Below are 144,179 nucleotides of genomic sequence, written 5' to 3'. Positions count from 1 at the left end.
TAGCTCCAATTCGAAATAATCAATAGGTCACTGAGGTGCACTTTGTGGGGCCTCCCATTGGCCCCCATGATAGACACTCATCATCCTGGAATATGAAGGTAACAAGATTTATTCTCTTTGTGTGATCCACCAAGTGTTACTAGGCACTTTAATACTCTAAGCAAATCACTAGGGGATAGTTGGAATAATTTACACATTAGATTCTTGAGAGAGCAGAACTGAGTTCTCCAATCTCTGAGCCTCAGAATCTTGATTAAGTAGTGCGACTGTAGAGCAAGATTGCTCTGATCAAGATTCAGGAGCAAGAAAGCATATTGAAATCTCTAAACTAAAATTGCCTTGAGGTAAGGAAGAGTATTGTGTGACATCTCATGACTCACACAAAGAACATTTGACAAGGTCTTGTGCTGAAATAACTTGAATTAAGGTTGAAAACCCAACTGTACCTACATAACCCAAGAACCAATTAATTAGAAACCATACATATATATCCAATTGTGTGTGCTTTTAGCAACCGGGACATGGGACATCATTACTGAATACTGAATATGTCCATGAAATAATTTACATGTAGCAGTTGTAACCAGCAACTTTTGTTGCCTCTCTCCTTTTTGAACAAAACAGGGCTGATAATATTTATAAAGTAGGAATTTAACTGAAATACGTGTTCGTGTGAAGATATATACATAGATGATACATAGATAATTTCATAGGGCTGATGGAACAAATTACCATTAACTAGGAGGATTAAAAATAATAGAAAGTTACCATCTTACCTCTCAGGAGTCTAGAATTCTGAGATCGGAAGTTTAGCAGCATTGGTTCTTTGGAGGGCTATGAGGAAAAATTTGTTCCATACCTTTCTCCTAGCTTTTGGTGGTTTATCAATGACCTTTTGTGTTCCTTGACTTGTAGATGGTGTCACTCAAATCTACCTTTCTATGGTGTTCTCCCCGTATCTCTTCATGCAGTCTCTTGTCTCTGCATGTCAGCCTCTGTCCATGTTTCTCCATTTTTAATAAGGCCCAGTTACGTTGGATTAGGGCCAACCCTAATAACTTCATTTTAACTTATTACCTCTGTAAAGATCTCAGTTCAAAAGGTTACATTCTGAGGAACTGGGGTGTGCGTTGGTGGGGGACAGTTTAGTACTTCAACATATCTTGTTTGAGGGCCCAAATTCAACTAATAACAGGTAGGTAGATGGATAGATAAATAGGTAAATAATATTAAAGAGACATGTAAACTTATTTATTTTATATATTATTATTTTTATCTATTTTAAGTTTTTATTTAAATTCCTGTTATTTAACATACAGTGTAATATTGGTTTCAGGTGTATAGTTTAGCAATTCAACACTTCCATATAGCGCCCCAGACTTATCACAGGTGCTCTCCTTAATCCCCATCACCTGTTTAACCCATCCTCCCCCACCTCTCCTCTGATAACTATCAGTTTGTTCTCCATAGTTAAGACTCTGTTCCTTGGTTTGCCTTTCTTTTTTCCTCCCCTATGATCATATGTTTTGCTTCTCAAATTCCACATTTGAGTGAAATCCCATGATATTTGTCTTTCGCTGACTGACTTATTTTGCTTGGCATACTATTTTCAAACGGTGGTAGGGTCAACCTCATCAACTATGTATTTAATCAGCATATTAGGCCTCACAATAAAAGGGGAAACTTAAAACTGTTCCTTAATATATGCAATATTTTTTTTCATATTTGATAAATTAAAATAACAAACCATAGTGTCCATGATGTTACAGCTAGAGGAAGAAGGCATAGAAGGCAATTTCTGGAATTGCTTCAATGTATTAAACCAAATGATAAAAATTAATAGTAACTTAAGTTTATAGTAACTTAAATCCACTGGATTATAAAATCCTATGAGAATGCATATCATTGAGGTTATGTGAAGAAATGTTGTAAATGTAAAAAATAAGAAATTATGACCATTCTCAAGAAAAATAAGATATTTAATGGAAGTCTTAGAATGGGTGCTGAGGTATTTGCAAATTATTGCATAACTCATCAAACCTAATGGGAGATGTAAAGGGGAAATAATTTTAGAAAGGCAAGCCTATAAGTTAGATCTATGATTATAGAATAATAACCTAGAGAAAAAGAATAAGCTCAAAGTGCTTTTAGATGATGTCTCTTTCCAAGGAGAAATTACAATGGAGTTGATGATATTCACAGGTTTCGGTCATTGATTACAAGTGGGAAGTGGAGAGGGAACATGAAACAAAAATGAGGAGGGCCCACAGTAACTCAAACCTTAGTCCTTGAGTGACTGGGTTTTGTTTCCTTGTGAAGAAGATGAAGTTAAAACAAAAAATATTGAATCCAAAAAATTTTGTTCCTAAGATTCTGTTGAGAGCTGATGTATGTTTTTCCTTCCTTCCTTCCTTCCTTCCTTCCTTCCTTCCTTCCTTCCTTCCTTCCTTCCTTCCTTCCTTCCTTCTCCTCCTTCTTTTCTCCTCCTTCTCATCTGCCTCCTTCATGTTCTTCTGGAGAAGCAAGGGAATTTAGTTTAGGTATGGAGGGTAGTTTTGACTTTTACTTATTTTGCATTTTGATTTTTTTCTGAAAGTTTTCTTTTACTAAAAAAATCTACTTTCAAAAAAATAAAAAAATAAAAGAATCTACTTTCAAACAAAATTTCTCTTCAAAACATTATATATTTGGAAAACTCTCCAGGATAAGTTTTGCTATCCTTTCCTCAGATTAGCAAATCCTCTTTTAGTACTTTTAATCCTCAGATAAAAGAGGAAGGAAAATTAAATTCAAATGCATGACTTAAATTTTAAGCCTAATCAAAGTCATATAAAGAATTCTAACAGTCATTATTTTGTAAAGAAAATTTTCTATATTTTTAAAGCAGCGTTTTAACATTTTAACATTTCATGTTGAAAACATTAAAAGTATACAGGTTTTTGTAAATCCATCCAGCTTTCAATTTTTGAAATCAGTAGTGTGGTGTCAAATATTAACCACTTAATTCATTATTGTAAGGTCACCACTCTTAAATTACTCTTGATTGTCTTTTATATCAATATCTGTTTTTCTCATTAACTTTATTTTGTGCTTGAGTCCTCTCTCAAGTATTTTCTGTGACGTCCATCTTAAGATAGACTTTGAATTCTTACATATCTACAAAAAATGTTTTTTCCATCTTGAGAAGGTGAAATATCTGTTAAAAATTTATGCCATCTTAACTTGATGTTTGATTTCTGGGTAGAGAAGTCTTTTCATATAATATTTAGCTCTCAATGTTAGAGATGAGAAGTTTTATACATTTGAATATTTTACTTTCTCTGTAACTTATCTGTCAAGAAACTTAAAGAGATATCCTTTCCTTTTCTTTTATTTGTTTTAATTTATTTTTTATTGGTGTTCAATTTACCAACATACAGAATAACCCCCAGTGCCCGTCACCCATTCACTCCCACCCCCCGCCCTTCTCACCTTCCACCACCCCTAGTTCGTTTCCCAGAGTTAGCAGTCTTCATTTTCTGTCTCCCTTTCTGATATTTCCTACCCATTTCTTCTCCCTTCCCTTCTATTCCCTTTCACTATTATTTATATTCCTCAAATGAATGAGAACATATAATGTTTGTCCTTCTCCGACTGACTTACTTCACTCAGCATAATACCCTCCAGTTCCATCCATGTTGAAGCAAATGGTGGGTATTTGTTGTTCCAAATGGCTGAGGAATATTCCATTGTATACATAAACCACATCTTTATCCATTCATCTTTCGATGGACACTAAGGCTCCTTCCACAGTTTGGCTATTGTGGCCATTGCTGCTAGAAACATCGGGGTGCAGGTGTCCCGGCGTTTCATTGCATCTGTATCTTTGGGGTAAATCCCCAGCAGTGCGATTGCTGGGTCGTAGGGCAGGTCTATTTTTAACTCTTTGAGGAACCTCCACACAGTTTTCCAGAGTGGCTGCACCAGTTCACATTCCCACCAACAGTGTAAGAGGGTTCCCCTTTCTCCGCATCCTCTCCAACATTTGTGGTTTCCTGCCTTGTTAATTTTCCCCATTCTCACTGGTGTGAGGTGGGATCTCATTGTGGTTTTGATTTGTATTTCCCTGATGGCAAGTGATGCAGAGCATTTTCTCATGTGCATGTTGGCCATGTCTATGTCTTCCTCTGTGAGATTTCTCTTCATGTCTTTTGCCCATTTCATGATTGGATTGTTTGTTTCTTTGCTGTTGAGTTTAATAAGTTCTTTATAGATCTTGGAGACTAGCCCTTTATCTGATACGTCATTTGCAAATATCTTCTCCCATTCTGTAGGTTGTCTTTTAGTTTTGTTGACTGTATGCTTTGCTGTGCAAAAGCTTCTTATCTTGATGAAGTCCCAATAGTTCATTTTTGCTTTTGTTTCTTTTGCCTTCGTGGATGTATCTTGCAAGAAGTTACTGTGGCCGAGTTCAAAAAGGGTGTTGCCTGTGTTTTCCTCTAGGATTTTGAGGGAATCTTGTCTCACATTTAGATCTTTCATCCATTTTGAGTTTATCTTTGTGTATGGTGCAAGAGAGTGGTCTAGTTTCATTCTTCTGCATGTGGATGTCCAATTTTCCCAGCACCATTTATTGAAGAGACTGTCTTTCTTCCAATGGATAGTCTTTCCTCCTTTATCGAATATTAGTTGACCATAAAGTTCAGGGTCCACTTCTGGGTTCTCTATTCTGTTCCATTGATCCTTTTCTTTTAATACTTAGAATTCAGAAATTTATATATATATATATATATATATATATATATATATATATATATCTTTCTGTTTTTCCTCAAGCTTGCCTGTATCTCAATGAATGTTTATAATTTTTTGACTCAAATGTTTTTTTTTCAAACCAAGGGTAACTTTATTATTTATTAAATGCTCTCTATCCTATACCTGTTTCTAATTATTTTTGAAACTATCATTACTATTATTATATGAATCATAGGTCATCTAGTTTTGTTTCAGTTACTGTATAATGGAATGATTTATGAAAACAAATATCTTTATTGCATGAGACAAATTATTAGCAGTAGAATAATGCATATATTGGCCTATTAGTAATTTTAAAAATTTTATCCCTATATTTACAAAGATAACATCTAGAAGGTAGAAGAGTTCTATTTTCTTGACAATTTGTATTGTCTATTATTTCCCTTAGTGGAGATGTCATTCTGTAAACACTACAAGTAATAAGTAAATTGTATTCACTATTATAATAAAAGGTTATGTTAATACTTTATATATACTTCTAACTGACACATCATGACCTCTTTACTTGTGACCATGAGTGACTTTTCATAACGTGAAGCATCATGTTCTTAAGATTATCAATGTGTGAGCTAATCTTTACTATGAATTAATCAACTTTTTTTTTTTTATCATCAGGACTGGGGAATCAAATATTTTAAGGAGTTCAAAATTGATGGTACATACAGAGAAGTGAAAACTAATTTTACAGCACTGAGTTATGTGTTTCCTAAAACACATTTAAATGGAAAACTAACAAATTAATAAGTCAGTAAACAGAAATATAAAATTGACTTTAATATATTGTTTAATAGTATTGAATAACCAGATGAGAAGATTTTTTTTAATTAATTCAAATCTAGTTCTATCCTCAGCAATTATGATTCAATAAACTGAGTGGACTTGAGATATTTTGATGTTTTGAAGCTTCTCTGGAAAAATATGAAGTATCTAGGGAGTATTTTTTGAGGGAAAAAAACTAAAACTAAAAAATATATATATAACGGCCCCTTTATTTGGGTAGATTATTTCTACTTCTTCTCATCACACAAACTTATTTTGTTTCCAGACATTTCCTTGAATTTTTAAGCATATATGACTCATAATATGTGCCATAAACTCATTTTGCTATTTATGAAGTAGAAACTTCTTAGGAAAGGCTGCAGAGTACATAGGATCAATAAAAGATTATGAGAATCTTTTGAGCCAGAAAATAGTTCAGAGAGCACAGAGCAATATTAATTAACACTAAAAGGAAATAAAAGTTTAGATGAATGTTTTAATTTAGTTTAAATGTAAAAATTTGCAAATGTAGAGAAAAGATGGGGGAAGAGAGGCTATATAACGTGATACAATCTGCTAGAAACTGTTTAACTTGAACTGGGTTTATTACATTGGAGGACCTGAACTGATAGTTTTATTTACTTTTATTAAAGATGCTTCAAAACGCTTTACTTTTTATTAACCGTAAGTTACAATACAATTTCCTATATGCATGAAACTTTACCTCATAGTAAAGGGATGTTAAAAATCTTATTGACCCACTTAGTGAAACATCACTTATTCTACAGGGATTCAGCTACTATTACCTTTCAGAGAATCTTTTCATTTGTTTGTTTGTGGGTTTTTTGTTTTCTTTTGTTTTTGCAAGCTCCAAGCCGAGTGTGGAGTCCAACCCAGGGCCTGAACTAGTGACCCTGAAATGGAGACCTGAGCTGAAATGATCAAGAGTCAGATGCTTAACTGACTAAGCCACCAACGTGCCCCTTACTGTTGTGTTCTTGTTGTTGTTTGGTTTATAAAAACCACCATATACAGAAAGTAAATTAAAACAACTACATTTCCACACACATATATTTGACCCTCCTCATCTTTCAATGCCTACTCCTATTAAGATGTAAAATCAAGTTCAGATGTTCAGATGAGAAATTAAGTTAACAGCCCCAGACACACAGAGAATTAAGCTTTAGCACAAAGTTTTAACATAGATATATTTGACCTGAAAAATCTATTGTCTAATCTATAATTTGATATCTAAAATGATATCTATCATGTATTGAGGACTCGGTGCATAATTGTAAAGGAATCATGAAAGAAAGTTAAAGAAACTAAAGCTTAGAAATGTTAAATATCTTGCCCAAGGTGAACCTGCCTGGGCAGAGTACAGCTCCACTGCTGTGCCCGTATGCGACTGCAATCAACTGTTAACCATTCTCCTGCCAGCCAGCATCAAGTTCATTCTTAGACACATTTGTCAGATCAAATTTACCAGAAAAATGGTCATCACTGGCCTCAAAAAGAAGAGTCCCTCATTTTTCTAGGAAAACTGAAATAATTATAAACACAGTTATTAACCTGAATTATTTCTCTCCCTGACCTAGAGGCAAGTATGCATGCAAATTGAATCCAGGAATACAAGATGAATTAAAGTTATATACAACAATGTCATACATGATTTATATGACTACAGCACATAATGTATAACATGTTGTATAATGTATGTTGTGTAACTTATAATATCTATATGTAACATAACTTTAATTGCCAACATTTAAATTACCTACCTATTCTAACTTGTACCAGAAGCAGAAGTGGAAATGAGTGAAATTGAAAGAATAGCACTGAAGTTTAAACACTTTTTGAAATATAAAAGTAAAAAAGAGAAAAGGAATGGAAGAGGAGCCAATGATGTGACAAATGCTGCATTAGATATTTATATTCTTTAATTTCTCTAATTCTAAACATCCATCCTACCAAAAAGAAAAAAAATGAAGCATCTCAGAGTGGTTAAGAGACAAGATTATGTTCACAGTTGACTCACTTAGGCTTGATATCACCCACAGGTCACACTTTTCCTGATTTCCCCATACTACAAATCTCCATAAGAGGATGACACAAAATAAAATATTATTTATCCATTGTTTTACGTTAGGAGCCTCAGTATTAGTAACACCTAAGCTCAGGATGAGAAAAACCTGTAAATCTATAAGTTCATCATTACACTAATTTAATAGAAATCCCCTCTTAAAGGTGTTATCCAAGCTCAGTATATTTACTTCCAAGAAAAGGGATTTCATTACTCACAGAAGGAACACACTTGTTAGATATTTCATTTACTCTTAATATTTTGTATATAGATGTGAATTTTACCCCCCAACAAGTGTCATCCATTTTATTTTCTAGCAACAGAAATATTCCCCAGCAATAGTCTTTATGGTATATAAAAGGTATTTAGAGTAACTGGAAAGTAACTGTCAATCTAGAGTTGTATCCTCATCTTTTTGAATTAAGCCAAGTCAAATCATTTGCCCCCCCCAAAAAAAATCATAAAGATGTTTTATTGTAGGCAGACTTCACTAAGGAAATTCTCAAGGTAGTATATTAGAAAAAAGAAATATTATGCCATTAAAAAGTTCTGTGATGTAAAAGTTGATAAAAATGATAAATATGTACATAAATCTAAGCAAAGTTTGACTACATAAAGGTAATCATGATAAATTTCATGTGAAGAATTTATAAAATACTGGCTGGTGTTAACATAGATCACAAAAGAGGATTGATCAAGGTTAAATAATTTTCTGGGTTTCTTCTTTCAGTAAAATTGATGCATTATACATAAATTTTTCTAAAACTCTTAATATTAATACTAAAAGAATAAAAGTTTACTTCAAAACAGTAGAGAGAAAATAATACAATAAAATACATAAAGGAGGAAAGACTATCCATTGGAAGAAAGACAGTCTCTTCAATAAATGGTGCTGGGAAAATTGGACATCCACATGCAGAAGAATGAAACTAGACCACTCTCTTGCACCATACACAAAGATAAACTCAAAATGGATGAAAGATCTAAATGTGAGACAAGATTCCCTCAAAATCCTAGAGGAGAACACAGGCAACACCCTTTTTGAACTCGGCCACAGTAACTCCTTGCAAGATACATCCACGAAGGCAAAAGAAACAAAAGCAAAAATGAACTATTGGGACTTCATCAAGCTAAGAAGCTTTTGCACAGCAAAGCATACAGTCAACAAAACTAAAAGACAACCTACAGAATGGGAAAAGATATTTGCAAATGACATATCAGATAAAGGGCTAGTCTCCAAGATCTATAAAGAACGTATTAAACTCAACACCAAAGAAACAAACAATCCAATCATGAAATGGGCAAAAGACATGAACAGAAATCTCACAGAGGAAGACATAGACATGGACAACATGCACATGAGAAAATGCTCTGGAACACTTGCCATCAGGGAAATACAAATCAAAACCACAATGAGATACCACCTCACACCAGTGAGAATGGGGCAAATTAACAAGGCAGGAAACCACAAATGTTGGAGAGGATGCGGAGAAAGGGGAACCCTCTTACACTGTTGGTGGCAATGTGAACTGGTGCAGCCACTCTGGAAAACTGTGTGGAGGTTCCTCAAAGAGTTAAAAATAGACCTGCCCTACGACCCAGCAATCGCACTGCTGGGGATTTACCCCAAAGATACAGATGCAATGAAACGCCGGGACACCTGCACCCCGATGTTTCTAGCAGCAATGGCCACGATAGCCAAACTGTGGAAGGGGCCTTAGTGTCCATCGAAAGATGAGTGGATAAAGATGTGGTTTATGTATACAATGGAATATTCCTCAGCCATTTGGAACGACAAATACCCACCATTTGCTTCAACGTGGATGGAACTGGAGGGTATTATGCTGAGTGAAGTAAGTCAGTCGGAGAAGGACAAACATTATATGTTCTCATTCATTTGGGGAATATAAATAATAGTGAAAGGGAATATAAGGGGAGGGAGAAGAAATGTGTGGGAAATATCAGAAAGGGAGACAGAACGTAAAGACTGCTAACTCTGGGAAACGAACTAGGGGTGGTAGAAGGGGAGGAGGGCGGGGGGTGGGAGTGAATGGGTGACGAGCACTGAGGGGGGCTCTTGACGGGATGAGCACTGGGTGTTATTCTGTATGTTGGCAAATTGAACACCAATAAAAAATAAATTTATTATTTAAAAATACATTTTAACAAAGAAAAATGACATAAATTTAAAAGTAGAAATAGACAGGGGTGCCTGGGTGGCTCAGTGGATGAGAGGTCAACTCATGATTGCAGCTCAGGTCATGATCTTGGGGTCCAGGAATCAAGCCCCTGTTGGGTTCCCTGCTTAGAGAGGAGTCTGCTTGAGGATTCTTTTCTCCTTCTCCCACTGCCCTTCTCCCCTCTCATGCTCTCTTTCTCCTTCTAGAATAAACTTTTTTTTAAGTTGACATAGATCATAGATTAGATGAAACAATTATATATAATATAAAAAAATTCTAAAAACACAAGAATACAGAAATTTTGGCTGCCTAGTGTCTCAGCCAGTTAAGCATCTGCCTTTGGCTCAGGTCATGATCCCAGGGTCCTGGGGTCAAGTCCTGCATCAGGCTTCTTGCAGGGAGCCTACTTCTTCTGCCTCTGTCTCTGCCTCTCTCTGTGTGTCTCTCATGAATAAATAAAATCTTTAAAAATATCTGGTATATTCTTATTAATAATTTGTCTACTAAAATTAAAAACCTATGCATTTACATCAGTTATTTATACTGTAGTAATGCTGCATAACAAACCATCCCAAACTCCATAACTTAAACACAATTATTTTAGAACAAACTAAACTACAAATTAACGATTCAGGTAGGTTAGTTATTCTGGTCGTGTCTGGCCAACATTGCATTTCTGGGAATAGACATGTGTTGGCTGGCTGTTAGTTGGGGTTACTTGGCTCTCTTTCAGATGTCTCCTACATCACTGCAACACATTCCTGGGGGCATGTTTTCATGGTGAAGGCAGAGGTCCAAAGGCAAGAAAGCCCAGTTGTGAAAGTCTTTCAAGCCTCTGTTTACATCCTGCTTTCCAACACTGCCCTGGTCTACACCCAGTCCACTGGCTGAACTGAGAATCAATATGTGAGGAAATAAGCTACATCTCTTTATTGAGATTAATTTGAAAGTCATACCTCAACGGGTATGGATATAAAAGAAAGTAAAGTGTTGGAGACCTTAGTACTACCATAGTCCTTGGTGCAGTTATTCATATATAGGAGTTTTTCCTACAAATATGTCACATGTGTGACGCGACCTAGGTATAATAATATTTAGTAAAATATTCTTCAAAGCAGGGCACCATGATAAATCCAGTGTGAAGAATATTAAGGGATGCATCAAATAACTGGAAAATTCTGAATGGATATTTTGTAGCTACTGAAAATTATTTATGGGAAAAATACTTTTAAGCGAAAAAGAAAAATGCAAATAGGTACTATATGCTACCATTTTTAAAATAATAATATATGCTTTGATGCCTTAAAAAAGCAGTAATTAAGTGTTAAAAATGTTGACATTTGAGTGGAAAATAGGACTAAATAGCAACTAAAAGATTGTGAACTAAAGTGTTCATAATCTTATTACGTACAATATACCTTTCAATCTTTTTGAAATCCTGTCCCATAGGCACATATTACTTTTTTTATTTATTACCTATTTGTTCACATAGCAATTTGTGAATATTTTCATGTGTCACATCAATTGAGAGGGCAAATATATAATAATTCCAAGGAGGCAAAGTATTCCCAATATATTTTCCAGTCTTCAAATTATTTAGTCTGAATTAAGATAAATTGTACGATGTTGAATAGAAAAATTACTCAAAATATGTAAATTCCATGTAATTTATATGAATTGCCAACAGTTGTGTGTGTCTAACACTTGAATTAATGAATATGGCTCGTGTACCTTCTCAATTACTAATTTAGGTGATTTTTACTGTATTTAGTTTCGCTTATAAGATGGCAATTCTTCTTAAAGGAAGAGCCAATGATTTTTTCTCTCTCCTCTAAGTTGTTGTGGGAGCAAGAAGCAATTAAATAGTAGAAGTGCAATGAGATTCAGAGAGAACTGCCACAAATGTACAGGGCTTAATGCCATTTCATTGTAAGCAAAATTTGTATTGGGGAGGTTATCTATCTCCATCCCTGGTGAAAAAAAAATAAGTGGGATAAACAGTATCTACAAGCAGTAGTAGTTTAAATATTGCTAGTTCTTATTTGTATTTGACACTATAAGTTGTGAATCATTCTGACTTCTCAGTGTTTGACATTAGTAAATACATACAGAATTTCTTAAATTCTTCTTCATAAATATGCTTTTTAAAATCTGCTTAAAACAAAGATAATAAAGGGATAGGTGATACATTTTTTATTCCTTTATGGTTTGGTCAATGTATGTGTAATATTTTATATTTTAGTATACAAACAATAAAATTTAGTCAGAATGAACTACATTAGAGATATTTTAGGCTGGTCTCCTGCTGTTTGTAAGACAGATGGCAACATCTCTAAAGTTATAAATTTAAATTATATTGTATGTGCCACTGGGTATTCATATGCATAATTTCAGATATTTGACTACTTATTTTTCATAAATATGTAAATATTTTGTTTCATCTTTTGGGACAAAATCAGTGTATTACATCCAAATAATAATCCAAAGGGAACAAATATCTATTGAACTCGGTTCCAGAATTTATAATGAATATAGTTTGCCAACGTAAATGACTTTCAGGATCTGACTTTTCAAAGTGAATATCACACTGCAAAGAGAAACGATGATAACTGGCATTAGAAGTTAAATATATTGCATATTGGCTTGAAAATGGAAAAATCAAAATAAGAAAAATTTAGGGAAAAGAAGTAAGGCAATGAAATAAAAGAAAACTTTAAAATTAAAGATAGGATGAGAAAAACTGTACTGCCTTCCAAATTAAGTATTTTTTATCATTTTTTTCTTAAGAATTTAATTTTAAAAAGTCATATATTAGTTAAAGCTGCAACTGCAATTGACCTTTTTTAACATCACTTAATTTTTATGGAAGAGGAGTTTACAGGTAGCTAAAAATCAAAGATTCTGTGAGAAGCTAATGATGGACTACTTGCTGTGCATCTATATGTGTTCCTATAAATCAATGATATTGTAGAATTTCTGAGTTCAACAAAACTTGACCTTTAGTGAACTTTATCTAGCGTTATGTACACAATGTCCTCACATTCCTACCCGGATGACAATAAGTATTATCAGATCTTAATGAAAATCAAATTTCTCTATATTCAGTAATTAGCTAGTAAAACTAATTAGTTGAGGACCTACAAAACTAGTGTTAAAGGTGATTAAGCCAAGTTAATGATTACAAAAATAATTATACTTCCACAGTGAACCTCAGAATTATAATTGGACTGTCTATCCCAGTTAATTAGATAATTAGCACACCAAGATTGTTGAAAAACTTTGAGCAGTTGGAAAAGTGCATTCTTTAGAAATCTCACATTTCGATGTGCTCTTTAGGATGAGTTGATACCACAAATCTTCCAAAGTTAAGAGCAGAAAATGTAATTTTCATTTTCACAATAATTAGTAGTTATCCAATTAATGTTATTGCTATTAGTTTCTTTCCCTTCCAAATGAAATTTGATCAAAAGAGCAATAAACTTCAACCAAAAGTATGAACTAGCATTAGGTAAATTTATTGGTTGACTGCCTCTAACAATGGAATAAAATGTGATTATATTTTATGCAATTCTTTAAGTGTTCCAGATATAAAATGGAACATTTATACAAAACAGTTCAATTATCATATCTACAGAAAGGTATTTTATTCTAATCAATTTTTGACTGATTGTTTTGACAACTCTTTTTATTTCAAGTCCCTACATGGAATCATTGTCATATATAGGATCATTTTCATGTTGCTACATTACAAGGCTGAAACATATAAACCTTATCAAATCACTATTATCTGGATTGATTTAGGTTCAGAGTGTGAAATAACACACTAGGGATAGCTTGATTCATTTTTGGGGGGTGAATCACACACACATACAAATAATTAAGAATAAAACCTTTGCTCGCAAAAGAATTATCTTTTTGAATTATAATTACTTGTTCACAAGTTAGAGTCAAAAGCATAAGATGCTTGTTTACAAGTTATCTTACATGATAGATGGATGATATTAAACAATAGAATCAAAATCAAGGATATATTTCTTTTATTCACAGTATTCTGTTATAATATTAGCACATAAAATTAAATCAGTATATATTTGTTAAATAAAAGCTCTCAGCTTAGAGGAAAATCAGCATTTTGTCCCAATTAGAATCCTGTAAGTTTGATTTTTAAATATTATTCACAGTTAATAACCTAAGAAGGGACTAATATATTTCATAAATACCTGTTTACATATTTTCATATCCAGCGGGGTGGTAATTTATAACAGGGACATATTTAAAATTTAGCACTGTGAAACACCTACCTGCCTCCGATGGTTAAGCATCCAACTTGATTTCGACTCAGGTCATGATCTCAGGGTCATGAGATCAAAGCCTGCATTGGGCTTTGCACTGAGAGTGGTGTCTGCTTACAATTCTCTCTCTCTTCTCCCTCTGCTCCTTTCCTCATTCCCTCTTTCTCTTTCTCTTTAATTTTTTTTTAAATCAAAGTAAAAAAAATCAAAATATTTCTGAAGAGGTAACATATTAATATAAATTAAAATAAAAATATACTGATAACTGAAAATCAAGAAATAACACATACAAAATCGGTACGCTTCATACGTATTCCCATATTATAATTAATCTCTTAATTGTCATTGTCTCCAATACTAAGTCACTGATACTTTTATGAATAAAGTCTTTTTTTCTCAGTATTCTTTTAATTTGGTGGAATCTAATTCAGAGTTGAATTTTATGATTAAAACATTAAAATATTGAACTTCCAACTGAATCTTGTATTTGGGCCATTATTCAATTCAATGTTTCGGAAAAAATGTTCCAAACCACTTCTAATTGACCTTAGGACAGCTCTCTCTTCCCTCTCTCCATGTTTTTCTCTGCCTCTTCAAATACACCAATGCTGATTTATTTTTCCTTTATTGAAATGTTTATTCTAACTGTCCCATAACTACATGAGTTTTAAGTGGGTATTCTCTTATAAACACAAGACCAAAAGCTAAACCCCACCTAGACCTCAGGGTTTCTGCCACTCTTTACTACTTCTGTTTGGGTTTGAGGAAGAGTAACTAGACTTCATTATGAAACAATTGAGAGAAGGGAGACGACTCTGTTCTTTATTCACATTTAATGAAAGCTGATGAAGAGGTCTGGGAAAGCATTGCTTTAGGTCAGGTATAAATTTGTTGGTCTAGAACTCGACGTTGGACACCATGCTTACTTCCCTTATTTAGTTTTCAGTGTGTCTGTTCATTCTCCCTAGAGGGTTTTCTTTTGGGATTTATACTTTTCCCCCTGGATTGAAATAGATCTTAACCACATACTTGGATTCTAATTTATTTCCATTTATTTCTTGTTCTGTTTCCCTTCAAAGGACTGAGTCTTTTTCTTGAACTAAAAACTGTACTCATTTGAAATTAATATAATGATCCAAATGGTCTCCAGTAAACTTTCAGCATTCTGTAATCCCCAGGGTCAGACCGCTTAGATATCAAGTACTGCTGAGCATTATGGATTTGAATTTACTTCAGCATCCTGGACTTGAAAACTTAGTATTGAGTACCTTCAGGGAAGACTTATCCCATCTTTCAGTAGGGAATCCTGTATTCAGTCCATCCATTTAACCTAGGCTTTTTTCCATAATCCCAGCCATTTTATTTTGATAATATCGTATTGACATATAAACCTGCCCCTAAGAGATAATGCTCTGTTTTGTACCCTCTAACATCTCCACTATCACACATTTTTATGGAAAGTTCCATTAATACCAAAGTCATGTGAAAGAAGAAGTCTAAAGTCTGAAAAAAGAACTCTTATGGGAAAACTGACATCACACATTTAAAATAACAGCTACCTTTTCTAATTTGTAATTATTGAATTTCTTGAATAGTTTGGTGATTAAAATAGGAAATTAGTAAGCATCTACTTATCTTGACTAATTTTTTTAAAAGATTTATTTATTTGAGAGTGTGTGTGCACACATGCAGGAGTCAGGGGAGGGACAGAGGGCAACAGTCTTCAAGAAGACTCCCTGCTAAGCATGGAACCTGACACAGGGCTCAATTTTATGACCCATGAGATCATGACCTGAACTGAAAACAAGAGTCAGATGCCTGACTGACTGAGCCACCCAGGCTCCCCTGATGATTAATTAATTAATCATCATTAATTTCTGACTTACCTATATTTTTATGACTAGATATTCTGGGGCTTATATGTTGTGCAGGGCTATCTATTATTAACTAAACATTCGATCCTTTTCCTTCCATCATGGGAAACTTTATTTCCCCAAATCCATTTCTGCTATGGCCCAGGGTTAGAACATCCATCCAAGACCAAGTTTTCCAATTATTAAGAACTGCAACAGTCCAGTGCTAAGGGAATATAACATATAGAATTCATGATTATCTGCCCCCATGATTCTATAGGCTTTCAATTTTATTTTTTTTTCTCTTTCCTTTTTCAACCAATTTCTCATTTTATCAACTCATTTTAAAAATCTACTTTAATTTTCAATTTTGCAGTTTCATTATACCCTTTTGTTGTATTTTTTAAATTATTTATTTATTTATTCATGAGAGATCCAGAGAGAAAGATGCAGGGACACAGGCAGAGGGAGAAGCAGGCTCCATGCAGGGAGCCCGACGTGGGACTCGATCCCGGGACTCCAGGATCATGCCCCAGGCCAAAGGCAAGCGCTACACAGCTGAGCCACCCAGGCTGACCCCTTTTGTGTATTTAATTTTACTTTTGTACATATATATTTTTATTTCTTTACAATTTTAGGATGCAGTTTCTCCTAACAGACCAAAATACACCCAGAATCTAGTAGTGGCTCTGCTTTCTTTATCTATCTGATCATGTTCATTTTTTTCCTTTTTCTTCTTTTTTTTCAGTTTTGTTAGTCTTTTTTATTTTCATCTTTATAGTTACATTCTACCTTTTCAATGTATTTATTTTTGTATATGTATGTTTTTCTTTCTTTACAATTTGGGATGTAGTTTCTTCTAACAAACAGACCAAAATACATCAGAATATAGTGCATCGCTCTGTTCTGTTCATCTGTCTGTTTACATTCCTTCTCTTCTTTTTTGTCTTTTAATTTTCATTTTTAGAGTTATATTCTATCCTTTCATTATATTTAGGTCTTTTTACATATATATTTTTTTCTTTTGTTACAATTTTGAGATCCAGTTTTCTAACAAATGGACCAAAACACATACAAGATCCACTGTACTGCTCTTTAAATCTTTTTTCACTTTCAGGTATTTTCTGATTTGTTTAGTGTATATTTCTCTGGGGTCATTTTTGTCATTTTGGTATTTTGTTCTATCATTCATCTATTCCTCCTGGACAGAATGACAAGATGGAAAAACTCACCTCAAAAAATAGAACAAGAGGCAGTACTGACTGACATGGACCTAATCAGTATGTACATAAATTCAGAGTAACTATAAAGATACTAGCTGGGCTTGAAAAAAGCATAGAAGACACTAGAGAATCCCTTTCTGGAGAAATAAAGAACTAAAATCTAATCAAGTCAAAATTAAAAAGGCTATTAAGGAGTTACAATAAAAAATGGAGCCTCTAACTGTGAGGGTAAATGAGGCAGAAGAGAGAATTAGTGATATAAAAGACAAAATGATAGAGAATAAAGAGGCTGAGAAAAAGAGAGATAAACAACTATTGGATCACAAGGAGAGAAGTCAAGAGATAAGTGATACAATAAAGTGAATCAACATTAGAATAACTGGGATCCCAAGAGAAGAGGAAAGAAAGACAAAGGGGAGTAGAATATATATTGGAACAAGTTATAGTTGAGAACTTCCCTGCTCTGAGGAACGAAACAGGGATTCAGGTCCAAGAGGCACAAAGAACCACCCTGAAAATCAATGAAAATAGGTCGACATCTCAATATATAATCATGAAACTTGAAAATCTCAGAGAAAAAACAAAAATCCTGAAAGCAGCTCGCGACAATAGATCTGTAATCTACAATGATAGAAATATTAGACTGGCAGCAGACCTATCCATAGATACCTGGGAGGCCAGAAAGGACTGGCTTGATATATTGAGGGTGCTAAATAAGAAAAATATACAGCCATTAATACTTTACTAAAGTAGTATGTCATTCAAAAATAGAAGGAGAGATTAAAAAATAACTTCCAGGACAGACAGAAACTAACAGAACTTGTGATCACCAAACCACCACTATAAGAAATATAAAAAGGGAACCTTTAAGGAAAGGAGCCCACAAGTAACATAGGCCAGAAAGGAATAAAAACAATATACAGAAACAGTGACTTTACAGGTAATACAATGGCACTAAAATAATATCTTCCAATAGTTACTCTGAATGTAAATGGGCTAAATGCCCCAATCAAAAGACACAAAGTATCATATTGGATTAAAAAAGCAAGGCCCATCGATATGCCATCTGCAAGAGACTCATTTTAGACCCAAAGACACCTCCAGATCGAAGTGAGGTCATGGCAAACCATTTATCATGCCAATGGACATCAAAAGAAAGCTGGGGTAGCAATCGTTATCAAACAAATTAGATTTTAAACCAAAGAGTGTAATAAGAGGTGAGGAAGGACACTATATCATTATTAAAGTGTCTATCCAACAAGAAGATCTAACAATTGTAAATATTTATGTCCCTAACATGGGAGCAGCCGATTAACAACAAAATAAAGAAACACATCAATAATAATACAATAATAGTAGGAGACTTTAAAACATCACTCACTACAATGAACAGATCATCTAAGCAGAAGATTGACAAGGAAACAAGGGCTTTGAATGACACACCGGACCAGATGGACTTCACAGATATATACAGAACATTTCACCCTAAGGCAACAGAATACACATTCTCAAGTGCACATGGAACATTCTCCAGAACAGATCACATACTGATCACAAATCAGATCTCAACTGATATCAAAGGTTTGGGATCATTCCCTGCATATTTTTGCACCACAATGCTTTGAAACTGGAAAACAATCACAAAAGAAAATTTGGAAAGAACTCAAATACATGGAGGCTAAAGAGTATCCTACGAAAGAATTAAGGGGTCAACTAGAAAATTGAAGAAAGATTAAAAATTCATGGAAACAAATGAAAATTAAAACATGACTGTTCAAAATCTTTGGGATGCGGCGAAGGTGCTCCCAAGAGGAAAGTATGTAGTAATATAAGCCGTTCTAATAAACAAGGAAGGTCTCAAATATGCAGCCTAATCTTACACCTAAAGGAGCTGGAGAAAGAACATCAAATAAAACCTAAACCCAGCAGGAGAAGAGAAATAATAAAGATTAGAGCCAAAATCAAGGAAATAGAGACCAAAAGAACAGTAGACTAGATCGACAAAACTAAGAGCTGGTTCTTTGAAAGAATTAATGATGGATAAACCTCTGCCCAGATTCATCAAAAAGAAAAGATAAAGGACCCAGATAAATAAAATCATGAATGAAAGAGGAGAGATCACAACGAACACCAAAGAAATAAAAACAATTATAAGAACATATTGTGAGCAATTATATGCCAACAAATTTGGCAATCTGGAAGAAATGGAGGCATTCTTAAAGATGTATAAACTACCAAAACTGAAACAAAAATAAATAGAAAATCTGAACAGGCCCATAAACAGCAAGGAAATTGAAGATATCATCAAAAATCTCCCAACAAACAAGAGCCCAGTGTTGGATGGGTTCCCAGGGGAAGTCTACCAAATATTTAAAGGAGAAGTAATACCTCTTCTTCCGAACCTGTTTTAAAATATAAAAATGAAAGTTCCCTACTCTTTCTATGAGGCAGCATTACCTTGGTCCCAAAACCAGACAAAGACACCACCAAAAATGAGAATGACAGACCAAAACCCTAATTAACATGGATCCAAAAATTTTCATCAAGATACTAGCCAACAGAATCCAACAGTACATTAAAAGTATTATTCATCACAACCAAGTGGGAATTATTTCTGGGCTTCAAGGGTTGTTCAACACCCACAAATCAATGTGATATACTACATTAATAAAAGAAAGGACAAGAACAATATGATCCTCTCAATAGATGCAGAAAAAAAAAATTGACAAAGTACAGCACCCTTTCTTGATTATAACTTTTCACAGTGTATGGAGCAGCCCAGGTGGCTCGGTGGTTTAGCGCCGCCTTCAGCCCAGGGCGTGATCCTGGAGACCCAGGATCGAGTCCCAGGTCAGGCTCCCTGCTTGGAGCCTGCTTCTCCCTCTGCCTGTCTCTCTCTCTCTCTCTCTCTCTCTCTCATGAATAAATAAAATCTAAAAAAATAAAACAAAACTTTTCACAGTGTAAGGATAGAGGGACATGCCTCAAACTTATAAAAGGCATATACAAAAAGCTCACTGCGAGTACCATTCTCAGGGAAAAACAGAGCTTCTGCCCTAAAGTCAGGAACATGGCAGGCATGTCCACTATCACCACTACTATTCAACACAGTACTAATAGTCTGTAACCTCAGCAATCAGACAACGAATATAAATAAAAGGCATCTGAATTGGCCAAGAAGTCAAACGCTCACTCTTTGCAAATGACATGATACTCTATATGGAAAACTCAGGACTCTACCCTAAAATTTCTAGAACTCATACAGAAATTCAGCACAGTGGCAGGTATGAAATCAATGCACAGAAATCAGTTGTATTTCTATACCCTAACAATGAGACAGAAGAAGGAGAAATTAAGGAGTCAATCCCATTTTTATTGCACCCAAACCATAGGATACCTAGAAATAAGCCTAACCAAAGAGGCAAAGGATCTATACTCAGAAAACTATAGAATGTTCATAAAAGACACAAAGAAATGGAAAAACATTTCATGCTCATGGATTGGAAGAACAAATATTGTTAAAATGTCTATGATACCTGGAGAAATCTACATTTAATGTAATCCCTATCAAAACACCATCAACTTATTTCACAGAGTTGCAACAAATAATCCTAAAATTTTTATGAAATCAGAAAAGACTCTGGATAGCCAAAGGAATGTTGAAAAAGAAACGCAAAACTTATGACATCACACTTCCAGACCTCAAGCTCTATTACAAGATATAATCATCAAGACAGTGTGGTACTGGTACAAAAACGACAGACAGATCAATAGGACACAATAGAGAACCCAAAAAATAGATCCTTAACTCTATGGTCAACTAATTTTCAACAAAGCAAGGAAGAATATCCAATGGAAAAAAGACAGTCTCTTTAACAAATGGTGTTGGGAAAATCGGACAGCCACATGTAGGAATGAAACTAGACCATTTCCTCTTACCATACACAAAAATAAACTGAAAATAGATGAAAGGCCCAAAGGTGAGACAGGAATCCATCAAAAACCTAGAGAATACAGGCATCAACCTTTGTGACCTCAGCCACAACTTCTTACCAAACATGTCTCCAATGTAAGGGAAACAAAGGCAAAAATAAACTATTGGGACTTAATCAAGATGAAAAGCTTTTGCACAGGGACACCTGAGTGGCTCAGTGGTTGAGTGTCTGCCTTAGCTTTAGGGTGTGATCCCAGGGTCCTGGGATTAAGTTCTGCGTTGGGCTCCCCACCAGGAGCCTGCTTCTCCCTCTGCCTATATCTCTGCCTCTCTCTGTCTCTCTCATGAATAAATAAATAAAATCTTTTTTTAAAAAAGAAAGCTTTAGCATAACAAAGAAACCAGTCAACAAAACAAAAAGACAACCGTCAGAAAAGGAAAATATATTTGCAAATGTCTTATCAGATAAAGGGCTAGTATCCAAAATCTATAAATACTTATCAAACTCAACACCCAAGGAATAAATAATCCAATCAAGATATGGACAGAGTGGGGATCCCTGGGTGGCGCAGCGGTTTGGCGCCTGCCTTTGGCCCAGGGTGCGATCCTGGAGACCCAGGATCGAATCCCACGTCAGGCTCCCACTGCATGGAGCCTGCTTCTCCCTCTGCCTGTGTCTCTGCCTCTCTCTCTCTCTCTCTGTGTGACTATCATAAATAAATAAAATTAAAAAAAAAAAAGATATGGACAGAGGACACAAACAGACATTTCTCCAAAGGAGACATACAAATGGGCAATAGACACATGAGAAATGCTCATCATCACTCAGCATCAGGCAAATACAATCAAAACCACTTCACACCAGACAAAACAGCTAAAATGAACAAGCCAGGAAACAAGAGATGTTGGCGAGGATGTGGAGAAAGGGGAACCCTCTTACATTGTTGGTGGAAATGTGAGCTGGTGCAGCCACTCTGAAAAACAGTATGGAGGTTCCTTTAAAAAGTTGAAATTAGAGCTATCCTATGACCCAGAAATTGCACTACTTGGTATTTTCCCCAAAGATACAGATGTAGTGATCTGAAGGGGCACCTCCACCCCAATGTTTATAGTAGTAATGTCCACAATAGCCAAACTATGAAAAGTGCCCAGACATCCATCAACAGATGAATGGATTATATATATATATATATATATATATATATATATATATATATATAAAATATGTGATATATATATATAATGTTATTAATCACATATTTTATATATGTATAATGTATGTATATAATATATATATGTGTACACAATGGAATGCTATTCAACCATCAGAAAATGAAATCTTGACATTTGCAAAGACGTGGATGACACTAGAGGGTATTGTGCCAAGCAAAATAAGTTAATCAGAGAAAGACAATTATCATATGAACTCACTCATATTTGGAGTTTAAGAAGGAAAAAGAGGATCATAGGGGAAGGGAGGGAAAAATAAAACAAGACAAAATCAGAGAGGGAGACAAACCATGAGAGACTTTTAATCATAGGAAAAAACAGGGTTGCTGGAGGGGAGGGGGAATGGTATGGTTAACTGGGTGATGGACTTTCAGGAGGGCACGTGATGTAATGAGCACTGGGTGTTACATAAGCCCTATGAATCACTGACCTCTACGTCTGAAACTAATAATATGTTATATGTTATAATTGAATTTAAATAAAATTTAAAAAGAAATAAAAGAGGCAAAAATATCAAGCCTGAGAAGTTTACATTTAATAGGAATGCCTATTTAATTTCGTTTTAGCACGGATCATAGAAATTTAAGAGGAACAGGGGGCACCTAGCTGGCACCAGCTGGCATGGTCTGACTCTTGGTTTCAGTTCAGGAGGTGATCTCAGGGCTCCTTGCTCAGCATGGAGTCTATTGAGATTCTCTCTCCCTCTCTCTCTGCTCCTCCCACTCATGCTCTCACTATCTCTCAAATAAATACATCTATAAAAACAAATTAAGAGAAACGGGAAATCCTAACATTCTGTGGTACCTCCTTATTGCTTGACTCCCCTCCTCTCCCCCGAAAATAACTGTGTTCATCCCATAGGCTTCTGCTGCAATAACAGGAATGGTATTGATCATTAATTTTCTCCCAGGAACTGTTTAACTTTGATGTTTTAAAGTGTGTTTTATTATGCACATCCCAACATAAAAAATAATAGTAACAGGCACTTTAGCTTAAAACAAATCTTAACATTTTTCAAAATTTGCTTCAAATTCTTTTTAAAAATAAAATGTTAAGTTATACCTCTTTCTTGACCCTATTCTTATGCCCCTTGACAGATCAAACACTCTGCAGTAGCTGGTAATAGCTCTCTCATGAATTATTTTATATATTTACTATATCAAGACTCCCTGACAAAATCATTTAGTAAAGCCATACAAACATATGCACACACATGCATACCCCCACATATATATAAGTAAAATTTATCCATATTGATACATGCAATGATTATTCATTTATTTAATTTTTTGTTTGAATACACCAAAATATATATCTACTATCTTATTTTATAAGAATTTTGGTTATTTCCTGATTGTCTCTATTACAATTAATGCTGGGATACATATTCTTAAATTGAACATCCTGGGCAACTGTGTCAAATATTTCCATAAGGTATTTTCCAGAAGCAGGATTGATCTGTTTTATAACATGCAGACACTTCATTTTAGTATAATTTATCAATGTTTTCCACCGAAACTTTTTCTTTTTTCAAACAATCTGTATTCAATTAGCAGTACAGGTGTATTTACTTTTCCCATACTTTTAGCAATAAATTTTCAAAAAATCTGTCAGCTCAATGTAAAAAAAAAATCATTGCCTAGATTACCACTGAGATTGAGATCTTTTCATAATTTTATTGGACATTTGGTTCTCTTTAGTATTGAATTGTCTGTTATATTTGTCACCTAATGTTCTATTATGTTGTTTTTCTTTTTTGTAATTGTTCTATTTGTAGTTCTTTATATGTTGCAGAAAAAAATAATTCACAGCTTTCACATAACCATAGAATTATCATTAAGGACATCTTATCAGATGCATGGATGGAGGTGAATTTCTTATGATTTCTGAGAATTTTTGGTTTGGGTTCAATTTCTTCATCAGTTGGCTTAGTAGTTTTTAATTCTGCTGTATATGAGAATCATCTGTGGGGCTTTGAAAAATGACAATATACTCTTGAGAGTTTTGACTTAAATGATCTGCAGTAAAGCATGGGCATCGACACTGCTTAGGTGTTTTTGTGGGTGGTTTCAAGTGAAGTCTTAGCTGCTAGTCACTGCTTTCAATGTAGTCAAATCATTTACTTAACAGAGAGTACAGGAGCGCCTGGGTGGCTCGGTCGGTTGTATCCAACTCTTGGTTTCAGCTCAGGTTGTGATCTCAGGGCTATGGAATTGAGCCCCACATTGGGCTCCATGCTCAGGGCTGAGTCTGCTTGAAGATTCTCTCCCTCTGCCCCTCCCCCCACTCATGTGCACTTGTGTGCGCTCTCTCTCTCTCTCTAAAAAATAAATCTTAAAAAAAAAGTGCATAAAAATCAACATCGTACAATCATTTCAGCCCCCAGCTAATATATTTTTCAATAAAACATTCTTATTCACAATTGTCACCAGTTTTTCTGTGTGCTGTTGTCCATGCTATGACATCTCCTTAGCTTTTTAGGGCTTTGGCTTCCCAGTCATAGCTTGTCCCTGGTATGTTTTAGTGCTCCTTTGAGAAACTTTTTTTATTTTTTTAAGATTTATTTATTTACTTATTTGAGAGGGAGAGAGAGAGAGAGAGAAAGAGAGCGAGCAAGAGTGTGTGCAAGAGGGGAGAGGGACAGAGGGAGAGAATCTTCAAGCCTACTCCCCGTTAGGCATGGAGCCCTATATAAGGGGCTCATCCCACAACCCAAAAGATCATGACATAAGCTGAAACCAAAAGTCAGATACTCAACTGACTGAGCCACCCAGGCACCCTGAGACACTTTTCTTTAATGTCATAACTGTGTTCAGCTTCTCCCTTTGATCCTTTCCAACATGCATGCAATTAAATTCCATGTACACTGCATAGTTTTAAACCCCACAACTTCTTTGAATCAAGTGTGCTCTGACACCAGGTTACTCTCTGTGCTAGACCCATCCCTAAAAAGACTACCCACCCCCATCTTTTACTCAACTGAGGATGATCAGAATCAGCCTCATCAAAATCCCATATTTCCATGTTCATCACTGTAACTGATGGAATTTAATTCTACATCTAACACAACACAGTGATGCTGCAACTTAAAAAATACTAATAAGTATTAATAAGCCCCTCGCGCAGTTGAGTGAGTACACCAAGTGAATATGGATTGTTTTATAGGACATGTGAGTCTTCAATTCAAACTCAGTCCTTTCTGATATTTTCAATTTCTTATGGTTGTAGATATTATAATTACACAGAAAATATCAGGTTAAAAATGTAATAATAATTATCATTAAAAAATCATGGTCAGTGTAAACACATATGACCCTCTTTCTTTATTATTAACCCAAACAGGATACGTTTTTCATCTTTTCAGGAACTATACTGATATTTTCTCTAAGTGCCATTATGTTTGTGATTCCAAATTTATTCTTTTGGCTACCTTTCTCCTTCCAGGCCCACCATGCTTCTTGTCCACAATACTCCCTGTACTACATATACATGTCTTTGGTTTTGCTTATTGTTATGGACTGAATGCTTATGCACCCCCCATTCATATGTTGAACTTCTAACCCCAATGTGATGGCATTTGCTGGCAGGGGGGCGGGGGGAGATTTGGGAGATAATTAGATAATGAGGGTGGAGACCACCTAAATGGGATTAGTGCCCCTGTAAAATAGACCCCACAGAGTCCTCTTGCTCTCTTTCCACCATGTAGGATGCAAGAAGTAAGCAATCTGAAACGGAGAAGAGGGCCCTCACCAGAACTGGATGGTGCTGGCATCCTGATTTAGGACTTCTAAACTATAAACTGTGGGAAATCAATTTCTGTGGTTTATAAACCACTCAATCAATATTTTGTTACAGCTGCCCAAACTGACTAAGATATTCATGTCATTTTCCCTCTCAGTACCCACTTTTTCCACATGCACCTTATTTAATTTTCAAGGTCTAGATCAAATGCACAAATTTCCTTCTGAAGCCTTTTCATATGTAGTGAATCAAATAATTTTAATTCTCTCCACTTCTGTATCACTTTGCTCTGCTGTTACATTGCTTACACAGAATATTATGTACCATAGCACTTAGAAGTCTGTTGTCTCCATACTATTCTAATGTGAATAACACCTTCAGCTTTAATTCATCATTGTGTCCCCAGAGCATGGTATATAATGCAGTTCGTGATAAAAGTTGCGCAGTAAATATTTGCTCCATTACGTGGAATTGAATAAAATCCCACAAAACAAATAGAACAAAAGAAGAAATATTGGATCGGGCAATATACTAATTTAACGCTTATTTGTGAGTAATTTACTGCATATTTTGTTTGGCTTAATAGTAAATTATTCAGTATTATCCGTAATTGTGTTCACTAGAAATTCTATATAGAAAAATGTTAAATTAATTTATATAAGAAAAATAATTGCTACATGCAGATTGAGCCTCATCATAATACTACACGTATACAGATATTTTGAATTATGAGATTATGTATTATACCACTTCCACGTACAATTTATCTTGAGGACTATTTTTGTCTTGAATAATAATGAAGTATATTTGGAAAATTTCATTAAATTAAATTGGATATAATTAAAATTGTGATAAGTGGCTATAACAAATATAAAAATGAAACCAAATCACTAAAAGTGGCATAATATTAATTTAAAGTAATGAATAAGTTACAATTGTTTAAAAATGTGGTGATTGCTTTATTATTTAGCTTATTATTTAATGCAATCCACCCATGAACAAATACATTTTCCCCTTAGATAAAAGGCACACACTAATGAATTAATCAAAGAAGTATTTATTTGGAACTTCCCCTGAATTAAAGTAGACTTTCTTGAAAATTAATAAAATGTTTTTAAATTCCACATGATATTTCACCTTAAACAGCTCTCAGATCATTTGGAAATATAGGAGTGATAACATATATCCAAGTATCCATTCTGGCATTTGATATTAGTCTTCTACTAAGCTTAGTGCTCACCTTCCTCAAAGAAAATCCATATAATGTTTGTCCTTCTCCAATTGAATTATTTCACTCAGCATAATACCCTCCAGTTCCAACCACGTTGAAGCAAATGGTGGGTATTTGTCATTCCTAATGGCTGAGTAATATTCCATTGTATGCATAAACCACATCTTCTTTATCCATTATATGGTCTCATTCATTTGGGGAATATAAATAATAGTGAAAGAGAATAGAAGGGAAGGGAGAAGAAATGGGTAGGAAATATCAGAAAGGGAGACAGAACATAAAGACTCCTAACTCTGGGAAATGAACTAGGGGTAGTAGAAGGGGAGGAGGGCGGGGGGGTTGAATGGATGACAGGCACTGAGCGGGGCACTTGATGGGATGAGCACTGGGTGTTATTCTGTATGTTGGCAAATTGAACACCAATAAAAAATAAATTTATTATTAAAAAAAAGAATAAGAAAATCCAACTATCTTTCTCATTCTTGGTTTTGTCCTACCGTATGAGCCGATGATCCATTTGGCCCAGAGCATTGCTACCAAAATCGGCCTCCATGAACCAGCAGCATTGGCATCATGTGGAAGATTTATAAGAAATGCAAATTCTTGAGGCTGCTCCAGACCTCTAGAACCAGGTCTGCACTGTAGCCAGCATCCCAGGTGATTTGTATGTGGCTTAAAGTTTGAAAATCACTTGTTCTACAGCAGTATGTTCCATACATTGTACTTAATTTCTAACCCAGACATCTTATACGCAACAGCTCTCCCACTCACAAAGCCTTCCACTGACTAAAAGTAGTGTTTTTCTACATCAAAATTATTTCTATTTGTGATAACTTAAAACATTTCTCCATCTCCTTATTCCTCTGGCTTACTATTGGTTGTCCTTTCAGGACAATAGTTATTTTGCACTTTTCCAGTTGGCTGTGATTATTCCTTCACACCAACCATATGGACCTTAGGTTTAGTAATAGGGAGCACAATTTAGTGCCTTTCTTCTACATCGTTGCTATCTCCAAAATATTGCTATTCTGCTCTCTCATCAACATGTTTTTGCTTCTTGGCAGCACATAACAAAACAAAGTCAGACCCATGGATATTTTATCCTACGTTAGAGGATTAGCTCATGAATTCAATTGTCTATAAAGCCAATTGGCTACTACAGTGGAGAGATCAAAATAGCTTAAGCACATCTGTCAAATTTTATTCTACTTAAAACTAGTTTTAAAACTTAAACGTTTCCCATTTCTAATGCCCAGTGGTGATGCCATCAATTCCAAACTCCCATTTGGTAGCTAATGCTAAAGCAATAGTAATAGTTCTACTGACTCTCCTTTCAAGAAGACAAATGCTTGCCTGACGAAATATTTGAGTCAACCTAGAAGCGCTTGACTCACAACTGCTTACTAATCATTAGTTGATATGTCAGGATCCTTATAAAATGCTTTTTCTTTGTCATATTTTGAGTAACATGTTGAAACATTCTCAAGTATCATAAAGGCCAGGAATCCTGAGCACAGGGCAAAATCATCCAAGAGAGACATTTCAACATACTTCTTTCCTGTAGGTTGGGTTGCATCTTACTGAAAGTTTGGCCTTTTGTTAACTATTATATTGTTTTATAATAGGATTTTATTGAAAACAGAATGATGTAGGATTAAGAATACTGGAGGGACACCTGGATGGCTCAGCAGTTAAGCATCTGCCTTCAGCTCAAGGTGTGATCCTGGAGTCTCAGGATCGAGTTCCACATTAGGCTCCCTGCATGGAGCCTGCTTCTCCCTCTACTTATGTCTCTGCCTCTCTCTCTGTGTCTCTCATGAATAAATAAATAAAACCTTAAAAAAAGAATACTGGATAAGATTGGGTGGAAGTGAGTTGAGGGGTATGCATTAAAAATGACTTTATTCTTCTTAATAATATAGATACTATTATAGAATTTATTGTTAACATAAACTCCACCGGTCCTTTCTTGTTTTGAGGATTGTTTTGAGGATGATAATATTCAACATAGAGTAAAAAATATTATAATTTTTGCACTTTTAGAAAATGTTTGACACCAACAGGATAATGCTCACTCTTTTCAACAAACACTAGAGTAATACTAAACCATCAACAGTCATTCATACTCTCACTTCAAAAAGTGCTGGAAGAGACTAGGCTAATTCTCTTTTTATTGTATACAATCAACTGACAAAGGACATTAACAAAGTAGCATGACATAAAGTCTGTGTGATATATGTATTTCCCACTTTATGATTGAATGCTACTCACCCTGTCCTATTTGGTTAGTTTTGGTCTTCTCTATCACTCATTTCATAATGTACTGTGCTAGTCACTGCTAGTTTGTGGAGTCTTATGTTTATATATCTGTTACAAGTACATTTTAATTAATGTGACCATTCTTTCCATACCTGATTTTAGTAAGTGCCATTTTTAACTCCCTTAAGGTCTCCCTTAAGGTCTGCAACAGATTTGAGATACTGGCATGCCCATCTACTATGGACACTATGAGAAATATACGCCAAACTCCCAGTTGCACTTAGACTGAAATTCTTCCTTTGTACTCTACTTTATAGTAGAGCTTTGTGCTCTACTATATTAATTGGGATTATTTATGAACCAATATAATCATATAAGTAGGATTCTCTGGATGCATGATCTGTCTACTGTATCCAAAGAGGCATTTGGGGCTAGGTGTAATGTCAAATCTTTAAACATAGTTCTCATACATTGGACCCTAATGAGTTTGTCACTGGTTGGATGCTTTGGATTTATTTGTGTTTATAGTTCATACTTGTTCCAATATACACAGCAAAAAGAAATCTAGAGTATTCATTTCAATATTTCCAGTTAGCCTGATTAATAGTATATTATTGATTTAATTCATCAGGTTGACAACTAGTAGAATTTAATCAATGGCCCATTTTGGATTCCTTCCAAATAAATTATAGCATAGGAATAGAGTGTTAACGTTGTTTGATCTAAGGAAAAAAGGGAGGTTGCTGTCACTACCATACCAATAAAATTGGAGCTTGAGCACCAGGTACAGTAAGGATGAAAATGATGCATTAGTTAAATTCAAGATTTTGTAGAACTTGTCCAAGGCTGGCGTTAGGATCTTTCCAAATATAATAATGCCTAATACTCTTTTTGTAATGTTGAGAATACCTGACCTACATGCCAATAGTTCACAGTGACTTGATATATTCCATATGGTTGTTTTGTTGATCCTCACAGGATGTTAAAGGTTGTGATTATGGCACAAACAACCATTTTTACTTGAAATTCTTTAATAATGTAACTGAATTTGATTGATTATGTGATAATAAGAGATCACAGGATCATATGTCACTTGAGGATACATTATAGAACTATTTTTACAAGGTATTTGAATTAAAATTTGCATCTGATCAGTCTGAATTAAATTATTATTATAATTGACACACTGAGAGAGGTCCAAATTAGATTCCTTTTTTGTCATATAAACTTGATTGATATTGTCTGAAAGCTTTCATGAAACATTTAAAAAGTACTTTTGCTCTCAAACATACTGAGATACTCACTCAACTGCAACTTATGATGGTAAATGTATCAGATCTCAAATCTGTGATTGGATCTATGTTCATATTTTCTGAATGGTTGTATTACCATCGTAACACAGAAATGTCTCAATTCCCAAGCAATCTCTTTGCGTAGTGAACTTTATAGGTAAATATAAATTCTATAGTATAGAAACCCTAAATATATCTTTCTTTCCCATACCTGACTCTATCACTCAATGCCAAATTTGTGGTGATTGGCATAAATATCTGAGTCATAATTTTGTTAAAGCACTTTTGTTGTAATGTCCATAATTACATCCCTTGGATCTAAGAACCATAGCATAATGCTTTTCAGAATCTCAGAAAATTCCTGTCACTAGCATTTTGGATCTGGTCTAAAATATGCATTATAGTCAGCCTCTTAGATAGGAAGTAGATTTGGATCCTTATCAAATAAATTTACCAGGGCTCTAAGTTTCATTCAGGATATCATATCACAGGCACAATTGCTTCCTGAATACTGGTAATTAGATTAATAAAATGTATTCCTCACCTCTAGGGTTAATGTTAGTAGACAATTTTCTGGATATGGACATTAACTCTCATTTAATCATTTTAACTGTTCCCTGAGCTTTCATACTTAGTCAATGAGGTAAACATTAGTTCACTGGACTTATAATTCTTGGAAATCTCCTGAAAATATGACTGAGTTGCAGTTAAAACTAGGATTGCCCTATGAGATAATGTGCCTTTCTTATGACTTCTTTGATCCATTATATCAATTGTTCAGATTTATTTCAATGATGCTTCGATATTATCCAGCCATTTTGGCTAAGACTTAGGAAGGAAATATAGGGTTAGGTCATACTCTTCCTTCAAGGGTATCCCACCTTTTTTTATGTCTTGCTTTCTTCACTATCAAGATACTATCTCTCTCAGGCATTCGCATGTGCTTCTTTTAAAAGTAATTTAACTTTGTTTTCTTGGTAATTTGTTAGTTGGAAATATGTGTTTTCTATATGTAATTGTATATTGTTTTGCTTTACCTTTATACAGACATAATGCTGTATAAATTTCATCTACAGCAGACTCTAAACTCTCAGAACTAAATGCTGTTTTTTGTTTTGTTTTTGTTTTTTTATTGAAATGTTAAAAAAATGACAGTGCTTCTGATGTTGATCTCTGTAGATCAATCAGGATGTTTTCCTGTTCCTGTGAAATTATAAAGACTTATATGGACATCGAGTGGACAACAGACTCCTGGGGATAAGTACCTTCAAAGTAATGACTTGGAGACACCTCTTCCCCATTTCTTTTTTTTCCCAGAATTTCTCAAACTTCACATCTTTGATGGAAAGCCAAAGTTTTTACTATGTACTGAGCTCCAGAGATAACATTAACAAGAAAATATTCTTCTTTATAATGGAGTTTCCTTTTTTTAAATCTCAAATTTGAACAAGTTTTAACTTTCAGGTGGCCATGAAAACTTATTTAGACACAAGTTTTGTTACTTGTTCTTAGGGGATGGTGCAGCATTTTATTTCTGAGTCATAGGTTTCCACATTCATAATATAGATCGTGAGATGTATTCAAAACCTTGCATCATCCTTGGTCAGCAGATTATAGGAAGTTATTTTACAGGAATGTTGATAAGATCCACAGAATTTATAATGCTGCTACAGTTTTTGTTGTCATTACTATATATTATCCTGCTATTTACTGTTGGAAAGATGTGATGAAAGGTAGGGGCATTTTGGAAGAATGCCCCTATATGTGAGTCTTAGAACTCTAATCATCCAATGTTCTGCCTCAGATACTACAAGGATGTGATCAGATCGGGTAAGATGAAATAATACTCATTGGACTTGTGGAACTGATAAGAAGTGAGCCTGCCTACTAATTCTCAGAAATTGTATCAGTGCCCAATGGGTAGATCATACAATGAAAAATCTAATGGTTTTCTTTTATATTTATTTTTCTTTTCTATGAAATTTTAATGGAAAACAATACAAACTATTAAGAAAACTGCTCTTTGAAATCATTAAACCTGTCATCATCAGAAAGGAATAGTTTTTAGTTCACTATGTTTTGTAGCAGACACTACTGGCAAAGGACATTGGTAGGACTGTGATCAATTGGATGTCACTTGTTTACCTTCTTTGAAGGTAATTTTTTTTTAATCTCTGCAGAAATGACTAGAGAATTCACTTAGTAGTAAAATCTTTTAGAAATTGGAAATTTCTAAAATTTCTAAAATCAAGAAGGATAATTTTCTTCTCTTGGCATCCCAGATGCCCAGATCCATCTGGGTCCACTATTTTTTAACCCCAAAATAAAAGTTAACTGAAATATGCCTGAATTGTGTTGCTGATGTATAACTACCTCCTACTTATCCTCACAATTCAGCACTGGAATCCAGCTAATTAGTTATCTTATGAAAAGAAACTCAGCTGGATCATTAGTACTTAATCTAACAAGTGACTTTAACATATATTTTGATGGAAAAAATAATTAATACAAAATATTACATACATCAAGTGTGGAGTCATTGATTAATACTTCAAACATAATCCCTATGGCTACAAAGGTTCTCTAGATACTTTAACAAAATAAAGGTAAAGCACTTAATGGTATTTGGCTTTGTAAATGAAGACAGAGAGTACAATGTCTTGTTTGCTTTTGCGTTGTTAATCTGAACTCTTGTCTCTTACACTAATATTCCAGGAAAATGGACAGACGATATTACTAAAGTAGAGAGTTTGGCCAATAATCGATTTCATTTAATGCTCTGTTAAAAATTCTAAAGCAGGTAAATATATCTGTTCACAAATTATCTGTTTAATAAGTGTGATTTTATCTATTTACCTATCTACCTATCTAGTGACATGATAGAAACTCCATTATTTTCATTTCTCTCTTAATTTTCACATGATTAAGTCTCAGTTCTAGGAATCTCATGTAAAACAAAGGTGTTGGGAAGCTTTATTTAATTTCTGGTTCAATTTTGGCATACAGACCCCATGTGTTTCTCTGAAGAATACTCAGGTTTAATCGAGAGACACCACTTACATCTATGCTTATTTCAGCATGCAAACACCAACAATTTCATATATAACATGTGATATGTGAATGTGTGATTCACATTGCCATGTTCTGACCTAAAAAGAAGTCTAAATAACCGCCTGGAGGTAAAATAAAGTAGTTAATTGTTTAATTACATTTTTCTCCACTGCTATTAGAAATAAGCGACTAAATTAGAATACTAGAATAGCAACAAACAAAAGATTTAATAAATATAAAATTATAATAAGAATTTTGGGAAAAAGACGCCTGGAAAAATAATTCAGGTCAACCAGAAAATACTCACATTGTGGGAGTTCATGCCCCATGCAACTAGTTCATAATAAATGTAAAGTATATTATATGCTCCAGATTGTGTTCATGCTATGCTAAAGAGCAGCTCTAATCTATCCCCAGGGGAAAGGATCTCCATATCATTGTAGTGTTTCTTTAGCATAAAAAACCTACTTAGTTGTATTCAGTAACTATGCAATTCTTAGCTCCTAAATCTTTGAATAAAGACTACTATTGAAATAATTTAAATCAGATTATTTATAATTATCTGTTACTATTTTCTCATTAATTAGTATATTTGTCATGTATATAAGTATAATAGTCAAATTAAAATTAGTATTAGGTAAGCATGTATTTTAACTACTGTGTTATGGTTATGTTCATGAATATCTTAAAAAAGAACAAGGGCTTCTTTTTTAGAGATTATTAGTAGACAAATTTTAAACTTAAAATTTGATGATTATGGCAAATGTTAACTCAAAAATACCACCGTATTTCATAATAGAACAGAAAAAACTGGTTTCCACCCACTATTCATAAGTAGAGTGTTCTTAAGCAAACTTTTTATTTTTTAATAGATTCTATTCATTTATTTATTTTTTTTTTTTCTATTCATTTATTTTAAGGAGAGAGAGAGCACAAGCAGGGATGGGGGAGCAGAGGGAGAGGGAGAAGCAGACTCTCCATAGAGCAGGACATCCGCTGTGGAGCTCAGTCTCAAGACCCTGGGATCATGTCCCAAACAGTAGCCACTTCACTGACTAAGCCACTTAGGTACGCCTCTAAGCAAACTTTTGTAAGCAAAATGGTGTAAAGAAGCAATTACAATTAATTTATATGAGAAAAAAAATTGGTATTTCCAAACCCAAAAAATAACCTCTCTTTGGCTTTTCTTAGGACATATCTTGCAACAGATGCACAAATTTAATTGAGATATCAAGCACAGATGCTCACAGTCACTTTGAAGCTACAGTGGCTTGACGCTGAGATGCTGAGTGTAGTTCCCTGGTAGGAGCTAGGTACCATTTCTTGCTGCTCAGGGTGCTCACTGCAAAATAAATGCTGAACACTATTTTCATTTTTTGCCTTGTTTCATAAAAGTGAAAATCCTTTTCAGATTTCTTTCAGATAGCAAAAAATGATACTAATGTAGGGCTTTCAAAAAAGCCAACTATCCTTAATACAAACTTTGAAAAGGGGTGAGGGGGAAGCTGTATTACCTTCACATTGGCAACAGAATGACAAGTTGCAAAACATTGTTGTATCAACCAGAAAACTAAACTGAAAATTGTGAAAAAAAAGACATGAAAATAAATGAAAGAAAAAGTATTGAACAGAAAAAATTAAGAACTTAAGGTATTATTAAATTCTCCTGGAGAGTCATACAGCCTCAGAAGAAGAAAAAAATCCTTTGGAATTTATTGAGAATAAAAAACTGAAAGTAAATTATTAGCATCACAAATGATAGTGTGCAGTGAAGGTAATTAAGAGGTGCAAACTTCCAGTTATAAAACAGTCACATAGTGAAAAGCACAGCATAGGGAATATAGTCAATAATTTTGTAATAGCATCATATGGTGACAGATGGTGACTACACTTGTATTAAGGAATGTATAGAATTGTTGGTTTACTGTGCTGTACACCTGAAACTAATGGGAAAAAAAGATGGTGTATGGAGTGCGATAAGCAGAGAAAAGTCCAGAAGACCTAACTAAGGGGCAGTCCTTTCTCCCTGCTTGGGAATGAAATATAAAAATTAAGAAGACATAGAAGAAGAGAAGTAAAACAAGGAGGAAGAAGAAAGGAGAGGAGGAGGAGTAGGAGGAAAATGTAAGAAACGAAATTTCTTAATATATAGTATGACAATGCAGATAGAAGTAAGGCTAAATGGATGATGGGAGAGCACTTGTGATGAGCATTGGATGTTATATGTAAGTGATGAATCACTAAATTCTACTCCTGAAACTAATATCACACTATATATTACTAGCTGGAATTTAAATGAAAACTTGAAACAAAAAAAGAAAATAAAACACTATCAGGAAAAAATCTATATAATACATAGCTGTTTTCAATGTACATTAGGCAAATTTGGACAAATAAATATTGGTAGCCAGTTTTTTAATATGAAAATGCTATATATTTCTTACACCTTTCCATTATTATTAAAACTACCAATATTCAGGTGTGCCTGAGTGGCTGTGTCAATGAAGAATCCAACTCTTAATCTGAGCTTAGATATTGATCTCAGAGTGATGAGTTCAAGCCCCATGTTGGGCTCCATGCTGGGCAATTCTAAAAACAACAAAAAGAATATACTCTGAGAACCAGCTCCTGACAATTATTCTTGGTAAAGTAAAATCCTTTGAAAAAAATGGCTCAAATTTCAAAAAAAATAAAATTAAATATATTAGTATTATATATATACTCTGCATGTCTATATTATATATTGTTATAATATTTATATTTCTGATTAAAATTTACTAAATAAGGTATGTTTTAAATATTGCAGCTATTCTGTTAATTTTATTCTTTAAAATGTATTTTTACAGATATATGTGAATCTGCAAATAGGTTGTCTTTTAGGTAGCACCAGATTTCTAGTTGTGTAGCACACATTAGTGTATACAAACTGAATTAACTCTAATACAGCTTTCATTAAAGAGAGAAGACAATTTAATGCAGCTATTTTCTCTAAGAATTGTTTTCCTTCAGTTTCTACCGGCACAATGGTGAATCCAAAATTTGCAACAAAATCCCATACTCTCTATAACTACATGCCTGGATTTATTGAACATTTCATTTAGATGGCCTGCAAGCATTTTAAGTTTTACATCATCCCACTTCAAACCCATTGCTCCTCTATAGTTTGTCTTGGTGGATGACTCTCAGAATCCATCTGGTTAGAGAAGTCAGGAAACAAGAAGACAACTTGAATTCTTTCTTCAATGTTTTCTTTTTCTAATTCACTGTAACCAAGTAAGCTGAAAATTCTATCTCATAAATATCTTTTTTATTTGCCCATTATTATTTATATCCGTACCAGTTCTGTAATTCAGTTCTGTAATTTACCTAGAATTATCTCCTCCCAATTTATTTTACTGTCTTATGAAAATAATTTTTATTAACATAAGTAATTTTTTGCATCATTTCTTCGCCCAAAATACTAAAATGGATCATTTTAACGTTGAAATACATTGAATATGACAGCACATTCCTTCACATATCAAGCCAAGTTCTTTAATTTTCCGTCTATACTCCGTTGCTCACAAGAAAGCCTTTGGGCTTTCTTTCATCTTGATAGTTCTCTGCCATCATACATGCTGCTTCCTTTGTCTTAACCACCCATGCTGGACTTAGTCAGTGGATCTCAACACAACCATATTTCACTAGTAAAGAATTTATTTCCTAAGGCCTCTATGGAGGCTATGGGAAAAAAATTCACTTTTATATACATTTTCTTTTATACACTTCCTTTATAATAATAACCAAAATGTACTAGACTTTTCTCTTTATGGGGCATACCTCCATACAAAAACATAGGTGACTCAACGTATTTGAAGCCTGATGGCTATCTCTCTGTTAATGCATTCCGAATTCAAGGCCAAAGTTCTACACAATTATATTGGCAAAATTCCCGCTCTTAATGAAAAATAGAAAAGAAATCCTTAAGAGATTCCCATGTTTTTAAAGGTGCTAATGCCTGAGCACACAAATTATACATCATTGCTAATATTTCTACTAATCCAAATTGACTGACCCTACTCTAAAAAAAATTACATATTTACTAAGCTATTAGCATAGGGCGCCTACCACCTTGTTAGATGTTTAGAACCATTTTCCAGATGTACATTGCATATGTTAATGCCTTTCTTCACTCTTCATAAGTCTAATCCTTAATCTAAACATAGGACTTGGGCATGTACCGTGATTTTATTCCCACAAATAATTAACCCTTGCCATATAGTATCAAGTAGGCATGGACAATGACAGCATCACCATAATTGAGACACACCAAGAAAATTTTGTTTTTAAATGTCACAAATGGAATAATGTCTTTTCAGTGGTTGAATATTGGCTGCCTTTACATTAGCATTAAAGTATCTAATGTCTTAAGTTAAAGAAAACCTGACATATCAAAATTGCCTAATGACTAACAATTCAGCCTTCTTATATACAAATATACCTTATCACCCCCCAAAATAATCTCTTCACTCAGGAGAAGTATATAACATGAAACATATCTATTACGATAATGGTCTCCAAAAATACAACTTCTAATTCACTGTTTTTATTTAGACATATCTCTCCAAAACTCATACTTACTCTAAAAATAGTAATAATAAGTCCAGTATCACAATATGAAATATCACATATATCTGGTTGCATATCTGTTATTCAAGAAAACTTTAAAGAAATTTTAGCTGATGAATCATAGTTTGCAGGATTACAGAAATAAAAATATGCTGGCATAGGCTGTAGCCTGAAAAAAATTAGCTAAATGAGATATCATACAACTGAGGTAGAAATAATAAGCTATATGTGAGAGGGGAAAAAAACTAGATGAATGAAAAAGCAAAATTGGAAAGATAAATAAGTAGATAAAAAGGAAAGACTGCCAAATTCACTGCTGGCCCACTGCAACAATGCTTTCCTGAGCTGGCTGCAGACAATTTGCATAAATCACTGAGCTTTTCCAATTTTACCTCAAACTCATCGCCAACAGTCTTTCGGATCATTACCAGCAGGTCAGCTTTTGCACATTAAAAAAAGACTATTTCTGTCTTTTGTCCAATGTAATCTTAATGGAAAACTCTCAGCAAATTTGTCAAATCAATAATGGTGTTTTTGATGTTCCTTTAACCTCTCTTTGTGTTCATGTCTCACCGTCCATTAATCTTATTTCTGTGACATCCTAGAATATTTCCTATTATGGGACCTAGCCAATCTTCATAGATTTCATTTGCAAAAAATAAATTTTATTCTATTGCCAACATATTTCATCAAAGTTCTAATTTAGACTTTTTTTTAAATAGCTAACAACTAGGAAAAAAAGGAAACAGGTAGTCTGTACCAAGGTGGAATTGAATTTAAGATATACTGTAAGCCTGTTTACTTGCCTTTCATCACAAAAAGTATTTTACTGAATTTATATCAAACAATGACACAAAAGAACATCAAAAAGATTTGAAGAAATATATGTGAAGAGAATGCATTTCAGCTTCCTTTGAGTCATGTGGATAATTACCTATTCTGCCTATGTCTAGCATCACCCCTGTTTATTCTAATTTAAAAACAAATGTGATTTTAAAGTTGAAAACAAGTGTGATTCTTATCCATATTGAAATGAGAAAACTTTGTAAGAGCCCTAGGAGAAGTTTTATGCCTGTCATGGAGAAGTCATGTTTGGTATTCCTTAAATGTGTATTTTACTTTTTATAGCTCTTCAGAAAGTATAACTTTTATCTATTTTTTTCTCTTTCAAAAACTCAAGATCACCTTGACAATGATTGCTCCATTTGAACCATTTGAGAAAGAACAGCAGAGCAATTTTACCAAGGACTAAACAGTTTCAAATGGGCTGGGACACTGATTCCAGACAGCCAAATGACCATTAAAACAGAGATGGGCGGTTGTGGAATATGAAACTAATTTGAGAAATGTGTATTTTGACATTTTTTATTACACAAGCAGTCATATAAGCTCTAATATTTCCTTCTAGATATGGGGAAAAGTTATTCTTGCCATAGAAATGAAAGGACAGTTAAAGAAGGAAGCTCATTTATATAGATTTTCAAGTAACTAAGATAAAAACCAACAATACTGAAATGATGTAAGTGGGGGGAATGATAAGTGCAGGAAACCACTCAGCATTTGACCCTTGCCACTCTGATCCTTTCAGAGACAATAGGAGTTGACATAAAACCAGATAAACCCACACAGCAGGGAAGAATTAGAAAGTATTTAAAACCAAGTAATAATATACTAATATCTTGGTCCCTAAAATATTCTTTCTAAAGTATTTTTTAAAGTATTTTAAATAATTTTGTGTAATTTGAACTTCTTACAATAATATGATTGTTTAGCTGTAGGTTTTGATCTGCAGAAGTTTAGCTGATCATAGTTCCTGAACATAACTCATAGAAATAATATAATACATGTATATCCATAACTAATAAAATTAAATACTTAATTTAAATTGGCATACATTTGGTAAAGAGACTATATTATTATCACTATATTATAGCTAAATATTCTATTGCAGGAAGAAATTAAATCATGTACCATAACTTATATTTTCTGATATTGATCAAGTCATTATCAGAAAAGGGGGTCTTATGAAATCTTCACTAAGTGAATGCTAAATGTTGCTTATAAATTCAATCTGCAAAGTATCAGCAATTTTTTGGATTATCTGTCCTTGCATTATAGGAACACTATAGCGCAATACAAAAATGGAAAACAGAACACACAAAACCAAGCAAATAAAACTATACATATTCATGCTCTTGAATTTTTTATTAGTTACTTCATTAAAAATTCTATTTTAGTGATATAATCACAATAGTTTATATATTCTATACATGGGTGAGAAAACTCATTTTGTAAAGTAAGCTTTGTGACATAAAAATAGTTTTTGATGCTATTTGTTGGTACCTTCACCTTTTTACAAGAAAGAAAGAAAAAAGAAAGGGCACAGAAGGGAGACAGAGGAAAGCAGGAAGAAAGAAATGAAGGAAGGATGGAAGAAGGGGGAGGAAGAAAGAAATTTATCTATAAAATTCTTGCCAATTATACTATTGTTGGCATGCAGTTTCAAGAATGTCACCTTATTATTTTCTGGTTATCATTTGCAAAGCCTGCAATGCCTTTGCCTTAGAGGCTATGCAAATTTCTTGTTAGATATAAACCATCTCATTTCTGATTTTAGGAAGTCAACATAACCCATCTGCTGCTTTCACTTCCCAGCTGTATGCAGCTATGCCAAATTTCTCTAAGTTGAGCTTTATGCTGTCTTCATAGGCAATCTTTTACCCACCATGCTTACGTTTTCCTTGTGTAATTTACCATAGACACAGGTGCAGATGGTGTTTAAGAAGAACAATGCATATGGGAACATGCAATGTTAGGCTTGCGAGCCTTTTGACAGAACTTTGAATTATAGCCTAAAAAGTGATTATTTAGTGTAAGGGTAGGTACTAACGTGTCAAAATGAATACAGCTCTCAAAATGATGTCTAACTTCAGATCCTAAGTCCATGTTCCCTTAAAGAAGTCATTTGCTTCTATTGCTTCATTTCCAGCATTCCCAAAGGAAAATCTTAAAACTTTTTACTAACTTCACAAAGATGCCACATAAAAAAAAAAAATCTGGGTAGATAGATATGATCTTCATATATTGATCTGAATTTATTAGCAGTGTGCTATAGAATTATAAAATAATCTTCTAAATAACATTTGGGATACTAGATAGGCTTATATTCTAATTATGAATGATATTTAAAATAAGAATTGAGCAGTCAAGTAATCTTTATCAACAAGAACATTATGGTGTGCTTTGACTCCTCTGAAATGATCAAAAGTCAAAATGTATGTTGGGAAGTTATAACCTAATAATTGCCTTTTGAAAAACTATACTTGGCCTCCATCAGTCTCCTGACCCATATATTTATATAGATGCCATTAAAACTGCTTTGATCACTTAAAATAAAATGTGTACACCTTGGCATGTTTGACTCCTTATATGATATCTGGGACTGTCAGGTGGATAACTATTCTTTTCATATTAAAATATTCCACCATCTTTCTAAGAAAAGCAAGTTTAGGGAGACTTTAATGATCAAGTTCATGCCCATTTTAATATGGTGGGTCTCTACATGACTATTGACAATCAAAATTGTGGAATAAATACCTCAATAGAGTTTTTAAGTATTTTCTACATTTGGGTGTTACTGGAACTGTAGGACTCAGCCATTTGTGACAAAAACAATGCCCCCCCCCAAAAAAAAGCAATGCCCACAATGAAAAAAAATAGAAGTGTTCTATTATGAGTGTCAGTATATTTTATGATCTGATTGAACTCTGGATTTGTTTTGAAAAGACCCGCTTTACTAAGTTGTAGCTTTTATTCTTGAATGACACAATATATCAGGAGAGATATCATCATACCTACTTGGTGCCAGAGTCTTTGAGATGAAAACAAACAACCCATGAGTTTATCTGTAAGGATGTCATGTTTCTTAGATATTTGACTTGCTTGTCACTTTACAACTTTTCCAAATGTCACAGATATGCATTTAAAATATATGCTAAGGGAAAAGGATAGTGTATAACTTGTGTAAGGTTAATAGAAATGACAAACTGCCCCCTCTCCTTCCTAAACCCCCACAGCCCAAATAAATAAATAAATAAAATAATTCCTAATAGGCTGTTCCATCTATAAATATACTTCTGGATCAATTCAGGGAATGGTGATGGATAAAAATTGTACAGGACTAAAAAAAATTGTACAGGACAATTAAGGCATAATATTCAAAACTGATTTTTTTATTTCACTTTTTAAAAATCTCACATTTTCAAAGATCCATTTTCTTTCCAAGAATCAAGAATAAAATTGAAATTAACTAGCTAAGAACTTTTAAATTTGCATAATATTATATTTTTTATTTTTTATATTTTACTTTTTTTATTATGATAAGTGTATTCTTTAATCCCCATGCCTGATTTCCCTCGCCCCCATTGCCTGCACCACAACCCCCCTCCCCACAGGAACTATCAGTTTGTTCTCTACAGTTAAAAGTCTGTTTCTTGGTTTGTCTCTCTTTTTCTCCCTTTTCTTTACCTTTGCTTGTTTATTTTGTTACTCATTTCCACATATGAGTGAGAGCATATGTTGTCTTTCTCTGAATGACCTACTTCACTTAGCATTATACTCTTTAGATCTACCCATGTTTTTGTAAATGGCAAGCTTTCATTCCTTTTTATGGATGATTAATAGTGATATATATGTGTGTGTTATATATATATATCCCACATGAACATCTGTTCATATTTTCTGCCAATTTTTAATCAGATTGTTTTTAGGTATTGAATTGTATCATTTCTTTACATAATTTGGATACTAACCCTTTATTGTACATGTCATTTGCAAATACCTTCTCTCATTCAGGAGATTGCCTTTTAGTTTAGTATTTTACTTCACTGTGCAGAAACTTTTTTTGATGTAGTCCCATTAGTTTATTTTTGCTTTTATTTCCTGCCTCAGGAGAAGTATCTAGCAAAATGTTTCTATAGCTGATGTCAGAAAGATTACTACCTATGCTCTCTTCAATGATTTTTATAGTTTTAAGTCTCACATTTAGGTCTTTAATCCTCTTTGAGTTTATTTTTGTGTATGATGTAAGAAAATCCTGTTTCTTTCTTTCTTCCTTTTTTTCTTTTTTTGCATGTGGGCATCCAGTTTTCCCAAGACCATTTTTTGAAGATACTTTTTTCCCATTGGATATTCATTTCTCCTTTGTCAAATATTAATCAACCATATAACTGTGGGTTTATTTCTGTGTTTTCTATTCTATTCCACTGATCTATGTGTCTGTTTTTATGCCAGTACCATACTATTTCAATTAATACCACTTTGTAATATAACTTGAAAACTGGAATTGTGGTACATCTGGTATTGTTTTTCTTTTGCAGGGTTGCTTTAGCTATTTGAGGTCTTTTCTTGTTCCATACCAACTTTAGGATTGTTTGTTCCAGTTCTGTGAAAAATGCTGTTGGTGTTTGATGGGTGTTGCATCAAATATGTAGACTGCTTTGGGAACTATAGACATTTTAACAATATTTATTCTTCCAATCAATGAGCATAGAATGCTTTTCCATTTTTTGTGTTGTCTTGAATTTCTCTTATCAGTGTTTTATAGTTTTCAGAGTACAGTCTGATGCCAATGACGCCAATTCCATTCCTTCTTCATTGCCAAAAATGCTCCCAATATGAAGCTTTACCTTGTTGTTTTATTTTAAACCATATTCACATACTTAACCCTTATTCATTCTTAAATCTCACCTCAAATATTGCCTTTAAGGAAAGTGCTTGTGGCAATAATTATAATTTTAACTGTTTTGGTATGTTTTTGATTGATGCCTTACTCAAATACTAGAATATAAGCTTCAGAGGACACTTTATTTTTTTACTCACATTTATTTGTTCAGCATATTTCCCATTGGCTAGCACTCTATTGCTAATAGAACTCTGAATAATATTTATAAAGGCTATACCACAGTTCATATAATCTCAGAGTACATTGGAAAATGAATAATAAAGCAGGATTTGGGGCTTTTTTTTCATTAGTTAATAGTTTTGTATTCCTGGTTATTGTCTCTGCTATAACAACTTTCAACCTGAAAAGTCTTTATATACTGGTTTACAAAATCACATTCATATGCATTATTTTATTTTATCTGCACAACTGTTCTAACAAGTAAATACCTGCTGAATATAAATCTAGATAGGAAGATTCATAGTCTCCCTTGACCATACATGCACAGACCTCAAAGTATGGTGCATAACCCTTCCATATATCCAGAGTAACAGGAATATCACTCTCACCATCTTTTAGAATCCAGATTACGTTACATATTCTACTATTGTGTATGTTTCAGGGGTGGACAGTCATTTCTCCCCTTTATTGCTACACTCTCATTATTTTAAGTACAATATGAAAAGTCACTCAATTAATAAAGTTAAATTTTCTTTTTGATTTTGTTTTTTTTTAAGTTTTTATTTATTTATTCATGAGACACACACACACGCACACACACAGAGAGGCAGAGACATAAGGCAGAGCGAGAATCAGGTTCCATGAAGGGAGCCCCAATCCCAGGACTTCAGGATCTCTTCCAGGGCCGAAGGCAGGCACTAAACAACTAAACCACAAAGGCGTCCCAGATTTTAGGTTTTTGAAACAGAAATTAAAATAAATACTTCTTGGGGTTCCTAGGTTGGCACAGTTGGTTAAGCAGCCAAATCTTGGTTTCAGCTCAGGTCATGATCTCAGGGTCATGAGAGCAAGCCCCGATGTGGGGCTTGCACTGAGTGTGGCATCTGCTTGACATTCTTTCTCCTTCTTCTCTTGTCCCTCCCACTTGTGCCTTCCCCTTCTCTCTCTCTCTCTCTCTCTCTCTCTCTCTCGTTCTCGCTCTCTCTCTCAATAAATAAATCCTTAAAAGTAGAAATAAAATAAGTACTTCTTCCCTTAGTGACTTCACTAATGTGAAAAATGGAAACCTAACTAGTTCTTTATTTTAGCATCATGTAAAAAGTAGAGGAAGTTGGGTTCTTAGTTTAGTCTTGCACATTTAAGCCATTATTTGGTATACACTAGAACCTAAAATAGTAGTATCAGTATTAAATTGAAAGCTCTGTTTTCATATAATTTTACCAAGCCTTTGAGAGTACTAGTTATAATAATCTAATGTTTACATATTTTCTTTTCTTACTTCAGGAGTTCATTATAATGCCATTTTTATGGAAATTAAGAAAAAATGATTTGTTTTCACAAATTGGTTGCCAAAAATCTGTTGCTTTATTAATTAATTTAATGGTAATGCTTAAGTAGCTGCAAGACAAGGGAAGTAACTTATATTTGTATCTCCTGGATATATTATTCATTTTCCATTTTTAGGTTTGCTTAGAATCTATTAGTTAAGGTTTTGTGCCTTTCATTTTATCAGTCTATAAAATTGATTAAATATGGTTTATTATGCTTTAGGATTTTCTAAATCTCTTTCTAGAAATATCAGAATTAGTTGATACTTCTAGCATATTCCTGATATTATAGGATAATATATCTAGCCTTTTTATTTTCACCTAATTATTCTTTCAGTAGAGATCTTCACTTATGACTTTTGCTGGTCAAATTTGCTTTTCTTCATTCCTTTTCCCAAGTCTGCCAGTTATAATATTTTGAAACAAAATTGCTCCAGGAGAAAACTAGTTTATTATCAAACTTCAAAAGGAGCAAAAAAGGTAAATTGTGCCTTTATAACATTTGTGAAAATGCCTGGAGCAAACATTATACCACAGTTTGGTAAATCTCTGGAAAGCTGAACAGCTCAATAATAAGTCATTGTCTTAAATAATGTAGAAAAAGACCGATGTTTTGGATCAATCATTAGAATAATTTATTACTCATCAACTATTTGCTTATAATTCTGCCACCAAAACACCAAAGGAGAGAATATTATACAAAAACATCTAGGTAACTGAGTTCCTGATTTATGTTGAGTGCTACACAAAGAACACAGAGTTATAAACTTGGCAGTTATAAGTATTTATAAATATTTTAGCTCACGATAGGAGGGTTACCAAAATGTTAATTCCTCAGTTAGCTAAAATAAAAAGAGAGGAATAAAAAATACAGAAACTTTACTTGAAAAAAATGATAGGATAAGAAAATGTAAACAATGACTTAGCAATTTTCTATTTTCAGGGAATGTATTAGAAACTGGAGTACTTATGTTTATGGGCAATTTAGCATTCTGAGTGATGTGGACAAAACTCACAGTACGGAAAATCAAAAATTCTACAAAAAATACTATGAAAACTTTTTCTCCAAAAGAATTCACAACAGGCAGGAAAGTAAAGGAAATGTATGAGACTAAAATAATGATAAAGCATGAGTTTAAAGAAGAAAGTAAGCTTTGAAGTTTGTAGCTACCTTTGGGCATTTGATAATCACTTGATCTTATATCTTGGGTTTTAATCATTTGTGTATATAGAAGATACAAAACAAATCCTTGGGTCACACATGGTAAATTTCAAATTATAGACTTCCAAGTAAAGGCTGAATCTTTGAAAGGGGACACCATACATAAAAATTGAACAAATCTGGAAATCCACCACATGGAGCTAGACTGTACCTAACACTTGCTTTTATAGACTTTCATTTTCCTTGGAGAGATCAGAAAAGTTCCCATAAAATGCACAAACAGAAGTTGGAATCTGAAGTCACTATATGCTTCTCCCCCCACCACCCCCCGTCAAAAATATAATCCTAGCAGAGAATTTAAATTGGTCCTGAGTTAGTACTGACACAAGGCCAATGACAGACCCACATTTCTGAAGTAAAGCATCTTTAAACTTAGGCTTTCAAAAATCAACACAAAAGGAATATCAATACCAGCTCACAATGAAAAAGGCAATAAGTATGTAAAGAACAAACTACTCTGGACAGGAATCAATGAAACAGAGAAAGACTAGTATGTTTTATTTGTTTAAAACACTGGATTTGAAATTATAACAGAGGAATAAGAGATCATCAAAACTGGCTAGATTTAGAAAAAATAAAAATTTTAGGTAAAGTATAATATACTATTTGAGATTACAAACTTGGTATGTGAATTAAATAACAGATTTGAAATATCTGAAAAGGGATTAGAAGCCCAAAAACATATCTGAAAAACAGTGACAACAGCAAGGAAATGGAGAGCAACAACGAAAAAGACATATGACTTTTTAAAATTCCAGTAATAGTTAATAGAGAAAATGTGGAAGAGGTAGACTACAAAGGGTTACTGATTGAGAGTTTTCCAAAAATGTTTAAAGTCACAAACTCTTAAATGAAGACTTAATGGATTCCAGAAACAATTCCCATTTTGTCATAGTATCATGAAGCAGGGAAGCATCAAAGGCAATGAAATATGTTAAAAGTAGCTGGGGAAGGAGGAGGACATTTTGCACAGAAGAATGACAAATTGTCAGCTGACTTTCAATAATAACAATAGAAACAAGAATGAATACAAACTAATTTAAATACAAACTAAAATGTAAGATTGTACAATTTAGAGCTTATCATTAAAGGTATTATTTAAACATATACCTCAGAGAGAAGGAAAGTGAACCTAATAAGAAATTCTGAGGTCGGGCAGCCCAGGTGGCTCAGTGGTTTAGTGCCCAGGGCGTGATCCTGGAGACGTGGGATTGAGTCCCAGTCCCTGTGTGGAGCCTGCTTCTCCCTCTGCCTGTCTCTCTCCCCCTCTCTCTCTCTCTCTGTCTCTCATGAATAAATGAATAAAATCTTAAAAAAGAAGAAAAATAAATTCCGAGATCTATATAAGATGTTAAATAAATGGGGGATCCCTGGGTGGCGCAGTGGTTTAGCGCCTGCCTTTGGCCCAGGGCACGATCCTGGAGACCCGGGATCGAATCCCACGTCGGGCTCCCGGTGCATGGAGCCTGCTTCTCTCTCTGCCTGTGTCTCTGCCCCCCTCTCTCTCTCTCTCTGTGTGGCTATCATAAATAAATAAACTTATTAAAAAAAAAAAGATGTTAAATAAATGTTAAACCTGTAAATGAACTTTAATAATTTGACATTTTAAAAGGGAAATAACTTCCAACAAGTGGCATAAAAAGGAAAGCTAAACTATTTTACAAAGTTAACACATAATTTGGAAAGAGTATCAGTCAGAAAGATGATTGTAGTTGTATCTTTTTTTTTTTTAATTTGTATTTATTTATGATAGGCACACAGTGAGAGAGAGAGCGGCAGAGACACAGGCAGAGGGAGAAGCAGGCTCCATGCACCAGGAGCCCGACGTGGGATTCGATCCCGGGTCTCCAGGATCGCGCCCTGGGCCAAAGGCAGGCACCAAACCGCTGCGACACCCAGGGATCCCTTGTAGTTGTATCTTTTAGGAATGTAGAATTATCATTAACTTCAAAGTTCATTAAGTTAGTACGTTGGTAGAAACAAATAAAAAAATTCAAGAGTATATACTTTAAAACTAATAGAAAAAAATTAATGGGATTAGAAAACAAAATAAATCAAAACCCAAAGAGGGGAAACACACACAGACACACACTTTGGTATATAGAGTGAAGTAAATAGAAAGAATAAAATAAATGACTTAAAGATAAATATAATTAAATCAGTAATCAAATTATATATAAAAGAAATAAATTATTCATTTAAAAGATAAATATTTTAGGCTATTTAAAACAACTGCATCTGTGTGTTGTTTACAAGAATAATAAGTAAAACACACAAACAGGTATACTGAAAAAAATATAGATATAATGAAATCTAATAATAAAAATAAAAAGTTGATATATCAACTTTTAAATTTAAGGGAAAGATTTTAGGTCACATTGAAAGTATTATAGAAATTTTAATTTTATATGCACATGCACCTAACATAATATCTCAAAACTATACTTAATATAATTAAGAGAAGTATAAGTAAAAATGCACACCTATCATTGAGGTGTTCATTTTTTTAACCTAATTCACTCAACACTATCTAATAATTTTAATTAAAGAAAGCAGAGAAAATATAACTTAAGAAAGTAGAGTTACAAATTAAGTGTAGACACATAATAATAAAATAAACAAATCAATATTGAAAAATTATTATAACAACAAAGTAGAAAACCTAGTGTTACAGATGAGTTATATTGCATATCCTGTATAATATATTCCAGTAAAAATTTCCATATTATACTATTCAGAGAATGCAAAATGTAAAAAAAACTCATTATGTAGTTACGAGTCTAGTCTTCTGATAGTATCAAAGTAAAACAGAGATGATAATAGAAATGAACATTATTGTCAAATGTATAACAAAATACATGCAAAAATCCAAAAAGAAATATGAAAAAATGTATTTAAAAGATGCATATATGCACATCTGATTCACTGCTCTGACAATAAAGGGGAAAAAACCCAATCATGTATCAAGATACAGAAGGAAACATCTGGCAATGTCTTCCATATGAAACAAAAATAAAAACAAAAAACTTTTTGTGAAATAGAAATAGAAAGGATAGGAAAAGCATGGTACTATGTGAAGACAACATAAAAGCATTTCTTTAAAAGGTAAAAATTACCAGGGATACCACTGTTAATCAATCAGGCTATGGTATTCTAAAACTTTGGCCAGTGAAAAAGGAAAAGCAAGATCCCCAAAGCATTTCTCAGATTCTTTAGTCACTTCTGCGATGAAACCAGTTGTTTTCCTCGGTTTTCTTAGAGTTACACCCAAAAATCTAACAATGAACTACAAGGAGTTGCATGATCTGACTCTCTTCTCCTCTTACACATCCTTTCTCTACTCCAGCTATCCTGTCTTTGCAACTTAAGGCACATGTTCATTTTCAGATACTTTCAGCAGCACTTCCTTTGTGCAGATGAGGTTTTCTACGTGACGAGTGCAGCCGTCCTCTTCGCTGAAATTCTGTCTGCAGTGAGGCCTAGTTGACAGCCCTAGTGACAGGCAACTCCCTCTCCACCATCTCCCACACTCAATACCATCCACCCCTTCACTATAATACCACTTCACTATTTCGTCTTCTAGAGCATTTATCATCTAACACTTTATGTAATTTACCTAGTTGTTATTTATTTTAGTAAGTAGACCAGTTAACTGTGGAGGCCAAGAAAAATTAAGGCCATTCGACCTCAAGATTAGCATTAGCACAAGTACAGCCATCTTAGGCCTCTGGGAATAAGAGCTGAACTTTACAGGAAAAACTGCAGAATGTCCTAGGCAGGGAATCCCATATAGGAAAGACAATAAAGCTCAGAATGCCCTTGGCATAGAATCCCATATCAGATCTTAAGAAACTCCCCCATCCTTTCCCCCATATTGGAATGGAAAAAATTCCTCCACCCCTTCTGAAGATCCCCTAGAACAGCCCATAAAAACCCAGCTGTAACCCACTTCGGGGTCCAAGTCCCTGCTCTGCTGTGTGGAGTATACTTGGACCCAAACTCGAACTTGTAAATAAACCCTCATGTAGTTGCATTGGTGTCGGCTCCTTGGTGGTTTCTCGGATTCGCAATCTTGGGCACAACATTAACGTATTGTCTGACTAGTACAATTTGAAGAATGGAAGAGTTTGCTATTAACATGTCATGAAAGCAGGCACAAATTGAGATTATCACAAGAAAATCAGGATTTTTTCACTATTATCATTTTTTTCAATATTACAAGTTCCATAAAAGCAATTTTTTTTTTTTTACCGCTAAAGACATAGTTCAGGTGGCTAGGATAATTTCTGCCAAAATAAATATTTGTTCAGAGACAAAATGGCTGACCACTTTTTCTTAGCCATTAAAAAAAAAATCTTTTCTCCCCAAAATACTCTGTGATCCTAAAAGTAATCATATTTTTGATCAGTTAACCAGATTGCAAATAGAATTCCTAATAATTCATATAGCATGAATTCTCAGTTATTCAGTAGGCAAGAATCGTTCCTGGTAGCCTTACATTACTTTGGCTTTTTATGCAGTTATCTTGAATGAAAAGTTTTGTATTTTGATACAATGCCAGAGAATTTTTTTTTCATGTAATATACTTTCCTTAACCGTTAGAGTTTGTTTTTCATTCATTTAAAAATTAGGTAGATTTTTGCAAAATATATTGGAGAAGCAGGTGTGGGCACATAGAACACATACATGCTGGCAGATGCCAAACAAATAGACCAACAAAAGCATTTGGAGCCTTTACATTCTTGCCAGTCTGATGCCTTAGCACAATCTGCAAAGTGCTGTGAGGATTGTCCTTATGTTTATTCATTGAATAGAAATATTTGCAAATTTCTCTTTCCCCTTTGGATATAAAGTTCTGTGAAATATGATAAAGTAAAAGGAACATTTCAATGACAGAACCTGCATACATATTTCCATTATGGGCAATAGAAATGCTTGTGTCTTCCCATCATTCAGGTATGAATATATATTTAAAAATCTACTAGTAGATACTTCTTTATATGAGAGCAATCAATAGAAACCTCAGGAAATTAGTATTTATTTTTAAATTTGATTGTTTAAAAATTAATATTTAACCATTTAAATCTAACTCCAGATCCATGAGACAAAAAAATGCATCAAAATATTGTATCTGGTTTAAACAGCTAATTTGAACCCATACTGTATCCTGAAATATTTAAAATTATAAACTTTAGATTTTTTTTAGTCTTTAATAGAAAAGTTTTTGTTGCAAATTTATATTTAAAAAAACAGATTATTAACTTTGGCAACATACATTCCTTATCAAGTGCTTTGCAAATGCAAGCTGTTGAGAACAAATGAGGTTGACTTAATACCTGTAGGGTGTGTTCATTTATCTTTTGTTTCCCAAATTCTGATTGTATTTGCTTTGCACAAAACCCTCCAGACAAAGCCTCTTGCTGCTTGCACTCTAGACCAGACAATGAATACATATGCCATATATGATGGATATCATTTGTCTTGTGTATACGCCACATATATGTTAACATATTGCAAGCACACACATATACACACTCATGCACTACAACATATATAGTAGAATTGTCAATCTGGATTACCATAACTACACCAGTTAGGAACTTGGTTTAGAAATTCCTTTAGAAATAAACACTCAAATCACTAAGTGCTCTTCATCACTTAAAATAAGGGCCACATGATGCTGTCCTCTAGTGTAGATGCAGGTAGTATCATCCTAACTTTATTGTTCTTTGGCAACTAGCCTAAGACAGAGAAACCACCCTCTGGAGGACCTTTCTAAATTAATTTGCTAGCTGACAGCCTGAGCTAAAATAGTTGCTAACATAGTTACAGGAAAGTAATTGAAGTCACTCAGGAATCTCATGTACAAGGAATTGAAGACATTTTCTTTCTCTATATAGATAACACAAACATTTCTGGACATGCTATCCTCATATTAGCCTCAAATGTTAACAAGGATATTGCACACTTGTCTAGTGCTATCTTTATCTCTGTGAACTCAGAAGCAGTCCCTGCACAGATTTATAACCATCACAACTCTGTCCCAAATAATGAAAGAAAAAAAAAAAAGTCACAGACAACAATAGATTTCTCAGTAAACCTGAAGTTGTAACATCCACCCCACCGGAGAAGTCAGTCTGATGTAACAGAGAAAGGATTTGTTTTGTTGCTAGGCAGGGGAGATTAAATCTTGATATTACTGAGGGGTAGCTAGATCAACTTATTCATCGTCTCTAAGTCTTACTTGTGCCACCTCTAAAACTGGAATGCATCAAAATTTCTGTGTCTATGCTGAATATTAAATGAAATAAAGTATTTAAGGAAAGTTGTTCTCCGTTCATTCTGTGCTTAGTATATGGCATATGTTTCCATCCTTTTCAAAAAGCTAAATATTATCATTTTATTTTACATTTTTAAATGGTTTGAATTCAAATTTATTTGAAGTATCCCAGAAATATTTTAATGCTGCAAAATCAAATATGTAAGGCCTGGATCTTTTACATTTCCTCCCTTACATCATTAATAGTAGAGAAAAGAAAGAGAAAAATGGAACTAGGGTTGGAACATTGTTAATACTTTTTTGCCCTGCCTGGATTGACAACTATCTATACAAGCATTGATATTTTCCTATTCATTCAGTATTTTCGGAAACAGCCATTTTTTTCTTTTCTTCAAAGATTTGTTTTTATTAATAAAGCACCTTGTTAATTATCAATTTTATAAGTCACCAATATGAATAAAATAAATAAAAATGGAAAATCAGGCCTAGTAGATGACGTCCATCATTTTATGTAGTTATAAAGATTAGCCTAATCTTGGTCTTTTTTAGTCTTATTATTTTCAAGCATATTTTATGGACTTTTAAATGCACTCATTTGTACATTTAAAAGTAATGTCCTAAGGTGTGATGTTTTTTGGAGCCTGACTGCCCTCTTTGACATAAGACAGATATCTACTTGCAGGGTTGTGCCAAGTTTTCATCTATTTCATAAAATTCACTTATCAAGGCAATTTTCAAACTTTTCTAAAAGGAAGCTCTAAGCAATTAATTAATTTGCTTTTTGATTATATTTTTCATTGCATTGCTCCCGGCCACAAATTTTCTTTTTTGAGTTGCAAAAACAGTTTGGTCATATTCATTCATATTTGCATTATTGGCTTCAAAATATTGCTCTGAGTGATATTTTCATTTAGTTATTGCTCAAGGTTTTCTCTCACAAAAGACAACAAAATGCAGACTCTTTTGAAACTTCAAAGTAATAAAATCCATATTTTAAGTAACTATTTTTTAAAATCCCACCTTTTGTTTTGTTTTGTTTTGTTTTGCTTTTTGCTTTGGCTAAGGAGTAAATTGCAGATATGATAGCCTACTCAGAAGCAGGAGCATACTCTTTCCACTCCTGATGATTTCTAGTTATTATTCATTTTTCTCAGTATTTTATTGACTATAATAACATATATTAAAATGTTTTAATCTCTGATCCTTATTTCAGTTTTTAAGAATAGAATTTTAAAGTGTTATTTTTAAATGGAAAATATCTTAATATAAAATATTTTAGAATGCATATCCATAATATATTTGCCTTAAATGGAACTCACAGAAAGACTATTTAAATTGAGTGTATTTCCTTTATTTGTACGAAGTATGTGGGCAATAATCAGCAGCCTCAATGAAGAATAGATAGGATTACGAAGTGACTAACTTCTATCTAAAGCCAAATGTGCTGAACTTTGAGAACTCTAAAAAACAGAAGAAAAATCCATTATTTTCTACTTTCTCCACTTTAAGTAACCAGCACTAGCTGTACAGACCAGTGAATCAATTCTATCTTGTTTTAGTTCCAGTGTAATAGTGTTCTTTTACCAGAGTGATCATCCTTCCAGGTTCCAAAATAAGGCTTTTTGAAAAGTATTATTTACTGGCCACCTAATTATCTGGGCATTGATGAAGAAGCTTGAGATCAACGAACGTGGAAACGTTGACTGATGAACTTGCTCGTCCTTTTATATGGCAAAATCTATAAGAGGAAATATATTTAGAGCGTTTGTTTACTCTGTTTTAAGATTTAAGAAACAATCGGTCACATACTTGCGTGGAGCAGTACGAGATGATGCTCTGCCACAAAGCTCGGTTGTACTAATATCTCATCTTGACAACACAGTTTGGAAAAAGGGGAAGCTGGAAATCATGGAAGTACAATCGTCTTCCTTGAAGACTAATTAGATAAAATAGATTTTATTATTATAACTAGGAAACTGCCATTTTTCCAGCATTTTTAATTAAATCATTACATTCATGTTCACCTAGCATATATATTTAATTGAAATGGTGAGTCAGCCAACATAAAGATATTCCAACATATAAAATCTTCAAATCTGAATTAATTATACTCAATTATTAACTATATCTTGGTTCTATGGATATTTTTTCAGGAATTACACCATTGCTTTATTAAAGTGGATATGACTTCTTTATGACATTCACTTAACAGCAGAAAGAGTAGTCTATAGGGACTCATTCTCCTCTACTCTCACGTCTGTTAAGATGTTTTGTATGATTCCAGAAGTTAGTTTTTCCTATAGGTACTTCACAAAGTTGAGAATTAAAAGCTGGGGGAAAAGAAGAATAAATTTAGGTGCTTTATCTTAGAGAGGTTTATAATAACCTATTCTAATAATTTAATTTGGTATATAAAGAATACTATATAGATGTGTGTACTTCACTCATTTATTGAAAAATATTTAGAGGAAACATAGGATTTACTGACTGCCCCATAGTCATATGAGAAAAAAAATAGCTGACAAACTTTCTTTCCAGAAGCAGCTATATTAAAGTTCTAAACTGAAATTGCAAATAGAGACAGTGATCGCTTTTGGATTCTAATTGCTGAGAGTTTTACATATTATCAAATACTGATGCTTTAAACTCAGGGTCATCTAATTTACAACATGGTAAGAATTTTACAGCAATATTTAATTCAAATACCCAAACAATTCAGATATCAGTACTATTAGATGTTGCAAACTGGCAAGGCACATGCTCTATATTGCCTAATTTGATGTTTCATTTGGATAAGAAAATATTGGTGCACAAATGTGTGTGTGTTAACTAAATTTGCATTCAAATGTGCAACACCACATAATAGTTGAGATCTGTGTTTACCTCTTTGCAACACTGTGGTGGAGCTGAATAATGGTCATCTATTAGCCAGATCACAGCACTTGATATTTCCCTACTATCTACTCCTCCCCAATGATTGTTTGACATTCGGACCCACTGCCAGCCATTAATCATCAATGTTTCCTTTTTTTGGCTTTTCTCATGAAGAGAGAGTTCATGAAGGAAAAAAAAAACACATTTTCTCTATCCATGACTCAATGAAAATCAGACATTACAAAAAAATCAATCAGCTTCATAATCTTATATCTGGCTTGAGCCTTTCATTTCTATCATTATGTGAACTTCTGTACATGTTGAAGTTTGGAGACTCTATACCACCATATTTTCAAAGGTGATTATACATATTTTTTGTATTACCTCATGTGCTAGAAATCTGCCTCAACATGCAACGCATGTCACTGAGGAACAGGTGCAGCTATTAAAACTGTCTTTCTCACTCTCTTTTCTTTAACATTTTTGTTTCATTGGAAACCTATTTCTTTTATAACTTTCTCACCAATTTACTTTTAAGAGTTATCTGCTTGCTGCACAATAAAAGAGTATATCCATGATAACAATATAGGATCAAAATGATACCTTGCTCAACCCAATCATTTATCTGTGTTAAAAGCATCATTATAAACTGTGATTTTAGCCTTTAGAAAAATATCATTTAAATATCTCCCTGTCATCTCTATTAACATTCATGATGTGGTATTTCTAAATATATAAGATATGCAAGACCTTCACTTATAAAACATAATTACTTAGACGTATATAAACTATACAATTCTCTTTCAATTATTAAAAAATCAGAATAAAAACTCAAGAGATATTTTTAAGTTAAATATGTTCTGACATGCCACCTATGTGGGATAGAATATTTTCAATAAATGCTATAATGCATTGTAAGCAAACTATGCGTCCTCCTAATGCCTGGATTTAACATTTAAGTGTAATTTCTCTAATTAACCAAGGTATACAAGCTAACATTTTGGAGTCACTATATCTACATAAGATAGTCATGTAGCCATGCTCCGTAGCCAGCACCTAATGCAAATTAGAATAGCATGACATTATATTTTTAAAAAGAAAAAATACAACCTTAAGAAATGTATTTTATTAAATACCAGTGGAGGGGCACCTGGGCACTCAGTGGGTTAGGTCGCTGACTCTGATTTTAGCTCAGCTCATGATCTGAGAGTCCTGGGATGGAACCCCATGTGGGCTCCGAGTGCAGCAGAGAGTGCTTGAGGATTTCTCTCCCTCTCCCTCTGCCACTCGCACTCTCTCTGTAGCTCTATCTCTCTCTCAAATAAATAAAGCTTTAAAAAATAAATTAATGTGACACATTTAGGTGTTGAAGGAAACATAAATGTTAGAAGAAATAAAAATAATTATGTTTGTTAAATATAAAATTACATTTAGGTTAAAAACTCTCCTAAGGCAAAATATCTATTGAATGATTGACCTATTTTTAATAGTTTATTTAGCATAGAAATGAGTTTAAACAATTTGTTATATACTCCGAATATATTTCTTCAATCAGACATATTTTGTGAACATTTTCTCCCAACTGTGGCTTATCTTCTCAATTTCATAATGGTATATTTGAAATACAAAGAGTTTCTAATTTTGATAAGGTCCAATTTGTCATTATTTTTTCTTCCTTATTCAGAATCATGCTTTTGTTGCTTCAGCTAAGAAGTCTTTGCCTAACCCGTAGTCATGGATATTTTCTCCTGTATATTCTTTTAGATATTTTATAGGCTTACCCTTTGTATTTAGGTTTATGCATATTTTTTAGTTAATTTTTTATGTACAATATAGATTATATAATTAATTTATTTTGCAGGTGAATACCCAGTTATCTCAACACAGTTTGAAGATACCCTTTCCTAATGACACCCATTATAGGGTGATACAACCACAAATGCAAAGGTTGTTTCTGGACTCTCCATTCTCTTTGATTGATCTATACACCTGTTCTTTCACCAAAGCTACACTATCTTGATTACTTATATGTATATAATTCCTATCCAAATCCCTATAAATGTTAAGTTCAATTTGACAGTATCTACAAAAATCCCTTTTGAGGTTTAGAAACAATGTGTTGAGTATAATGCAAATTTGCACAGAATTGCTCTCTTGATAATGTTGACTCCTCCAGGCTATACACATAGAGTGAATAGTCTCCATTTACTTAGGTGTTCTTTAATATTTCTCAGCAATACTTTGTAGTTTTCGGGGTGAAAGTTTTGAACAGATTTTGTTAAATTATTTTTGATGTTATTATAAATGGAATTTTTCTCAATTCCATCTTTTAGTTCTCTTCTGGTATCTAAAAATTATAATTAATTGGTTTTATTATACTCATCTTTTATCCTGAGATGTGATGAAATAGTTTTAATCCCAGAAGTTTTATTGTATATTCTTTGGGATTTTCTACATTTAGGATAATGTCATCTGCAAAGAGCAACAGTTTTACTGCTATTTGCAGATGACTGCAGATAACTGCTACCGTAGTAGTTTACTGCTACTGTCTCTAATTCTTAACTCCAAGGACTTTGCACTAATGAGTACTGTATTGATTCTTTTTCCAAAATTGATATTCGTTTAAATTATTTTCAACATAAATAATTATATTTCATGAGATTTTTATTATTAAAAATACATATTTAGGAAAGTTTCTCTAATTATATGAAGGAATGTGTATGTCTTAGGTTTATTAAATTAAAATTTAAAATTAGTAATAAAATTAGCAATAAATCATTCTATATAGATAATCAGATTCTTTGGGACATTTATTAAGGACTAGGTTATATGTTATTATGCTGTGTATTCTGGTCTAGAATATACTTGATAAAAAGGTTGATATTCACATACTCGATTATGTTCTTAAAGTATTTATATCAACTTTTTCTTAGAATTATAAAAATTGTTATTTTTTATTACCTCTGTCCCTGATTCTCAAGAGGTTGGATTTATCTTATATTTGTTATAAAGTTTTATTCTTGATAACATAATTTTATGGAACAAGCTAATATATTAGCAATATTCTTATGGAGTGTTTTATTTTGATGATTTGGTTGCTTTCCTTAGAGAACAAAAAACTCCAAATAACATGTTTTTCAGAGTAAATCTATGCTTTACTTTTAAATTTTATTTTTATTTATTTTTATTTCAGTATTTAGTTGACACACATTACATAAGTTTCATGTGTACAACATGGCATTTCAACTTCTCTATACATTATGCTATGTTCACCAAAATTATAGTCACCATCTGTCACCACACAACACTATTCCAATATCATTGACTAATTCCCTGTGCTGTGACCTTTATTCTTGTGACTTATCCATTCCATAATTGGAAACCTGTATCTTCACCCATTTTGTCCATCCACATCCCCTTCACCCCCTTCCCTCTGGCAACCATCAGTTCTCTGTATTTATAGGTCTGGTTCTGTTTTTTCCTTGCTTGTTTATTCATTTGATTTTTTAGATTCTATATATGAGTGAAATCATATGGTATTTGTCTTTCGCAGTCTGACTTATTTCACTTAGCATGTGATTATTCACCATCCATGTGGTGCAAATGGCAATATATTATCCTTTTAAATGGGTGCATAAATTATATATTAAATATCTAATTTTCCTTATCCATTCACCTATCAGTGGACATTTAGGTAATGTCCATAACTTGGCTATTATAAGTAATGCTGCAATAATCATGGGGTGAATATATCTTTTCAAAATAGTGTTTTAATTTTCTTTGAGTAAATATTAAGTAGTGGAATTATTGGATCATATGGTATTTCTACTTTTAATTATTGGGGAATCTCCATATTGTTTTCCACAGTGGCTGCACCAATATGCATTTCCATCAACAGCACATGAGAGTTCCTTTTTCCCCACATTGTTGCCAACACTTATTATTTGTTATTTCTTATCTTTTTTATTTTAGCCATTTTATCAGGTATGATAAGATGAATCTCACTGTGGTTTTAATTTGCATTTCTTTGATGATTAGTGATGTTGAGCATCCTTTCATATGTTAGCCATCTGTATGTCTTTTTGAAAAATAAAAAAGTATATTCAAGTCCTCTGCCTTTTTAAATTTTTTACTTATTTTTAACATTTTTTAGATTTATGCAGATTCTTCATTAATCAATAAGGTAGTTCTGATTAAGAAAAAGTTACTATTTAAACAATATTCCTTAATTTTCATTGACTATTTCTTTCAAGAGGTTTATGGTGGTTTCTATTGTGGTATCTGGTATTCCTTAAAAATACATTATACTACAGGCTGCCTACTGAGGCTGAAAGAGCAAAGAGTTTTTTATCTTGTGCATCATCCACAATCCATCAGGAGTAGCTGTCTGCAGCTTTGTAATGAGAAAGAGTCTGAGCCCATATCCAGGAAGGCTTAGTGGAGAAAGCAAGCTCTGACATAGCACATCTGCCACAGGGGCAGGAAGGAACATGTATGTAGGGTGACCCAGGACTATTTTAAAATAAGTCTAAAGTGAATTACTACGGTTTTATGCTCTGGATCATATTTGAGTAAAATAAAAGAGTAACAATATAGGAGACATTAGTCTTTAATATGCTCTTTCAAAATGAGGTTCCTGGATGACTTACTTCATTAGGTGTCTTTCTTCAGCTTGGGTCAAGATCTCTGGGTTCTGGGATTGAGCTCTGGGTTCAGGCTCTGTGCTCAGTGGAAAGTCTGCTTCTCCCTCTCCCTCCCTCTTCCTCTGCTTCAGCTCCAATTCGTGTGCTCTCTCTCAAATGAATAAATGAAATATTTTTTTAAAAAAGATGTTTTTCAAACGAAGATAGACTAAAAATATTAAACCCAAGCATTTTTATACTTGAGTCATTCAATGATTCTTCTTCACTCATAGGTTCTATGCATATACATTAAAAATAAAAGACTACTATTTAATTTAAGCTGTTACCATTATATAAATCCTATTTAAACATGGAATAATTACAGTAGTAATGATCCATGAGTTAGTGGATCAGGAGTTTAAGAATTCCAAATAGTCAGAAGAAATTCATTTCCAGTATGTACTTATTTTTGGTTTTCCTGATGCAAAAACTTGAGCTGAGTATATAATCTAAGATTCTAAAATGAAGTTTTAAATATGTACCTCCAATGCAAATCTGGTCAAATGGCTGCTTCCCGTGACTCTTGGCTCCAAAAGTTATAGTTCAAGAAAGACTAACTTCCATCAATTTGGGGACCTTCTATCCAATAACCCAGATCAATAAGCTTTTCTCTGAAAATACTTCAAGCTGGCCAAAACTAACTTTGCATTCCACATATGTAATCGGGCCTCTGTTATAAAAAAGGTATATGAGCTTCACAGAATTCAAAATTATTTTTCACACGTTCATGAAGTTTTAAATTAACTGTTATTTTTATTTTTATTCCTTCCTCTTTCATTTGATAAAAATCCACAATTGGAGGGACAGGGACCTGGAAAGTATAGTAGCATAAGTTGAATGACTCAAAGGAGAAGTGAATGGAAATTTGTAAGGTCCACTAAATGCAGAAGCATCCATTGCATCAGTGCTACTAAAAGTCAGAATGGCAGAGTCTAGAGAAGTCACACAATGATGAACTAGAATATTCTCAAGTGGAAATCCATTGGTAGGGAGACTCAAGCTGATGGTAATATTTGGCATGATTCCTTCTAAATCACACTTGCAAGTGATAGTTCTGACAATTTGCCACGTATCTGCTATATCCTATTTATCATGTTGCATGGATTTTACCTTTTCAGTGATAGAAATAGAAACCTGTGGTTTTCTTTGAATGTTCTAAATTTCTAGGCTGGATGTTTTTATGGATGTGTCTCAAAAGCAAACTTTTATCTTGAATGTGGAATTGTGATACCTTTGGCTTTGTTCTTCTTTATCAAGATTGCTTTTGGTATTTGGGGTCTTTCATAGTTCGATATAAATTTAGTATTATTTTACATTTGTGAAAAATGCTGTCAGTATTTTGATAGGGATTATGTTGAATTTATAGATTTCTTTGGGTAGTATGGACATTTTAACAATACTAAATCTTTAGCTGTGGTTTACCTTAGTAATAGATTCTGACTTATTACCTATAACTATACATAGACATAGAAATAAATTAATTTATAAGGTTATTAATATGAGGTAAAGAAATTAGATGTATTATTATTATTATTAATTATTATTATTTAGCTTTTGTGTCAGACTTGGAAAAGCAGAAATACCACTTACACTATCTCATCCTAGAAGGACCCTCTGCCCAACTACAATGTGTCAAAGTGTGCAGCGCTTCGGACTTTCAGGATACACCTACCTTTTAGAGCAGCATCTATGCTCTACAGGGGAGGTGCCCAGCCAATGGCTGATCACAAAGGTAGTAAAAGGGTTTAGCCATTTCTGTCCAACAAAGGGATTTCTTTAACAGGCAGTATTTGCTCTGGGAACTTTCAGTTGGGCTGAGTCAGATGTTTTCATGTTGGATTCACAGTCTGATTATTTGCTATGCACAGTCCTACCTGCCTCCACTTTTGTTTTCTTCCAGAGTATTACTTTTCAACATACCTTTTGCAATTTGGTATCTGCTCCAGGAGAACCCAAACTGCATCACTTGAATTAGAAGAAAAGCAGAGTCAATATAGAAAGCTTTCAGGAATCAATATGGTTTGGGTGGCAGATGATGAGGCACTGTAGAGCAGAAAAGCACTATCAGAGAGCTCAACCATAGACAGGAAATATGCTGTTCTGGTTTGTGCATGTGATCCTCTGAGTTTTAAATTGATCGCTTATGTTTCAAGAACAATCCATGCAATCACAATCAGGACACAATTAATAGATTCAGAGATGACATAAATTTAGTCCAGTCATAGACATTTTGATGGAGATAAACTTATAGAAAATAAACAATTTGAGATTCTCAGAACGAGGGGGCTAAACCCACCTTTATCTTTTGCTTTTAATCTTTTAAGACCCCAATTAATAAACTGCTTTTTACCATTTTTGAGTATCTGGAAATAAGAATCTGTATTCATTTTGACATATAAAATACTGAGTTCTGGGCAGCCTGGGTAGCTCAGCGGTTTAGCGCCGCCTTCAGCCCAGGGCCTGATGCTGGAGACCCGGAATCGAGTCCCACGTCGGGCTCCCTGCATGGAGCCTGCTTCTCCCTCTGTCTGTGTCTCTGCCTCTCTCTCTCTCTCTCTCTCTCTCTCATGAATAAATAAATAAAATCTTTAATAAAATAAAATAAATAAAATAATAGTTCATAAATTATCCAAATCTAGAAACCTTTCCTAACCAGATAACATATCACAATATCAGGAAGATGCAAAATGAGTTGCATCTTCCTCATGATTTTGAGAAACTCTGAAATAAAGCACCTTCCACTCTAGGACACTAAGAATCATTTTGTGGGATAAAAGATATATTGCTTATGTGTGAAGCAATTGTATAAAGACAAGGAGAAAAAAAGGGAAACACTTTTTTTTATGTGATTATTCTAGGAAATATAAAACCAAAGCATGTGAATATAGTTCATGTTTGAGTTGCAGGAACAAGAAGTAATAAGAATACTGAGATTAAGAATATAAAGAGAATTAAAAAAAATAAAGGAATAGGGGAAATAACTCAGTGGACTTAAAATTCCCAGATGTAAAATAATGCTGTACACAGGTTTGTCACTATAGAATTTAGCTGATATATTACAATTGAAATTTGATAAATATCTGGCATATAGAAGAAAATATTTTATACTGGAGCAAAATGTAAATTAAAATATAAAATAAAATAAAATAAAATAAAAATAGAGTAAAACAACAAAGGAACAGAAGCCTAAAATGTTTTAAAATATGTCAAATCAAAAAATTAACTGTTCATTACTATTATGAACTTATTTTTAGAAGATTACTAACTAATATTTATATCACTGAGTACTCATTATAGTCTATACATTGTGCTAAGTGCATTTACATACATTATTATGAGTATTTATATGCTCTGATTATAAGTCCTTTGCCAGATACGAGATAGGCAAATATTCTCTCCCAGCCTATAGTTAGTCCTTTAATTTATCTTTTCATCATGTGGTACATGTATACTAAAATAAGAACGTTTATAATTGATGAAATCATAACTTACTTTGCTCTACCTATAGTTGTCTTATTCACATAAATCTGAGTGGCCACAAATTCTCTTCTGTATAATTATTATGTAAGTTTGAATTTTGCATTTAATTTAGAAGCTGTGTGACTGGGGCACCTGGGTGGCTCAGTCATTTAAGCATTTGATTTTTGATTTTGGCTCATGTCATGATCTCAGGTTCATGAGATGAAGCCCTGCTTTGGACTCTGCACTGAACAGGGAGCCTGCTTAAGATTCTCTCTCTCCCTCTGCCTCTGCCCCTCCCCTCCCTACTCCTAACTAAGCAAGCATGTACTCTCTCTCTCTAACAACAGCAACAACAACAAAAATCCCACAAAAAGAAAGAATAAAGAAAACGTTTTTTAAAAATTAAAAAAAAAAGAAGCTGTGTGACTGAAGGTTAACTGACTTAATATTGTCTAGTCTTAGTTAACTGATACATAAAATGGAATGACAATAATTATTTAATTATAAATTAAATTCAAAATTCAAACTTACATAATAATTATACAGAAGAGAATTTGTGGCCACTCAGATTTATGTGAATAAGACAACTATAGGTAGAGCAAAGTAAGTTATGATTTCATCAATTATAAACGTTCTTATTTTAGTATACATGTACCACATGATGAAAAGATAAATTAAAGGACTAACTATAGGCTGGGAGAGAATATTTGCTTATCTCGTATCTGGCAAAGGACTTATAATCAGAGCATATAAAAACTCTCAAAATTCAACAATGCAAAACCAAAAAACAATAAAAATATGGGCAAAAAGATTGAACAGATATTTCACCAAGGAAAAGAAATGAATGGGAAATCAGTACATGAAAATGTACACAAAATCATTAATGATTAGGGAAGTACAACTAAAACCACAATGAGCACCTACTATTTACCTATTAAAATGCCTAAAATAAGGGGTTCCTGGGTGGCTCAGTCGATTAGGGAGCCAACTTGTGGTTTGGGTTCCAACAATGACCTCAGAGTCCTGGGATCGAGCCTATATGGGGTGCTGCCCTCAGCAGGAACTCTGCTTGAACATCCTCTCCCTCCATTGCCTCTCCCCAACTCATGCACTCTGTCTCTCTCTAAAATAAATAAAACTGGGGCACCTGGGTGGCTCAGTGGTTGAGCATCTGCCTTTGGCCCCGGTCATGATCCAGGATCCCTAGGTGGAGTCCATGCAGGAAGCCTCCTTCTCCCTCTGCCTGTGTCTCTGCCTCTCTCTGTCTGTGTCTCTCATGAATAAATAAATAAAATCTTAAAAATAAAATAAAATAAATCTTTAAATAATTATATAAAATGGATAAACCAAAAGCAAAACAAAAGCTTAACAATACAAAAGATTACCAAATGCTGGCAAGGATATAGAGCAACTGTATCTCATACATTTTTGTACAGAATGAAAAATGGTACAGCCAATTTGGATATCACTTTAGTAGTTTCTTGTAAAGCCAAACATATACTTACATAAAACTAAGAATTCCACCTAGATAAACAAAAATCATGTCATGCAAAAACTTGCACATGAATGTTTATAGAACTATCATTTAATCTCCAAAAACTGGAAGTAAGCTAGATGTTCTTCAAGATGTCAATGGGTAAACCATACATCCATTCAATGGGATACTACTCAGGAATAAAAAGGGACAAAGTATTGGCACAACCAATGACATGGAAGGACTACATACTATGTTATACTAAGTTAAAAAACGCATTCTTAAAAGGCTTAATACATTATAATTCCTGTTTTACAAATTTCTGGAAAAGACAATTCTATAAAGATGGAAAACAGATCAGTGTTGTAGGGGATGTGGGGTGAAGGAGAGTTTTGACTACGTGAGAGAGTTTTTTGGGTGATGGAATTTTCCTGTATTCTGATTATGATGATGGACACATGAATCTCTGCATATGTTAAAACTCAAAGAATTGGACCAACCTCCCAAAAAGAAATTGCATCATTTTTAACTAAATATTACTAAGAATATTTTAAGGAATTTTATTATGAAATTAACATATTTATAGTGTAAGACATGGACCTATACTTTTCTGTGAATAGTATGTCCACTAGAAAACACTATTTATATTTTGAAATGTCATTATGTAATATGTGACAAGATAGTACTGATATTCTGTATTAGCTTTCCCAGCTCTAAATTCAGCCTATGTAGAAATTAATGTGTTTGGAAGGAAAAAATTGCACAGATGTCATTTTCCTCAAAAGCAGGCAAATTATGAATGTAAATAATGCACTGTTTTGGTTTTGAGCTTCCAGAATCACTTGGAATCTGAGATACTGAAATGTCAACAAATTTGAGACCATTTTCTGCCATAAATGGAGATGAATAGATTGATAGCCACTTGTCTTATTTGTAACTTACATTAATTTTTCTATAAAAATATTTAAGAATAGAATTTGGCAAAGCTTCCTTATCTATGATTATAGTACCATTATGCTATTATGAAAAAGCATAATCCAAACATATGCATAGTTTTGTGTCACTTTTATTTATCTTTTCTGTCATTTTTATTATGCAATAATCATTACATAGGAATATGAAGATGAAAAGATAAGTCAGAGTAGGATTATATTAAAATAAAAATTCTTAAAGGCTTCTGGGTTAAAAGTCAATTTGAGTGTAGATGTGTTCCCTGAGATATTCATTAAGTGATTATATACACACTAATGTCTATACAAACATGTGCATGAGATCAATGACAAGCATCAACATTTTCTAAGCTGTTACATTAGTACCAAGCAATGTACCTAACAGGTTTTGCAGAGTTTGGTCAACACTACGTTTGTATACCCCTTGACTTGGCTGTCCCTTGGTAGCCAACATGGATGGCACATTAAAGAATTGAGGCAACACACAGCTGATAGTTATTCCTTATATTACCAAATTCTTCCATTATCCTTCTGATCAAAAATAAAATCTTAAGAAGTCATCAATATCACATATCTGTCTCATGAATTATCAACACTGTATCTTTTAATGTTCCCATGAATTCTCCAGGCCATCAAAAAGCCAAATACATGTTGTGAACAAGGTAAAGCATCTCATAACTATTAACAATAGCTAAAATTATCATTGCTTATAAATGTTAATACCTTAAATGGTGTAAATGGATAGCATACTGCTTGTCTGAGGAAAATATTAATTTAGACATGCACATAAAAATGATCTTGGACTTCCAGGATTCTAAAATTAAATTACTCTTGTTTATAAGCCAAGTCTATAGTATTCTGTTATAGCAATCCATATCTACCAATGATACTGAAACCCAAGCTGCTACACTCAAAAGGCCAACACTCATGAGATAAATTTTGATTGGAAAGGAATTTGAGCTGTATTCAGGAGGCAGGCAACTTGGGGAGAAGGCAGACTCTTGACCAACAGCCAACTCAAAACTTTCCACCTGGCCTACAGATTTTTAAAGGGGTTAAATCACAGTTAAGGGAGTGCAGTCGTCTGTGACATTTCTTGGTAACATGCAGATTCAGTGATGCCAACTACAGAGTTATCTCACTGTGTAATGCAAGAAGGTCTGGTTCCTTGGTACTCAGCAGTTGTATAAAAGTACTGTATTTTTTAAAAATACTTTACTTAATATTTATTTATTTATTTTGAGAGAAATAAGAGGGACAGAGGGGAGGGAAATAAATCTCAAGTGGACTCTGCATTGAGCACAGAGTCCCAAGCAGGGCTGGATCTCGTGACCCCTGAGACCAGGAGCTGACCCAAAACCAAGAGTTGGTCGCCTACCACCTGAGACACCCAGGTACTCCAAAAGCATCCTATTCTTTCTAGAAAGGAAGGCAAAGTCTATAGATGTGCAAAGGGAAAGTCATTGGCTTAAAGTAAAGTTATGTGTCACCTTAAAAAAGAAAAAAACATTTTGCTTAAAAGATTGCTGGACTAATCAGAAAGCTGAGGCTGCTTCAAAGGGTCATCCTGGCCTCTCTGGCCTGGGAGAGTTCTGGTCCTTCCTTCCCCAAAGCCAGTGGTCTGCAGATCTCAAAGAAAATAAATTAGTTTTCAAGGGTGTTGGATCAGCAAGCAAGGAGTGTGTCAACGTGAAGCAAGTTAACCCTTAAGACCAGCTGGAGTATTGTTAAAGCAAGACACCTTATATTACTCCTTTTCATGAGTGGAGAATTGACCATTCTCTGCATATATTAAACAAACTCTCCTTAAGTCATTCTTTGTTCACTTTTTACCCTTTACCCACAAAACCAGAGGAGAAAATTAAAATTATCCAATACATGTATGGATAAAGTACACATTTCAATTTATTTTGTGTGTAAATATTATATGACACACTTAAGGGTACTGATGTTGACATAATGGAACATAGTTTTGCCATAGTGTTTTAAAATTTAGAAATATTTCTTCTGTTCATTTATTTATTTTTCCTACTAAAACAAGAGTTATAGAATAGTGGTTGGAGCAGAAAATCTGCTTTTGGATCTTAGCTCTACTATGTTGCAAATCTGTACTTAAAACAGGGTAATTTATTGGAATGAACTCCAGTTGTGTTCCAAGTGAAAATTCAGAAAAAAACTTCATAAATATCTTAAAATGCTAGAAAATGGCCATATCAGCTCTGTATTCTGTATCAGTTTGCAAGCTGTTTTATTTTTCTGCAGCAATCAAAACAGTACTTAGTTTGAAATGCATAACAAAATTTGAAAAACATAGCTTTGCATGTTTGTTCTGTCTCAGTTATGAATGTAACACTTTTGAATGTTCCAGAATGGCAGTCTTAAAATGAAGGGAAAGGAAAATACTTGCACATCACATTTGGCTTTAAAATCTGATTTCTGGAAGCTCTTGATGGCCTTCCCAATAGTATTAAGGTTATGTTGGCCTGATAAGGAAAACAGCCAGTCACTTCAGTCAACAACCTAGTTATCAGATATCCAGGAGGGGGGAAGAAAGTTACATTCATAAACGTTTTCCCCTTCAAAATTTTGCTTTGCCATGATAAACAGGGATTCTGAATTTTGAGAGACCTATTTACTCTGAGAAGTGGAATTCATATATTTGGTAAATTGCTATTTAAAATAGTATTTGCAATGAAAGGATAGAGGATAATCTTTGGTACACTTTTAAAACCAATTTGATATCTCAGCTCAAACTAGGTTTTCATCAATTAATGACTTGGAGAATATTTATATTTATCACACTGGCTCTATAATTTAGGTCATGAGAGAGAGTTCTCCTGGGATGCAGTAAAACCTATGATTATGACAGCATACTCTGAAGTGTGCTCTTGGTCAATTTCCAAGTCTGACTTTCACACCCTAAATATATGAACTTTGAACATTTCTTTAAAATTGTAAGGATATCAGAGAAATAGCAATTATCTCTTAGTACAGAGTAAAGTCCTCCCAGGACTCCCTCTCTTGACAATTTCTGCTTCAACCAAGAGAATAGGTGTGTGTGTGTGTGTGTGTGTGTGTGTGTGTGTGTGTGTGAGAATGTTTTGGTCTTTTCCCTCTCACTGCTGAAATTTGCCTGCGCAGAGCCCTCACCAAGAATCTCTTGGAGACCAATAAACATTACAGTTTTTCAGTGGTTATTTTTTCAAACTCTAGTCAAGCATCACCATAACTGTTTTTTTTTTCTTTTTTTTTTTTCTTTTTCTTTTTTTTTTTTTTTTTTTCAGGAAAACCATGTTGTTCTCAGTCATGGGTCCTTAGCCTTAATACTTGCCCAAATCCTCGGGACTGCCCTTTGTATTTGCCTACCGCTCATCCAACCTTTTATATATCCACCAATTCTTTCTCTTTTCTCCTGGGAAAGTTATTATTTTCTGGAGGACTGCAACAGCTCTTCATAAGCTCTGTCGGGTAAATTGGAAGTCTTTCAGTAAAATTAGCCAGTTTATAAATCAAATAGATACTGTTCTTGGGTGATGAATTCTAGTATTTAGTGTTTTTACTTCATGAAGCTACATGCTGCACCATGGTCTTCTAGAGCTCTGTTATCACGGTTTCTGAGAGACCAGGAACATATTTTATTTTTTATTCTCTTCTAAATGCTGATTGCAGATCCTACTGTCTCTGCACTAATCCCAGATCTACTAACAAAGAACCCAAGAAGTATTAATTTGCTATATTATACTCTTGGTTCAATCCAGGCAAAGATGCTTAAATCTGTAAACAAATTTAATTGACAAATGAGCAAATAGAACCAACTTCAATGATGAGTAAGGGAGGAAAAAATAGAATTATGAAATAATAGAAATATGAAAATGAACTCAGAAACAAAAATCAATTGATGAGTAAAGTGCCACATTAGTCACAAAGGAATACAAATTTTGTAAATTGACAATACATTTAAAAAGATCACTCAGAATACAATTGAGAGAAACAAGAAGACTTGAAAAATGAAACAACAATTAAATGAGAAAGACTATGGATTAAAAGGCCTGTAAACAGCAACAAATCAATGGAATATTCTTAGAATGTCCCACACTGATAAAAAGATATAAAATCACAGCTAAAACAAGAATATATACAAGAAAATGAAAACAAAATATTTACTTTATATACAAATTCTAGCTGAAATTGCAACGAAACAAAGTTCCCAAAAATATATTAAAAGCAACCAAGGAAAAATGAAAATTTACTGTAACAACAAAAAAATGATGAGAGGTTTTTCAAAAGCAATATAAGTAAGATTTTTAAAAATATTTTGAAAGAGCTGAGAGATACTACTGACAAACTAGATTGCTCATGAAATTATTTTTTAATAATAAGGGTAAAATATATTCCAAATAACCCAACTTTTACTTTTAATCAAGATAACATTAAGCAAAGAGATTCTGAAGAACGAACTTTAATAAAAATCAACATATTTGAAAAATAAAATCTGAGAAATTATAAAGAAACACATCGGAAAAATAGTACACAAGCTTAAATATATATTTACTGAATAATAACATTTATGCAAATGATGATGATAATAAGGAAGATGTGGAATATAATGATAATACCTAAAATAGTAGTGAAGGATAATAAAACTGAAATGTACAACAAAAAAATGCAAACTATTTGGAGGTAGTTAGGTTTTTTAAGTCTTTTTATTTTGGAGAAATGACAATAATTATTTTGAATTTCTTAATTTTTAAAATATCAACTGTTTAATTTTAAAGGTAACAACTAAAAAAGCATAATTTACAAACAAATTGGGGGAAGTAAACAATATGGAAATAGATGTAAATAGAGGAATATATAGTTATATAACAAGATAATATTTATTCAAAATCTTAAAAAAATTAAGTGAAGAAATTATTATAGTATCAATAATAGTTCCGACTACCTAAGAGTATTTCTTCTAACAAAATATATTTAGAGACTTAAAAAATTACATGACATTTTATGGAGTGATTTTATAATTAAGCAAACATAAATAATATTCATGCATAGAAAACATGTCATTCCTTCCCAAATTGAGCTTGGAAGCAATTCTTTTTTTTTTTTTTTTTTTTAAAGATTTTATCTATTATTTATTCATGAGACAATGAGACACAGAGAGAGAGAGAGAGAGAGAGGGAGGCAGCGACACAGGCAGAAGGAGAAGCAGGCTCCATCCATGCAGGGAGCCTGATGTGGGACTTGATCCCAGGACCCAAGATCACGCCCTGGGCCAAAGGCAGGCGCTCAAACACTGAGCCACCCAGGCGTCCCAAGCAATACATTTCTTTTTTTTTTTTTTAATTTTTATTTATTTATGATAGTCACAGAGAGAGAAAGAGAGAGAGGCAGAGACATAGGCAGAGGGAGAAGCAGGCTCCATGCACCGGGAGCCTGACGTGGGATTCGATCCCGGGTCTCCAGGATCGCGCCCTGGGCCAAAGGCAGGCGCCAAACCGCTGCGCCACCCAGAGATCCCCCAGGCAATACATTTCTAATGAAAATCTCAATGTATATTATTGCATGGAACAAAATATATCTGACAGAATGATTCTAGCATATTTATAAATGAGTAAATTATTAAGAATTGTCAATGCATAGCTAAGGAAAATCAAAGAGGCAGATTTTCCCTTCCAGATGACAATGGTCATAATAAACCCATATTAATTAGGATGATATGATATTGATATACAAAGAGAAACATAAAACAATAGAAAGAATACAGTGCTTAAAAACAGACTAGACCACATGAAGAGATAATGTGTCGGCCAGAGGTAGTACAATCACTTAATGGAGAAAGGATCTTAAATAGGTAAAGATTAAATTGTTCCAAAACAAAAAAGAATTGGATATTTATCTCACAGTATGCATAGTAAACTTAATTTTAACAAGCGAAATTATAAACATTTTAAAACATATTACACAATTTTGGAAAGTCAGGTACAGACGTTTTTAAAGAAGACATGAAAAATAATAACCATAAGATAAACAATTTATTAATATGGATATCTTAAAATTAAAAATCTAGAAGAAAATAAGTAACATAGATAAGTCACAAACAGGAATAATTGACATTTCCAATGAGCTAGAATGCCATGTTTCTGAAAGTTGAGGCATATCCCTATATTTAGGCTATTGTTGCCAATTTACATACTACAGGTTTTTAAAAATATTTAAAAATATTTTAGGAGGAGGAAGCTTTGCAGAACAAAATTATGATATCATGTACTTTCTGTCTCCTTCACTCTAGTGTCTCTCAACTTAGTCCTCAGAATTAAGGCAAGATATTTTAATTATCCGTGTACATGTCCTGAAAATGTATAAAGCTAGTGAAGAATATAATGGGAATAACTTCTTTCGTTAAAGACCAGCAAATAGTGGGTGTTTGATTTGATCATACATGGAAAGAAACTGAGTTTGAGATATATGCCTCAAGAGGTGATGAAAAGCAAGAGGGCATTTTTAACATCCTCACACTGCAGATAAGCTTTAGCCTGTATAAGAATTAATTGTTCCTCATCAGGCCAGGGTGGGACCTGGAAGGAGCAGCCTTTTATTTTTGTCTGAGTTTTTCCTAAAATCAATCAGAATACTGAGGTTCTTTTTAAAACACAATATCTGGAAATGATCTTGAAATCCTAACACTTTTCTTGCTTGACTCAATGACCAAAAATGTAGCATCATCTATGACTTACTGTATATTTTAATCTATGTTAGAATAACTCACTAAGTTCAGATTTTTGCTTCTATTTCACACAAAGAGAAACATATTTTTTTTTCTTTTCATCCATAAGGAGATATAAAGATAATTCCAGAATAAAGCCAAAATTACTATTTGGCATCTCTCTACTGCTGGTTCTCCAGTTCATAATCTCAGTGTGTCTTGCCCGGAATACCCATAAAGTTCTGCGCAATTTCTTTCTTCCATCTCTCCCACAGGCTCTGTTATTTCAGTTCCCAAGCAAACAAACAGCACCAAAGAAAACAACATTGCTAAGGTCTTTTTTTTAATACCCAATTTTATTTTCCTGATATTTAATTTTCTGCTTGAATTAATCCACTCAACTTCCTCAGTCTTATCTTTTTCTAATCCCCTTAATGAAGCACAAGACCTGTCCAAACTAGGGATTTTTTAAAATACATGCTTATACTTTCAGATCTTCATTATTTCTACAAAGATGCTCCTCAGTCTTGAATCATCTCCTTTGTTCCACATTCCACTTGCACTTTAGAGTCTATCTCAACGGGGACAAAATATTTCTTGATCTCTCAAGAACTATGCTTCAGCAGTATCTCCCTTTTCCAAATAAATAATGACTTATTTTTAACTCCTTTTGACCTATATCTTTCAATCCTATGTTATATTTATGTGTCTATATTTTGTTAAATGTTTTAGAAAAGATTATTGTATCTGAGTAGCATTTATCTTCAACATAGTGGACACCATATAAATACTTTTTTATAATTATTATGGTTCTAATAGACATAATAGTCAAATTTTTAATATTAGGTCAAGAACCAAAGCCCTTTTTGGCTTTTAAAAATTGGAAAAATTAATTGAAAACCAAATGAAAGAGATAACTGAAAATATGTCCTTTAATTTATCTCAAATATGGAAAAGAATAAAGATTCAATACTTGACAAAAAGAGTAATTAAAATTAATAATATATAATTTTAAAATATAATAAGTACTATCACTGTGTATTAATTATATAAGCAAATTGAGCATGATTTTATGTGAAAGTAAGATAAACATTTTGTTTCCTCATATCTAACCCTGTTGTCAAACAATTTTAAAGCAATGGAAGCACCAAGATTTAGCCACGATCAAATTTACTTTGTGTTACCGAGTGAATTTCAGTTCATACAAGACAGAAAATGATAATTTCTGTAGTAACAATACAAATGACTTAGTCATCATGATTGACAAATGATGCAGTTTATTTTTCCTAGTTACTTCCTTGACTCTTTAGTGGAGATCATACTGAATTGTTCATTAATACACTAGACATTTGTCAGTAGTTTTTGTTTGTCAGCAGAAATCAAGACGAAGATCATCATCCGTATAATGTTACTGATTTAATAAAAACAGGAATTCTCACTGAGTTTTTTTAGATTGTGAACATTAAAGTGTTTTAAATGTAACATGGTACTGCCTGTATATACTTTTCATTTTTAGAAACTACAATTTACATAAAACCAAAATGGGCAAAGCTAGACAATATAAGTCACTACGTGGTTCAGAGGGTAGATTATAGAAACTAGGTTTGTCTCCACTTTGTTTTTCTCTCCTGGAAGCTCTTCTGTGTAATAATCCCGTTGTGGAAACATGGTGGCAACGCAACCAAAATATTTTAAAATAATCTATGTCAGATCTTCCCAAAGTAAATTACTCGATGTGATTCTGTTTGCCTGCATTAGTCATAAGTTGTCTGAAGATACGTTGGTGAAACATCTGCTCTCACTTCAGTCCCTTGATCCACCAATTTTCTGGCTGAAAGAATGCAGCATGAATAGCCACACTGAGCAAGCTAGTGGTCTTCATGGACAGTAGATCCGTCCATCACTGCCAGTGATACATCCCCATCCTGCCACCGACATCATCATTATCTGAGACTCCTCCTCACCATTGTTCGAAATGTGCAAGTTCTCCTGAGGATGATGTAATCACCGTCTAGGTGCACAGCCAGCCTCCATTCAGGGCTGGAAGCCTTAGAATGTTACTTTCAGAAAGTATGAAGCCTAATTTGACCATGAATTTGCAGATACCCCAAAAAGCAATAAAAATTCTCCCATTTCTCCCTTTGTATTAGCAACATTTCTGATTTGTGACTTTTTTTTTTCTGAAAAATCACACAGAATACATCCCGTCTGTGATTATCATATGTGTATCATCCATAAAACCAAGGTTTTTTTCAATCTTGATTTCTTTCAATCTCCTCGATTTCCCACTCTTTTAAAATTTTAATGTATGCATAGATTTTTTTATGTTTATTCCTTAAAAGCATAACTTTTCTAAAGAGAGCTATTATGCACTTCTATAATAATACTAATTAGTGTGAAATGAAGAAATAATGTTACATGTATTCTGGATTCTATTAAATATATAGTTTAATTCTAAGAGTGTCTTATCCAGGAATTCAAAACATCAGTTTATTTTAACCATATCTGGTCTAGCTATTCATTCATTTTTACCTGTATCAACCTACATACACAGACTCTTTGGGGCAGGACATGGGCTTTTACATCCTTAGACTAAAGCCTTTCCAAAGCCTTGCATTCACTTATTCAAAAAATTTCTTGAAAACCTTGTCTAATATCAGTATTACAATATCACCCACTTTAGGTATCTTGTAGAAAATAAACTTAAATTTTGATTAGTGAGCAAATCCAAAAGCAAAGACTTAAATTCCATCTATAAACATTGATATGATTGGTACACTTCATTTTTTATTTTTATGAGATCCTAAGTTACTTTCGTGTGTGTATTAAACATATCTTTCTATATATACCGTGTTTTCTCTGTTCTTTTATACTATTTCTGGCACGTATAAGGATTTTGATTTTGTTCAAATCATCATGATGTGGTGATATACTTCATAAAATTCTTAAGCTGCTGTTTCTTTGGGATTCTAATTTCATTTTATCATCTTTGTATGATATCTTTGACTCTCACTCATTACTGATGCAATCATCAATGAGGCTATTTTACATTTTCGCATTTTATTTATTTTTACTTTTATAGAACTCATAAATTTAAATATTATTAGTTCATTTTGTTCCCATTTTGATTCTAATAACTACAATTAAATATATTTATTGCCGAGCATTGTGCTTCACTACTGTTTTACCTCTAGTTGATTCTTCAGAAAGGATTCCTTACTACATTCTCAAAATTCAGTTATTCTCATATTCTTGAGAGTTGAACAGCGGCTTGTCTGAATTCAAAAATTTTTTTCTTTGTGGTTCTTAAAATATTATTTTACTGTTGTTTTATTTTGTGGGTTTTCAAGAAGCTGCTGATGACTTGATTTTTTTAGAAGTGCCTTGATCATTTTGCCTAGAGGTTTTGCATCTTTTTTCCCCCTATGAATTACAGTCTAACAGTTTTTTATGTTTTATATGTCCTAAAATTGCCAGTCTTGTACAGTTTTTCTAATTACATAATGAAACTTTCAATATATGGATAAAAACTGTTAGTAATAGCTTTAAATATTATTCGCCCCTTTGCTTTGTTTGTTCTTGGAGAACTCGATCTGCATATTGGATTGGATTAGGACTAGGTTTAGGATAATAGTCAAAGTGTTCTAAATATTTCACTTTCTCCTTTTTTTAGCATATTATATTGTTTTTATTCTCTTCATTGTTTCATTTCTTTTCAAAGCAACACATTGTTTCCTGGCCTTCTTGTAACTCCATCTTCCGTTTTTGTTTTGATTTGATGATTTTCTTTCTTGAATTTTCTGAATTCTTTTCTCCCCTTTTACGATACATATATTACATACATTGTACATATTGCTATAATTGCTAACTTAAAGATATTTCATTTATTTCGGAGGGATTTTTCTATTGTTTTACCTCCGAGCTTAGTGTTTTCATCATGAGGAAATCTTGTTTATCACTTTCTATATTGTTTTACATAACTTCTCAGATATGACTTCTGACTTTTTTTTATTATGCTGCTTTGAGATGCAGTAACCCTTGTTTCTATGGACAGTGTGAGGTGTTTCATTAGCTTACTAACTTTCCTACTGTGAGTAAAATGAAATGCATTTATTTTGATAAAATATTCCATTTGAACAACTATGGTTTTCAGAACTGCGATGCCCTTGTTACTGTAGGACTCTTATTTTTACTACTTTATTTTTTCAAGATGTTTTTTATTCGACACAGAGAGGGAAAGCACAAGCAAGGGGAGCGGCAGAGAGAGAGGGAGAAGCAGGGAGCCTGATGCAAGACTTGATCCCAGTATCCTGGGATCATGATCTGAGCTGAAGGCAGAAGCTAAACCAATTGAGTCACATTGGAGCCCCTACTACCTTATTCTTTTTTTTTTTTTTAACCTACATAAACTCAACATTGTATGCCCCTCCTTTCAGCTTGTTTTCCTCCCCATCAGCACTGCCATTTCAAGGCACCCCCGGAGTGCCTGCATGGAGAACCTATTCCAATTTCCCAGGAGCCAGCACTCAACTCTAAGACTCCCTTCCATTCTCCTTGTTTCCTCTCTCAGCGGGATTCTCCTCTGGGTGAAATTATCTGCACCTGCCACCAATAGAGCTCTATCGCTCTCTTTTTCATGCCAGATTCTGGGGTCTCCTATGAGTCTGCTCCTCTGTTTCCAGAAATTTGTTATATCTCTTAGGTACAAATAGAAAATCACTGGATTCTGTATCCTACTTCTTTTCTACATGTCGATTGTGAGTGGTTTTATTTGCTCTTTTTGTTAAACTCTACAGTTTTTAAGGACACGTAGAGATTTAACTTACCACCCTTTTAGGAAAATACCATTATCACTGTAGTTGATCCAAAGAGGAAGAAGGATGTCCTAATAATTTTATAAAGATTTAAAAATGATTTATATAATTGAAAAATATAGTAGACGTTAAAAAGTGTGAGAGATATGTTGTTTCAACGCTCCTATTACCATCTTTTAAATCTGTTGCTATACACAATTGTTTCTGCTTATATGTCAAACATTTTTATTTCAGATATAACATGATGTTTGTGCATTACTTTCATATCGTAAACTAATTTGTTGTTCTAGACACGTTAATATATTGCCTATGAAGGGAAGCAGAATTTGCTACCTTAAATTATGTCTCTTTGACATAGGATTATTTTAGGCTGATTATTTTCAAGAAACAACAACATAGGAAAAGCTCTGAAAACTGAGAAGTTACCCTTTCATAAGAGGTATTTACATTAATAAGGGAAATCTCCACCTGTAAGGGCATCCCCCTTTCTATACTAGGAGGAAGGGGGATGACTAAATCTCTAGAGACTCTTCTCTGTGAAGAAGGCACTGACCCAAATCTGGGTAACAACCTAGCCCTTGTTTTCTGCGCTTTTCCATAACGGGGTCCTCATGCCCATCTTTTGTCTTTAGCTGTAGATAGTATTTAAGGTGTGTGCTTGAACCATTTCTGGGAGTTGCTCAGTTTTCCTGGGCATCTCCTACATAAACAGAAGGTATCCATGTTTTTAAACTTCTGTTTTACTCCTGTTAATCACAGGAGTTTCAGCTAAGAACCTAGAAAGGTAAAAAGAAAATGATTTTTCTTCCCCTACACCTACAGCTCTGAATACTCATTGATTTTTTTTTCCATCCTCAAAAATTGTTTCTCTGCTGGAGTCCTTTCTCCTTCTTTGTTTTAAAATTTGTTAAATAAATAAGTAATAAAAATAAGACAACAGGACCAAAATGGAGTCACTTGTGTTAAGCCACATGTAGCAAACCAAGACTTAACACCTGACCTAACTGCAGTTACAAACCATTTCATCTGGAATAATCTGATCAAAACTAGTGAAACTAGTTTTGTGAGAGAGACTCTATGAAAGTTGACGTTGCTTGAAATGTTTGTTTTGTTATAGTTTTGTCCCACTTCCTTTCTGCCTATGAAAGCCTTCCATTTTTGTGCATTTCTTCAGAGGTTCTTTATGATAGATAAGTTGCTGCCCCATTTGAGAATTATTAAATAAAGCCAAATACAATCTTTAAAAATACTCAGTTGAATTTTGTTTTTAAACACTTTTACCAAGTGTATGTGCAACTGATATTATCATCCTTTTCCTATAAAATCTAGTGTTTTTTCTTTTATAATAAATATTTCACAGAAAGAATAGTGTTTAGTAGTATTTTTTGAGAAAAGTGAATAAAATTATGATGTACTAGTTTATTCAGCTGCTTTCTAGCAATTTTTCCTTATATGTCTATTAAAAATAAGTAACATTCTTAGGTGCAACACAAGTCCATAGAAAGATACAAAGGGACATATGTGCAAAAGCTTTTTGTATATGCTTATTTTATCATAATCAATGTAAAATTATTATAGTAGTAGTGATAGTGCATAGTAAAGTTTTTTTCTTTTATTTATTTATTTGAGATAGGGAAAGAACAAGTGTTGAGGAGGGGCAAATGGAGGGAGAGAGAGAGAGAGAGAGAAGCAGACTCCCTGCAGCAGGAAGCCCCAAGCAGGACTCATCCCAGGACCCTGAGATCATGACCTGAGCTGAAGGCAGACACTTACCTGACTGAGCCACTCAGGTGCCCCCATAGTAAAATTTTTCTAACAATGCCACCAGATATTATTTGATTTCAAAGAAATATCATATATAAGAATATAAAAACCAATAAACTAATCTATTTTATTCAGATTATGCAAAGTGCCCTAATCAACATTTAAGGGTACAAAGGCAATATAACTCCACACATATTTCTGGCACATAAATTTAATACCTCAAGTTATAAATAGTCTCATTATTTTTTTAAATGCTACACTTTAACAAATACCCTGAGATTTACTACCCTTAGGATGTAGTCCCACGATTTCCTAAAAATATCAAGTTTTTGTGTTATTGAATAAGCCAGAATTGGGACTGGTAAGAGATGATCTGAGGCATATTAAAATTTTTAAAAATTTATTTGAGCAAAAATCAATTCTATCAGGCAACGCCAAACCAGAAGTGGTTAGGATGATGTGCCAACAGAGGTTGGGGAGAGACTTTTAGAGAGAAAAGTTAGAAGCAAAGTAAGGCAATTATTAATTGTCTATAGTGTAACACCTACTTGGCTGTTTCTTATTGGTTGTTCTTAGAATTTTAATTCAATAACCATGAGGCATTAACAGGTTTAGATTTGGGCTTGCTTACACACGTTGCCATGACATTAGAGGCAACATGGTCTAATGGCCTCCTCGCTTAATTAAATAAATAGAAATCACATTTAAAAAAATTTATTCACGAGAGACACACAGAGAGAGGCAGAGACACAGGCAGGGGGAGAAGCAGGCTCCACACAAGGAGCCCGATGTGGGACTGGATCCCCAGATCTCAGGTTCATGCCCTGAGCCAAAGGTAGATGCTCAATGGCTGAGCCACCCAGGCATCCCAGAACTCACATTTTGTTAAAGGGAACTTCTAACTCAGAATTATCTCTACTAAAGCATCTGTCACACACATTAATGATATTTAGATACAAACTTCCCTTTTTCATAAAATTAATGTCTCATATTTAAACATTCTGCAGAATGCATCTGTATCTATATGTATATATCTGTATATCTAACCCATAGAGAAAAATTAAAAGTTAGCTAACTAATAATATTTTCACCATATACAGAAGTCTGTGGAAAATAAGGTAGTGTTTTATTCACTATCACGTACCTTACATGACACAAAGAGCCTGGTATTCAGCCTTCAAAAACCAGGAGTTGAATTAGATGAATTTATAAATTAAGGATTTGGGAATATGTGTGTAAACTCAATGACTTTATGGATAGTATTTGGAGGAAGAATAATGATGGAAAGGAGAGTTGACTCTAAGTTAGGGGAACCCAGTCACAGATCAAACTGTGAGTAGCTTGCTGAGTGAGTTCAACAAAGCGTCTTCCTATTCTTTTTTTTTAAGATTTATTTATTTATTCATGAAAGACACACATGGAGGGGCAGAGACATAGGCAGAGGGAGAAGCAGGCTCTGATCCCAGACCCCAGGATCACGACCCGAGCTGAAGGCAGACTCCCAACCACTGAGCCACCCAGGCATTCCAACCTCTTCCTATTCTTGAATTTTAGTTTCTAAAGTGTGAAGTCACAGTGTTTCTTTAAATGCAAATGAAATTTCTATAGAGCACCTTTTTTAAGTGATATAATTCCAGTGTGTTATATAAATGGCCAAAGATGGCTTCTGTATATTGTTCCCTGAATTGTACCTTTCTTCACAGGGCACTGAGGACTTTTAGCTCAAAAGGTCACTGGTACCAAGTTTTTACACGAGTATTTGTTTTAAATATAGTCCAAATAAGCACAATTTTAGCCATTTGATTGTTCTATATACCCTACAAAATTGTGCACAGAATCTGCTAGCCATTGGTCAGATAAGGGACCATGGTGGGTGCCATATGAGACCCACAAACCATTTCAAGAGTCCTCTGATTCAAGGAACACCTATCGTGCTGCCAGGTGACATCACCTAGTAACATAAGGCTCCCTTTCCATCCCTTTCTTGCCCAGAGTTCCCTTGACCTTCTCACCTTCTGGGTGGTGGCCCTTGCTGTAGCTTCTGGACACTTTGGGGCTCTGAGGAACTTTCTCCATGCAAACCTGTCCCAGCATCACCCAAGAGAGTTCGTGTGTGTGCTACTGCCACCTGGTGGTCATTTCTGCTTCTTCGATCAGCTCTAAAATCCCCTTGAGAGCCCTTAACAAATGTCACCAGGGTTAACCAGAATAGATTTTCTTAATACTATATATACTTTTTTTTCCTCAAAAAAAAAAAAAAAATAGCATCAGCAGATTTCTTCCTTTTCTGCTAATGAATCCAGTATATATTGTTAGTCTATAAAATTTAGAAATCTAAAATACAAGAATAGCGACACCTGGGTGGCTCCGTGGTTGAGCATCTGCCTTTGTCTCAGGGTGTAACCCCAGGGTCCTGGGATAGAGTCCCACATTGGGCTCCCCAGGGGAAGCCTGCTTCTCCCTCTGCCTATGTCTTTGCCTCTCTCTGTGTCCCTCATGAATCAATAAATTAAATCTTTTAAAAAAATACAAGAATAAAATATTCTATACTCCATGGTTAAGATTAAACCATTATGCCAGTCACTAAACACATAAAATAATTGATGTGTTAAAAACCTCACTTTGGTATATCTAGCAAATAATTTCTAAAAACGCGATGGCAATTTGATCTTCCACAATGAAGAAAATATTCATTTTCCAGATCTTTGCCATTACTCAACATTGTAAACTAAAAAAGGGGGAGGAGGATATCAAATTTGAGAGTTAAAAATGGCATGACATCTTAATATACATTTAGTTATTAACTAATGAAACTCATCAGAAAATTTTGTTTAATCTTATGAAATTGATATCATTAGCATTATTTACATAGGTTAATTGGATTTCATTCTGTATTTGGTATTAAAAACCTATTATTAAAAAATTTTGACTGATGTATATTTAATATTTACAATTTTCCTTGTAGTTGCTTTTTTTTAACTTTTTCTTTCATTTTAAGTTTTTTTTTTTTTTTGGAGTTCAATTTGTCAACATATAGCATATTACCCAGTGCTCATCCCTTCAAGTGCCCCCATCAGTGCCTGTCACCCAGTCACCCAAACCCCCGCACACTTCCCCTTCCACTACCCCTTGCTTGCTTCCCAGAGTTAGGAGTTTCTCATGTTCTATCTCCTTCTCTGATTTTTCCCACTCATTTATTCTCCTTTTCCCTTTATTCCCTTTCACTATTTTTTATATTCCCCAAATGAAGGAGACTATATAATGTTTGTCCTACTCCCATTGACTTACTTCACTCAGCATAATACCCTCCAGTTCCATCCACGTTTAAGCAAATGGTGGGTATTTGTCATTTCTAATGGCTGAGGAATATTCCATCGTATACATAAACCACATCTTCTTTATCCATTCATCTTTTGATGGACACCGAGGCTCCTTCCACAGTTTGGCTATCGTGGCCATTGCTGCTATAAACATTGGGGTGCAGGTGTCCCGGCGTTTCATTGCATCTGTATCTTTGGGGTAAATCCCCAACAGTGCAATTGCTGGGTCGTAGGGCAGGTCTATTTTTAACTCTTTGAGGAACCTCCACACAGTTTTCCAGAGTGGCTGCACCAGTTCACATTCCCACCAACAGTGTAAGAGGGTTCCCTTTTCTCCACATCCTCTCTGAAATTCGTGGTTTCCTGCCTTGTTAATTTTCCCCATTCTCACTGGTGTGAGGTGGGATCTCATTGTGGTTTTGATTTGTATTTCCCTGATGGCAAGTGATGCGGAGCATTTTCTCATGTGCTTGTTGGTCATGTCTATGTCTTCCTCTGTGAGATTTCTGTTCATGTCTTTTGCCCATTTCATGATTGGATTGTTTGTTTCTTTGCTGTTGAGTTTAAGAAGTTCTTTATAGATCTTGGATACTAGCTTTCATTGTTTCAAAAATGATTTCCCAGTAAGAAATAAGATTTTTTTCTATGTTAAATATTATGAAGATTTAAGTACCTATATTCAGCTAGATCTTGTGTACCGGTCATTTTCTAAAACGTGTGGTAAAATATGCATTACATAAACTGGAGTGTTTTCATCATTTTTTAGTGTATAGTTCAGTGACTTTAAGTACATTCACATCGTTATCCAACTATCATCACAATCCATCTCCAGAATTTTTCATCTTCCCAAACAAATTCTGTACCCATTAAAAACAAAAACAAAACACATTCTTATTCTGTATTTCCTCCAGTCTCTGGCAAGTACCATTTTACTTTCCCACTATGAATTTGGCTACTCTAAGTATCATATATTTATAAAGCAATCTATCTGTTTGATTCCACTTAATATGATCTACTCCCTGAAAGTGACCGCCAGGCCCATTCCAATCATGATTTTTTTTTTTTTTTATCTGCCATTATGATGTCACCATTTAGCACTGCTTGGAAGCTTGATGTTTCATGGCAAATGCTTTAACTAATTGCTGGATTTAATCAACCTGATAAAATTCTAAGGTGTCAGCTCAGGCCAGAAATCCTGTTTCATTATAACACAATATAATAAAAGTTTCTCTATACCATGTGAAGGGGGTGGGCTAATGTTTTTCCAACCCTGAAGCCAAAAGCCCACTGCCCAAGAGTCAGACTTCCTTTATGACGTGTGAGATGCAGTCTACTAGATCCAGTGTAAAGTCTTGGAATTCAAGGAAAACTGAAAACCCACACACCTGTGATTTCTCTGGGCCTCTGAGTTTCCCTAGGAAATATTGATCCAATAGGCTAATATGTGCACTGTTGAGGAATTGGTCTTTGACTCTACCTGTAAATTAACTGTTTTCAAATGACCTGTAGCCTATAATATCTTAGATCAAAAAAAAATTAAAAAGTGAGTTTTGATGTACTATTATACATTTGTATATATATAAAATATTTACTCTGAAATACTTGGTTTCTCTAAAAATATATGTAGAAATTCGAATAAAGTAGATTTCTCAGTTCTTTTTTGATAAGTGATGAGTCTATCAATTTTATAATTAAAAAAGTCTCTTCATTTTTAGAGAATAGTCTTAGAATTGTTACTATGGAAATCAGTTAACTTTTCTATTTCTTTTCTTAAACATTAAATGGAGTTTCCCAAGCAAAAGATTTCCTTGGCTGTCAATAACTGACTTTCAGTTTAATTTGAATCTCAAAGCATTGATTGACTGAGTATAACATTCCTAGCAGCCTTATCTTTTATATACTTCCTATCTCTTTGTGGAAAAGCAGTACTCCACAGTAAGATGGAAGCCTTCTGGGTAAATCCTAATGTTCTCTTGAAGGATACATTTATGTAGTATTATAGTATCTTCTATTCCTTGTAACCATTAACAACACTGGACTTAAATATCATTAACTTACGAATAGATATTTTTAAATTATTTGCTTCTTATGGAATTGTTAACCTATTTTCCAAGTTAATTATGTAGTCGGATACATCATATTTCAGGAAGCAAAATAATATAACATTCACACAATAGTAGTAGGAAGCTAAAACTACTTACCAATAAACATTTTTCTCTCTTTAAACCACAATTTTATTGATGATACATAAAAGAGAAGAGGTTAAAGATTTCTAATGTAATCAATCGATTCCAAATTTTTTAACTAAAACTATTTAATAAATATCAGTTCAAAATAACTATTATTAGTAATACAGAAAGAACTGATGCATGTTGGTTTTTTAACTTTGAATGAATAGTTTACAGCAAAAATACCAATTAACATATAAAACATAAGCAGTTTTCATATGCTTTGAAACTTAACTGACAAGTTCTTCAATTTTTACTCAAAAATTATGACTTTTGAACTTTAAGAATTACAAAAGAATTATTACCTGTTACTAACTTTATATTCCTACTCCATTACTTTTAAGAAGTGAACTAGATTAGAAGAAATGTAGTGAATACAAACCGACATAACATTTTTAGGTGGATTTATCTAGAAGGAATGAATATGTGTCTAACAGAATGCTTAAAAAAACCAAACTGATATAATATTTAAATAAGTCAATAAGAAAGACGCATGTATTAGAGATTCTGCATGATATAGTCACTAGGTTTAAGAAAAAAAAATCATTCAATTTGATTAGAGCATTTGTTGCAACTTTTTAGAGTAAAGATAGAAGGATTATTCCAATTCGTAGTTTAGAGAGTAATAGCTTAACTGTAAAGTTACAGCACCAGGTATTGTATGTAAGTGTTGGATATATATATATATATATGTACATCTATATATACAATTTTATATATATGTATATATGTGTATATATATAACTTTTTTCAACTCCAAGAAACTGAGAGGGAATATTAAACACCAGTTAAAAGTAAACGGATTAATAAAATACACCACTTTTATTGATTTAACATAGGAGAGAGAAAATTCAGAGAGAAAAAGTCTACTAAAGACACAGAAGGTGACTCTGAGACTAAAATATAAGACCACATCGATTCAGTGTATGAAATAATTCGGAAATAGAAACACAAAGTCATGTGCAATACAACTGTGCAAAAGACAAAAGAGAGAGCTTTTATCTTCTTGTTTTTGAACGAAAGAAATAATTTCTACAAATAAATGTGGCAGGTACCTGGTCTATGGAAACTCTAACAGAAGCAAAAGGAACACACAGGTCAGATCAGATCAAGTATCAGAGCCAGTTAGTCTTGAAAGAGGTACGTGGAAGCAATGAAATTAGAGTGAATGTGAATCTAAAAATGTACATAATGACTAGACTAAGTTATTCACGAAGGATCACATAAGCAGTGAAATTCAGAGATAAAGGAGAATGTCTGCCAGACACCAAGCTGTTATTAGAAGTGGCAGACATGCAGTGTGTGATTAAAGAAACAGCAATAGTCGAAATAATTTACTGTGTAAATGTCAGTTACCTGCATTTTCCTCCAGTCTGTTGGAAACTATTTCTATCAGAACAAGGTCTTAGAAGTGGGGACCTCTAAAATATGCTGGTTCTTAAAGTCAGGCAAACCAAAAATATAAGAGGGAGGCTCAGGCACTTGACACAAACAAGTGTAACCTTTCATAAACTGACACTGCTATGTTGTGCACTTTTTCCATTTATACTACTAAAGACTTTTAAGTCTGTGCCAGTTAAAAATGACTATCAACTTTAGTATGATATCTTTTCTCTTGTTTTGCAATCCACATAAACCTGGTTTTGTGTGGCCTATAGGATGGGGGGTTATGATCAATAATTTCACTTATCTCAGAAAAATAGATGGAAAATGAAATTGGTTAAATGATCAAACCCAAAGCCTCAAAATAAATTACATCTTTCAGAACCTTGAGGTGCAATCTTATACCATAAATATTTATAATCTGGGGTGATAAATCATTATGACCTATAAGACATATTATTTACTAAGGTAACTTCAAACCGTATTTGAGCTTTTAGTGACTCAAAATAATAGAGAGTGTCAGGGCCATTCAATGGGGAAGTCAGTCTTTTCAACAAACAGTCCTGCAAAAATTGTACAGAAATATGCAAAAGAATGAATCTGGATCCTCAAATACATGATATATAAATATTAGCCAAAAATGGTGCAAAAACTCTAAACAAAACTCTTGAAGAGAACATAGAAAAAGTCTTATGACATTATCAATAATTTCTAGGATATGAAATCAATGGCATAGGCAACAGGGGAACCTGGGTGGCTCTGTGGTTGAGCATCTGACTCTTGGTTTTGATTCAGGCCCAGGCTGTGCTCAGTGGGGAGTCAGCTTGAACACTCTCTCCCTTTGCCCCTACCCCTCTCACATTCTCTTCCTCTCCATCTCTAAAATAAATTTTAAAATCCTTTAAAATATCAAAATTAAGACATTTGTGCAGAATTTCATGGTGCTTTGTAGTAAAGCTATCATGAGATACATTGTCAGTACGAACTAAATCATTTATAATCTAGAATGCAGCTTGGTCAACAAAGGGTAAATGTAGACAAAAATAAAAGGAACAATGAAGGGAAGAAAGTATTAAAGGCAAAGGAAAGGAAATTAAGATGAGAAAGTCAATAGGTGAAAGAAGGAAAAGAGGAAGGAAAAAAGACCGAATAAAGATGAGTTAGGGAAGTAAAAGAAGATAACAAGGGAAATGAGTAAATGCAAATTATTAAAAAACTTTTGCTTTAGTTCTGGGTTTGGTTTGGTCTCAGGTCAAAATTTTTCTCAAATTACTACTAATAAGGCACCAGCAGAAAGACAGGAGATCATGCTTATAAGTGTTTGAAGAACTCATTAGGGAATGCACAAATAAGAAAATCAAGTTAGATAAATGGCAGGTAGGCTAAATGACAGGCTAATTTTCTACAGAGCTACAAAATCACAAGCTTCGATTTACCCTTTTTATAGGCCCCAAACAGTCACAACTCATAGTTTTTTCAATATGTTAGCTTCTAACTATGGGGTTGGAAACTATCAGTCAGCTATAGATATATCTCTTGATTAGATTATCTCTTGATTAGATGAGTGGAAAATAAGTTTATAAAAGAATACAGTTCAAAATATTATATCATCAGTTGTCATTTTGCCTTATTTTCTCATTTGAGTAAAATTATTTTTTTTGTGAATAAGAAAATGAATGACAGAAAAAAGAGAGAAAAGAAAACAACTAAGGGGAAGCTTTGAAGAAATTGTTATCCAAAATTTAAATTGCATTATGCAAGCTTATTAGGGGAGTCTAGGTTTTCTGAACAGGACTTAACATTTTTCCAGTGATTTAATATTCAATGAAATAAACAAGCCTAAAATTTATCCTGCCTCTCTGTGGATGCTTATTTTAGTTCTATTAATATGATTTATTGGGCAGTGTGGGTGGCTCAGCAGTTTAGCCTTGCCTTTGGCCCAGGGCATGATCCTGGAGTCTCATCGAGTCCCATGTCAGGCCCCCTGCATGGAGCCTGCTTCTCCCTCTCCCTGTGTCTCTGCCTCTCTCTCTCTCTCTCTCTCTCTCTCTCTCTTTCTGTGTCTGTGTGTGTGTATGTGTGTGTCTCATAAATAAATAAATAAAATGTTTAATATATATGTAATTTATTATCATAGTTTTGCTAATAAAGTTCATGTTAGTATGAAGACTATCCTAAAATATCTAAAAATTATATATCCAAAAATCTTTTTTTTTTTTAGCATGGTAGACATACTTTAAAGTAGTTGAGTTGGATCAGTTCAATTCCTGTATCATCAAAAGTTAATACCATGAGTTTTAATCAGTATGCATTTACAAAACTTTCTCAGTTTAACAACATATGTAATCATCTGTTAATAATTGAAAATATAACCTTACTAATTAAAAATTAGTAAAATGCTAATGCTACGAAATTATAGGGCTATGTGTTGAAATGAGGCTTATGATACAGGGAATTAATACATGATTTAAATAACTAAATCTTTGACTTCACTAGTTTCATGAATGAAATCCCACTTTTAGAATTGAATGAACCCAGATATTGTTTAGAATTTGGCCACAGAGTTAATCATTTTAGGTTTATAGTGAAAGTCGTATCTATGTAGCCAACTCCAAAAGTTTTATTGTCTTCTGGCTAAATACGGTACACTTTTGGTTCTACCCTTCTTGAGACACATTAATATTCAGAAGTATATTGAGATAGCCAGATGAATTTAAAACATGATTTATATAGAGAAAGATTTTTTTAATTTATTTTTTATTGGTGTTCAATTTACTAACATACAGAATAACCCCCAGTGCCCGTCACCCAATCACTCCCACCCCCCGCCCTCCTCCCCTTCTACCACCCCTAGTTCGTTTCCCAGAGTTAGCAGTCTTTACAGAAAGATTTTTTTAAACTCTTCCAGAGTTATGACTTCGTCTCTATATATGACTAAAACTCTGATTCTATTGACCTGAGAGTTCAGCATTGGGAAATAAGTGCTGTCTTCACTTGCTATCTGAATAACTCATGTATTCAGTTTGAGTCTGAGATTGCTAGTTTATATGTTCATAGATGTTGTCTTATGTTTGCTGTAATTATGAAGACTATTTTAAAAGATATAGAAGGATAGGTAGACGTAAAGGCACATAGGGCGAGTTCCAGAAGGGTCTAGAGCACAGGAGCTTCTGTTCCCATGGCTTTGGGGTGTGTGACCCTCCCAACACATTTTACCAACCTCTAATTTCCTATCAATACAGAAATTCTAACTCCTTCTGCGATAGTCCACTAAATGAGTTTAAGATTTTTTCTTAAGATTTTTTGCTCTACCTTAGATATGTGGTAAATGTTTTGCACATATTATAAATTTAATATGAGAGCATTATTATGAAAGTTATTTCCACCTTGCTTTATGAATATGAAAACTGAGGCTCAGAACTTTAAGTTATTGGCAATTATTCATGACCACAATGCCTTTCATTGAAATTACAGTGCTCCTAGAGCAGAAATTTGCTCCTGGCAATTTCCATTACAACCAATATGAAAACAAAATTTAAATATAAATTTATAATTAGCTACACATGTGACAACCTGTAGCTATAGGAAGAAAATGTATAGATACCTTTACCTTCTGAAACTTCTTTGTGCTCTGTGATATGAACAGTCCTTCTTATCTTGAAGTCATGCAATTTTAAGTTCTTATGCTGAGCTTCTTCCTGTCCTGATCCACATTCATTCAAATGGTAACTAAAATATCATGGAACTGGTATAAAATGCTGTCTTTGAGTATAAATGCATCATTAGAAACGTCAAGCACCTTTATTATCTAATATCTAAATACCACAACATAGAACCTGAGAAAAATGTGTGCCGAGGAAGGACTCTGGATTTGAACCATATCCTAAGTGTAAAATCTTGTATGTCATGTAAAAATAATATGTTGTTTTAACTTAATGTACATGTTTAATTGTGTTAGAATTTGAAAATTATATATTTGGCTTGTTTACAAAAGGACTGTAAGATCCCTCTTTTCATGCGCCACTGGAGGCTGGTGTCTGTATGTTTGTACTGCATTAATTCAGTTTATTCTCTGTAATTGGTGAATATGTTATGTCAGGAGCAACCTGAAACATCCGTCTTTTCCCTTGGTCTTCTGTCTAGAAAGGCTGAAATTGTGCCTGACGATGCTACTGCTAGGTCAGGAAAAAGACCTGTGAGGTCAAGCAGGAGCCTTGTTCTTGCAGTATGTATCCTTTGCATTTCTGGGTTTGTCCTTGGGCATTCTGGCTTAGCAATTCTGACTACTATTTATCTTCAAAGTCCTAAGTGTCTACAAGTGACCTAGAGCTTATTTCACACCTCAAGGGCAGATACTTTACCTCTTCGAATAATAGCAAGCGTTTCCCAAACATGGTCTTAAAACTATATCAAGTGTTTTGTAGAATTGTTTACATAAGATTCATTACTCTATGAGGTAATGTGGTAACCATAAAAATATACCTCCTGGACCTCCAACTACTGGGAGAAAAGTTAACCCAAGGCCCCAGCTGCCAAGCTCTGAAATCCATCTCTGCATGTGTGCTGAGTCCACACTTCACTTGGGCTGCTCCCAGGCAGTACCTGAGCTCAGCAGGGATACAGTTGGAGACCCATTCCTGGGAGACTTAACATACCTCTGATGGCTGTTCTTGGCTTAAAGACTCCCCAACAGTCTTGTGAAATTTTCCACATTGTGCAGAAGTGTACAAACCGTCCACCCAGTCTGTCTTCTTTTCTTCCTTCTTTCTAGGTCAGACTTCAATTGTGCTTAGATGGCTGTTCCAATCTTACGAAGCTCTTTCTCCAATTTCTCTCTAATATCCTTGTACATTTGAATTGTCTCAATCCTACTCCTCAGGTGACTCAAACCAACACAGAGGTATAATACCATAGATCCAATTTTTTTATACTATGATAGAAATTAAGGTAAATCATTTATCCAAGATTGCTGATTTAGGAAGATACATATTTGTGACTACACTATGTTCCCCCAAAGGGAGTCATCTATGATCTAGTCAATTTATTGCAACAGTAAGTTCTAAGGAAGTGTACTTGTGAGTGAATCTCATGATCTATATGGAGTTTGAAATATCTACCATCTGCATTATACCTAGTAGGAATTTTGTGTTCTGTAAAATGCCATTGTTCCATAATTTTTAGAAATTTTGTAACAATTCTTACATTCCCTTTTTTTTCTTCTTATGTTATTCCATTTTTCAATAGGGTCAGGTCTTGCAGTGACCACACGTGGACAGGATGTATTGAATTAAGTGTGTGTATATCCATTAAGATTTATTTAACATAGGTGCATCTTTAAGAATGTATTCATTAAAACATTCATTTAAACTCTATTTGCATTTCTATGTGCAATTATTTAGTCAATTTAGTTAATATATATTTTTAACAAATGAAACCAATTTATTTATAAATTAATATGGGTATATGCATATATTCAGCTTCTGGCTTGTCAATAATTTTTATATCTAAAACTTCTACCCCTCATTGAAAGATTTCTTTTTTTTAATTTATTTTTTATTGGTGTTCAATTTACCAACATACAGAAGAACCCCCAGTGCCCATCACCCATTCACTCCCACCCCCGCCCTCCTCCCCTTCTACCACCCCTAGTTCATTTCCCAGGGTTAGCAGTCTTTACATTCTTTCTCCCTTTCTGATATTTCCCACACATTTCTTCTCCCTTCCCTTATATTCCCTTTCACTATTATTTATATTCCCCACATGAATGAGAACATATAATGTTTGTCCTACTCCGACTGACTTACTTCTCTCAGCATAATACCCTCCAGTTCCATCCACGTTGAAGCAAATGGTGGGTATTTGTCATTTTTAATGGCTGAGTAATATTCCATTGCATACATAAACCCCATCTTCTTTATCCACTCATCTTTCGATGGACACCGAGGCTCCTTCCACAGTTTGGCTATTGTGGACATTGCTGCTAGAAACATCGCGGTGCAGGTGTCCCGGCATTTCATTGCATCTGTATCTTTGGGGTAAATCCCCAACAGTGCAATTGCTGGGTCGTAGGGCAGGTCTATTTTTAACTCTTTGAGGAACCTCCACACAGTTTTCCAGAGTGGCTGCACCAGTTCACATTCCCACCAACAGTGTAAGAGGGTTCCCTTTTCTCCGCGTCCTCTCCAACATTTGTTGTTTCCTGCCTTGTTAATTTTCCCCATTCTCACTGGTGTGAGGTGGTATCTCATTGTGGTTTTGATTTGTATTTCCCTGATGGCAAGTGATGCAGAGCATTTTCTCATATGCATGTTGGCCATGTCTATGTCTTCCTCTGTGAGATTTCTGTTCATGTCTTTTGCCCATTTCATGATTGGATTGTTTCTTTGGTGTTGAGTTTAATAAGTTCTTTATAGATCTTGGAAACTAGCCCTTTATCTGATACGTCATTTGCAAATATCTTCTCCCATTCTGTAGGTTGTCTTTGAGTTTTGTTGACTGTATCCTTTGCTGTGCAAAAGCTTCTTAATTTGATGAAGTCCCAATAGTTCATTTTTGCTTTTGTTTCTTTTGTCTTCGTGGATGTATCTTGCAAGAAGTTACTGTGGCCGAGTTCAAAAAGGGTGTTGCCTGTGTTCTCCTCTAGGATTTTGAGGGAATCTTGTCTCACATTTAGATCTTTCATCCATTTTGAGTTTATCTTTGTGTATGGTGCAAGAGAGTGGTCTAGTTTCATTCTTCTGCATGTGGATGTCCAATTTTCCCAGCACCATTTATTGAAGAGACTGTCTTTCTTCCAATGGATAGTCTTTCCTCCTTTATCGAATATTAGTTGACCATAAAGTTCAGGGTCCACTTCTGGGTTCTCTATTCTGTTCCATTGATCTATGTGTCTGTTTTTGTGCCAGTACCACACTGTCTTGATGACCACAGCTTTGTAGTACAACCTGAAATCTGGCATTGTGATTCCCCCAGATATGGTTTTCTTTTTTACAATTCCCCTGGCTATTCGGGGTCTTTTCTGATTCCACACAAATCTTAAAATAATTTGTTCTAACTCTCTGAAGAAAGTCCATGGTATTTTGATAGGGGTTGCATTAAACATGCAAATTGCCCTGGGTAACATTGACATTTTCACAATATTAATTCTGCCAATCCATGAGCATGGAATATTTTTCCATCTCTTTGTGTCTTCCTCAATTTCTTTCAGAAGTGTTCTATAGTTTTGAGGGTATAGATCCTTTACCTCTTTGGTTAGGTTTATTCCTAGGTATCTTATGCTTTTGGGTGCAATTGTAAATGGGATTGACTCCTTAATTTCTCTTTCTTCAGTCTCATTGTTAGTGTATAGAAATGCCACTGATTTCTGGGCATTGATTTTGTATCCTGCCCCGCTACCGAATTGCTGTATGAGTTCTAGCAATCTTGGGGTGGAGACTTTTGGGTTTTCTAAGTAGAGTATCATGTCATCGGCGAAGAGGGAGAGTTTGACTTCTTCTTTGCCAATTTGAATGCCTTTAATGTCTTTTTGTTGTCTGATTGCTGAGGCTAGGACTTCCAGTACTACGTTGAACAGCAGTGGTGGGAGTGGACATCCCTGTCTTGTTCTTGATCTTAGGGGAAAGGCTCCCAGTGCTTCCCCATTGAGAATGATATTTGCTGTGGGCTTTTCATAGATGGCTTTTAAGATGTTGAGGAATGTTCCCTCTCTCCCTACACTCTGAAGAGTTTTGATCAGAAATGGATGCTGTATTTTGTCAAATGCTTTCTCTGCATCTAATGAGAGGATTATATGGTTCTTGGTTTTTCTCTTGCTGATATGATGAATCACATTGATTGTTTTATGGGTGTTGAACCAGCCTTGTGTCCCGGGGATAAATCCTACTTGGTCATGGTGAATAATTTTCTTAATGTACTGTTGGATCCTATTGGCTAGTATCTTGTTGAGAATTTTTGCATCCATGTTCATCAGGGATATTGGTCTGTAATTCTCCTTTTTGGTGAGGTCTTTGTCTGGTTTTGGAATTAAGGTGATACTGGCCTCATAGAACGAATTTGGAAGTACTCCATCTCTTTCTATCTTTCCAAACAGCTTTAGGAGAATAGGTATGATTTCTTCTTTCAACGTTCTTTTTTAAATATAATAACGACATTTGGATTTTTTCATCACCTAATTAAAAGGAAAAAGAGCTCATTTAGGTGTCCTACCAGGGTATGCTGAAAATGTTTCCTTGGTTGTAATATATAACATCCGCTTTCCTTATGTCAGATAATCAACTTCAAAAGAAAGATGCAATGTTTATTATGAGTTTATTTTTTACTGGAACATATTTAGAGGTCCATAGACCTATGATGAGGGCATTGATTCAAGCAGAACAATATATGTGGTATAATGTTTTTATTGAGATGTTCTTTAGAATATATATTCTTAGATTCCTTTCCAAACCCTCTACCAAAAATTATTTATAATAAAAATACTATAATTAGAAGCATTTGGTAGATTACTTCTTTTAGCAAGTATTCTTCTAAACAATTTGAAAAATGCTATTCTAAATATTGCACATTTTGAATGAGAATACACACTCATTGAAAAATATATAATTTCTATCAATATTATCAATAATTAGAATATTAAACTATCATATAGAACTGCTAAATCCACACTATTGGTTTGATATAAATCAAATAGTTCTCAGGATCTGGAGACTATACTGATTATTTAGCAGATAGGTGAGGATTTTAACAGGATAATAGCTGATATGATCTGATTAAACCATGAAAATAAATAATAGGTTTTCCTTTCTTTTATTTCTAACCTTCAGTCACTTTTGGAAATTATATAATTATCTTAAGTATTAATTATGTAAGACAGAAACAATGAGAAAAAATAAATGTCAGAAGATAACTTGAGAGTTTTTCTTTTGAACCAAGACTATCAACATTTATATGAAGTTGGGAGTCAGTAAGCTGAATAAATGACACATACTGAAGTATTTTTTAATATCTTCCCATTCATTAACACTGAATGCAGATTTTACTAGCTGGTAATGTTCCCTTGAAAATGTGTTCTGATATTCATATACACCTGATCATTATTTTATAGCTTTGATGAGTTTGTCTGCATTCATGGATGGATGATCTGAGTCACTTGTGACCCAACAGTATTTGCATTTCTACTCCTCAGTGCTTAAAAAATATAAACATATCTGAATCCATTAGCAAGATTCAATTTATGGCTTATAAGATTGTATTATTCTGAATAAATGATGTTGGATAAAAATCTAATAAATTTACATAATGGAATCTATAAATGTAATGGATTAACTGCATTAATGTATTTGTTGCAGTAATTTACTTTTTCTTTTTAGATGGAAAAGAATGTTTTTAATTTTCCTTTAACAGATATTATTAATCTTGTTGACTTTGTGGCTAAACATGTTGTCAGATCTATTTACCACTAAAGATAAAAATGTCTTACATTTAAGCCTCTAGGGGGGAAAATGCTGCATGAATTTCTAAAAGATTGCTTTGAATATAAACAGATATATAGAAAATATTTAAAATATATCAAATGAAATAAAAATCATTACAATATTGCATTCTTTCCAAGAACCTAAGCAAAAAAAATAATATCGTGTCAAAACACAAAATGAAAAAAATATATATAGTTTCACAAGAACATTATCAACCTCATATTTTTAAATATGTAAACATAATTTTAAAGTAACAGGCTTTATTTTTCATAAATGAGGTTGAAAATAATCATATTTGCCCTTATTATTATCCATTTGTGCAACAGTGTGTCTATATTATGATCATATTTCACTAGAAACTATATTAATTTAATTTCTATGTTCTGAATCCTGGGAAACACATCTTCTCTGCTAAACAGTAACAGTTACAGTTCAGGAAACTGGAAAAAAACACATATGACATTGAGTTCTAAATGGCTGATTACAACAATTAAAGGTAGAAACACCCTAAATTCCCATCAACAAATGAATATAGAAAATTATATGTGAATATATATGTCCAATGGAATACTATTCAGCCTTTTAAGAGGAAATCTCATCCCACACTACAGTGTGGATGAAACTTGAACATTATGCTAGGTGAAATAAGCCAGTCAGAGAAGGACAAATATTTTAAGATTCCAATTATATGAGCCATCTGAAGTATTCAAACTCATAAATTAGAAAGTAGAATGGTGGTTTCTAAGGGTTGGAGGAAAAAGAGAATGGGAAGTTCTTTTGAACGGGGGTAGAGTTATATTCTTGCAAGATAGACACATTTTAGATATGTCTAAATACATCAATGTGTATATGGTAACAATAATGTGCTGTACACTTATAATTTTGTTAAGAAGGTAAATTTCATCTTACATACTTTTTGCCACAATAAAAATAATCAAAGAGGTTGAAATCCATATCCAATCATTTAGTTCACTTCAAATACCTCATATTTTTATATTTAAAAATAATCACAGGGATCCCTGGGTGGCTCAGCGGTTTGGCGCCTGCCTTTGGCCCAGGCGCGATCCTGGAGTCCCGGGATCGAGTCCCACGTCAGGTTCCCGGCATGGAGCCTGCTCTCCCTCCTCCTGTGTCTCTGCCTCTCTCTCTCTCTATGTCTATCACGAATAAATAAATAAATAAATAAATAAATAAATAAATAAATAAATCTTTAAAAAATAAATAATCATAGTCACAGACTATTAGTTAATTACAAGTAAGAAATAATTTTAGAACAGAGAAATCTGATGGTTGCTACCTTAGCCAAATGACCAAATACTCTCTAAATATAATGGCACAATTCGATTTCAAGTACTTTCTCAAAATATATATAAGCAAGACAGAATTTGATACCACCTATGCAATATTCTTCCAAAAATGGAAAATCTACATCCAATTATGAGAAAACAGTCAGATAATCTGAAATAATAGGCATTCTACCAAGAAAAGTGTTTGTTACTTTTCACAAATGTCTCTTTCATGGAAGAAAGTGTTAAGATACTCTTCTAGCTTAAAGACCAGATAGACCTAACAACTAAACACAAAATGAGTATCCTAGATGGTATGCTAGATTGGGAGAAAATTCTCTAATGCCTGTTTTTAGGATAAGTAGCAAAATTTGAGTATGAACTAAAAATTTGAGTTCTAGCATGGACCAACACTTAGCAGTACTGCATACAAACATAATTATAGTGGAAAGCAGTATGAATTTTATTCTTGAAAGGAAACACTCAAATTTGCAAATATTACCAAATAGCCCCTCTGATCTCCATTTTGACAAACTTTCATTATGAGCATGTTATGACAGCTTGTAAGAACACAGGCTATTGATGCAAACACCACAAGTACTGAAAAAGGCCCGAGGCTAATTGTGTCATCTTTTTTTTTCAATTTTAACTTTTTACTGAAATATAAATATACAAAGAGAAAAGTATTTATAAGTACATAGATGATGAATTTTTACAAACTGAATATGCCTGTCAGAGCACACAGATGAGATATAAAATTTGACCAGCACTCCAGAAGCCGCCTTTTTACCACCATCATCACATCCCCTTCCCCATCCCAACAAGGATAATCACATTCCTGATTTATGGCAAAATATATATGTTTTGCTTGTTTGGGTACTTTGCATAAATGAAAAAAATCCCACATTTAACTATTGTGAGCTGGAGCTAACTTGCCTCTAACAGCTTGCCCTGTTTTTCTTTCCCCCTTTGAATGTATTGAAAAGTCATTTAAAAATATCAAAATTGAGCCATAAGATCCTCTAAAGATATATGCTTGTCACTGGCTGTCCCACACTAATATGTGAATTAAGAGGCCAAAGAATGTGGATGATCTTGATTATTTTTTCCTTGTCAGCATTATGGGGTATATTTTTCACAGCAAAATTACTATAGTTGTTTTAACAGTGAAGCTATAAATGAGACCACATCCCTGTTATTACACTCCATAATAAGAAATATAGTAAATGACATTATCACTACTAACAGAAATAGCAATATTTAGATCTAGAGGCAAGGTTTCTGATAAACCATGAGATAGTAAACTGTTCAATCCGTGTGCTTCCAACCAAATTACTTTTACATATTTTCACATTTAAAAGTAATTATATTTGTAACTCATCTTTGAAAGAAAAGGCTCTGAGAATATTTGATATGTAGACCTGATCAATGAATCAGAACATTCTAATGCCAACTTTTCATATTTATTTACTGCTAGATGCCTCAATTTCCCCAGTATTGATACTTCTTAAAGATGATTGTGATAATTTGTGAGATGTAAAATCTTTACAGAGCTACAAGGTTGTCTCACACTCAAAAATTATTATTAGAGTATATTTCTCTTATAGATGATTGTCCTTAATTTATGCATAATTTATAGAAACACATAAGGCTGAGAGAATTGGTAACCAGCAAATAGAAAGGAATCATTTAAATAAAGAACAATAGACCATAGTACATGGAAGTATAAACAATCATGGAAATATAAAACATACACTAAATCTAAAATATACTCATTCCTTATATATATTTAAGATAGAATGATTGCCTATAAACTGAAAATATTCTCTTTAATGTACTTTATATGTATTAAGAGTCTGAAGAATAGACATTTAATCATTGACCAAGTGAACCAATTTTAGAGAAATTATCCTAATGAAAAGTGTGAAAAACAGCTTGACATTTTTGTCCAGAACTCCTTTATGCAGGCACACATACAAAATCTGCTATTCAAACTATGTATAATTAAGGACCTTTCCATTTTATGAAGTAAAATTTTAAATCACGTATTAAAGGCATATTTAATAGAATGCAATAATAATCACCATGTATTGTTAAATAGAAAAACTATACTGTTGAATAATAGAAATTTTATCAGGAAAAACATCTAATACACACATGCACATACATACAGAAAAATAACTGGAAGGAAATAGACTAAAAAATGTAACAGTATTTGACTCAGTTTTATTTTCTTCTCTTTTCTTGCTTTTTAAAAAAATTGAAAATAACTATATGTTATCTTTATACTTTGAAAATATTACATTTTAATATATTTCAATACTTGTAAAATGTAAAGAAGTAAAAATCATAAAATTGGTTATATATCTCAAACAATTAGAGATTAAAGACACACATCCACAGACACACACACTAAATCCATAAACTAAACTTCAAACAACACTGTGTTTGACCTGAAGCAAAGCTCAAGTGGCAATGCTTTTTTGGGAGGTGTGAAACTGAAGTAGGGAAAATGAAGAAAAAAAGGAAGTCAGTCTTGAATGGATTGGACAGCATAACAAGTGATGCATACCAGGTGACCACTGCTTCACAAAGAGACATAGCATGTCTCCTCAGCCAAGCAGGACATCATTAGACAGGGGTAGAGAAACAAGTCTTGCACTCTTAAGTATCCACAGTATCATGGAGAAGACATGTCTTTGAAGTTCCTTTTTTTCACATCCCTGTTGGTTGACAGTTACTCATCAGAGAAGTGTCACTCCTAGAATTTGGAATTATATCACTTTTCCATTCACAGATGCCAAGAAGCCAGATCCCAATTCTTGCATTGCAGTGCTTCATCAGATTCTGCAAGTGAATGGAGTAGTTGGAGAGTTGGAATGTCTTAGAGGAGGCAGATGGACCTGAAATGAATCGGTTATCTAATGCAAAAAAAAAAAGTGAAAATAAATGAGGTCAAGGAAATCTAAAACAGTGCATAAATGGGGTCTAATGCATAACAGAAAAAATTAAATAGTGCAGCTAAAACGTGAAATTACAAATATTAGGGAAAGATAACAGTTTCCTGGTCATAAAACAATTGAAAACTCTTTCAAACTTGATTAGGAAAAAGAAATATTGGGCAGCCCGGGTGGCTCAGTGGTTTGGCGCTGCCTTCAGCCCAGAGTGTGATCCTGGAGACCCAGGATCCAGTCCCATGTCAGGCTCCCTGCATGGAGCCTGCTTCTCCCTCTGCCTGTGTCTCTGCCTCTCTTTCTCTCATAAACAAACAAATAAACAAACAAATAAATAAATAATCAATCCTAAAATTAAAAAAGAAAAAGAACTCTTCTATAGATACTTTCTGTCAAACAGGCTAATAGAGAAATATAAAGGTTGTGATTAGGAAGGGTTGGTTAATGAGGCCAGTCAGGTTAATTAGTAAAAAAAAAATATATAAAATATAATACAGAGGTTGATGGTTCAGTAATTGTTATAGCATCTCCGTGATAACCCTTGGTGTGGTTACCTTCATGTTTCTTCTGATTGGGTTTCTTCAAGTCTTGGATTTGTGAGTTTATAGTTTTGACCAAATTTATATTTTTAATTAATTATTTTTTTTTTAGTTTTGAACAAATTCAGACTTTTTTTTTTTTTTTTGCTATTATGGTTTCAAATATTTATTTTGTTTCTCCCTCTTCTTCTTTTGGGATTCCAATTATACATATACTCCAATTATCCAGAGCTTTTGAAGATATCCCACTGCTATCTCTGTTCATTATTTCCTACTCTCTGTGATTAATTTTGAATAGTTTCTATCACTATGTCTTCATGATAATTCATCTTTTTTTGGTGATCTCTCATTTGCTGTTAATCTCAACCAACATATTTTAATCTTTATCTCTACCAATTTGATTTGTTTTATATATCCCATACCTACACTAAACACGTTCAGTATTTTGACTGACTTTTTGAACACAAGAAACAGGTTATAAAAACTTTAACATCAGTTTTGGTCTTGACTTGTTTCAATTAATTTGCTTTTCTTTTTCCTTATGTATTTTTCTGTTCTTTTTGCATGTCCAGCAACATTTGATGAGATGGCAGATACTGTGAGTTTTGTACCTCGTTAGTTGCAGGGCATTTTATTTTCTGTACTCCTTTAAGTGTTATTGAACTTCATTTTGAAGTTTAGTTAAGTTACCTGGAAACTGATTCTTTTGAGATTTGCTTTTAAAGTTTGTTAGATGGGACCAGAACAGGCTCTAGTCTAGGTCTAATTATTCCCCTCTGAGATCCTTATCAGTGCTCCACCTAGGGGCCAGGATCAGGGACTTTCCTAAATCTTCTCTAATTTTTATGAATGTTCTTTCCCCCAAACTAGGGTAGTTGCCTCACATGCCTTTATTGATCTATACACTGCCAACTACTCGAGGGAGTCCTGCTGTAACAGATCTTTAGGTTTCTCTCTCTGCTCATTTCTCTCTTCTCTGGCACTCTGCCTTGCAAACTCAAGTACCCTTGTCTCCCTGCAATCTCTTTACACAGCTTCACTTAGGGAATATGTCTGCTTTATGATCTGCTTTTTGTTCTCCTGCCTTATGATCTTGATATATTCACAAGGCAATAGCCTGGGGCAATTATGGGATTCACATTGTTTGTTTTCCATCACTCAGAGATCAATGCCCTCCATTGTCTCATTGCCAATGTCTTGAAAATGTTGTTTAAATGTATTTTCACCCCGTGTTTGAATTAAACTAGATAAAGATGGGAGACTACTAAAATGGACTGTGTATTTTAACTCCTAATGGAAATGCTTTTATACTGACATGCATTTGGTTGCTGTTTCTTTACCTTGCATTAATATAGAAAACTCTAAAAGATGAATTGTTTTTCAATAGAAAGAAAATTATGAGGAGCCGTATTAAAATCTCACAAAATCTCATTTAAAAATCACAATGTAATGAAGAGTTGGACTCACTTATATAACTAGACTGCATTGATACAGTCATTTTTGTGACTTTTTTTTTTGCACTACCTAAAAAGTATATATAGGTCCAAATGTGTAATTTGACGAATCCAAATGTATAATTTGGAAAATGATCTCATTTCATCTTATTTTTCTGATGACTATTTTTCTGTTGTGCAAATATCAATGGTTTGGGTCAAACTAAATACATTAGTAAAATAAAACAGCTGCGTAGACAGATTAGTAGTTTTTTTTTTTTTTTTTTACTTTTCTACACTGAATTTTTTTTTCCTGACTAGTTCAACATTCTCCACCTGATATTTTTAGACATATCTAGTTCTATATAATTAATTTCTTGTAGGCCCACCAGTGTAATCTTCCAGAACACTCTTACCCTAACAGATTTTTAGATTTGGCTTCTTTTCCCCAGTCATACCCTATTATTCTTCATCCCTCTGTATGACTGTGGCAGTGCGCTGAAGAGTTGCACCAAATGATTTACTGATGGGAGAAAAATTAATATCATTCAATTATTTAATATTTATGGAGGATCAAATATGTGCCAGCAAATGTGCTGTCTTATGGAGATATGATGCTGAACTTGACAAATACCAATCTGCTTTCACAAAAATCCAATATCAAAATGTACTGCTTTAATTTTCTCCCTAAATGTCAAGCCAACAACAATGCAGTGGACAGTTATGACACAGAATGAAGTTGGACATGTGCTTTAATTTAATGGTTTATTATCCAAAAATTGAAAAAATTATAATTGCAAAATTTGCCAAGAGGAAAATATACTGATGTTTCACATATGATGATTATATGACCTTTTTTTGTCAGTGTAAACCTAAAGAAGCCTCCTATTGAAAAGGAGATCAAATATAATTATCAAAAATAAATGACTGGTGACTGAAATTAAACCTAAATAGTAATGTCACAGCTAAAGCAGATTGACTAATTGTCAAATTAAAATACAGAGAGATACAGGCTAAATCAACTGAAAATTGGAAAGATAAGTTTGGGATGGAGAAAAAAAGAGGCAGAAATTTAGACATGATATTATTAAGGCTGAGGTTGCCCAAGGGTTGCCTAGGTTAGAGAACAGTTTTAAAACTTTAGAATCCTGGTAATTCATTACAGTTCTTCAAGTAAGAAAAAAGAAAATATTGCCTATTATTTAGTTTAAAATGTTCCATTTACTCTTTCTGGTTGTGAGACTCAGTAACGAAGAAGAATCAATCATTTCTACCCTCCAAGATCATTCATTATTAGCAGGGGAGACAGCTACCACATAATACCAACTGATAACCCTTTCTTATGAATGAATGTGTAGGGTGGACACAAACTATTGTCTCATTTTCTTTTGATAGTGTCAACAAAGTTGACATTAGTTCTATATCACATACAAAAGAGTAGAAGCTAAAGACATTTAAGAAACTTAATGAAAAAAAAAGAGAAAGAAAGAAAGGAAAGAAAGAAGAAAGAAAGAAAGAAAAGAAAGAAAGAAAGAAAGAAGAAAGAAAGAAAGGAAAGAAGAAAGAGAGAAAGAAAGAAAGAAAGAAAGAAAGAAAGAAAGAAAGAAAGAAAGAAAAGAAAGAAGAAAGAAAGAAAGAAAGAAAGAAAGAAAGAAAGAAAAGAAAGAAGAAAGAAAGAAAGAGAAAGAAAGAGAAAGAAAGAAAGAAAGAAAGAAAGAAAGAAAGAAAGAAAGAGAAAGAAAGAAAAGAAGAAAGAAAGAAAGGAAAGAAAGAAAGAAAGAAAGAAAAAGAAGAAGAAGAAGAAGAAGAAGAAGAAGAAGAAGAAGAAGAAGAAGAAGAAGAAGAAGAAAGAAAGAAAGAAAGAAAGAAAGAAAGAAAGAAAGAAAGAAAGAAAGAAAATAAACTTGATGTAGGCTCAGGAAAATTCAAGACACCAGAATAACCTTTTGCCAGTGGAGATATTAGATGGTAAAATAACTAAAGGCTTTTTCTGTTGTTTTTACAGAAAGTATTCTGTGATCTATGTTTCTGGATTAAAGATATCAAGCTGATTTTTTTTTTTACCCGGGGGGGGAAAAACTAGGAATACTCTCTGAACTATATTATTATAGTTTTTATTAGATATTACATGAGGCCCCAAATTTTTTGAAGGAATAACATGGCAGATGGGTTGAGTCATAGATGTGTTTGTCTCAAAATGTAAGCAGGGAATCCATTCAGCACAGGCTGTGACAGGTATGTCTTCACTCAGAATGCTAAGCAGGATAGAGGCTCTGAACTTTTATGGATATTTGAGGATTCCCTTTTCAGTCAGCAGGAGCATCAGTGTGAAATATTACTTGTCCCTACATTTAGTAAATAATTCACAGATGTGAAGAGCTTTACATGAACACTGGCTGGTCTCTGCCTCCTAGATTCCTACAGTTTCTAAACCTTTTGCTTTATGGCACAGAGATAACAATTATTTTGAGAAAGAATTCAAGTCAAAATATCTCTGAAAAAGGATTTGAATCAATGCCTCTACCAGAGTGATAAAGAAAAATAATGCTACCAATATGGAATTAATTAGATAGTAAATATCTGATAACATGAGAGAAAGTGGCAAAGTAGGAAAGCAATTTTGTTTCTTTGGTTTTATTTAAAACTAATCTTTGTTGTAATAATCTTATAAGTCACTTTCTATATAATCAATGGTAGAATTGTTATAAATTTTTTTAAACAAACATTTACAGAATTTGAATTATGATTTTATATGACTTCTTGGGTGTTTCTATCAGGAAAAAAAAATGTTCATATCCCAGTTACAATTCATAAAATGCACTACAGCTCACTGGCAGTAGAGATTGAAATGACAAAACCAATATCCAGAAAGGTGATAGTAATAACCAGACTCTGGATTAGAAATCCCCAATACCATTTATTTTCCAGAAGTATTAACATGATGTAATCTTGCTTTGAGAGAATTAATAACAGCAGTGATGTCCCTGAAATGGGTGAGAAGAGAGGGAGGAAAGAAATTTAATGTTTGCAAACCATAGTATGGAAGATGGTCAAAGAAAGGGCTACAGCAACAGCAACTCCTCTGGTAATTTGGTAGAAGACTCTTCAACAATGCAAAAGCAAGGAAGGAAGAGCTGGGAAAAGGATCTAAAATACATAAGTTTGTATCTTCAAATGTTTTTAAATTCTTAATGGACAAAGAAAGTCACTTATTCTTGATTTCTGTCTCCTAAACCATCATTTCCCAAAATTTAGCGTGACTAAAAATGACTTGGAGATCTTGGTAAAACATAGAATCCTGAGCCCCTTTCTTAAATATTTCGAAGGAGTAGGACTTGAATAAGTTGCGATAATTTGCATTTGCAGCCAACTCATAGTTGATAGTTGTGCTATTTATAGATGCAGTAGGCACAATGATCCCTAAGTACCTATACATCTAATTCCTGGAACCTGTGAATATGTTCTGTCACTTGGCAAGGAGGAATCGAGGTTTCAAGTGGAATTAAAGTTGCCAGTCATCTCACTTTGACTGAAGGAGATTATCTGGATTTATCAACGTGGACGCAATGTAATCACAAATAGTCTAAAATGGGGAAGAGGGAGGTGGAAGAGTCAGAGCAAGAAAGAGATGACATCATAGGAAATAATAGACTGGCTGCTGCTAACTTCAAAGACTAAAGGGTTAAGGATCCAAGGAATATGGGCAGCCTCTAGATCTGGGAAAGGCAAGGAAATGGATTCTTCTCTAGAGCCTCCAGAAAGGACCACATTCCCTACCGGCATCTTGATTTTAGCATGTTCCTTAAAAGAGAGAGGGGAAAAAAAAAAACACTATAGAATCTATTCTGTCTCTCTCATAGTGTCAGTATCCTGGGCAGCATGTTATAATATTTTAAATACATTATTAGAAAATAATTCCTTTAGATTCATGTTAACTAAAGATTTGCTATGCATATAAATGTCACTGAGAAAAAAAATGAAAGTAATTTGCAGTAGAGGTTATATATGTATCTTTCTTAGATTTACTATCATTCTGATCTTGTAAAATTGAACAATATCTAGAATCAATAAATCATAGGAAGGTTGACCTGGTTTGGAATAGAGGGTTAAGAAAAAAGAGAAAAATATTTAATAATAACCTATAACCTATTGATCAGATGCTATTCATCTATTCATAGTTCATTAGCTTAGTGAAAAAATATGTATTGAATGTCTATTGTATGCTAAGCATTCAGGCACTATTTTATGAGATGGAGGAGGGAGAGTAAAAAATAGAAGCAAAATTTCTATACTAAGTCATATTAACTAAAGGATACAGATATTAAAACACTGATTGAAATGTAGAAGATCTTAATGATGATTAATGGAAAAAATAATTCAGGGAGGATGGTATAGGAAGCAAGAATGTTTATTTTATTTTATTTTATTTTTTTTAAATTTATTTTTTTATTGGTGTTCAATTTACTAACATACAGAATAACACCCAGTGCCCGTCACCCATTCACTCCCACCCCCCGCCCTCCTCCCCTTCTACCACCCCTAGTTCGTTTCCCAGAGTTAGCAGTCTTTACGTTCTGTCTCCCTTTCTGATATTTCCCACACATTTCTTCTCCCTTCCCTTATTTTCCCTTTCACTATTATTTATATTCCCCAAATGAATGAGAACATATAGAAATGACAAATACCCACCATTTGCTTCAACGTGGATGGAACTGGAGGGTATTATGCTGAGTGAAGTAAGTCAGTCGGAGAAGGACAAGAATGTTTATTTTTTTAAATAGTATTGTTAGGAAAAACCACAAATAAAAAATCATATTAGAATAAATAAACAAATTAAGTTAGGGAGTAAACCATGTAGATAATTAGGGAAATAGAGTTCCATTAAAGAGAAGAACCTACACTAATATCCTGAGTTGAGTTCATTTCTGCAGTTTTTCAGTAAAAAAAAAAAAACAAAAACAAAACAAAAAAAAAACAGAAGGTTGATAAGGTAGAAGACAGAGCAAGTGAGATTCTGAGAAGTAGAAAAACACCTGAGAGATAATGGAAGGTCAGTTGATGCAAGGTCTTCTTGATCATTATAAAGACTTTAGTGGTAAGTCTTTAACAAAGAAATTCAGTCAAGGATTTTGAATGGAAAAAGTGGCAGTTGATAAATGAGGATCTTCTCTGGATGTTTCATTGAGAATAAATTAAAGGAGAAGAAAAAAATGAAGCAGGAAGACAGTTTAAGATGCCATTGAATAATCTAATGGGCATGTGATGGTAGCTTGGACATGATTTTAGTATTGAGGGGAATAATATATGGTTTGATTCTGGATACATTTTGAAGATAAAGCTGAGAAGACTTGCTGGCAGGTTAAGCATGGGTTATGAGAGAGAAAGAAAATTCAAGGATGCCAAACTATTTTGGCTAAGCCATTGGAGGAGAAGGAGATAGAGATGACAGCAGGAGAGACAGGAAAGATTTGGAACTCCAGTTTGGATTTGCCTTGTTTCAGATGCCAGTTTGACATTGGATCAGAGACCTTGAATAAGTACTTGGATATATGAGACTGGGGTTCAGGGAAATTTTCTTTCTGGAAATGTAAATTTGAATAACAAGTCAGGGAGACAGAATTACTAAAATAAACTAAGATGATAATGAAGTGATATTGAAGAATGCTGTGTCCTGGAATCCAAGTAGGTAAAAACATTTCAGGTAAAATGAAAGCTGAGAAATAGATTGTGGATTTCACAATTAAACATTATTTTGCCAAGAGCAATTTTAATGGAGAAGGGATGAAAACCTCTCTAGATGGAATTTAAGACAAATGTAGGGAAGAATCTTGAAACTACAAAGACAACATTTTCTTAGAAATTTTTTCTCAAGAGAAGAGGAAAGATAGATTCATAGTTGGGGCTAAAGTTGGGTCAATATTTTTTTGGAAAGATGAATAAAGATGCATCATGCTCATTATATGCAATGGGAATAAAAGAGAGAGAGGGAAAAACCCCATATGCACGAGAAAGTAGATAGAATTTCTGTATCAATATCTTTAAGTAGTAAAGAATGAGATCTAAGTCACAGGTCAAAGGGCTGGACATATTTGGAGCAGAGGACAGTGTTTCCATGGTATCTAAGATGAAAGAAGACCACGCACAGATAGTTGCATGAAGAAGGGCATATCAATGGTTAGGAATTTGTAGACTTTTAAAATTATTATTACGGTGTCATCAGGTAGGAGGGAAGGAAGTAGAGTGAGTATCAAATATTTTATTTGGATATCTATATATTAAGCCTAACTCCATATACGCATTGGTTGTAGAAACAACTACCAATCTAGTGTTTGCTTTCCTTCTAATATATCTCTGCTGAGTGATTGTCCAACTTTAGAAATGGTTTAAGCAGAAAGTCATTGTAATTGAAAGACGATAGATTTATAAATGCATGGACTAACTTTCATTAATATCCAATATCTTCTACTAATTTACTCTGCAATTTTTTAGCTTTATTTTTTCATTTGTAAAATGAAGAGAAATACACTCATATAGATTCATTTCATATATCTTTGGTAAATACTGAAAGTGTCAGAAAAAGTAAACTAAAGTTGGAAATTGGCAAAAGACATTATTGAATGCTCTTTCAGTGGAGTATAGGGCTGACATCTTTCATTGGTTTCCTACTGATTAAACCATTTTTCACCTTTGTCTTGAAGAAAAGATAACCCTAAAAGTTACATTTGTTGCTCTTTAATATATTAATCAATTTTGTATCTTTAAGATATTAATTTTGCGGGATCCCTGGGTGGCGCAGTGGTTTGGCGCCTGCCTTTGGCCCAGGTGCGCGATCCTGGAGACCTGGGATCGAATCCCACATCGGGCTCCCGGTGTATGGAGCCTGCTTCTCCCTCTGTCTGTGTCTCTGCCCCTCTCTCTCTCTCACTGTGTGCTTATCATAAATAAAATAAAATAAAAAAAAAGTTTAAAAAAAAAAGATATTAATTTTGCAATCAATTCTTTATCTACAATTCCTAACATTTCTTTACAAATTATCTATAAAGACCTAATTCCACAGATGATCACTGGACTGGTTTTAACTTAGTGCCAGTTTCCTCATTAATTAATCAAGTGAAAATTTTGGCATTTATTTCTTTTAAATTCTCATGACCATTGTATGTTTAAATTTTTAAAATGGATGCTTTAACAAATATAATACTGTAATGTCATAAGCCCTACTATTTATGCTACTAAAATTTGGTACTCATGTTGGAATTAAACATCCTAGTGAAAACTCCTAACCCTTTGTTTTCAGCTGAAACAAAACCAGAACTCAACAGCTTTATATTTTCAACAGTACAACTGACATATCACATTGTACCTCAATCCCTCTTCTTTCTATGCAATTACTCTCATTTGATGCCTTTGCCATATTCCATTTCAGGATCCTGAGTTAGTCTTCACTCCTACCTCTATGCATAAACATCTGGTCAGGCATAGCCTGGGAATAAAATTAAATATTATGTGCTACCTTGAAAACCTAGTAAAGTTTGGAGGGATTACATGGCCTAAGCCCTCTGTTCTCATGCATAAGATTCTGGAGCCAAACAACCATCCATATCAGAGGCTGGCACACGGCTGCTTATTCCTTAGCATCAGATTAAATTGTCTGCCAACTCTCAGAATTATTCAAATTACTCAAATCACATCCTCCCCCTTGTTACTACAAAGCTTGCTTCCTGCAGGCCCTACTTATTCACTGTGTTCTAGAGTAGAACCCCCATGAGGCCCTCTGTGGCACAGTCTTCTGTCCCCTGGTTGTAAGCGTATGTGACTAACAACCAGCTGTCAATCCCATCTGCCTAATGTCAGTGTTGTGTGTTCAGCCATCCCCATCACCTATGGCAGGAATTTTCTCTCGCTAATGGAGCAAAAAGGAAACAAAACACATCTGTCCATAATAAAGTGTTTCATTTTCTTTCTTTTCTCTCATTCATGCATTTATGCATGTATCCATTTATTCACCCAATAAATGCTTAGTTCTATTCATGAGTCTATGCATCTGAAAAATAATTAGCAATTCATCTATGCTGGATAAATTCCTAAAAATTTTTTTCTTAACTATTTCCTCAATGTAGCTTTTCTGACTTTTTTTACAATTCTACCTTAATTCAGTCCCTATACATTTAAAAAAGTATCTTTTTAAATACACAGACAAGATTAGAGAGAAATGCTAAAAACTCACTAACCTATTATCTTACTCAATCACATGATAATATGCACTGATTCATTCAATTTGTTTTCATTGAACCCCTATGCTTTGCCAAGAATTATTTTAACTCTTAGAGATAGCACAACAAGAATAGAAGTAAAACAAAACACAACATAAAACTAAAAGTAAAATAAAATTTAAAAATTCTGTTTTCATGATATCATCAAGGGATGAAGACATAGAAAGGAAATAGCAAGCAGACCAAAAAATAAAAAAAAAAAAGGAAATATATAATGCATCACTAGAAATAAGTTCTCTAAAGAAAAAGAAAATGGGATAAAACGATATGGGGTGAAGCAGAGATAAAACTTGATTTAGGGTAGTCAATAAGTCTTTTGATTAAGTTGTTTTGGGGCTGAACTTTGTAGGTTGTAGGAGAATGATTTTAGTAAATTCATGAAGAAAGAGAATCAAGCCAGCATTTTCAAAAACTGCACACTTGACATGCCAAGAATCAAAGGGGCCAGTATGTCTGGGGCAGAGTGAACCAGTGGCCAGAGTTAGTAGATCATAAGGTCAAATAAAAAAAATAATGGTCAGATTACATTGGATGGTGGGAACAGAATTGAGGTATTTGATCCTAAGAAGTCTGGAAATCCATTACAGGGTTTAAGCAGGGAATCGGAATAAACATATTTACATTTAAGAAGGAACTCTTTGCCTGTTTATAGAGAATAAACTATACAGCAAAGAAAGATAAAAGCAGGAAGACAAATGAGGAGACTACTGTATTAGCCCAGGTGGAAGTTGATGGCTACTTGAAATATGATGATAATTGTTGAATTATTTTGATGCAAATGAGGAACTGAGCTAATGAAATATTATTCGGTTTCAGAATTGTAATTAAGAATTTTCACTTTTGAAGGATGTCTGAGTGGCTCAGTGCTTCAGCATCTGCCTTTGGCTCAGGGTGCGATCCTAGGGTCCTGGGGTCCTGGGATCGAGTCCCACATTGGAGTCCCCGCAGGGAACCTGTTTGTCCCTCTGCCTAGTTCTCTGCCTCTCTGTGTGTCTCTCATGAATAAATAAATAAAATCTTAAAAAAAAAATTTCCTCTGTCGAAAGCATTAGGGAAATAGAGCTATTATTCAGGCAAATTTCATATATATATATATATATATATATATATATATATGCATTTTATGTAATTTATATATGTAAAATATTTAGTGTTATTTAACAATAAACAAAGGATATGTGATTTAAAAGTAGATGCTTTTGCTTGAAGAAATTGATTTTATTCTAAAAGTGAGTTAAAATACTATGATGCAAATATTCATGTTTGTTTCAACTGCTGTAAAATTTTAAGAAGCTGCTTAGCATAATTACTGCTTATTATCCCTGAAGGCCTTCCCTATTAAATATTATTAAAATATTCATTGCATTTATTTTCAAATTTATAGAACAAACTACTATTGTGAAATCTCTTTATATATACATAATAATGATATAAACATTAATAACTGTGAGATGAGCTCAATAATCAAGAAATTGTCTATATCATCTATTAGCCTTTTTTTTTCATCTATTAGCCTTTAATAGGGTATGAGTACAATTGTAGACCAACCTCCTTTAACCAATATACATGAAAAATAAATGGACATTATCATGACCTGGATTTCAATTAATCTACGATTTCTTTTCTTTTTTTTTTTAATATTTATTTATTTACTCATGAGAGACACAAAGCCAGAGCCAGAGACAGAGACATAGGCAGAAGGAGATGCAGGCTCTTCACAAGATCCGGATGTGGGACTTGATCCCTGATCCCGAGATCACGACCTGAGCCAAAGGCAGCTGCCCAACTGCTGAGCCACCCAGGCATCCTTGATTTATTTTCTGAACAAAGAAATTTTAGGTTTGAGTATCTTCTTTTGAGATTATATATGTAATATATTTTAGAAAAATATAAATAATACTTTACATAATATGATTCTTAAAGAATATTTTAATAACCTAATTTTAATGTTATGATAAACAGTTGTTTCCTCATACAACTAGTCTGAAAACACACAGGCTCTGCTCTGTAGGAATTGGCCTATTCATATTAATGTGTGCCTTATAAATGTATATACAGTTCATAATGGAGTATTTCAAGGCACCTTGGGATTGGAACTAAAATGCTTGCCCTTGGGGGAAAATAAATCTCTAGTGCTTATTTTAGAAAATCCAAAATTTTATATTGCACTATATAATTGCAAATTGTATTTAAAGTACACACTAGTTGGGGCTCCTGAGTGGCCCAGTTAGTTAGACATCTGACTCTTAATTTCAGCTCTAGTTGTGACACCATGTTCATGAGTTTGAGCCTTGTGTAGGGCTCCACGCCCAGCTTAAGATTCTCTCTCTCCCTCTGCCCCTTTGCACTCACTTACTTTCTCTGAAAAAAAAAAAAAAAAGTACCCAGTAATCAACCACAATGAGATACCACTTCATACCAGTCAGAATGATTAAAATTAACAACATAGGAAACAATAGATGTTAGCAAGGATGCAGAGAAAGGGGAAGCTCTTGCACTATTGGTGGGAATGCAAACTGACACAACTACTCTAAAAAACAGTTTGGAGAGTCCTCAAAAAGTTAAAAGGAGAACTACTCTACAACCCAGCAATTGCACCATTAGGTATTTACCCAAAGGATACAAAAATACTGATTGGAAGGGGCGCATGCACCTGGTGTTTATAGCATCATTATCAACAATAGCCAAATTATGGAAAGAGCCCACATGTCCACTAACTAATGAATCAATAAAGAAGTGTTAATATAAATACAATGGAATATTACTCAGCCGTCAAAAAATAAAATACTGCCATTTACAGTGTTGTGGATGGAGTTAGAGTGTATTATGCTAAGCAAAATAAGTCAGTCAGAGAAAAACAAATACTGCATGATTTCCCTCATATGTGGAATTTAAGAAACAAAACAGATGAACATAGGGGAAGAGATAAAAAGAGAGATAAACATAAAAAACTCTTAATTATAGAGGACAAACTAAGGGTTGCTGGTGGGGAGGTGGGCAGGGTGATGGGAAAAATGGTGATAGGTATTAAGGAGGGCATTCTTTGCATTGAGTAATGAGTAATCTATGTAAGTGATGAATCACTTAATTCTACTCCTAAAACCAATATTACACTATATGTTAACTAACTAGAACTTAGATAAAAATTTGAAGAAAAAAACAAGCACAGAGTAAGTTTATCACCAGTAGTAAACTCACATAAGAATCTTTGGACCTAGCAAAGTGTCAGTTAACTGGCACACCAATTTTGATCAGAGTTGATAAATTGTTTAGTCCTTTCCATCTTGACTTAGACATCTCCAAAATTAAAAAAAAATATTAAATAAAATATATTGAGAGAAAAGTAAAAAAAACTCTAGTAGAATAAACTAATATCATATAGTCCTATTTGTGAGAACTTTTAAACATCACTTAAAATGTCACATAAATATGCTGTAGTAATTTTACTGTGCATAAATAAAATTTTGTATTAGCTTTTCTTTCTTAAACTGTGATATTCAAAAGCAAAGAATAAAAATTAATCAAAATTTTAATATTTAAGCAATTGAATATTTAACATTGGATATCCATTACTTTCTTAGCATATGTTGTTAATTTTTCATCTTTTATATTTGAATATCTCATAGTAGAAAATAGAAATAAAACAAAAATAGAGAAAACTAGTTATTTTAATAAAACATAAATAATTTTAGAATTAAAATAGGTAAAGTAATGTTTGGTTGCTATTTTTTACCCAAGTAGATCAATGTTTCTATGGCCCTCCCAACTCCCCACCGCTTTAAAAAATAAAAAAAAAGTAAAAATGGGGTTTCCAAAAAATGAAGAAAAGAAAACAAGTACATATTGCTTAGCTTGCTATTCATTATTCTTTAAAGTCTTATATGGACTTTCACAAGCTTCTTCTACAGCATCAACTCCCATTTATCCAATGTTTAAGCACTAAATCCAATGTAAAGTCTTAGGGGAGGCTGGTGACCCTTCACCTGTTGTAAAACGTCTATGCTGGAAAACCGTTGCACATTTTGCCCGTTGAAATACTGCTCCTTAAATCCACAAAAAAAATGTCACTTTTAAATATACTCCAAGAAGAGCTAACTTTTTCTGTTTCTGTGCTCTGAAATGATTATTTTCTACCTTTAGTAGAACGCTGGTCTTTACATCAGTTTACAATCTATATTCGGTTTGTGTCTGCCTTAATCACTTGTTTTCAATTATAAGCTATTTTGAAGTTGATTCTGTATTAATTTTAATCTTTCAGTCATCCTCATAACCTCAATATAATTACTATTGTACAAAACAAATAGTTAAGGTATAGTATGTCTCTTGAATCACAGTAGAAGTTGGATATGCCCTTTACCCTAATGACATTTATAATCCTCAAGAGAACCATAATTTTGTAAAAGTGTAGTTTCATGTGGGTTGAGTTTAGCATGAAATAGTAATTAATAACTTTAAGGCATAGAACAGGAAGCCCTAACACAACTTAGAGTCTACGGGCAATGAAGGGAAAAGTATGTTTAAGCAGAGACTAAGCACTCTTAGAATCAGTTTTGAATTAAATTCAATTGAGTTTTATGCTCAAGATTTTTTCCTTTAAATATGATATAAATGTTGTTACATTGCATTTATAAACAAAAATGAAAAACTAATAAAATCACTTGTATGCAAAACTATGACCATGGATGATGATCCATATTCAGCATTTCTCTTCTTGCTTATGTATATGTGAGAGTTGTCTTGACTCCAGGTTTGAAGAAATTAAAGACACTACACAAGAACTGTAAACTAAAATGTTTGAATTTGAAAATTATTTTCCTGCCTTCTTAAATGTTTACCTGCTATTTTTATTTTGTTCTTTCTTATTGAAGGTGACTTTTTAATAATCTGAATCTCCTCACTGTTTCACTAATATGCTGGGGTAGATGTGTTCAACTTGCAGGAGGCTGCGCTCCTGGCTCTTGGCTATGATTAGTTATGTGGTTGATTTCATAACACACAGTAGTGATGTTAATGTTATAGATGCTAACAAATCTTTGAACCTACACGAGTAGGAAAAGTATAGGTCTGCAATACATTGGACTCTATATTTAACTTAATGAAAATTTTGTCACACAAGAAAATAAAGCAAATAAGACAATTTCTTTGCCTGAAACATTCCATTTTGTAAAAAATTGATTAATGTTAACTCGTTGCAAACACTGGAATTGAGATTCTTTCTATTCTTTTGTATAGTAAAATTATATGAAATTTATAAGCACTGAATCTGTACATTCATACAAACATTAGAATATCTGGCAGTTTTTGTGGTGATGGTGGTTTTAGCAAATATCAATCTTGTCCTATTCTAGGCATATATGATCTAAAGATAAAAGACATAATTTTTGTTTTCTAAGATTTTATATTCTAGTGAGAAAACAAAAACAACCAACCCTAATATAGTGAGGTGTTTGCTAAATATTAAAATTCTCTGTGGGAGTAGGGTTTGAGTTCCAAATCTCCAGCAGACATAATGCTTGAGATTCCTTTCAAGTAGATTGTATAAAGTGATCTAGGAACCCATGGGAGAAAAATCTCAAAGATGAGGAGACCAGAGAGGTCAGCAGTTGTTCTGATCCCAACAGGCCCTGGGTTCCAAGCCAGGGAGCTTAATATCCTGAATCAGATGGAATCATCAATAAATTTTTAAAGTAAGGGGCTGATATGATAAGCATTGTATTTTGGGACAATTATTAGTGAAACCACTAAAAAGGTGTGACGGTAAATACCAAGGAAGGAGTATTCAGTGCTTCAGTTAAGAAGGTAGTATTTGCAGAAGATATGCTTTTAAGAAACATGTCAGCATTGTATTAAAAGAAAGTAGTTATTATGTAAACAGCCAGGAGTTTGAGGAATACTGAATCATGATGTTGGGTGTACAGAGACATTCAGACAATGACTTATCTAAAAAGGGCTTCTAATTATCCACTTTGTTTCATGGAGTAGATAGTCACTGGTATCACAAATTTAGGAACTTACAAATTTACTAAATTTTGCTACCTATAAATATTTTTCTCAACTACTTTAGCTCTCAAAGTAATAAAACACATGGAATATACCCTACTGTCATTTTACTAACTACACACCTAAAATTTCAGAGATTGTGCATCCTTTTCATGCCACTTTTTAAAAAGGAATTTGAATATGAGAGTCTCCTGTCACTTTCCTTGATAAACCAAGGTAGTCATTCCTACTATCTTTTTTGCCTGGGAAAAGGAGTCTCACAAATTATAACTCTTGGTGTTCGCCAGAAGCAAAATTCCCTGGGACCTGTTCTTCTGCACTTGCTGTATGATCATTTCAGAATGGAAACTGGATATTTCATCAGTGCCTCCTGCCTCTCCAGTCTTCCAACAACCAGCAGAATAATAGCCCCCTGTTGATCATCCAATGGTGAGCTGCATAAACGTAAAAGTCTGGAAGGACTGAAGAGCACCTGGTCTAAATCTGTCAATATCATGAATCATGTGAGAGAAAAAAAGCTGAGAAATCCAGATCTTTGAAATGAAGGTGTATCCAGACAACACTGTATTTCTTCTGAGTTAATCCTTTCTGACCTTTCTTCATTTCTCCCACGTGCAAGCACAAACTGGAAAAGCCTCTAAGTTTCAGGTTGATTATGCAATTTCCAGACATGAAGAAGAGATATCTTTTCTGCTTTTCTCCATACTGACATCCTATGTGATTCTCAGATTTGTTCACCTTCCTGTGTTCTTACTTGCCATATTATCTGTATGTATCCGCATTTCACTGCTTTTATATAAAATCTCCTCATATACACTGAGATTAAAAGCACATGCTTTTTCACTCAAGATTTAGGATAACTTGTCCATCTCTTAACACTGTTGGGAAACAGAAAAAGATCCAATTCAGCTGCTTCATATGCAGCTCTGTTGATGCCTGACCATGTTGGTGAGGTGGGAAAAATAGGGGGGACTTCTGATTTCTTCAGCTACAGTTGTCTTCTTGCTTCAGAACCATAATGTATGGCATTAAAGTGATGGTTCTTTCTCAGAGTATTTCATTGGCCTCCTACCCTTTTTCCTTTTTTCTAGTTCTCATATGACAATTAGTTACTTGTTAATAAGACAGATCTTAATCTTGTGGTCAAAATGATATAGGAGAATATAAAAACAATTATAAGTTAATATTTCACATTTGTAATGCATAAGGCCAAACCTGTCAACTCATTTTTATTTCTCATCAGACTATAAGTTTATTGAAAAGCCATCTCTTTTTTTTTTTCATTTCTCCGGATGCTCACTTTGTATTTAATATCCCAAAGACATACAACTAATAAATCATAGAAGTTAGAGAAAGAGTAAATCAACATTAATCAGAGTGGAACTGATGATGGGAAAAATATATATATATATATATATCCAAATATACCCATAGAAATGACTCACAAGTTTCTTATATACCCCAAATCATGCCATCATTCTCTGACAGATACACTGGTGAACCCACATGGATGGACACTGATATATCCACTCAAACTGTTTCTGCACCTGTGTACCCAAATAAAATTTTCTCTCTTCAACAAAACAGATTCCTATGGATATACCCTGGTCTTGTTGACACGAGAAATATCACTTAAAAGAATCAGTAATTGAAGCATCTCAATTATCCTTTTCTCATTAGCTATTCTCGGGACAGTCTTTTAACCATTACTTTCTTCTTTGCGCTTTTCCTGCTAGTCCAGCAGAGATCTTTTGACTCATAGTTATTATGACAAATTTCCAAATACCATGAATTGACTTCCTTTCTCTTCTTTCTGTCATTCAACAAAACCATTATCTGGTCTTTCCTTACTTAAAAGTTTCTAAAATTATCACTATATTTTGAGTAGGAGACACAAAGTCCTTTGTTTTCTTGCTTAGATTAATATGCCACTTATAAATGAACTGAGGTTACAAAAGGTCAGTATAGTTTTAGACTTATGATTCAAGGGGTAGTGTTATATATATATTATAATACAATGTAATATATAAATTGTATATATACATATAATATATAAATTGTAAATATATATATATATATATAATATATATAGTGTGTGTGTGTGCGTGTATAGCATTATGCCTTAATAGGAAATTAAATTCTGGAGTTGCATAAATTACAAATTTATTGACTAGGACAATAGGCAATGTCAGTAAAGAGAACAAGAGAGATTTTTAAATTACTTAGTAAATGAATATATCCAGTACAGGCCTTAGAAACATTAAGCAAACAAATAAATTGCACTTTAGTTAAAATTATTGACTATACGTGTCAAAAAATATTATTATTTCATATGAAAAGACTTAAGTAAGCATAATGATCAATCTTGATGATTTTTGTTTTCTGGAAACATTTGGTTTTACTGCTTTATATGCAATTCATAAAATTATGTTGTTTTGTGGTTAACTTCCCCCCACACACACATATTTTCTTTCCTCTATACCAATTCTTTCATTCACACACATAATTACATATTGAAAAATTCCAAGCCATAACTAGTGTGAGATTATTAGAGTATACACATGAGTTTTTTTAAAAAATACTCTAGATTGGCCAATTTGTCAAACAGTCACTACTACTTTGCCATTTGCAGATCTCAGCAAAACCATATGCAAATAAGAAATCATCCATTTTCATGAGTAATAACAAAATGCAATGTGATCTCTTAATGTTCACTCCTCCTCCTCATCAACTCAATCTTATCCTTAAGTATTTCAAAGTTTGAAAAATAAATTCCTTTTGGATCAGAGAACTCACATCACAGGAAAATAACTAAAGTCTGGGGTAGAATAGAAATAAGCCACAGTCAATGCCAAAGCTGGTTTGTAAGCATCATTTTCAGATTTCAACTGCCTGCTATCCTCTAGTAATTGCTTTTTGTGTTTTTGTTTTTTGTTTTTTAATTGAGGCACTGTTCGCAGAGACTGCTATTAAAATGCATAGGTGATATCTAGATGCTTTCTAATATATATTAATTGATTAAACACATACAGAACATTAAAAGCACATATAAATAAAACCTGCTATACTAGTAGGAAAGTTTTTATAACTTCAAAATTCTCAATTTGTTTACTCTTTCATTCGTTAACAGAGTTTTGAATAAGTGTATGTGCTTGCCATTGTTCTACACTATGCTGACATCAAAATAAATAAGCCATGAATTCTGTCTTCAAGGAGTTGATAGTCAGCGGAGAGAGACGGACAAAGAGACAGCTGTTCATGATACAAATAAAAATCACAACAAAATAAGCATGGAGAATTTAGCAGATGCTTTCCTTGAGTCAAACATGGTTTGCTTCATCTTTATAACACTCCCTTAATTTAAGTTTGATTCTCATTCTCAGATCACAGAGGAGAAATTGAGGCACAGAGATCTATCTTGCTCAGTGTTATATAAGGTCATAAAACAAAACAACAAACGTGAGATTGCAATGCAATTCATGTAAATTTTTAAATGCACGCACGTATACTATATATGTACATATATGCGTGTATATGTACGTATGTGTATATGTACGCATATGCACGCGTGGTGGCCTTGGCATGTATGTAGAACTGCCTACTAGGAGAGTTTGTGATGGCTGAAGCTAAATTAGGAGCTATTCTCTGAAATATCATAAAATAAGAGAGCTAAGGAGGGAAGAGAGTGGGGGAAGGGTTCCCAAGCTGAAGAAACAACATGAAGTTTGAAAATGTCAACCATTTGGAATTATCAGGGTATAGAAATGAACAAATGAAATAAAGGGAGAAGAAAGGAGAAAATTCCACCACAATCAAACCTAAGAGGCTCCATCTGTCAGAACAAAAAGATGGGATTTTACCTAGAAGAAAATAGGGAGACCTAAGTTGGTTTGTTTCAAGGAATGACAGTGTCACATTGGTATTTTGTTAAAGTAGACATCTTTTCTGAGATATTTTGAGGGGGCCAAGATGAGATGAAAAGAAAAAAGGAGAGTGTTTTGTATATTGTGGTAGACCTGTTGAGTTGCAATACAATGTACACATGGGAAATGTTAATGGAATAGAGATAAATGGATGGAATGTGGATAAATTCATAGGTGGATATTGGAAAATGTAATTGAGGATGTATGTTGGGAGAATAATCATTAAGGATAATTTCTAGGCTTTTCGTTTTGTTCCATGATTCACTGCTTAATTTTCCAATTGAGATTAAAACTAAAAGAGTGATAAACCACATAGGGTTATGAGAGTGATGAATGAAGAATACTTACTTCTGAGATGAAGCATAATGAAAGTAGTGGCACTTCAGGAAAATAAGAAATAACTTACAGGGGAAAAATTGTGACATCATTGTGGGTAAAGGGAATACAGTGTTTGAGCAAACACTGGGAAATGCCATCTTCATTCAAGGAATAGCAAGCAATAAGGTTGGAGTAATGGGAAACAGGAATAAGGAACTGGTGAAGAGAATGCTATAAAGATCATTTGAGGGGCACCTCGGTGGCTCTGTCGATTACGCATCTGGATTGGCTCAGGTCACGATTTCAGGGTCAAGCCCCATGTTGGGCTCTCTGCTCAGTGGCAAGTCTGCTTCTCCCTCTCCCTCTGTGATCTCTCTCGCTCTCATTCTCTCTCAAATAAATAAAATATTTCAAAAAAGATAATTTGAGTAGAATTAATGAAGATTTATCTATCTGGTTAGGGAATGCTTCTATTTAGTTGTGCATTTCAGAGTCTGTATTTTCTAGTTACTAATGTTTAGTCTGGAAACATTTTTCTTTCTTTAAGATTTTATTTATCTATTCATGAGACACACACACACACAGAGAGAGAGAGAGAGAGAGAGGCAGAGACACAGGCAGAGGGAGAAGCAGGCTCCCTACAGGGAGCCTGACGTGGGACTCGATCCCAAGACCCTGGGATCAAGCCCTAAGCCAAAGGTAGACGTTCATCCACTAAGCCATCCAGATGCCCTGGAAACATTTTTCTTTTAAGCCTACAATAGCATAAATAAAGAAAACTTTAAAATAGTTTCCTAGAATGGATAGAGAATTAAGGATAACCCAATAAATTATCGCAAAATATCATTTGCATTTTGTGTGGCAGGTTTAATATTTACCATTGATACAATAAAACACTGAACAATACACAGTGTACAAATTAAAGCAAATTAGGGTCTAAGAAGTAAACAAATAAGCAAATTTTTGCTTGTGTGTATCTATCTATATCCCTGTGTAAAAGCACAATTTGTGATGGAAAGATACAATGCACACAGTTAGGGAAGCAGGCTGTAATGATAGAGAATAACAGAGTGTGAAGGAGCCTTCAGTTCTTCGCAACCGGGGAACTCAATGAGATACATTATTCACTGATTGCCTCCCTGGGAAGGTGACATTTCAACTGAACAGTGAAGAAGAAGAAGAAGGTTTCATTCACTTGAAGATTAGAGAGAAAAGTAACCTTCAAGCAGCCATAAGGAGGTGCAAAAATCCTAAAGTGGGACAGAGTTTAGTTTGCCTATAGAATAGCAAGCAGGCCACTGAGCTGGAGCACAGGACTAAAGGGTAGTTAAAAAGAGACAAGGTGGAAAAAACGGGCAGAGTAGGGAAGATGTAGACCCTACATGCTATGTAATGATCAAGTTTACCACATAAGGTAGGAAGGGAAGTTAGGCTCCCAGGAGTAACATCTTAGGCTTGAAAGCATCAATGGGACACATGGGATCTCTACAGATAGGAAGGGCCTAAGAAATTCCCAGATCAAAAAGTGCTCAAAGCAGACATTTTCAACATTGACAGTACCTTTTTACTTTTAAAGTACTATCCTTTTTATTTTTAAAAATTGTTTTCCTTTCTTCTGAAGAATTGCATGTCACGTTATCTTCTAAGGTGTGGCTTGTACTCATTGCTGGCCTCAGACCAGGTGGGCAAGGAAAGATTTAAATGCATAGCTACAATAAGGATTGTAGGGGAATTGAAGAGCAACGAGCTTCAGCTAAAAAAGAAAAAAAGAAAAAAATGAAAAAAGAAAAGAAAAAAGTGATGGAGACATATCATTTTCATTTTTCGAAATTACTAAGTGGTACTTCTACTAAAACCAAAGATAAATGAACACTATAGATATTGTCATTATTCCCCCAGAGAAATACTTTCTCAAAATATTGTTTTAAAGTTTTGATGGGCTCTGATAAAATTGCCAAAACCTACATTTCAAAATCAATATATACTCATAATCTAAAATTTAATAATAACATATTCTATTCATCAATTTTCTCTTTGCAAGTGATGAGCCTTTTGCAGTTTAAAACAGCCATAATTAAATCTCACTTCTCTAATGTACATGAAATTCTACTGCTAGGTATGACAGCCAAAGAATAATTTTTTAAATAGTTTAAATATAATTTTCCTGTGTTTTATTGGAGCTTTAGCCTTGCTAAGATCTTAGTGAAATTTTTCTTTAAATAAAATGGATCATTACGTTAAAAGCATACTTTGCATTGCAAAGACATAATCTTCAGTATATTTTATTCTCATTGATAGCAGTCCTTTTTTGAAGACAACACGCTTCATACAATTTAGTATATTCAATGTGAAAGGTTTATTATATCTATGTCAGTTAGTTAAAGTTTAATTGTAAGTGTGATTAGATAACAAATTGTATCAAGAAAGCACAGGTGAAGACAAAGAGGAATGTTGTTAGCCATATTTTATTCAAAAATCAGCACTTTTTAATTAGGATATTGGATTAAAGTGCTTTACATTGGTTAAACAGTTTCTTATTAAACAGTATAATAAATACTGGAAATGAGTTCAAGGTTCAATAAGAAGTATTTAGGATATGGATTATCTAAAACAGTTTAGGGACACTCTTCCTTCTAATATTTAAGAATAGAGTATAAAAATTCACCTCGATCTATTTTGTGAACTACCAGGGAGTGCATTCATTGATTCTATATCAAGTCTTCTCTTTAAGAGGATTTCAGCTTCTTGCACTAAGAGTGTAGGGGTACCGGTAGCGATCCTTTCTTGCTGGAATTCTAACCTGAACACTTGATTGCCTGATCTTGAGGAAATCACTCATCAAAAAATTTAGAGCAGCTACTGGCAAAGCAATAAATATTAAAATTCTCCTTTGATATTATAATAAATTCTTTGTAGTGATGATTAAAAATAAATTGAATATCACCATGGATTGACATTAGATATTGACGACCTTACTAAAAACAAATTAGAATTTTATTGCAAAAACCAGCAGTCGAATATTCAAACATTATGGAAACACATATAACTTATCTTGAAATTTCTCTTTCTTACATGCATTGAGTACATTTTTTTGTATTTAGTACATGTATTTAACTTTCCTTATGGTCTACTCTCACTCCACTCTTTTGCAGTTACCGTTTTCAAAGAAACAATCAGCCATTGCCCACAAAAGCATGAAGCGAAATTTTGTAGTTGGAATTACTTGGCTTATCTATATTAAATTTAAAAGCTACAATCTAAAACAAACACCATGCAAAAAAAATAATAAAATTCAGGCAGAGGTGTTTTTTGTTTTGTTTTGTTTTGTTTTGTTTTTTTGTTTGTTTTTTGTTTGTTTGTTTTGCAACATATATCAATTTGAAAAACATCAAGGTGATTTAGAAGTCAGAATAACAGTTACTGTTTGGACCAGTGAGTTGTGAATGAAAGGTGACCCCATAAGACTTCTGGGTTTTAGTTAATTTTTTGTGAGGAGCTGCTGGTTACTGAGATGTGTTCTCTTTGTGAAAATCTATCAACCTATACTTTTAGGATTTTCTCTATGTACTTATATTAAACACAGTGTTTAAAATTGAAAAAAAATAAAGGTGGAAGTCAAAAAATTTCAACCACTGGGATTGATGTTACAATGTAATTCAGAGAAATAAAAGAATGATTTATAAAGCGTGGGAAACATAGAGCTGTAATGAGGAAAACAAAATTAGAGAGGGAGACAAACCATTAGAGACTCTTAACTCTGGGAAATAAGGAGTTGCAGAAGGGGAGGTAGGCAGGGAGATGGGGTAACTGGGTGCTGGGCACTGAGAAAGACACTTGATGGGATGAGCACCGGGTGTTATATGTTGGCAAATTGAATTTAAATTTTAAAAAAGTAAAAAATAATAAAATAATAAAACTATAAAAACAGAAAACATAATGGAAATCTCAAAGAAACAGAAGTGTGTGTGTGTGTGTGTGTGTGTGTGTGTGTAAGATAATCAAGTGTTCTATGAAGAAATCCAAGTTTTAGTTTTTACATCATTTACTTTTACTTTTCTTGACCACTCTACCTCTAAGTGTCTCTGATTTTCATAACGTACTTGGACATCCTTCTGTCCACTTTTCTCCACCCCGACATCATTTCTCAAGTAGGCTGCTGCAGTTGTCTAGGAATTAAAATCAGACATATCTAAGCATAGAAATGTGTCTAGCCATTTCCTTTTTTTGCACCCTGCTGACTCATCCTGAAAACCCAAACAAAATGACCACTACAAAATTAAAGTCTAATCACATGGCTAAAATATATTTAGTCATATTTACAGTTCTTAGCATAAAGCCATAGCCTTCATGATAATGCACAGGTGCTTCTCACATTCCATCCTATGTTCTATCGGTACTGGCCTTATTTCATCCTCTAGAAGTTACCTCTTTTTACTTTCTTTTTTTAAAGAAAGATTTTATTTATTTATTCATGAGAGACACAGAGAAAGAGGCAGAGACAGAAGCAGGCTCCATGCAGGGAGCCCGATGTGGGACTCGATCCAGAGACCCTGGGACCAGGACCTGAGCCAAAGGCAAATGCTCAACCACTGAGCCACCCAGGCGTCCCCTCTTTTTACTTTCCATACTGCTTCCTTCCTAAGTTTGGATGATTTTCCTACCTTCTCACTTCAAAAGCCTCTACTTTTCACCTAAGAGCTAAATCAATTCCTCACTGGATTATCTTCTTAGTTTTCCTGACTTTTGGGCCAAATCAACAAAAAAGAGAACAAACCCTGACAATTTCTGACCTCAAATATGCTATTTTACAGTAGAAAATGGAGAAATAATTGTAGAATGGGCTTTGGGTTCTTTTGGGATAATCATGATTGTTAGTGATATCAAAACATTATTAGTCATCAAAATTCAATGTCTCTGCAGTCATATTGTGAGTTTCCAGGAATTAATGATAATTTAGAGCTAGTATATGAAATCTCTAGAAAGTTCTGAGCTTTGCTTTCTTCAGTATTCATTCGTTTGTTTATTTTATTTGTTTTAGAGAGAGAAAGAGCGTGCATGCAGGCAAGCAGGGGGAGGGGCAGAGGGACAGGGAGAAAGAGAGAGAATCCCCAGCAAACTCCCTGTCCAGTGTGGAGCCTGACATGGGGCTTGATGCTATGACCCAGAGACTGTGCCCTGAGCCAAAATCAAGGATCAGACACTTAACTTACTTAGCCACTCAGGTGCCACCAGTATATATATAAGTGACTTAGCCAGAGAGCCTTTTAAGTAAGACTGTAAGAAATATACCCATCAACATTATTTGAGTTGTTACTTACACACTCTCTATTCGAGTATACCTGGGCCCCTGTCTGAACTCATCAAACTTTACTAAGTTATGCTTCATTGACATACAAACCCAAAATCTACTAAATATGCACAACAAAAATGTATTTTATTTTTCTCATATTGCATGTTGGCTTTGACTCTACCTCACCTGTTTTCTTCATTCTGGGCTGCATCTTAAGGAAACAGCCCATTTTGAAACATGTCACTTTTGGGTCAGGATGAAAGAGCTATTACCACAAATGCATTTCAAAACTTTTACTTAGAAGTGGCAAATATCACTTCTATTACTATATCACTGGCCAAGCCTGTATAGGCTTCTCAAAGGAAGAGACATCTGGGAGAAGGTGTATAGGCATGGGACCAAGTAGAAGGGAATAGAAAATACATGGACAGAATAATAGAATCTAACATATCTCTTTCTACAAGCTTTTCATCTCTGGTTTGACTCAATTATGGGAGAGAGTTGGGGAAGGAAATCATGGTAGTGTCTATACTTTTACACCATTATAACACTCACTTGCTAGTCTTGAACTGATGGACTTTTAAAGGGAGGTACAAATTTGGGAGTTTAGACTGTTAATCTGTTTATTTCTAAGGAAACCACATAATCACCAAAAATGATTCTATCACCACCACAGACCCCTCTAAATTGCTGCAATTCACATTAGCTTCTCCAGCAGACAGACGTGCCAATAAGATTTCCATGGATGTCAAACTTTCTCCTACTTAAAGGATGTATAAAACCTTTAGTAATGAGACTCTTTTCCACACAATTTCAAAAATCATAGTTAAAGGTTATTTGAACCCAAAATACATGATCCAATAATTCTATCTTTCTAAATATTTATACTTCTTTCCTTCAACATAGGGTGTGGTACTTGTCATACATATGAGCTTGTCCCCCACTCCAACTCCAATTCCTAGGAAGGGCCTGGCCCCTGGGTTGGTCTTTTAGAGCTATAAGTAGTCTTTTCTGCTTAGGCTGGGATGTCAGATAAATACTAATCTTTATTTTTCAATATGAATTGAAAGTTATTGAGAAAGACTGCTCTTGATGATGTCAGGGCATTTCCACCACCTTTATTTATTTGGACTGTGTTTATTAAAACCAGGCTTGGATTAACCAGTTGAGGTTCTGTGACAACCTACCTTGCCAAATTCTGACTTTGATGTTTGGTTATCTCCGTCCTGAAGGGGTTCATAGTGCCAGACTTTGTTTCTCCACTGCCATAGAATATTCCTGAATTCAGTTTCTGATTTAGGCTAAGAAATTTGAAGTTTATTTGTGGTATGTGTATGTGTGTGTGTGCATGTGTGCTTGGTCTTAAGTTTTTTCTAGCTTGCAGAACACTTTCAAAAACAGCCACTTCCATTCAGAATTCTTGGATTCTCTCAACAATAGATTTTGCAAGAGCTTGTCTCCATGAGCATTTGATTCCAAATGACCAGCTAATTTCCCAGTCTGCTTGTTAACAAGTGTTTATAAACTTCTGCCTAACCTGAGCCACTTAGTTATTTTTCAGTCTTCCACTTTTCCCCACAGTTTTTGTTTTGTTTTGTTGCCGATAAGCCACTTTTCAATAGCAATTTATCTACCAGGAAGGATTCTAAATTGCAAATGATATGACGTGATCTCAGATTTAAAAAAAGATGCATAGAGAGAATTAATTAAAATCAATTGAAAGTAAATTGAAAAGTCTATTTGGGAAGTGTTGGGGGTAGGAGGTAGTGAACCGAGAAGATTCCAGAGATAAAGGCGGTAGCAGCCACAATCAAATCAGTTAGTCAAATAAGATCAATGTATCCACATGATACAGGACTCTATACAGGACTGAGAGGTGAGGACTTTAACTTATCACCTCCAATTCCCTCCATGATGGCTTCAAAAATTCTCCTAAATTAACAAAGGTAAAAAGAAAAAGTGATTTGGCGGTGCCCGTGTTACTTAGCCACACTCTGTCAGCACGGGGTGAAGAACGAGATGATCCAGCCATTTGAGCTTATGGAGACAGAGGCAGCGTAGATATGTTATGACAAGGGATAAACAAACAAAAAAATCAATATATAAACCAAAATAAAATAGAAGACGTGGGGTCTTAAAAGCAAAATTATTGAATGTACGCTGAGAAGATTTTTTAAATTAAAGTTTATTTAATATTTTGGTAGAGGAAGCATGTAAAATTCATTGAAATTAGGTTTTCTTAGGGGGAAAAAATGTTGAACAGTAGTCAAAGCCAAAATAGTCATCTAAATCAACACTGAGTTTATTAGTTTATTGGGCCAAGAGAGCCCATGTCACACCAGAATGCATAGAGTGAGTCTTTCTGCGTGTGTAGTCTGGAAGGTAGTCATAATGCAGGAAAGAGGAATTTCATTCTAAATAAGGTTGGATTCAGAAAAATACAATTTGACTAGTTATAGAGGGTGATAGAAAAGTCTCTTTTGTGATTGGTCATTATTGGAGCATGATGTCATTTATTTGGGGATGAAGCCAGGCATGGTTGTCCCATAGATGAGTCTTTTGGGTTCAGGCAGATTTGTGGACCTGAAGCCCTCTAGGCTTTGTGTATATATGCAAGTTTTATTTTTTTATTATTTATTCATGAGAGATACCCAAAGATAGGCAGAGACACAGGCAGAGGGAGAAGCAGGCTCCATGCAGGGAGCCCGATGTGGGACTCAATCCCAGGACCCCCAGATCATGCCCTGAGCCAAAGGCAGACACTCAACAGCTGGGCCACCCAGGTGCCCCTATGTATAAGTTTTAAACAGAACATTTATTGCATATAACAAATCAATAGAAAACTAACACACACATATCTAGGCTTTTTGTCCTACAATATAGCAAACCATTTTAATATTTTTGCAATCCCATATTTCTTTGTTAAGTTTTTGTGGAGCAGATTATATATACAGAAAGTGAGGAGTAGGAGCTCATATTTCAATTATGGAGGCCAGAGTATTATTGAAAAAAATTAATGGAGTCTATGTACTCTGAAATGCATTTCATGTTTCTAAATGTGTTTCTGTTAACAATCTTAAAATATGCAGAGTGTTGAAAAGCATTTTTCTGTATTCAAGAGTATGTAGACAAATTGTATTTGTGTTTTCTTCGAACAAAGAGGAGTCTTATTTTTTAAGTACACTTACTTCTTTGATTGTTCTAAATTCCCTTAGACGATTGCTCTTCATTAAGCAGGTTCATTACTTTTAATTTCAGAGATAGTGAACAATTTTATTGTCTTCTGAGGAATTATAGAATGGTTTCATGTCATCATTGTTTTAAACAAACATTAATTTTTTACTGGCTCTATTTATCTTTATTTCACATTTTCCCCAACTTTTATTAGTGCAATATTGCTTAGTAATATCAGTTTAATACACAAAATTAAAATGTTTAAATAGGCAAATATAAAAATGAAATTTTCCACCATCTACACCCATATCATGAACTATTTTTGTTTAGATGTATAAGTTGTGTATGCATATGTGTGTGTGTGGTGTGTGTGTGCGTGCACACGCACTCACACCCATGCACTACCCTAAACCAGTCAGCTAAACCTGTAAGGGACACAATTCTGGTCTGACTGAGGAGTATGGCTTCTGGTTGAAAACCTGTGAATGACTTTTCAGGCTCACTCATAGGTAATGACAAAAGCCTCAGAAAGAATGTTCCTTACCCTTCCGATTGGTGCATGACCTCCGAAGGCAGATGTAATCAATGAGTCAAACCCCTTGATAAAGTCCCAATAGTTCATTTTTGCTTTTGTTTCCCTTTCCTCCAAAGACATGTCCAGTAAGAAGTTGCTACAGCAGATGCCAAAGAGATTATTGCCTGTGTTCTCCTCTAGGATTTCAATGGTTTACTGTCTCACATTTAGGTCCTTCATCCTTTTTTTTTTTTTTTTTTTAGTTCTTTTTTTCTTTCTTTCATCCATTTTGAAATTAGTTGTGTGCATGGTGTGAGAAAGTGGTCCAGTTCCATTCTTCTGCTTGTGGCTATCCAGTTTTCCCAACACCATTTGTTGAAGAGCCTGTCCTCTTTCCGTTGACTATTCTTTCCTGCTTTGTCAAAGATTAATTGGCCATATAGTTGTGGGTCCATTTCTGGGTTCTCTCTTCTGTCCCATTGATCTCTGTGTCTGTTTTTGTGCCAGTATCGTACTGTCTTGATGACTGCAGCTTTGCAACAGAGGTTGAAGTCCAGAATTGTGATGCCTCTAGCTTCACTTTTCTTTTTCAAGTTTGCTTTGGCTATTCAGGGTCTTTTGTGGTTCCATGCAAATTTTTGGATTTTTTATTCTAGCTCTGTGAATAATGCTATTGGCATTTTGACAGAGATTGCATTAAACGTGTAGGTTGTTTTGGGTGGTATAGACATTTTTACAATATTTATTCATCCATTCCATGAGTACGGAATGTTTTTCCATTTCTTTGTGTCATCTTCCGTTTCTTTCATAAGCATTCTATGCTTTTCAGAGTATGGATATTTTACCTCTTTGCTTAGGATTATTCCTAAGTGTCTTATAGGTTTTGGTGCAATTCTAAAAAGGATCAACTCCTTGTTTTCTTTTTCTGCTGCTTTATTATTGGTGTACAGGAATGCAATAGATTTCTGTAACTTGATTTTCTTAAAGATTTTGTTTATTTATTCATGAGAGATACAGAGAAATAGAGAGGCAGAGACATAGGCAGAGAGAGAAGCAGACTCCATGCAGGGAACCTTATGGGGGACTCAATCCCAGGTCTCCGGGATCATGCCCTAAGCCAAAGGCAGACGCTCAACCACTGAGCCATCCAGGCATCCCTGTAACTTGATTTTGTATCCTGTGACTTTACTGAATTCACGTATCAGTTCTAGGAGAATTTTAGTATAGTCTTTTGGTTTTTCTATGTCGAGTATCATGTCATCTGTGAAGAGTGAATTTTTTACTTTTTCCTTGCCAATTTGGATGCCTTTTCTTTTTGTTCTGTGATTGCCAAGACTAGGAATTCTAGCACTTTGTTAAATAGCAATAGAGAGAGTGGACATCTCTGTCTCGTTCCTGACCATAGAAAGAAAGCTCTGTTTTTCCACATTGAGGATGACATTAACCATGGGTCTTTTGTACATGGCCTTTATGATGTTATGTCCCTCTATTCCTACCTTGTCTGATTGATTTGCAAGTATTGAACTACGCTTGTAGTCCAAGAGTAAATCCCATTTGATCATGGTGAATGATTCCTTTGCTGTACTCTTGGATTCAGTTTGCTAGTTTTTCACTGAGAATTTTTATCCCCATGTTCTTCAGGGATACTGGCCTGTAACTCTCCTTTTCAATGGGGTCTTTGTCTAGTTTGGGAATCAAGGTAATGCTGGCCCCATAGAATGAGTTTGAAAGTTTTCCTTCCATTTCTATTTTTTTTTTTTTTATCAGCTTGAGAAGAATAGCTATTAGCTCTTCTTTAAATGTTTGGTAGACTTCTCCCGGGAAGCCACCTGGCCCTTGACTTTTGTTTGTTAGGAGATTTTTTGTTACGGATTCAGTTTCTTTGTTGATTATCAGTCTATTCAAGTTTTCGAATTCTTCCTGTTTCAGTTGGGTAGTTTATGTGGTTTGGGGAATTTATCCATTTCTTCCAGATTGCCTAATTTATTGGCATATATTTTTTCATAATATTCTCTTATAATTGTTTCTATTTCAGTGGTGTTGATTGTGATCTCTCCTCTCTCATTCATGATTTTGTTTATTTGAGTCCTTTCTCTGTTCTTTTTGATAAATCTGGCTAGAGGTCTATCAATTTTACTAATTTTTCAAAGAACCACCTTCTGCTTTCATTTCTCTGTTCTACTGGGTTTTGTGTGTTTGTTTCTATATCATTTATTTCTGCTCTAATCATTACTATTCCCCCTCTTCTCTTGGCTTAGGCTTCATTTGTTGTTCTTTTTCTAGTCCTTTTAGGTGTAATTTTAGGTTGTGTATTTGAGATTTTCCTTGCTTCTTGAGGTAGGCTTATATTGCAAAATACTTCCCTCTTATATTGCTGTTACGGCCTCCCAAGGATTTTGGACTATTGTCTTTTTATTTTCATTTATTTCCATGTATTCTTTTTTATTTCTTCTTTAATTTTCTGGTTGATCCATTCTTTCTTTCATAGGATTTTCTTTAACCTCCCTGTATTTGTGGTCTTCCCAAATGTTTTCTTATGGTTGGCTTCAAGTTTCATAGCACTGTGATCTGAAAATATGCATGGTATGATTCCCATCTTTTTGTACTGACTGAGGCCTGATTGTGACCCAGTATATGATCTATTCTGGAAAATGTCTCATGTGCACTTGAAAAGAATGTGTATTGTGCTAGGATCAAATGTTCTGAATATATCGGTTAAGTCCATCTGGTCCAGTTTGTCATTCAAAGACATTGTTTCTTTCCTGATTTTTCTGCTTAGATGATCTGTCCACTGCTGTGAGTGGGGTGTTAATGTCCTCTACTATTATTGTATTATCAGTGAGTTCTTTTATTTTTCTCATTGTTTTATGTATTTAGGTGTTCCCAAATTGGGGGCACAAAATATTTAGAGTTGTTAGGTCTTCTTGTTGGATAGACCCTTTATTATGATATAGTGTCCATCTTTCTCTCTCATTATAATCTTAGTTCATAAATCTAGTTTGTCTAAGCATCGCTACTCTAGCTTTCTTTTGACGTCCATTTGCATGATAAATGGTTTTCCATCCCCTCTCTTTCATTCTGCAGGTGTCCTTAGGCCTAAAATGAGTCTCTTGTAGGAAGTATATGGAGCACTTGTGTCTTAATTTTGGTCTTTTTATTTGCTTTTATATGTGTGGTAGGTAGAATAAAGATTTTCTAAAGATGTACATGTCCTATTTATCTAAACCTGTGACTGTGTGTACCTTAAATGGCAAAAGGGATATTGCAGATGTGATTAAGTTAATGATTTTGAGATGGGGAAATTATCTTGACTTATTTGAGGGGCCCAATCCAGTCAAATGGTTATATAGAAGAGGGAGGCAGGAATTTCAATATCAGAAGAGGGGTGATGACCAAAATAAATGGCAGATTGGTGTTGACCCAGAAGTCAAGGAAGGTTTCAGCCTCTGGAACCCAGGAAGGCTAAAGAACGGATTCTCTCCTAGTCCCTCCAAAAGGAACATAGCCCTGCCCACCTATTTCAGAAGTCTGAAAGCCAACACTGTGAAATAATGAAGCTGTGTTACTTGAAGCCATTGAGTTTGTGGTATATTTTTTTCCAGAGCAACCGTAAGAAATTGATGTATGTAAATTTGCCTTATATGTAGAAATTATTTGTTTTCTGGTGTGATCTCTTCTTTTTTCCTTTTTAAAATTAACTTCAGCAACTTAGTTTATGTCAATTATTTTTTCTATGTAATTCTCAGTGATTTGATATTCCACTTTCAACATATATTTATAATAGTAGAAATACGTGTATATGCACACATTTTGACATGTGTTGGTACTTTCCTCACCATGTTTTGTCATAAATCCTATAATAGCACCTCATCTCATACCTTTTCTTTCTTCTTTTCTCATAAGAATATATGCACTTCATATTGGGTAGGTCTTAATATTTCTAACTCTATCCCGAAACTACTCCCCATGAGGCAACCTAGGACCTTGTATTATCTGGCTTTATTCTCCATTGTCTCCTTCTTATTAGAATTTAAACTTCTGTAAGATAATTCTCCATTACCCAATGACTCTTAAAATCAGATATAATTATGATTTTTGGAATTTTTATTGATTTGTATAATAATTGGGAATATTACTGGGTTAATTAATAATGTAATGTTAAATTTTCCTATCAAAATGTTTCTCTTGGATTACAGGACAACAATAATAATTGTACTTGGAAATGGCATTTTAACCATTGCTAATCATTCTCTCTTATATTCAGTTTTATAATACTGCATGCGATTGAATAAGTAATATGGTAGTAGCTTCAATCTGTGCTTTAATTTTCATTTAATGGGATTGTTCCTTTCAATAGTGTGGTCTGGCTGTTGCCTTCTGTCAAAGATTCTCAATTTGATATAGTATATGTTCTTATATCATGATTTACTCTTTGGAAAGAAATTGTTATTAAATTTGGCAATAGGGCAGCCCAGGTGGCTCAGCGGTTTAGTGCTGCCTTCAGTCCAGGACCTGATCCTGGAGACCCGGGATTGAGTCCCACGTCAGCCTCCCTGCATGGAGCCTGCTTCTTCCTCTGACTGTGTCTCTGCCTCTCTCTCTCTCTCTCTGTCTCGGTGTCTCTCATGAATAAATAATATTTAAAAAAATTAAAATAAATTTGGTAATAGCTTTTTCATATCTATATATTTTCTCATTACTGTTTTTTTCCTAATTTAAAACATTAATATGAAGACATTTTAAAAGAAACTAAATACTTATTTTTCCTACAATTGATATTCAGCATATTTTATGTAGTCCTTATGCATTATTACTTTAATGTATTTAGAGATTCTATGTATTTATAGAATAATCTATTTTTCCATCTATTTTTATAGATGAGATTCTTTAATTTGATAGGTTGTGGTAATATTTTCATCTTCTCTAAATGGGCAGTAATATTTAGAGGCAAAGAGATTTTGCTGTAAGCTGTATCAATTTTTAATTAATTAGTTAATCTTAGTTAAACATAATTTAACCATTAAAATATATTTAAGGGGCACCTGGGTGGCTCAGTGGTTGAGGGTCTGCCTTAGGCTCAGGTGGTGATCCCAGGGTCCTGGGATTGAGTCCACATCAGGCTCCCTGCAGGGAGCCTGCTCCTCCTTCTGCCTATGTCTCTGCTTCTCTCTGTCTCTAATAATAAATAAAATCTTTTAAAAATAAAATATATTTAAAAATTAATTTATAATTAAATTAAATTTTTATTTTTAAATTTTCCATTTTGTGACGACATCATAAACAGTATACTATAAATTTTAATCTATTGAGGTTGTCATGGTGAAATAAAAGATGATTATGTTTAAATGTTCCATGGATACTTTATATTTCATTGTATATAATATGCATAATATGCCAAATCAAGTTTATCAGTATATCAGTTATGTTCCAGTTATTGTTTTGGGCACATCCTTTAACAAATATTAGGAATACATATTTTTAATTCTTTTTGGCTATCATAATTTTATAAATTTCCTTTTTACTTTAATTTTTTAAAAACAAGGAATAAATGATTAAAAACATATATATTTGAAATGCACTGGAATTTGGTTATTTTATTTTGTTTTGTCTTACTTTTAAAAGACTATAATTATTCTTCTTAACTGCTATTAATATTCAAACATAGTTTCAATATTATGAATACAACTTTTACTTTTTTACTTTCTATTTTAACTTGAAAGGTAACAATGTACACATTTTGCATAAAATTAATATATATATCTGTAATGCTTAAATTTTGACTTAAATTACAATCAGCCGAATACTTTTTGAGCACTGGATTTTAAATACTTCCTCCAATATTCATCAGCTATGTGAGTGTGGGGAAATCTTTTAACACATTGGTTTTGTTTCTCAACTTTATATTCCAAGGTGTATACACAAACACGCATACACACGTATACTCTGAAATATAAGAGGATGTATGTATTCTAATAGATATGTTTATATATACATATATTAGAAGTAATGTACGTAAAATACACATACATATAGGTCAGGAGTTATATTTATACTTTTGAATTCATTCTAATCCTGCAGTGTTCTTTCTCGTATTTCTGACTGATATTTCCCTTCTTCCCCACTGAGGAACCCAGCTGTAAGCAATAATACATTTGTTTATTGCTCAATTCTACAAATTAGAGAATATGGTTTTAACAAATTACTAAACTCATATCATTATCTCAAAATACCAAGCTTTCAGTAGGAGCACCTGTGTGTGTGTGTTTGTAAGTGCGTTTTAGCTGAGGGTTTATAGTTAAAGTACTATGTTCAAATGCTACTTGGACAAATTATTTTTATTATTCTCAGTATATATTTTAGTTTATTTGCCTGAAATACCCTTTGATTTATTTGTCTAATTTGCTTTCAGTTTGGGATTATCTGTTCTTATCCCTCTCTCACATGCTCCTCCACCCTTATTAATTACCAGTTTCACTAGTGTCTACTTTTTCATTAAAAAAAAAACATGTGGACAAAAAAAATCCTTCATACATAAAATCTAGAATGCTTGCAAGGTTCCCAATATTTTATAATTATTCCCAGTGTATAGCTTTCTGTAATGTGCATTTTCATAATATCGGAGGTGTATTTCCAAGGTCAATTCCTTAAAGTAGGATTGCTCTGGGAAAGGATAAAGGGAAAACCTAAGGTTTACGAATGCACTAAAAGCCATCTTTGTAGGTGTTGGGTCTTTTTTTCCTCCTCCTAGTAATCTATGCAAATACCTGTTCCCCAATAGCTCCATTAACAGCGTATTGAAGAATATTGGCATTTGGGACAATCGGAGATTTACAAAGTTGTATCTGTGTATGTTTGCATATGCATTTCTCTTGTTATATTTGAGTATCTTTTTCCGTATTTAAGAGCCATCTTGTATCTTTTTTTGTGAAATACGTGTTCTTATGTTTCTCCTATTATTCCTCATGTTATTTTGGTTTTTATATCTTCAACTTTTAAGTCTTTTACTTATTGTGTACTTAGTCCTTTGATGATGACATATTTTACAAATATGTTTTCCCATATCTTTCAGTCGGATTTTTCAATCTGTTCTATTATTGATCATGATCTTCAGTAGTGGTTAGTAAACCTTCCTCTATACCAACATTACAAAAGAATATAAGGGATTCTACCCATGATTTTTCTCTAGTGCTTGTATGATTACATTCTACATTTATATCCATGATCAATTTGAAGTTTCTTATTTTGTGTTGTTTGAATAATGGATCTGTTTGTGGTCTTCTCTCGGATTATTATCCACTTTCTAAATGCTCAATTTTAATTGTGTGTCTTCATGAGTGTATTGCAGATTATAAATTGTGTCTTTGTAAGTTCTACCCCATGTTAACTTTTTAAATCTTTTAAAATCTTATCTATTCTTTGTCCATGTGCCCTGATTTTATCTGAATATCCTGTGTTAATGTGTTCTATTTTCAATGTTTTTTTTTAATTATTTCTACTTACTTTTCTACAGTTTGCTTTACATAGGTGTTCGCTAGGTTTTCGATATACTATGTGGCAACTCTGCAATACAATTTTATTTTATAATTACTATAATTTATGATTATTATACTGCATACTATATTATACTATATTATTCCATGCTATGTACGACACTTTATTATACTACATCACATTATGTATTATAATTTATAATATTCATATGTTGTATTTATTGTATTTCTTTCTCATTGTTTGCAGCTTTTTTTTTTAAGATTTTATTTATTTATCCATGAGAGACAGACAGAGAGAGAGAGAGAGAGAGGCAGAGACACAGGCAGGGGGAGAAGCAGGCTTCACGCAGGGATCCCAATGTGGGACTTCATCCCAGGTCTCTAGGATCCCACCCTGGGCTGAAGGCAGGCGCCAAACCACTGAGCCACCCAGGCGTCCCTGCAGCTTTGTTTTTTGTAGCTTGAGGTATTTAGAATGATGAGTGTATTTATTTTGTATCTTGTTTGTATCTTTTATAATGTTCTCAATCCTCTTCTATTAACTATCCTTTGCATATCAAGTTTGTCAAATTACATGATAAAATCTGTCTCCTCTCTATTACCCACACAACAGTAAATGATACTATCCTACCCTTTTTTTCTACCTTATTTTTTCTGGGGTTTTTTTTTAAGCTTTTATTCATCTATTTATGAGAGACAGAGGGAGAAGCAGGCTCCCTGCGGGGACTCTGATATGGGGACTCAATCCCAGAACCCCAGGCTCAAGCCCTGAGCTGAAGGCAGAGGCTCAATCACTGAGCCACCCAGCTGCCCCTCTCTACCTTACTTTTCTACCTTTGTCAGAATACTTCTGTCTTCCATGACACCTCACCTTTATTACTTTTGCCAGTCTTTTTCAATCCTTTCTTGAGTGTATGAGTTTCATTCTCTAGTTTAGGGAACAGCTTGTAAGAAGAGTTTGCCCTGCTAGACAGAATTTGTGCATATATGTGGCTTTTTCATAATAATTGAAGGATACTTTGAATATAAATTTTTTTCTTGCATCAATTTGTATTCAACTGTTGCACTTAAAGTTGAATTTGTTTTTTCTGGAAGTGATTTTGCCTGATTTGTCAAAGACATCTGCTGTTCTATTTTCTTCTCCTCTGACTTTTAAAAGTTCTCTTCCTTTGAGCACCTGGGTGACTCAATGGTTAAGCATCTGCCTTTGGCTCAGGTTGTGATCCCAAGGTCCTGGGAATCAAGTTCCCGCATTGGGCTTCCTGCACGGAGCCTGCTTCTCCCTCTGCCTATGTCTCTGCCTCTCTCTCTGTCTCTCATGAATAAATCAATAAAATCTTTTTAAAAAAAATTATTTTTCTCTATTTTCAATATCCAAAGGCTTGCAGCAATGACCTAAGTTCCAGTGGTAACTGTGTTGGAATTTGGCATCTATTTCTATGCCTATGAGTAATTTAAAAGTTGAGATATTCTCTGTCTCCTAGTAATAATGATTAAGGTTTAGATAATGTGGGATTTTTTTTTTCTGTCTTGTTGATATCTCATTTGTTATTTTGGATAGAAAGATTTAATTCAAGTGGTCTCCATTTTTTCCAAGCAAATAAGAGCCCTCAATTTTAGAAATTTTAAGTATTTTTTATTAAATCATGCATAAATTTCCAAAATAAATCGTAAAATCAAGTATAATTTATTTTTAGGTAGATTAAATTTGATGTACCTAAGATCTTCATGTCACAAAAATTAACTAATATAATTCTATTTTATATAGCACAAAATATGCAGATCATTTGAAAATGCTTAGTATTATCAAAACTTTTCTTCTTTTGGCTTCTATATTACCTCACTTTACTATTTCCCCTCTACATTTCTGGCCTTTGGTAATCATTTGCAATCTTACTTTTCTGCTTCTCTTTTTCCAGTTGACATCTAAAGGCTGAAATTATCCAAGGTCTAACTCTGGCTCTCACCTCTTCTTTAGTACTTTGTTTTCCTTGAATGATCCCATATTCTCTCAAGACATCAATTATAATGAACATGCCAAGAGTTTCATATCTCTTTGCAGTTGGATATATTTCCCAAGCTCCCTACTAACACATCTCACAACTCACTTAATATTGCTACCATATCTTGTATAATTTGCTGAAGATATCAGTTTTTGGTTAATTAAATTTGAAGTAATATCTAATCCATTAGATTAATATTCCAGTAGGTTAAAATTGTGTACATCAAGCACCCAGCACAATGTCTGGCTAATAGTAGGTGACGTGATTAGCTACTGATAATATAAATTCAATGGGAGTGTTTAGAAACTAAGGGGAAGATAACTGAGAGAGAATGATCTAAGAGAAGAGACAGAGTTGGGAATAGCCTGGACATCTTTGCAGAAGACATAAATAATCTGTCTTGGGTAGAATGAACTCAAATCCAAGCTCTGCTTCTAGCTTTTTCTCTGGTCTTTGAATTTACTACTCTAATGATTTCTACTATTTTATGAACAGCAGAGTCTCAATAATAGCAACTTGAAGACACACAGATTTAAGGAGCCATCCATAACAAAGTCTGGGTAAAAGATCCTTACTATTTGTGTCACATTCTTAGATGCTTCTAAGGTTTCTGTAGTCTCAAACCAGCAAGTGGAAAACCTGAGATTAACTCGAAATCCCCACTCTTTAAATTGTGATATTCTTACTACTTGACACTGTGGAAACTGAGAAGCTCAGCAAGTCACAAGACTTAATTAAATTGTGATCAGCCAGGAAGAAAATGAGATAAAAATGTCCCTCGTTATTCCATAGTAGCTAGAATGTGTGTGTATGTTAAGGAAGCTATTTTGTACTATTTGTATCCTTTCTGATTATGTTTACTCCAGTCACCTCTAAATTGTGTTGAAGATCTTTTTCACCCTTGTATCTCACTTATTCAAAGAACATTTATAACAAAAAAGTACTTATTTGTATTTCCATTAGATCAATACTTAATGTTCTCATTGTGTCTTTTATGTGAAAAATTTATTGGAACTTTGACAGTGCATGGTGAGTTCTTGATGTTTTTGAATAGGAGATTAATGTGATTTCAAAATCACTTGCAAGAGTTGAAAACTCACATTTGTACAGATAATATGAGTCCAAGATCAATTGTAATTTTCACAAATGATCGAAATAAAAAAATTAAAGTATAGAAATGGCTTTGATCATAGAAATCAAAATTATGTGATGGTTAAACTAATAGTTGAGACTTAAACTGTAAAGCATTGGTGATTCTTTGAACAAAGGTAGCCATGTATGAAAAAGAACTGAAGCCAAGATTTCAATTTGCAGATATAGAAACATGATGGTGGATATTTTTTTAAAGATTTTATTTATTTATTTTTGAAAGATGGAGCAAGCAGATGGAGGAGCAGAGGGAGAGGGACAAGCAGACTCCATTCTGAGGCTGAGATCATCACGGGGCTTGATCCCACGACCCTGAGATCATGACCTGAGTCAAAATCAAGAGCTGAAAGCCTAACTGACTAAACCACCAGGTGCTCCTGTGATGGTGGTTTTAAAAATAAGACAGAAATTAAGAGGAAGTGTATTAACTACATAGGAGAATAAGGATTTTACCCTAAAAAAACATTACATGGCATAGTATACCATGTAAAATAATGAAAGGGAAAGAAATGTATTTTGTTTAGAGTTGCCTCAGTTTTAAAATGAAAGTAAAATACAGGTTCCTTCCTATTTTTCCAAACATCAAATGCTTTCTGCAAGGAAGAAGGCAAGCAATAGGTTTCCAACAATGTGTCAAGAGAATAATTAATTCATAGGACCTTTGGACCACATAGCATCACCACCTACAACAAGAGCAACAGGAGGCCTTCTGTTGAAAAGATCTATGTTGTTTTCTTGTGCCTCTTGTTTTTATCCCAAGATATAAATTTTTATTTGAACCTGATGATTTGTTGTCCTTGCACTTCTATATGAATTCTACACAGAAAAGCAGAACAAATGGTGGTATAAAATCAAAAGACAATTGCTCTTTTTTCTTCTATTTTCTTTTATGATTGTAAATATTGGTTTGAGTTGTTTTAAATATCAAAGTTATTTTTATATTCCAAAGTGTGAATTCTATGTTGATTTGCACATTACAGTTCTCTATTTATTTTCATATGGAATAACTAAAAATATTTGTATATTTATAGAATTTATAATTGTATATTCTTAGGGATAACAGGGTTTATCTAATAATCCATGTAGGCAGGAAGAATTAAAGTTAAAAGACAAATAATAAAAAAAAGAATATCATTAAAAATAAGAAGCCATAATTAAAAATTGGTTTGAATAGCAATATATTTCATTGGCACCTAAGTAACCTATTCCTGATTACAATCACTGAATTTGTCAATTATCAAAATGGTGTCTCAAGGAAAATAAAATTGTTAATGCTATTTCAAAAGATTTTTAAATCTATAGGGTAATGTGACTTCTGGGTAAAAGGAAGTATTTTCAAATCATTAATTAATTAAAAAAAAGCCTGGGACAAATGAATTTTATATAAAATCTGACAACACATGATATTGAAATTTTCTCCATTGTCTTCTAAAACATGGTAAACATGTTAATAGTTGATATTGACATAATATTTTTTCCAGGAAGCCTACAAATACTCGAATTCTTTCTGCTCCCAGCCACCATATCCAAAAATTTTCCAAAGACCACATATGAAAAGTATCAAGTGAATGAAGAGCTAATCATCTTTACTAACATGATATTTTGCATCCAAATCCCAACATTAGTGTGGGCTATACATGTCATGAACTCTTCTTTTACTGGAGTACATGCCAGATTAGGTCTCCAAAGCAAATAATCAGCCTTCCTTATTTTCATTTAAAAGATTTATAAGTCAATATATTATTTACCTACTGACAATAAAAATGAGGTAAGAAATATTTTTGATTCAATTTCTATATGTTGATCTTGTCTAGGACTCTTACCAAAATATTCTTCAGGTAGTATCTCCAGTCCAGTGTCAGTTAGTTCCTGTGAGATGAAACAGCATGCAAAGAAAGGGAAAAGGAATCTGTCTGGATAGGCTCCCTAGCAGAAGCACCCTCGATTTCCATACCCCAAGTCACATGGAAACAAATAGAATCAAAAGAATCCCTACAAACTATGTTTAATCTTCTTACTAAATCGTACCCTGAAAAAAACAACAACACAGTTCGATTTATGCCACCAATTCATACCAGCACTTCACTTTTCTAGGAAAGAAATGCATAAACAGAACACTAGAAATTGTGATATATTCCAGGAGAATACAATACCTGAATGAACCCTGAGTGATGCCTGGGAAAGATACCGTATTTCCTGCCTGCATTGTTTTCCCTTACTTTTCAACTTATAAGAAAGATTCCAGAACCCCTTTTCTTAGAGAGAATTGGCTATGCTCCAGGCAAAGCAAATTCTCCCCTTTGGTAAATAGAACCTACTCACTGCCTACACTGCACCTGTATTGTCAATTCTATCCGTATCTGTCGGATCATTTCCACTAAAAAAAAAAAAAAGTGGCTTCCTACAAATTTTGTAAAATTCTCTGGGGATGTCACTTTTTCCTCCACTTATTGCCCCAGTTTCCTTTTTCAATTTAGAATTAAATTTCTTGGAAAAAAAATCTCTAGTCAATTTTTTCTCATCTAATACTTTTGAACCATTCATAACTGACTTTTACTCCTGCAGTAAAGGTCAGTAAAGAATTCAGCATGGATGCTAAGCATATTAGTTACTATGCATATTAGTCATTTCTCAGCTTTCCTTGTATTTATCCAGGTTGTTTTTTCCTTTTCTTCAGATAAATGCTTTTTTCATGTAGATTTCAGAATAGTTCACCCTCAAGGTTTTCCCCTATCTCATTGGCCACTTCTCCTTGGTCTTCTTTAAAGTTTCCTCCTTAATTGTTTCTTAATGTAGAAGTGTCCCAGATTCAGCTATCGGAAGACTTATCTTTCATATCTGCATCTTGTGCCTCTCTGGTCTTGTCTAATTTACAGCTTTTTATATACCATTTGTAAACAGAAAATTCCAAATATACATTTCCAGCTAAAAGTCTTGTAAGTTCCCAAATCATATGTCTAACTGCCTGCTTTATGTCTCCTATTAGCTTCTTTGACATATCAAACTTACGTCCAAAAGATCTGGTATTCTAGAGAACACCTGATTTTCCTACAGCCTTTCTGATCACAGTAAATGACAAGCCCACTTTCCCAGTTACACAGATTATAGAAACTTGGAATCGTCTTTGAGTATTCCTATACCATTTTGTCTCACATCCAATGTGTGAGCAAAACCTATCTCTACTTTCAAAATATGTCTAAAACCCACTTAGTTCTTACACATCCACTGACTGACACCCTAGTACAAGCCATCAGCATCACTCTGTTGGGCGATTATAATAGATAGTCTCCCTGCAATTACTTTTTTCTATTCCTAACTCAAAAGCTAAAAGGACATTGTTAAAAAAGAGATCGGATCATGCCAATCACAACTTAGAATCCTCTACTCTATTCACATTTCATTCATAGTAAAAGCCAAAAGCTTTAACATTATCTACAATACATGATATATTAC

At 33.8% G+C, this 144,179-nt stretch overlaps 1 pseudogene; it reads right to left on the bottom strand.

Annotated features, from left to right (window-relative positions):
• Positions 1 to 61,137: 61,137 nt before the first annotated feature.
• On the bottom strand, positions 61,138 to 128,428 carry LOC144311747 (AP-5 complex subunit mu-1 pseudogene; annotated as a pseudogene).
• Between the last annotated feature and the right edge of the window lie 15,751 nt (positions 128,429 to 144,179).

Source organism: Canis aureus, chromosome 4, assembly GCF_053574225.1.
Source record: "Canis aureus isolate CA01 chromosome 4, VMU_Caureus_v.1.0, whole genome shotgun sequence".
In the NCBI taxonomy this organism is placed as follows: Eukaryota; Metazoa; Chordata; class Mammalia; order Carnivora; family Canidae; genus Canis; species Canis aureus.
This window is presented reverse-complemented; position numbering and strand designations above follow the sequence as displayed.